Below are 140,342 nucleotides of genomic sequence, written 5' to 3' on the forward strand. Positions count from 1 at the left end.
AGTAATCCGTGGCCTGGAACTGAGTCCCCCCCCCCCCCCCACCCCCCCACTCCACCCCACCCCCCGGGCCCAGTACATCCCTGCCTTCTGCACCTCAGTAATCCTTACCTAACGCAGACCTTATGTGGTGGTTGAGAGTGGCCACCTGTTGCTATGCTCACAAAGGACCAGGGTGGTGGTGCCATCCAGGGTCATCATCCTCATCATCAGTGCTCACCAGGGTTTATGTGTTTTTTGCTCAAGTGCTAAGGTGCTAAAGTTTGCGTTAAGACGGCATAGACGGCGTGATAAAAATTGGGCTACCATCAAGTACCGAGTGTCAAGCTGCATTCCTTTTGCAGAATCCACAAAGGAAAGAAATTGTGTTTCAAAATACTCCGTGTTCCCTGTGAAGTTAGTACATTTTTTTCTAATGACTCAACGGCGGCCAGACCGAGCAGGGAAAGAGCCTGCGCATATCCTGCTATTGTCTTTATCGCTTCCTTTCTCTTCCATCTGTCCACAGTGTGTCCTCCAGTGCCCTCGCTGGCTCGTATCTCTGACGACCCAAGGCTAAGCTCATCACACTGCAACGGCTCCACCAGAGGCAGACGGTAAACTAAAATGTAACGTTACTTGGGGGAAAAAAAAGACAAAATAGTTCCTTTCTGCATTGCTTAATCAACAACAGAGAAAAAAAACACTGGATAAGTTGACAAAACCCTCATCAGTTTATTGTCTTTCAGCAAGAAAAAGGTCAGGATCTCACATTGCTTAGCTTCACCCGAGGAAGTTTCCTCAATCCCCCGGTGGAGTTATGTATTTTTAAGAGCCTTAATCAACCTCCTTCCATAAACCAACCTCAGAAATACATTTCACGGTTTCTCTGTACAGAGTATCTATTGTCCTCAAACTTGAAAAATGTGCCAAGTTCAACATGGATTCCTTTCCTCTTAAGCTATGTAGGCTGCATGTCATTAAAAAAACATTCATAGCTCGAGCAATGCCACAGTTCAAGTAATGGAGGCAGGATACTTCCGGACCTCTGGCAGTTCACACAAACATCGGAGGCCACATCATACCGACACCACCAAAGAGAGTGCATTTTTGTGGCAAATGTCAACCTCTCATAACAGCATTACCTTCACCACCACCACCACCACCACCATCATCATCGTCATACATTGCAACAATAGAAATACTGTTGGATTGCACTTTCTTCAAGCTTTCATCTTGTGGCATGTTTATAGAAAAAATATATATAGAATACAAAAAGCTTATACTTCTTTAGAGTAACAGAATATAACATACAGTACTTCAGATTATGTTTTGATCAGCACATCAGCAGGTGTACATTAATTGCCCTACCTTTGCCCAAATGCAATTACCGGACTAAACAGGGATGTAGTTTTGCTCACTCTTAAGTGCTTTGCCAATAGGTATAACATTGAGTATGCCTTTACTATGGTATTCTACAGGATGTTAATGCTACATAATTATCCGCTGTATATGAATGTCTGTTAAGGAAGGGGCAAAGAGTCAAGATGCACCACGACTTTTTTCACATATTCACACATTGCATTTTACCCGAAAAATGGTTTGGTCCACCAAACCGATATGATGGAATCAGCCTGTTTACAGCACCATTTTTTTTACCCTCACAAAAGCACTTTGTAGTAGCAACCCAGTATATATATTTATGTCTAACATATTGGTCAAATTTTCTGAACGGAATAAATTTTCTCTCAAGAAATGGACATCAACATCAACTTATACGAAGGTGCAGCACCTGATGTCAGTGAGCAAATTTCAGGTGGTCAACATCCCTTACCGAAAGGTGTCCATTAAACAGACGGCAATAAATGAAGTACAAAAAATCAGTTTGAAAGCTTAAACAGTCTCTTTGAAAACAAAAATGAGAAAAAAAAAAAGGTTCAAGCTGACATTCAAGTTCAGGTCCCACTTCAATCTGTGAAATCCCATTCACAAAAACCGATGGAATCACTGTAGTGCAAAATTTTACACGATGCACCTTGTTGCAGTCATTCTCGCAGCGTACAGTAAACATGTCCTTTCTGTCTCTCTCCGTCGGGGTTACATTTCTGGAGCGGCAGGCGGCAGCCCCGACGACGTGTGTTTTGGAGTCTGTAATAGTTTGTGTTCCTCTGCGTGCTGAGAAGGCGTGGCTGCAGCATTGGCGTGTACTGGATGTGACAGCCGAACATCCAGGGCGTCATTGTGTTGCACTAAGGAGTGCAGGCGATAGTGCAGGACAAGGTCTTTCAGTGAGCAGTGGGCGTCATAGGGCTCGGCAAAGCCGTATCCGTGCGGTGTGCTGTAGATCATGCAATGCTTGACTTCTTCGTTCACTCTGTAATAAATCCAGAAATGGGCACAGATGAGCATCACATCATCTTCATCTCCACTCCACTCTTTTGAAACTGCTTTCCAAACTGTTATACTTACACAACAGAGCAAGCGTAACATCCCTGTTTGCTGCTCTCACGGATCAGGAATGTTCCGGGAGCTTTATCTTGCAGCATCTCCTCAGCCTGCGTCCGACTTAGTTCACCGACAAACCAACTCGCCTCGTCCTGATGTGGCAGATTCTTCTCGTCTCCCTTCAACACATACGTGCTGAAAGAACAAGAGTGGAATTATAAGACAGCTGTTCTTCATCTTATTTATAACTTCTTTATAATGTCTTTTAAATACGGGAAGATGTGTTGAAACTTACTCATCCAGGCTGTCAATGTGCACCCCCAGCCAGTCGTTTATGCGTTTCTGCCGAACGCCTTTGTGATTAAGCCAGCTGCAGGGAGAGTAGGAAAGGAATTTTTAACTTTAACGTACAATAATTATATATTACAAAGCAGCAAGAGTCGCTATCCTTAAGAGATTTAACACACTTGCCACAAGTATTCTGACACTGCTTACTTGAGGTACTGGTCTCTGATGTTGCGGAGCTGGATGAGGTCTGGCCGCAAGCTGTTGATCTTCCTGTCCGTCTCTCTGTAGTCCTCCACCTGTGTCCTCAAGTCTTCCTCCAGGTGGATTTTGCTGTCATAGATCTCCCCAAGACGGCACTTGAGCTTCTCATAATTTATCAGAAATCTAAAATGGAAAAGTGAAGGCCACAGGTCTGATTAGAGTCTGAGGAATATGGGCTAAATGCACCACAATTACACTACATGTGGGGACGTTTTTGGATCATGACGTAGTGAAGTACCTCTCCAGATCTTTGTCAGCTCCCTCTGTAATACTGTTCCTCTCGAACTCCTCTCCGTAACGCTCCTGCTCACGACACTGCTCCTCGAAGATCAACATCGTCTCATTAAAGGCCTCTATTGCTGTACGCTTCATCTGGATCTCCTGCTTCACAGAAAAATAGATCCAATCAGAAAACACTCAGGATTTGCTGAAATTGAAATGTATCATTTAGAAAATAACTGAAAGTTTGGTTTTAACCTGTGAGGTCTTTGTGAAGGCTTCGTAAAGACGATCAAACTCCTTCGACTTCTCTTGGTACTGACTGTGGACCTCCTTCAATTTCCTTCCAGCGACGTCCACGGTGTCCTCTCTCACCTGAAGTGAAAAGGCCATCAAATATAAGCAATCACTCATAAAATGCAGCGTCAGACCTGCGACTGGCATTTTTACTGAAAAAGACCAAATGACTAGAGATCACTAACCTGCTGGAAGCGGGACACAGGATGGGTGAGCATCAGGTCCAGAGTGGCGTTATACTCCACCAAGGGATGGTGCTGATAGTGCCAAATGAGCTCCACCACTGAAGTAAACGTGAGGGGGTCCGAGAAGCCGTACTTCCCATCACGGTGGTAAATCTTTATCAGCTTGTTGTGCCCGTCTTTCCTGCGCAAGTGGAACAGCAAAACACAAAATCAGATTTGTCTAAAACACAACGTAAAGCCCTTTGACAGTATTTGTGTGTGTTTTTTTTTGTGGAGCCGTTCTCTCATTCTTACCTTAACGTCAGCGTAAAGTCTCCCTGCAGCTTTGTGGATGCGTCACGCACCAGAAAGGAGCCATCAGGTGTGTCTCGGAGTTTCTCGTTTACCTCATCCCTGAGGGGAGAATCAGTTAACGCTTAACGGCTCCGACATGCCACTCAATCGAACAAACACACTTATTACATCTGCGTGGAAAAGAGGACGTTGCTTGCAGGGCAGATTCTTTACCTTGTTATGTCTCCCCAGTACCATTCAGCGTCCTGTAGCGTATACGCGGGTGGCGAAAGGCAGTTGTTGTTCATGGTGGAAGACACTGGCTTTGTTGACCTGGGGGGGAGTGCTACAAGGAAAAGAGAGAGTCAGACAATGAAAAGAGATGCAAAACATCAGGAAGAACAGTTTCTTAGAAAGAGGTTTCTCAGAAAACATAAAGCAGTCACCTGTCACAAGACCTAATGAAGTAATGTAAACATGACCCACTCAAACTTTGTCACACCCTTTCTTGATGGAGCTTGTCAAGATCTGGGGACAAGCCCAGGCATGTTTCCAACAGCTATCGATTGCCAAATCCTTAAATGTAGTCAGCCTTTAGAAATGTATCTATAAGTGAACAACTATTTTTTTAAAACGCAAAATATCGGGATAATAATCATTATCATGATTTTAAATTACTGGAACTCTCGCAAGGTAAATTAAAGTCTCATTTTTAAGGTTTGCCAATGGTAGTATCCTGAATTGCATTAAATACACCATAAATTACATTCAGAGCCTCTTGGATCATCCTGCACATTTTGCACTCATTGCAAGCTAACAGATCATAGATTTCCATTCACTTTAAAGGAAGAAAAAAATATATATCTGTGAATCTGGCAGAAAGACTAAACGCTTTCCTAAAAATGAAAAAGAAGGGCAAACCGCATCAAGAGGAGGTGAAGGGCGATATATTTCACTTCAGGACAAAAGTGCCTTTCATGAGGCAGTTAGGGCAGAACACAAGAGCACCCTCAGAGAGGAGAAAATGTGGCTTTCTCCCACCGTCCAGCTCCACTCTTTTTCTGACCTTAAAATAAACAAAAGGCAGGTGCAGCAGTACGGAGGAAGGAGAAAAAGAAACGCTGCGGCTCCTGAACTCCGCAAAATTAGACCTGCACACCTTTTATTCGCAGCCTCCTGCCAAGAAACTCATCCAAGAGCCACATGCTTGGACTAGTGCAGGGTAGAGCCGTGTAATTTAAGAATGGAATAATGAAATATATCAGTGGCATGAAACGCATAAAGAAAACAGAATACAGGTAGGTTAAGCCTTAATAAACCAGATCCAGGAACTGTCACTAATGCTTTCTTATAGCCTTGTAGGGACAAGGCAGGGTATCTGTATTGTTCTTATGTCAACAGTGTCCATTTTAAGTTGAAACTCTGTTGCATTTGATTAAGAGCACATACCTAAAGTCAGCTTAAATAATTATTTAAATTGCATTTGGCTCGAATTTAGGCCTAAATACTGTGTAATAGGTATGGGACAGGTTAATATGACAAATGCGATCAAAATGACAAATGCGCAGAAAATGAAGTGCTGGTGAGTTTGCAGGAGTTAAGTCATGAGACTGTCTCCTCTGCTCGCCTGTAGCCTACTTTCAGAGCTAGCGCACAAATTAAGCACGGCTGGCTGCAGAGGAGAACAAAGCAGTCGTTTCATGCGGCGCTCATTAACGCAGCTATATTCCCTTCAAAATGCACTCAGTACACCGTCTTACAAGCTTAGTCAGTCTTTATAGTTTAGGAGTATGTGCAGAAAACCTTTGTGCGTTCCTGTCTAAGTTTGTCATATGTGCTGGGACAAAAGAAAAGAGGCAAGCCGCTGACTGCGCCTGGTCCTGAAAGGTATTACGTAATTGGCAAGTGAATTGCGCTATGCATGCCTGGGCAAAGCCGCTGGGGGAGCGCAGCGCCGAGGACCTGGCGTTTATAACGTTTTACTTACACCTGCACAGCTTTGGTCAGGTGTCAGCTTCATTAAAGACTTTACATGAGGTGATGCCAGCAGAAGAAGAAAGCTTAGAGACAAAAGGAAACGCTTTCCGACCCCGATCCGCACACGAGACAATGGCTGCCTTTAACCCTAACTTACCTGGTGGTGCTTGATCCATTTCGATGTAGAATAAACCTTCGGGAGGATAAACCATTCCTGTTTCACAATAGTACTCCAGGTTTCTGTTCTGTCTTTGTTTAAAAAAAAAAAAAAAAAACCTGCACGTTTCTTTTTTTCTCCCTCTCGCAAATGAACCTAATGTATGCTACTTGGTTTAACGCAATCGCCACGTCCTACGTAGGTTTGGACAAAAGGAAAAGTCCGTGGGGTTCGAGTCCGTGAACATCCCAGAGTCCAAATGTATTGTCTGGACATAGCCTGTCTAGAGACTTCAGATTGTCAGTTCATGTCTTCTCGCTGTGCGGCTGCGCTTTACTTCACTTCATCTCGGAAGTGGAGCGACTTTAAAGGGCTGTTCGTAACATCATCTTGGCACCGTCCAACCTGCCGCGAAACCAGGGAGTGGTGTCTTATTCTAGTTGCAGTCATTGTCACGTAACACGCATCAATTATAATTTATATTCTCTACATATTTAAAAGCAATGCCAGAAAGCCTACGTGGGTAAAGATTGTATTATTTTGTGAATTATTTATTCCAGCATTGAGCGTAGTTCACAATCATTACCCCTACATGTTAGTGGTACATTCCAGACCGTTTCATTCAACTCTCCTCCAGCCTCGCAGTAACAGCTGAAAAAATCCTTGCAGGACATGAATGGAAAAAGAAAAAAAAAAAATAGTTTGAGTCATTAAATGAACACGATTAACCTATTATGTGTTTATTATTTTCAGACAACTAGAAATTCTACCATTTCCACAAGCTTTAATGTTGACCCAATTTACTGTTGAGTAAATAGATAGTAATAAAATGACACCCTGCTGTAGGTTTTGCAAAAGTCATAATTAAACTGTAATCAACAGTTTGGCATTCAGGGAGCACAATGCTTAAACCTTTTTAGTTTAAGAGGCGACAGAGTAGCCTTCCTAGTTGGCAAGCGAATATTATATTCTTGTTGAGCTTGTCAAACACGTTGAGCAGCAAAAATGGCATCTTGGCTGACACAGTTTGTAATTATTGCTGCTGTGAGATCACACCGCAGAAGACACAAGAGCAAGTGTGTTAACGCCCGGTGTGGATTGATGATTGCTGGCCTGAAAGAACGTATTATTTTACTGTGCGTTAATTTAGCGTTTCTTAGGTCATATGCTAAATATGGCCTGGGCATTAACATAACTGTCTTCTTATTTAGTCATGTTGTATGAATACACGCATTGTTGTTTGCTCATGACACAGGATGACATTGTGCTGTAAATTTAAACAGCCAGGGCCTCTTCCACCAGCTGACATTAGTGGCTGCAAAGAGAGTGAAACAAGGCCTGCTTGGTCAGAGGTCTGTCTCTGTTGGTGTCCAGGCGTTTATGGCCGTTCCCCTTTTGACCCAAACGCAGAGCGTCAGGGGAGGTAATTGCCTCCAGCATTCCTTTTTCCCATCAGTAAGACGATTCTTTCCTGTGTCCAGTCAGTGGCCATGAAATATCCTAAACTAACTGCCATGATGGAGCTCACTCAGACACGACTGGATGCATGCTCACATGTGTGTTGAGTTTATTCTCGTTTTTTGGTTTACATCCTGGCATTTGCATGTGTTGCACAAATGTTGTTTAACTTGCCAAATGGTTGTCGTGGGATGTTGGCAAGTCTCTTTGAATCATTATATCCACCGTTTGACAGGTATATAATTGTGTGGGTGTGTGCCCACACCGTGTGAATGTGCTCACGTGTGTCTGCGTGTATTTGTGGGTAATGCATGATGTCTGCTTGTGTGCCTTCCATGCCTTCCTGCTTTAAGAAGCCTTGAAGCCTGTCATGGCTTGTCACTTGGCTGCTACCCATCCCCCCCCCCCCCCCACACCACCACCTCCAGTGTCAGAAGAGCACACAGTTTGCCCCTTAAGCTTTTGGGTCTGACCTCTGGGACACATTTCACTACCACCATCCTCTTGAAACAGAGCAACACTGAGGCTCCAGATATGTCAGTGGGTAACAGTGAGGCGTAGATACATGATGAGCTCCAATCTCTGAGCTTTATGTTGTGGAAATATTTCATTTCTGATCGGTACTGGATAAGTTTAGATGTTTGTTGTATGTTTTTTCTGTGTGTGCCCCACTTGTGTTGTGTGCGTGTAGTGGTCAGGGTGAGGGAGGGCTGACTTGTGGGATAAACCTTTAGGCTCTGCACCCCAGATCCAGGCAGTCCTGATGGGATCAGTAAAGGCTAATCGTAAGATTAACAGGATAGGCTGATACTGCAAGCCTGCCAGCTGCCTCCTGGCTGATGTGACTCATCTTGATATCCACCAGCGCAGTGTGTGCTGTGTTACTTGTGGGAAAGTTGTGCACGAGTTTTAAATTAATAGACAGATGTTCCTCTGTGCTAAATGCTAAACAATAATTCTGTTAGATTAAAATTTTAGAACTGACAAGCATCTTCAAATGGGTACAAAGGGAGCATTATAAGCAGCAGCCATTAAGGAAAGGAGGTGTAAGATACATTACAGTTTGGACATTTTCTCCGGTCAACAGTGATAGAAAGAGGAACGTAAACAAGTAAGAGATTGTAAGAGATTATTGGGTCAGTGTGAAGTCTGTGGTGAAATTATGGAGCAAGCATTAATCCTTGTATTTAAGGGTGTTAAATATATACATGATAGACCTCCTGCTGTTGTCCATTTAGCCATGATAAACCACAACAACCTATATTTGACTCAGTGGAATAATCTCATGGCTTTTTAGAAAATTGCTTGTTTAGACTTAGTTCACTAACTGTGTCAAGGAACATTATTCATCAGCTGTTTTCATATTTCCTGTTTCTGTTCCTAGTGAAATGTTGGACTCATTTTATCTGATTTTGTTTTGGAGTCGTCCATCAGAAAAAAAAGAATTACAGATGCAATATGGAGAAAACCATGTCAGGGATTAGTTCAGTTCACCAATGTAAGTATCTGTGTCATGGTCTTGCATTACAGCTCTGAGTGAACTGCACGTCTCCCAAACCTTCTGTACTTCAGTGTGCTACTATTCACGGCCATTGAAGGGATGCATAATGGTCTTGGCAGGCTGTTCGACATTCACCATGGAGAGACTGTGGGGTTTCCCTGATCGGCAGCCAGAACCAGCACACAAAGCACGCAGCAGTCCTGCCAGAGGCAACTCAACTGTGGGCAGAGTGTAGGGCGGCTATGGTCTGGACCCCAGGACCCTGCCATTGTGGAAATGTAAGTGGGGACAGTGTCTGAACGGCTTGAGTTGGAGCAGAAAACCTTGGATGACCAAAACTATGAGCTTCAAATAGCTGGGCCCTGGGAAACATAGCTTGTTCTTTTGAGGAGGTCAAAGAGAAGCCAAAAAGAAGAAAAAAAAAAAACAGAAAACCAATGTTTGACGGAGGGAATGTCAAATTGGAGGCTACTGTTACTATAGACATCAGCAAAAAGGACATACCATTTTTCCAAACACTTCAGTGTCTGCCTGCCTGCCTCTCTGTCTGTCAGGTCTTTCTGTGTCCTCCGAATTAGCACCCTGTGGCCATACCCACCACTCATCATCTGTCACTGCATTCTGTCAAGGCCTAATCTTGCTAACAGAGGTGACAACTGAGGTACTTGTGGCATGCCACCACATAACATCCACCAGCTGAGTGTCTGAGTTATACAGAGGATGATGATCCTGTGGTATTTCTCTGCTTAAGTGGCGTTCCAAATAAAGGACTGACCACGAAGATCGTAAGCGGGACATATCCATGACATGCTGTCAGTTCCTTAGACCTTGTGTCATTAAGCAGGCATCAAAGTGTGTTGTGGAGCGGCAACTAATGATTGTTTTTATTGTTGAAGTCTCTATTGGTCTTTTTTTTTCTTCTATGGAGCGTTTGTTTTAAATGTCAGAAACAACAAGAATTGCACAATTTCCTAGAACCACCAGTGGCATCTTTAAATACTTGCTTGGTCTGACAAACAGTCCAGACGCTAATGATATTCACTTTGTAATGACACAGTATAGAAAAAGACCTGTAAATGGCCAAACTCCCAGTTGTTCCAGAAACAAATACTGTTATTTTCGACAGTGTGTCCAAATAGAAAAGTCAAGTTGAGGTCATCCCACCTGCATATTGAAATCTTCAGAACGTTCACGATGCATCTCGACAACTCTTTAAAGAGTCATGTGTGTCAGTGAGCAAAGGGTTCATGGCTGGAAGCTCACTGGAGTTAAGCTAGAAATCCCTCTCACACACAAACACTCACAAATGCAGTCGCACAATCCCAGGCTTTCATGCAAAGCAAAACTGAGAAGCCGAGACCTCTTTCAAGCTCCTGGGTAGTCCCCACCTCCCTTATATAAAAGGACACTACTCTACTCGGCTACACAGCCATCACATCAGCACTATAACTCTATTAGGCACAGCTCCAGGACACACTAAGCAACCAATAGCCAACAATGGCATCATTGTCAGTGGGGATTGAAGCCATTGTCGTCCATGCTACAGGATTTATTCCCCTCCTCCCTTATTGTGACCTTCACCTCTGACCCCGGGTGCCATCTCACATGCTCTGGGACTGAGAGCTTGTGAGTCGTTATGCCATCCAGGTCTTAAATACGCCTTTACAATGCCCCAAGCCAGCTAAGTGGCTTCCCTCCACGGCATCAGGGTTGGGATGATTCAGGTTAGTTTCAGCAAGGAGAAGGGGGGTGAGTGGGTCAGAGTAAGGAGTTGTGGTTGGACTGATTGACCCTAAGAAAAGGTCAGTTGGAAGGCATGAGAGGAGAGGAGCTGTCTAAATGGCTCTTTTCTCTCCCTTTTCTCCCTCTGGCCAGGGCAGAGGATCTGTATAGTTATTTATGAGTGTGTGGGAGAGCAAGCGGGGCTGCTGTGAAACCCACCAGCCCTCTTTGTTGCGAGTGCTGGGCTGGGCTGAGGGGCCTGTCATATATACATGCACTTGCGAGTGCTCGCACACACTATTAAGAACCCCTCCCAGAGCTGCAAGGACAGAGGAGAGGACACTGTTGCGAGGCAGATTTGGAAAATGAGGTGTGCTTCACACAATAGCCGTCAGCAGTTTGATAGATACCTCTCAGGCATTCAAACCCAACAAAACTTTAGGAAACTGGAGGCCATTGACATTATTCTGAACCAAAGTTGACTGACATGTTTGTATGATATCTAGGATTTTAAAGCCTTTTGCTAGGTTGTTAGATTATTTGACTTCTGTTTTAAGTCCTTCTTAATGAAACCTACATTACTAATGATGTAATATTGTGTACAAACATCAATGAGTACATTCTCATGTTTTCTGTCTGTGAGATAGTAAGTCAAACAGTGACAGTGTTGTATTCTGATCCATACCCAAGCACAGATGCATTTCTTACAGTAAATACATGGCGTTTGAGTGCCATGAGTCAAGTATTCCTCATGAGTTTGATATTCTTAAGAATAAATTAACTTTGCCTTCCCAGAATTGCATAAAGTTTGTGTTCACACCACTGCATAGTTCATGCCAGTGTAAGACACACCACTTTTTTCCTGACAAAGTTAAATTAAGCTTGAATTTCATGCTGAAGTCAAATGGTCATGATGTCATGGTTTGAGGACAGAATGACTCGGTTTGTCTGTTGACTGAGAAGGCCTATTCTTGCATGTTTGGGTGGGAGCGTAGCATATAATTGCAGAGCGGGATAGCGTGAGGGGATGGGGGAGGGAGAGAGTTAGCACGCAACATGAGTTTTGGCCCACAGTTGCTGGTGTGGGTGCCAAACTTGTCCAGAGGGCTGCTGTGTATATCTGTGTGCGAAGCTAGTTCTGCTCTGCCTAGAGGCTTGCATCGTTCCAAGACACATCTTTCATTTGCACACGCTGAATAGCTTAGGGGAGCCTAAAGCAGTTTGGACTGGGGTCGGATCTGGCTTTCTGGACTTTTTTGAGGATGCTGGGTAGTTGCCTGGCTGTGTGAGAGTTTTGCACACATAGGGGAGTCTATTCTGGACGTGCAAAAATTCTACTGAGTGTCCCTTTTCAGTAAGAACCACTGCATTGTTTAGTTGTCAAGTTAGTTGTTAGGGAGCAACCAAACCGCTGTACACGTGTTGCAGCCATTTGAGGATTACACTGATCCAAAAATCTGACAGTAAAAGAAGAGAATGGAAAGCTTTGTCGGCCTTTTCATATCCTCTCAGTGGGAGGTAGAAAGCCAAGACCTCCAGACATGGGCTAGCACTGGTGGGTGTTAATGTGGGGGGAGGAGGAGGGAAGGGGGGTCTCTCAACTGCCAACCAGATGGACAACCAAGCCCTGTGTATTTAGGGAGATCATATGGGATAACCTTGCAAAGACAGATTGACATTTTGCTGACAAAACAAACCACCCCTGTCCAGAACGCAAGTCGTCCCCTTCTCTTTTTGCCCACACACACGCACACATACTCTTATGAACGGGCACACAAATACTTTAAGTGGTATTTGCTTACATAGGTCTTAAGGAAGTTATTTCAGCATGTGTTAAGCACTCGATGAGGAGCCATAACAATAAGAGGATAGGACAGAAGAATCTGGGATTACACAACTCCTGCTCAAACAATAGTTGCGCCAGTGACCTATGTAAATGACACAGCCTTGAGCCATAAGGAGAACAAGTAGACTAATATTCTGCGTCATATGTTGGGATTTAAGCCCCACTTTAAGGTTATACATTGGGATGTAGGTCCAAGAAAGTTAAGTCTGCTTGACTTTAGTTTGTGTTTGGTTTTCTCTGTTAGTAATATTAAAACACACCAGTTTGAGTTGGTTATGTTAAATATATATTACCATATAGATACATCAGACGTTATCAGATTCCACTACACAACTGTTTCTGCTTTCAGTCTTGCAAAAATATTTCACTCCACTTAGGAAAATAGAGCCACAAGAACAAATTATTCGCTGACATGAAAGAGCAGAATAAATGAGGCAGAAATTATCAGGAGTCACGCCGGTATGTTCCACGAAATCTCGAAATCTCTCTGCAAAACTACACCACAGATGATTTATGGCACATACACTCCCTCCCACACACACACACACACACACAATGCTAATTTATATTATTAATCCAGCTTGTACCCACACTGTGTTCCAAAATACTAATTATATTTGTTGTCATAACATTTAATGCAAATTACTGTCTCCTTTTCACGCCTGCATCTGCGGCCTGTTCACCACACTCTCAATCTCGATACAATGCATGACTGTACTGCAAAACTGCTGACTGCACGGGTTCAAATTGGCACAGTAATGAAGAAAATGATGCCAAAGGCTGTTTGTCTCATGTGATTCTTGATACCCGAGGCGTTACTTATTTATTTCTGCAGATTAAAAGTGTTTAAATAATGCAACATTATTTGCAACTCCAACACTTAAGGCTAAACGCTGTAACTTACACATGCGGCCTGCGCCAGTGCGAGCCGTTTATGCTTGTGCGTTCGTCAGTCTGGCTCGCTCTGTAACAGCCTCACCCAAATGCTAGTCAGCGCTGTGTCTTTTTTGCCAGTTGGGTTAATTTTTGTTTCCACTTCCTGCTTCACTATCAACAATGGCGCAGAAATTTCGCAGAAGACGAGACATTCAAATGTTTGTATCTCTGTACCTCCTCAGTTAACCTTTCCTCGATGTGTTCCATCTTTATTGACCCAAAAGAATCAATTCGGAGATGGAGAAGCAGGCGGAAACATGCTACTATTACTGCGTCGCTGCGTACATCAGTTATGGCACTAGGGTCTGCGTACTGTCTATGCTGTCGGCGTAGCTTCTGCATCAACTTAATGCGGAAGTCTAAACTGCACAAAGGGAAAAGAATATAATACATAGTTGGTGTCTGTGGTGACATTCCTGGACAAAATGCTTTATTAAGGTACTGCTGATGTAACGAAGTACGCTATACTGTCATCAGAGGTTAGCAGATGTGGTCATAGACTGCTGCTTAACTGAACATTTTCTATGCAACTTCACATTAAAAGCATTTAACCAGCAAAACAGGAGTTTACTTTTATTATTGTCAGTGAGCTTAGACCACTGTCGTTAATCAGAAATGTTTTTACAAACCATTGGTCATTTCTGTCATGTAACAGCTTAAGAGCTGCACTTGACAGGCTGCACACTTTCAACTTCCAACTCTGAGAGGTAATCAACTCCTTGCTGCGTTCAGCATAAAATTAGATCACAGAATGATGAAAAAGTGTCTGTGAAGGTTCTCAGTCATCCAGGTCATGGTATATCCATGTTCAGAACTGAAGAAGCTACTCGGATGAGTGGTGAAACGTCTTCTCTAAAAATCTACAAGTCCAGTTGCCTTTTCTGAACCTTTTTTGGATATAATGATGAAAAAGGTCAATTATTGTTTGACGTAATTCGAAATTCATAAGACTGGAAACTCTCTGCTTTTTTACCACATTAGTACAGTATTTTGTACACTTGTACTACACCAAAGTGCCCCATTACTTTTCAGTTTTTAAAATCAACAAGTCAAAATTCAGTTTGTCTAATAATTTGGCTTACGACCAAACACCTGCAAAAATAATAACATTTTCAGCAACCTCGACATTGCACATGCTTTGCATAAGCATGTTACCACTGTCATCGAGACTCAAAGCTCAAAGCAACGCTCTGGCTAAGCACAACCTCACAGAGCTGCTATAGCCTTTGTACAGGGAATATTATACAGCTGTTTACACAGGCGGATCAGTACTCCTCACAAGTGCTCTCCTCCTTGATGTAGTGGAATGAGCTTTTTGAAAATAACTAGAACTCAGTATTTGCGCTAGCTCCCACAGTCAAACGCAACAAGTTGGTGGACACAACTAGATCTGAGAATGGATCTTTTTATTAGATTAACTAATTACATAGTTAACATAACCGGTTAAGTTCTAAATATCATAATGACATGTTCATGCTCCATTATTCCCATACGGTCAAGACAAAGATGAGCTTAGCAAACGGATTCAATTCGGTTTGGTCATCTAACGAGGATAGAGCGTGCTGCTTGAAGGTCAAAGGGCTCTTAAGCTCATATGACCACTTTGACAATTAGGCTTGTCACAGAGAGTCAGCTTTTATCAACAATGGTAATGTCAAAAGGTAAACAGGTCACTAACAGCCTGTGCCTTGGCTTCAACTGCAGTGATGTGGTAGTGTAATAGGATGATCGGGGTACAGCAGAGACAGTCAGATAAACAAACAGGCAGGCAAGGAGGCAAATACACAGTTGTGACAAAGGAATCCTCAACATCACATGGTCATGAGGATAGTTTATGTCGCATGTCTGACTCTTCTCAGTTTGATTACACTCATCATGCTCAAATTTATGTCAGCCACAGAGATTCCTCCTTGTGCTATTTTGGTAAAGGCTTGGGCTTGTCTCTGACGATTCCTCTCTGTCTTTCCTCCTCTCCATCCAGCTCACACACCTCTTTCCCTTCCTCTGTCTTTCCCTCCCCACTGTTCTAGCCACATTGCCACACTCAGTTTTCCATAGCCTCTCATTCCCAAGTGCTCTGCGAACTAAGTAAATGAACAACACAATCCGGAAATAGTGTTCCAGCCGGAGACGGTGGGAAGGAAAATCCCTTGACTGGAGCTGGCAGGAGGGTGGGAGCGAGGGGGGAATAGTCATGCAGCCATTCACACTTTCAGACAAAGCTTGTTCCTTTCATAAAACTCTGCCTTTAAATCTTGGTTCTTTAAAATTGTTATTTATGCTGTAAGTCTAAAAAAAAACACAACTCTCTACACAGTTTTCTTTGGGCTCAGAAAGGGCACATGTGCACCAGGAAATGTTGGTAGTTTCGCGACATGGTAGTAAAGGTTAACTTAGCACAAGGTGCTGGGTAAATGTTGTCTGGATTAGCACAAAGTTTGACAGAGGGCCGATGGGGGAGGGACTTGAAGACAGGAGGTGTGCCAGGAGGTTAAAAGCAGGGTCAACTCTGTAACCAAGCTGTTATCTGGATACCTCTCCACAGTTGCCAATCAGGCCGCAGTGAGACCGATGACCTGTCACCAGCACTGGATGTGACAGTTCGGTCACTACAGTCATGACGCTCAGGAAATGTTCTGTCTCTATTGTGCAATGGCTTCTTGGTCAGGGTGGTAAAATGTTCCACCTTCTTTTGGTCAGAGGATGTGGCTACATTTCATCCGAGAAGCCTCGTTTGTGAAGCAACGTCCCCGGTCAGTTCCGATCTGTTCAAGCGCAATATTATTTTAAAAATGAAATACGCTTTTGTAGAGCATGAAAATGACATGTGAAGGTCCTGTCACTGATCTTTAATTGTGTTTAACTTGGAGCCTGCTCGGTGCCTGTTAAATGGCCAACAAATGCCTCGCTCACTTTTTACAAGGGGAGGATAGCCTGCGTGAGTATGTCTCACTATAACAGTCAGTAACATGAGATGGGGAACCACACAACCGCTAAATCAGTAAAATGGGAACCCAGAGTCACTGTAATTTGGGAGAGAGCTGGTTAACCACTCCTCATAATGGATGGTGTTTCTGTTTAGCCTAAGGCGTTGGAGCTGAGGTCATATGCAAACAAGGCAGATCCCGGGCCTCAACTTTCGTACATGTATTTGATCGGGTTCTTAAAATATGTTCTTAACTGGCTGCACAAACCTCCGTAATTGAAGTCTAGTAAAAATGTAATAATTTACCCATTTTAAAGGCTGAAACTATTGCACCACACCCTCAATCTACTTTATGGGAAACACACATGCCAACTGTCCAGCACATTGTACTTTTTATATAAAAATAATAACATATACTATTAATTAGAATTAGTCTAGGATTTATTCACTGGTGGTACGGCTGAGTCACTGCTCCAGATAATTTGACAAAGATGTGAGTTTTGGGAGGATTGGTAAAGGAGGAACTGCTTATCACAGTTATTATTATTATTACTATTATTATTACTGTTTTTTATAGAGGTCAACATTAATTTGATTATTTCAGAAGGGGAGTTTATTTTATTCCCAAGTGAAACACACAAAGACACGAGGTGCACACAGCAAAATAAAATAGAAAAGCTGGAGTACATCCAGTGCTTTTTTTAGATGGAAGACTTGCCATCGGCTGACTAAGGATCATTTCACAGTTCTGCGTGGGTCTTTATTGCTTTTACATGCCAAATATATGGAAATAGTCATGCAAAAAAGTAACTCCCACTCTTTTGCCCATAGGTGAAACAATTCCCTGGAAATGCCAGAACTTCAATTCAGAATATATGTTTTATTTTATTTGTTAGCTTGTTGAACAAAAATATGACAGGAGAAGTGAATAGCATTGACCATCTTGTGACAATTCAATGTTCTCCTGGGAATCTTCTTGACCTGGCATTCATGTGGATGTTACTTAGACATGTAGCACCCACTTAGACCAGACCAGACACCCCAACCCCATAGCAATGACACTCCTTGATGACAGTAGCCATCCCCTGCAGGATGCAGCCTGACACAGACACACACACACAAACGGTTTAGGAACAACTCAAAAAACACGAAGAACAGCACAAGGTGTTGACCTGGCCTCCAGATCCCAAACTGATCAAGTATCTTTGGGATGATCCACAGAGACCCCTCCCTTCAAACCATAGGACCCAAAGGCCCCCACTAACAACATTGTGTGGTTGCCAGACACCACAGGACACCCTCAGAAGGACCATGTCCATTCTCTGATGAGTCACAACTGTTTTGGAGGCACAAGGGAGACCTACACAATATTGGCAGGGTAGTCATAATGTTATGCCTGATTGGTGTGTAATATAATATAATATAATATAATATAATATAATATAGCTGTATAGTAGCTAACCAACTACAACAGCCACTGAATTCAAGACTGACTGTCACATGACATGCCTGCAGCAACATTTTACTTAGACACATGCATCAACATGTACACAGCCAGACAAAATGTATCAATTGATAATAGAAACTATTTTCATACTTACGTAAATGTGTAAGTCATTCACCAAGGAAAACAGTAAAACTCTTGTGACGGTCTTTGTGCTTTGGACTGCAGGTTGGATAAAAGAAATCCCAACAGTTACATTCTGATCTTTTAATAATGGAATTAATCTTGCATCCAGATTTTTGTAAATGCCGTGGTCATTTCAGCTGCAGCCATGTTTCTATTGTTGTCATATATTTTTTTTTTGTGAATGTCCCTTTAAAGGATTACATCATCCTCTTTGCTCCTTTTTTCCTTTCGCAGTGTTTCTCCGTGCTCAGCCTTTTCTGCCCAGAGACAATTGGTTAATTCACCGGTGTATAACACTGCCACCTCCTGATCCACAGTGCTGGTGTCGCCCTCTGCGGAGCTGGCACACCTTTCAGTGGCGTGTTTCGTCTGTCATGATATTTGACATCACACCACTGTAATCAGACTTACAGCTTGCAGCCCCAAAAATCCAACTGTGGTAGCCGTAGGTTTCATTATCCCATGACACTGAGCCATATTTTTAATCAGCAGTGAGAAAACTAGAACAGATTCAAGAGCTTTATGGTTATAATGAACCCAGTCTGTGTTGACCACATGTGCTTCAGTAGTGCTGTTGTGCCATCTGGTGGCAGAAAACAAGAAGAAGAAGATTTCTCTGTTGCCTGCAGTTATACTTTGTTATTCTTGGACAAAATATCAAAATGTTTGCTTAAATGCAGCTTAACACCTCCCATCATTTTCATGTTGATCATATATTCTAACCATCAAAGTCATAAGACTACAGTGAAAGTTACAGTAGCTCTTTGTGTTGCTGACCGGCTCAGCTGACACCCACGAGCCTGTGACTTTAAGAGACAGTCATAACACCGCCGCACGGCTTCACTTAATGTCTCTTTGTTATCCGGTCCATAAAAACAGGTGCTGGAGGGGAAGAACTGTCAGCACTGGGAGAGTTAGTTTCATAAGGGAACATATGTAACAGTTTATATGAAAGACGTTTTTTTCGGGGGGGATAAAAATAACAGCAGGTCCTCAAAGGTCAAAAGGTCAAAGAGGTTTTTATTGTCAATTCAACCATATATACCAAGAGCAGTTCATAGTGAGACGACAGGATGTTCCTCCAGGACCGTGGAGCTACATGAAGACATAGGATTAAGTACAATACAAGGGACTGGGCACGTGTGTGCGCGCTTATGCAGACAACACAAAACAGTGCAAACAGTACAAACAGTGCAGACAGTGAAGACAAACAGTACATTGCGGACAGTGTGAAACACTTGGGAGACAATGCACTTATAAAAAGACACTACACAAAAACAGAGAGCAGTGCCGACTAATAAGCCGACTAACAGAGTATGAGTGCAAAGGGCTGAGTATAGGTTATGATATTATTATGGTCGTGAGTGAGTGTATGTGTATATATACTGTGTATGTTCAGTCCAGTTTCAGCGAGTTCAAGTCTAATGGCTTGAGGGAAGAAGCTGTTATACAGTCTGGTTGTGTGGGCCCAACTGCTCCGGTCCCAGATGGAAGGAGGGAGAAGAGTGGGTGTATGGGGTCATCCACGATGCTGTAGGTTTTGCGGATACAGTGTGGTGTAAATGTTTGTGATGGACGGTAGAGAGACTGCAATGATCTTCTCAGCTGTCCTCACTATCCGCTGCAGGGTTTTGTGATCCAAGATGGTGCAGTTCCCAAACCAGACAGTGTTGCAGCTGCTCAGGATGTTCTCTATGGTCCCTCTGTAAAAATGGGGGTGGGTGGATGGAAGATTTGCTTTTCTCAGCTTCCTCAGAAACTAGAGACGATGCTGGGCTTTCTTGGTGATGGAGCTGGTGTTGAGTGACCAGGTGAGGTTCTCCGCCAGGTGAAAACCAAGGAATTTATCCCAGGATCCTCTACGGAGGATCCGTTGATGATCAGCAGACAGTGGTTGTTCTGTGCTCTCCTGAAGTCAACAACCATCTCCTTGGTTTTGTCAACGTTCAGAGACAGGTTGTTGGCTCTACACCCAGCAGTTAGATGTTGCACCTCGCCCTGATGAGACCCACCACGGTTGGGTCATCGGCGAACTTGATGATGTGATTCGAGCTGTGCATTTCTGCACAGTCGTGAGTCAGCAGGGTGAACAGCACAAGACACAGCCCTGAGGGGCCCCAGCTTTCAGTGTGGTGGTGTTGGAGATGTTGTTCCTGATCCAGACTGACTAAGGTCTCCCAGTCAAGAAGCCCAGAATCCAGTTGCGGAAGAGAGTGTTCCCACCCAGCAGGCTCAGGTTTTCAAAGAGGTGCTATGGAATGATTGTGTTAAATGCCAATCTGAGGTCTATGAAAAGCATTCGTATGTGTGTGTCATTCTTGTCCAGGTGGGTGAGCGCCAGGTGGTGGGTTGTGGCGGTGGATGCAAACTGCATAGGGTCCATTGAGGGTGGTAAGCGGCTCTCATGACAAGCCTCATAACGATGGGCAGCATCTGTTTTCAGTAGAGCCTTGTTAGCCGCATAGGTGATGATGATTGGCTAAGGTAGATTTCATGGTAAGCCAATCAGCGGCAGGGCAGTGTTCAGCTGGGCGGGTGCGCATAGCAGTATCACACAAGCGATCAGAGATAGCCTGCAGCAATGGCGAGATCGGAGCATTCAGAGGTAAAGTTGCCGTTTTCAAGGTGGAAGCATAGGCACTACTTTAACCTCATTGAGGTAAAAGGCAAGAACGTACACGTGAAGTGTACCTTACGCTCAGAAAAAAAAATCGAATTCTTAGACATATTTAAACATATATATTTTTTTAAAGTAACGCAATAGTTACTTTCCCTGGTAACTAGTTACTTTTATAGTGGAGTAATTCAGTTACTAACTCAGTTACTTTTTGGGAGAAGTAACTAATAACTATAATTAATTACTTTTTAAAAGTAACGTGCCCAACACTGTTCATTACTAATTAATCTGCCCTGTATTCTCTCTGGCAATTATTTTGTCTAAACAAAATATCATAAAATATTCAACACTGCCATGTCAAATTCACCTCAAGTTGATGTCATGGAGTTTTAAGTGGTTTCACAAGGAAATGTTTTACTGTTTCTGCTGGAAAAATAATTTCATCAGTTATCAAAGCAGTTGCCAGTTTCTCTTCTCATCTCCAGTTGATTTATCACCCAATGGTTTCAGCTCTAATCGCTGTTCCTCAAACATTTCTTTGGAGGTAATTTCCAATCATATTTTGCCTTGATTAATTGAATTTGGAAAGGTCACTGAGGATGGTTTTTGAGTCATCGGTTTATATCATCGGAAGCTAACACAGCTCTGAAGCAGCTGTAAAACATCCTCATTGAAGGCCAGGTTACGTTAGGCAAGAAGTGCTTGACATTCAGTGAGCAATAGTTGTGAAATAATGAAACACCTTGACCTTTTGACCATTTTCGCAAAGCTGCTCATATTATCATTAGATCCTCACTCTTTGGGAACCACTGTGCAGTTCTTTTTTTTTCTTTTTTTAACAAGATATCAGACTTGTCCGAGCAGATCGTCCTGCTGGGAGGTACACCAAGAGTTCAGCAGGCTTTGGCTGTTCTTGCAGTAGCGGGGGGAAAAAAACGCTGTGTAGACAAGTCTGTAGCTTGCTGTGTCTCACAGCACTAAAGTTAACAAAGCAGACACAAAATATTTTAGTTGACAAAACTGCTTAACTCATGTTGTTCCTGATGGTTATGTGAAACAGTGTAATAATGTAGCAGATGCCTGTTTTGTGGCATGTTGTAATATTTCAGTGGAGTTTAGCTGAACTTGATTCTGTCCAAAGAGAATTCTTCTTCCCTTCTCCTTCCTTCTGGTACTTACTGATAACCTGAAACTTTTATGGATTGCTCGAAAGGACTAAATTTTCAATCCCTAATGATTCAGGACAGTACAGTACCGTGGGTGTGTTGGAGAAGTCTTATGTGGAGTGATTTTGCTCTACAGGAAAAGGAAAGAGGTAGAGTCAGAGAGAAGTGCCAGATCAGGCTGTGTGCTCTACCTCCCCCTTATTCTCCTATTTCCATGATGGAGGAGATGACGAGGTAGACAGAGGAAAGGTTGGTGGAGCGGGTGGGAATCTACATACTGAAACACATCTTTAGTTATTTGCCCCGACCTGATTAGGTGTTTTCACCTTTTATCACATGACAGCCTCAGTCGAGGTAGGCCCACCACAGGCTGATCAGGCCTGGGTGCGTGTTGCACAGTGACCAAATAGTCATTTGAAATTATTACTATGAATCTTCCTTCAAAATGTTAGACATACACATACACAGCTTCCTCACCTTTGTCACTGGTGCACCCACTGACACAGCAGCAGGGAATCATGTCTCCTGTCAGCCACCAGCAGGGACTCCACGTGTACCACAGCAAGAGTTAGAACAAAAAGAAAGAGTCTTATAAATATGTACCTTATTATAAACTGAGTGCAGGATGTGTTGCTGTGTGTTAATGCAGACAGAGAGGAATAGAGTTGCAGTACAATTGCACTACAGTTATAGTAGCTTTAATGTTTACACAAAAATGGCTATGCAAAGCACCTTCCCACACACAATCATTTTCTTTCTTTCTTTTCTTTTCTTTCTTTTACCTTTATTTAAACTCGTTAGTACACTGAGGCGAGCCTCATTTACAGTGCAGACGAGAGTACAGAGCAAAACAGACAAAATACACAGCAGATATTCACAATAAAATACCATAAAGAACAGAATGAAAAAAAAAGGATCAGAGGAAACAATTGCAAACGGTGGACAGGGAATTAGTAATTAATGATTTGAAGTGATTGAATGGGACGAGTGAGTTTAACTTAAGAGTTAGCTGTAGATGATTCCAGATGTGTGGGGCATAAGCTGAGAGGGCAGACCTCCCCAGCTCAGTCCGAATTTTGGGAATATACAATTGCAACCAGTTGCTAGAGCGGGTATTGTAAGTGATTGTGGACTCAACAAGTAATGAAGAGATGTAGATGGGAAGTTTGCCGATGAGGGCTTTATAAATGAATAGAAACATGTGGGAGTCACGTCTTTGAGCTAGGGAGGTCCACCCTACTAAGCCATACAGAGTACAGTGATGGGTGGAGTAGGTGGCACCAGTAATGAATCTAAGGGCAGAATGGTAAATGGTATCTAGGGGTTTAAGAGTGGAGGCAGAGGCATGCATGTAAATGATGTCACCATAGTCTAAAACGGACATGAAAACAGCTTCAACTAATTTCTTTCTGCATGCCAATGGAAAATTAGATGTGTTTCGATAAAGAAAACCAATTTTTTGACCTAGTTTTTTTACAAGATGATCGATTTAAAGACAATGACCACATTTATGTATTAGTTACATCAACTGGATTTGGAGTTAGTGAATAATTAACTGTGATCTGTCAAGAACAACCAGGCCTCTGGTGGAGAAGCTCCGAGCGGGGGGACAGAGCAGCGGCAAGGTTTTACCAGCTCGCCATGGCTGACAGCATCAACAGTGTCTACACTGGTCTGTCTTTCCCTGAGGAGCCATGTCGCTTTGTGGACAGGACGGACAACAGTGACGGACATAAACGGGTTCTGCTGAAAAGGTACTAAAGAGGCAAACATCATCTAAAGATACATGTTGATGTGAGTCTGAGTCAAACTTGGTTGCATGTTTTTCATGCTAGCTCCCATTAGCAGGACTGAGTCTTAGCATCCTTTACTGTAGTGGACTTTCTAAAGGTTTCTGCAAATAATCCCACAGGTAATTAAAAATAATGGTAGGCAAGCACAAGGACATGGATGCCTGAAACAACTGCATATAAGCAAATAAAAACGTCCCTGTCACCCTCTTGGGGTGGTATCTTAGCTGTTCCTACTGCGCTCTTCTGGACTGAGGCTTCTGATGTTGTTCCTGGGATCTGTTGGAGCCACTCCCCTAGTTTGGGGGTCACTGCCCCGAGTGCTCCTACTACCATGGGGACCACACTCGCCTTGACCTTCCACATCTGCTCCAGCTGTTCTTTCAACCCTTGGTACTTTTCAACCTTTTCGTGTTCCTTCTTTCTGATGTTGCCGTCTGCTGGTACTGTATCTATCACCACCGCCTTCTTCTGCTCTTTGTCTACCACCACTATGTCCGGTTGGTTAGCCAGGACCTGTTTGTCAGTCTGGATGCTGAAGTCCCACAGCACCTTGGCCCTGTTGTTCTCAGCCACCTTCTGTGGTGCGGCCCATTGGGATTTGGGTACTTCTATTCCATACTGGGTACAGATGTTCCTGTACACTATTCCAGCCACTTGGTTGTGTCTCTCCATGTACGCTGACTCGGCTAGCATCTTACACCCTGCTATTATGTGCTGGACTGTCTCAGGGGCATCTTTGCATAGTCTGTACCTTGGATCTGATCTACTCTTGTAGATCTTGGCCTCTATGGCTCTTGTACCTAGGGCCTGTTCTTGTGCTGTCATGATTAGTACCTCTGTGCTGTATCTGAGTCCAGCCTTTTCCAGCCATTGGTAGGTCTTCTCGATATCAGCCACTTCTTCAATTTGGTGGTGGTACATGCCATGTAGGGGCTTCTGTTTCTGTTGCCTGAGACATTCACTTAGCAGTTCATCCTTTGTGGCCATTTTTCTGATGTACTCTTGGATTTTTGATGTTTCATCCTGGATAGTGGCCTTGATGCTCACTAGTCCTCGGCCTCCCTCTTTCCGCCTAGTGTACAGTCTCAGGGTGCTGTATTTGGGGTGAAACCCTACGTGCATGGTGAGGAGTTTTCTTGTCTTGATGTCTGTGGCTTCTATCTCCTCCTTTGGCCAGCTTATGATCCCAGCGGGGTAGGGCAAAAACACTAGCACTCGTGCACTGAATGTATTTTTCTTCATATCATTTGAATTGTGTTATAGGTTAATCTAACTGAACTGAAGATACTCAACAAATTTAACGAACCACTTGCTGCACCTCACTTTACAAACATGGTCTCTCCATGATGAAAGGTCCTGTGAGGTAACTTTGTTCAGTAGGTGGCAGTATGGAGTCACACAGAGTGAAAGGATTTCCAGCACACTGTAATCCCGTCAGTTTCCTGCATTTAGGCTTCTATGAAAGCCACCATACCAAACCACGGTGTTTTATTAAACTGAATGCAATCTAATTGTTTTATGTGTGTTAGTATCACTATGGCCTCACCTGCATTAGAGTTGCCTGTAGACACTTCTTCACTATTTTTGCTTGTTTTAGAAAACATGACCGATGTATTCACAGTTTATGTTTGCCCCAGTGTGTCGGATGTGCACTACCCAGTGAGCACAGTAATGTCAGCTCACACAGCTCTTGTGTTCTCCTCTGTCTAATCCCAGCTGCCATGACCTCCGACCTCTCGCGTCTTATGTAAGACAGCAGCTTGAGGAAGGCACACGGGAGAAGCCCGTGGTCTGCCGCTCCAGGTTAGGTAAGCTCATTAACAGTTACTCTGGGACACTCAAGCTAACAACAACAACGGCTACAAATAAACATCAGTGGTGGAAATAGGAAAACCAAACAAGTGATGACAATAGATCATCTGATCAGGAGATTTCAGTCATTCATATACAATGATCTCTTACTATGGGAGAACGGAGAGAGAAGATCTTTTTGAATTCAAATTAAATGACCTCTACTATCTAACTCCGTTACCCTGTCTGTCCTGTCTGAATCACTGTCCTCCAAATGTACAGTATGTAGCTATTAAAGCATCTGAATAATCAAATCAAACCACTGCTTCACTAAACCATTTTCCTTTTTCCTGCCAAAGTTTAAAACACACATTACAATAGAAGGAATATTTTGTCCTTTCCCAACTCTCTCTTTCTTCCGGGCTAAACTGTGAGGACTCTACTCCCAGTGAGCGCATCTTCTGATTATATCTGACAGTGTGTACTCTGCGGTGGTAGACGTACTCTCGTCCTCCAGTGGGACACAATTTTTAACAATAGAAACAATCTTGCAGCCATGTGCAGTCAGTGTATCCCTCTTTTGTTTCCAGAGTGCCGGAGAAAATAGAATTTCTTCACAGATCAAAATCCGTCCTGCTAAAATTGGACAAGCAATTTCTTCTTTGCGTCCTCTTGTCCTTTAGACTAACTGCATCCTCTGACAGTGCAGGCCGTATTATTCCAGTCCGCTGGCTAAAGCTCAAGAGTGTCTCCGGTTCTTCTTTGGACTTCCTCTTAGTTATCCATTGCCAAGCCTTATATTTTGTACTGTGTAGGCTACTCTTAGAATTAATTCATATGTTCCATGTTTCTGCCCTCTTCTGCTGTAGTATTCAGAAATTCTCCATTATTGACATTCAGTTTAGTCTTATTTTATTTTCCTTTTTAAAGCAATGTAAATTCAAATTTCTTGAAATTAGGTTTAAAAAAGTGCACTCTGACGGATATCGTTGAATTATGCTACTAATGTTACTAGGCTTGTGAGTGTGTCAGTCAGCACTACAGGTCCAACTTAACCTGCAGGAGTTTCTAAACTCTTGCATCATGTGCTTTTTCTTGCCAAAGAGGAAATAAATGCATAATGACTGAGGGTGTTCACAGCATTTAAAACTACTGCCACAGTAAATGAGGCTGGGACTGCAAAATGAGCAAATGTGAACGTTATATATTTACCGTATTTATAGTTTCACTTATACAAGAGAAAAGGCTTGAGTTATGAGACATCGGCCTCTTTCTCTTGGATTAAAGATATCAAAAAAGGATGAAGTGTTTTCTATGCAGCTGCAGGAGAAAGGGAAACATTTTATAATCAATTATAGTCCGAGGCCTAACTTTGTTTAGCTCCACAATACAAGACAGTTAATTTCTATTTATCTGCCACTCAGAGTTCTTTGTTCAGCCTCCTCGGCAGTATGAGAAATAAAAGTTTGACCCTTTCCTCCCTTCTCTGTCCATTTCTAGTTGGTGAGTATCTGAGTTAAAAAGCATGGCATGGTATTATCCCAGCATGCAGTATAAAATGTTTTTGAACTCCTTTCCCCAAGAAACCCAAGACCTCTTTGTCAGGCATTCAAGGGCAAAATCATACGGTTCGGTGACTGACTATAAATGACAGAATCATCCCTCCTCCCTTGTTAGACTTTTTAAAAGTCTATTCATGATTTCAGAAAATGACGTAAGGACACATCCATATACTGACACATTAACTGAATATTTATAATAAATATAATAAACTTGTCCCACTTTTTGGAGTCAATTATTTTGCATGTGATTCTCAGTGATTGTGCATTAAATGTGCATTAAATCACTAATACACTTATAATATATATTTTTATGTGGAAATCTATAAGAGCAAAATTTGGAATAGCTCAGATTTACTTCTATATTATGTTTTGTAACACCCTGTACATACAGTTGAGTGTAGTGTGTCTGCTCAAGGCAAGCTGAGGTGTTAAGGCATCAGGGGACAGTAGCCATGTGACCGTGGTTGCAGGGATTGGTTTAGTGCAGATGTGACATCAGCGAGCCTCCCACTCCCTCCCTCCCTCCCTCCTCTCTCTCTCCCAGTCTTTCTCTGCCTCTCTCTGCCTCTCTATCTCTCTGTAGGGCTCTGTTTTTTTTTTTCTCCTCCTCTGCCTTTCCTCAGCATCCCCCCTCTCAGAGATGGCGTGTGTCGGTGCAGCTCGGGCGTCTGGGGCCTAACGCGCAGAGGAGAGGACCCCCCTCCCCTTCCCCCCGATTTGCAGCATTTTGCTTGGGTGTCTCGTCTCGCCGCGTCCTCCACCACCTCTGCTGTCTTTCAGCCGTCCCTACACCCCCACCTTCTCCCCGTGCGGGTGTCTGGGAGTCAGGCCCTCGGGGGTGGAGGAAATCAACATCGTGCTTCGCTGGGGAGCAGTGCACAATTAGCTATGCCCTGCCCAGGCATCTTTTGACCGGCTGGATTTCTCCATTTCCGTCCGCCTGCACACCAGAGGGCAACGTAGGATGAAAATCTGCAGTCATGATGCAAGGTAAATGATCTGTTCACTCATCTCCACTTGTATTTTCCAGGTCTAGTCCCTCTGCGTCCTCCTCCTGCCCTCTTGTGTCCTGCTGGGCCGTAAAAGCTAGCTAGGATCCAGTGATGTGATCTGTCATGCCGTGCGGACCTCTGGAACGACTGAGCTATACGCATGACCGGTGTGACAATGTGACTGTGTGTGTGTGTGTGTGTGTGCTTGTGTGTGACAGATTTATAGAAAGCCATCTATGGTGTTTGGGAATGGGTTTGAGGTGTATAAAGGAGGAACTGCCATTCACAGCAGTGTGGTCTGTGTGTAGTGATGTCCTGTTGTGTTTTCACATGTGACCGTGCACGTCTCTGTATCTTTGTGTGCAGATTATAGCTCTGTCTTTAGCTCTGCGTTCTTGACTGGAGATCTGAGCATCCCAAGAAGCTGCATTCATTCATAGCTCGTAGCTACTGTTTCAAAATGCAAATAGGACAAGTGATCCTTAAACCACAGTGCATTTGGTGCATGTGTCGCATAAACTGAAGTAAATTATGCTGCGCCAAAGTTGAACGAGCTAACCTGCAAGTATGATGGAATAGCTAAATCATAGACATAACCCTACATGGCAGATGCTTGGCCTTTACCATCCATTTATGCCTACGTGGTAATGGAAGGTGGCTATTATTAGTAAAAGGCCTGCAGTCAGCCTGCCACAATATTGTACTCAGATCACAAGCTCCAGGAAATCCACACAGATGTCACCAAATCATCACGGACACATGCACGTTTAATTATACAGTGTAGGCGGTCAGATGTCATTGGTGACATTCAGTGTTATTTGGACTAAAACATGGCTTCTGTAACAACCTTCCTGTTGATGAAGCATGTTGGTTTCACATATATACCACAAAGTAATAAACTGCAGTACCTTAGGAACACGGTTTATAATTCTAGATGTCTTCATCTTAGATAAAACATCCCCAAATATCCAGTATTCAATGACCACCACGTGTTTGCAGGTTTCATCCACTTAGGTACAAGTCACTGATGCTTTATGTCACTGTTGATCATTTTCCAAAGAATGACATCAGACTGATTTACGTATTTCTAGCCATCTGGAGAGGAGCCGAAACTTTAAGCCTTCGCAAGATAGAGTATCCGTTGCTGGGCTCGTTTAAAAAGAGGAAAGACTGTACAATGTGTCACCTGACCACAGTGGTTAAAGAGGTGAAAAGGTGGAGGTAACGTACCATTGGTTTGCTAACTGCTAATATAATGACGAAAAGCCCTTCTGCCTTTAAAAAATGAAATGATCAAATAATAATGCTGAACAAAGGTCAGAAATGGAAACAAAATAGGTTTACAAGCACATGCAAAGAAGCAACTCAGGCAGGATGCTGTTAAGCAGACAACGTTGATGTAGGCGTGTGAAGAACCCTGATAACTAACAAAGATAAATAACGGTCTGTCTCAGGAACTGAACAGAACTGTGAGACAAATTCTTCTTCTGAACGAATGAATGAAGGGACTGTTTTGAGAAGTCTTCTCACTAGTTTGTTGAGAGTGAACTGCTGGGAAAAGTAATAGGAAGCCTTATCCTTACATTTACTTCAAAGTTAAAAAAGTTTTAACCCAGGGTTTGCTTGCAGCCAGTTCCTCTGTGGCTTTTTGTCACATCTGGTAGCTTCTGCAGATGTAGTCTTCTCTGTGCTGAACTCCATCAGCTGACGGCCACTAGATGCAGAGCTGAAAGCGCTGTCAGTGAGTGGATTTCCTCTTGAGCCTGAGGGCCTTGAGGTGCTGCTGAAAGAAATAGCTGAAGATCAAGGCTACCAGGCAAGATTGAAAGCTTTGGAGAAAATACTGAGAGTAGATTTTGAGTCAAGATTTGATTTTCAAATTAAAAAAGTGCAGGGTCATGTAAAAAAAAAAAACAAGATAGTTTTTTAGGGCAATTGTTATGATGAAATTCATTTCACAGGACATAAGGGGCCTCCAAGAAGTTTGGAAATCACTTTCAATGTGTCTTAAACTCTTATATTCTGTGAACGACCCTAACTCAACTATATCTACAGGTGTTATCATTAATTATTATGATCCCTGTGATAAATGAGTCTATCTCCAGGCAAACTTTATAAATGGGTCACAAAGACAACTACCCTGCTGTAATGCACAGTGTTATCAGATGAGCTGACCAAACTGCTTGTACACTATGTGTCACATAGTTCAGCAGGTTTGTTACATGTCACTATTGAGATTATTTTTTACTCCTTATTACACAAGACCCATGCAGGCTGTGGCTGGGCTCATAGTGCCAACCTGTCTCCACTGATGAAGATACAAGTGCAGGCCCTGACATGTCCGTCCTCCCAGGTGAATGGTACAGGGTGCCTTCAATTTTATAGTATTTATTAGTTTTATCAGGATTTCAAAGTGAGTGTGAGGTTCAGGAGTCAGCAATTCAATACTAAATATTTATTTTAATTTTCAAGAAAGCTTCTGTATTTCTCCTAACACTGTGACAGTCTGTAGTAGATTCTCTACTGAAACAGTACTGCCGAACATTGCAAAATGTCTTTTTAGCGCATATGCACACAGCATATACGCTGCAAAAAGAGATGATGAAAAGCAGAGCACAAACTGCCTCAGCTGAGTGTCCATCTGTCCATCACACGTGTTCCTGTTTCTCTTGTATGGATTTGAGATTCAACCGTTCTCTTGTCTTCTAAACACTGTTACGCAAACCTTTCAACTGTCCATTTGGGGCAAAACCTTTTTCACAGCACACACAATATGCAAAGACCTGCAAATCTTATGCAGTATTGATTATCAGTGATAATCATATACAGGAAAAGTTTTGCTGGATAAAGTCATATAGCCTTCATACCTTTAAGCAGGTGTGCAATTGTTGACAGTACACATTTAGTTTAAAGAAAACCTTTACCTTTAGCAATGCCAGTAATGGATGGCTTTCATGAAATATGAACTGCAATATCTCAACAACTGGAAGAATATCTATGAAATTTTGCACAGATATTCATGGTCTCCATAAAGTTAATCCAGGAAATGGAGGCGGTCTTCTAAATCTGTGGATCATCCCACAGATACTTGATCAGTTTGGGATCTAGTGAATTTGGAGGCCAGGTCAACACCTTGTGCTGTTCTTCATGTTTTTTGAGTAGTTCCTAAACTGTTTTTGTGTGTGCCTGTGCCAGGCTGTGCAGGTGCCTGTGTGGTGGCCAATCCATATGTGAAAATGATGTCTCATGCTCCCTGAACCACTCTTTCACAATTTGAGCCCGATGAAACCTGGCATTGTCATCTTGGAATATGCCCGTGCTGTCAGGGAAGAAAAAAATCCATTGATGGAATAACCTGGTCATTCAGTATATTCAGGTAGTCAGCTGACCTCATTCTTTGGTCACATAATGTTGCTGAACCTAGACCTGAGCAACTGCAGCGACCCCAGATCATAGCACTGCCCCCACAGGCTTGTACAGTAGGCACTAGGCATGATGGGTGCATCACTTCATCTTCTTACCCTGATGCCCCCATCACTCTGGAACAGGGTAAATCTGGACTCATCAGACCACATGACCTTCTTCCATTGCTCCAGAGTCCAATCTTTATGCTCCCTAGCAAATTGAAGCCTTTTTTCCAGTTAGCCTCACTGATTAGTGGTTTTCTTAAGGCTACACAGCTGTTCGGTCCCAATCCCTTGACTTCGCATTGTGCGCATTGAAATGCTCTTACTTTCACTATTAAACATAGCCCTGAGTTCTACTGTTGTTTTTCTTCAATTTGATTTCGCCAAACGTTTAAGTGATCGCGATCAGGATCAGGATTTTAGTAGTTTCTACAATCTCCTTAGATGTTTTCTCTGCTTGACGCATGCCAATGATTTGACCCTTCTCAAACAGGCTAACATCTTTTCCACGACCATGGGATGTGTCTTTAGACATGGTTGTTCAAGAAATGAGAAGCTACTCATTGCATCAGTTGGGGTTAAATAACTTGTTGCCAGCTGAAAGATAATCACCCAGGCTAGTACCTATTTGCTTAGTTAAATCCAGGTTTTTTTGTCTAGGCAGTATATAATCTGAACATGTTGAGCATCAAAATGTTAGCATTGTCATTGTTATCATGTCAGTGTGCTGATGATAACAATTGTCTCCAGACACCACAGTACTTACATGTAGCCTCACAAAGCTACGAGATTATTTGGCTATTAAATATAATTTGTGTCTTTTTGTCTTTTTCATGTTTATTGATTGATCTTCAAACTATTAGTCGCCCCAGACAAGTATAAACACATGGATGAAGTAGTGCAGTGAAATCCCACCCAGCTTTCTTTACTCATACAGGAAACCTTTTAGATTTTTGACACGCTGAATTGTCTTTTTATGAGGTTTCCCAGTCATCCTGATTTCCTCACAGCATCGTGCCAAGCGTCAGTGCTGCAGGGGTCTTGGCATTCAGCTTGGCTGACGGGATGCTGTAGTAGATCTCTCCCCGCTCTGCCTTGAATCTCATTAATGAAGTGGACACATTGATCAACCTTTGCTTGTGTTTTCTTTCCGTTTTGTACAGGCAGGAGGGGGACACTTAGATGGATTAGTACTGTATGTGGAGGCTGGCTCCAGATGGAAAGGATTTCAGTCCGGATCGATACATTAATTTATCCCATTGTATTTTTGTTACTGTATTTCCTATGTGTCTGCTACAGGATATGTTCAGTCACTATACATCAGCCTAATACTCTACAGTGCTATTTGCTTTTAAGTGCATTTTAATGACAAGGCAGTTACCTTTATATTAGGTTCTAAAACTTTAAATGAATTCTTCATGATGTTCTCTCTCCCTGTCTGTAATAGGACTGAAAAAACGAACCAGGAAAGCCCTGGGCTTGCGAAAGAAAGACAAGGAGTCAGACACAACGTGAGTTTACCCACACATTCACTGCTGACACAGAAGGTGCAGCGTCTATAACCGCAGCTTGAGAATGTGACTGACTGGAGTTCTTGTATAAGTGCTTGTATTCACACAGTATTTAATATTCTTTCTTGTTCTATATATGGTATATTGTACTAGTATCAAATGATTTAAAACTCATGTGATGAAGAGCGTGTTCTGTACTACTATAAAAATGTATACACTTTATGCTTTTATGCTGGCATACAAATGACAAAAGAATGAATAAATAATTCATTTTTTCATGTCCTTATTACTTCAAACAGGAGCTCACCTGACAAAGAAGGAACTGGAAGTGGAAAAAAAGGAAATGTGCGTACATTTTAGATCTCAGTGAAAGTGTGGTGGTGTTAAACAGAGCATAATACAGCGTGGTGACTTAATAGATGTGTAATGGAGTTATAATGTGTTGCACGACAGTTAATATTGACTTTTAACTGACCTTGCGACCTTTATTTGTCACAAGCTTTATAATTTCACCTCCTTTGTTTGTGCTAGAAAAAGGCCAACGGGGCTCCCAATGGTTTCTACGGGGAGATAGACTGGGACAGATATGTAAGTATCCACTGCTATCGCCTTGTTTTGCATACATTCCAGTATCCTCATTTATTCATTTATCTATTTGACAGAGCATAGACTCTGCAGCTAGGTCATGGAATCAGTGTCATGTGATGCAAAGTTTTAAATTACAGAGTAAACGGTGCGAATAGAGCAATAGCTGCGCATTCTGTGAGTCAGCAGCAGCTTCAAGCCAGGAAGCCGAACCTTCTGGGGCAAGACATCTGTGAAAGCTAGTCTACATTTATATTCAGTGCTGAAGAGTTCAGTGGTGCCTCTGTCACAGTGTTTGATGGGCTTGAAATGACTGTCACCCTCGTCTTTCTTTTGCAGGCCTCTCCCGATGTAGATGAGGAGGGCTTCAGCCTCCGGCCCGGTGAGGAGGGCGATGATATCCTCTCAGTGATAAGTGGAAGCAGCAGTCTGGGGACTCTTCTCCTGCAAAACTGTTGACCTGTTTGGCTGACTGACTCATTTGTTGAGTGCTTTTCAGGATTAAATGGGCCAAATCAATAGCTGCTGCATGTGTGTGTGTCCCTGCAGTGGCAAAGAAAAAAAGAGAGGAGCAGTAGGGCAGCCGGACAGAGCCGCATTACATTTGGCTTTCTAGTTCTCACTGAGCCACAGCTCTAATTAACCACTGACACTGAGTTCACTGGTATTTTAAGTCGTTTGTCCCACAGGTGTCAGGAGCTATACGTTTGAATTGGCTTCACAGAGAGCTGGCACTATGGAGACATCCCCTAAGCAGGACGATTTAGCTGAGAGTGTCAGTTGCAGCAGGTGTAATATTGTTAACTGGGACACAGCAGACAGAGACACAGAGACTCACTCTTCTGCTGCTGCAGCGTTGTTATAGCTTTAAATGCCGCAGAAGGCTCAGTTACTCGCTTGTGTGACACATTGCACTTAATCAACTTTGCCCTTGACGAGTGTTCACCAGCGTCCAGAGAAAAGCAGTTTTTCTCTTCCAGCGACTCGGACGACGACGAGGACAGCAAGAAAAAGTTCAAAATTAAGATCAAGCCTCTGCCGTCGGACAGCGCCAGGTGTGTCCCTCCGTCTATGGACGAGCTAAAAGCCTCAGTGGGAGGCCTGGCACTCTCTCCATCTCTGGTGAGCGCCGCTGATCAGCACACTTGTTCTGAGGGACACGAAACACACACACAGTGCAGTTTACCAGCTTTTGATTTGTATCAACTCTGATTCAATTTGTTTAAATCTCTGTCTGTCTTTTTTTCTCACCGATCTGCGGTCCTCTTGTAGAGGAGAAGTCCGGTAAGCCTGTTATGCATTTGTCACATCTGCATCACCACCAAGAGAGGTTGCATGGCATGTGCTCGCTTGGTGGAAATGCTCAATAAAGTGTTCCTTCCGATCATAGTCTTCTTATAAATCGTTCTTAAGTCATCCCAAGTTTTTTTTTTTTTGCATGTGCTTTCTGTCACCCTACATGTTTAGGACTCAACAACACTCTTTTCTGTTCATGTTTTCCTGTTCAGCTACAGCTTTACTTGAACCTGTCTGGCAAAGCATCTTTGTTACTTAATGCTAAACAAACATAACACACATACAGCTCTAAGCCTATCGACCTGGTCTCTCGATGACCTGCTGCATTCAGTGTCTGGCTCTGATCGTAGGCGACGCTCGTGTTGTCCACATAACCTCAGGGGTGGGTGTCACGGCTCACGTTGCACATTAAAGGCTTTGCGGTTGAAGTAAAGGGATGCGGTGTGTGTTTTGTGTTTTTCAATTTTAGTTGGTGTCCATTTGACTGATTTGTCACTCACTCTCTGACCCAGGTCTGTTCTCTCTTCCTTTTTGCTGGTCTCAGAGACGCAGTCCGGTGAGTTTCTCTCTCTCTCTCCATCTGCTGGCTGTTTCGAAGCAGACAGCCTTCTAGTCTCCGCTGCCTGACCTGTTTTAAATTGTGCATTGCAGAAAGCAAACGAATACACGGCTAATTCAGCAGTGATTTAGTCAGACTCAAAATTTTATCATGACAAAATACGACACAATATATATGTTTCATGAATGCATTTGGATTCCATTTTTTTCACAGGGGCAGATAAAAAGGAATTTGTCCTGTAAGTACATTTGTATTTTTTGAATCTATCCTCTGTTCCTGTTGTGTTTTAACCCAAATGCTAACGTGCTTATATTGACGACGCTAATTCTTAGCAGTTAAAATGTTTACAGTGTTCATCATCTTTGTTCAGTGTCGCTAACGGAAGTGAAGCTGTGCAGCAGTTGAGTTTTTGTTGCCTTTCTCGCAGGTGAGGAGATCGCTAGGCCCAGACGCTCCACCCCGACACCAAGCCCTGCCCCTGAGACGCCGAGGTCTGTCATCCTGTTAGCAACATCCAACAAATCAAATGTCCATTTAAAGCTGCAGATGTGCCTTTATATTAATAGTGAGCGTTGTTTTTGATCGTTGTTTATCTCATCTTGCAGTGACAAGCTGTCGCAGAACGTTCCTGCCTTCTTTTGCCTACCTTCAGAGAGCAAATATGCCAGATATGATGGTCCGTCCTGTATTCCTATAGCACAGCTTCACCTGAATGCATGCTGTACTCACTTTACAAAGGTAACGCTGTTTTGTCTTCATCCCATGATAGTGGTACCTGCCGATGCATGGGGAGAATCGAGGCCACGGTCAGAATCACAGCTGAGCAGAAGTTTCCCAATAGGAGGCGAGTTTCCATGAGTGTCCCCTGATTTTATCCTTGTTCTACTACTAATTGTTATTAATAGAATGAGTCATCTATGTTTGCCACAGTGCTGAACTGTTACTTTTGTTGCAGCTCCTCCTCCGCTTCCTCCAAAAAACATTCCATCAAGAAGTCACTACGGCTATCCTTCAGACTCTGCTGGTAAATTTGCGTTTTAAAACATCACGTTATATCATTCAAATCCAATCAGAGCTGTTATTTCAGTGCTCCCACACACTTTCCACAGCTGATCTACCCAATGGAAGGGCAGCACGCAGGTCTGCCCCCATCTACCTGAACGTCCTCTCGCCTGCCGCGTACCGAGGTTCCCCGGCCCCTGAACTGGACGATGTGTTCGGCCCCAGTGAGGACACAGTGTCTCCCAGATGGGTTACTTTCACTGATGACAGACCCCCACCGCCTGATGAACCCGCTCCTCCTCCTCCACCTCCTGATTCCCCTCCTCCAGACACGCCCTCGTCCACCCCCTCTACCCCTGGCCTCTCTCCCGGGCCGCCGCCGAACGAACCCCCGCCTTCACCTCCACCATTTTCTCCCGGGTCTCCTCCTCCTTTCACGCCACCAGACTCACCCCCCTCCATTGTACTTGGACCTCCTCCTCCAGATGAACCTGCACCTCCCCTGCCTCCTGACTTCTCCCCTTCTAATTCACCCCCCGTGTGCCTCGAAGAGGACGCAATTGATGAGGAGGTGCTGCAGTTTGCAGAGTACTGTTCCTCTCCTGCCCCCATGAGCCCTGTGCCGCCTCTGCCAGCGGAGCGGAGGTCCCCTCGGACAGGAGTAACGTCTCCCCTGGTCCTGGGTGGTTTGGGGGGAAAGAGGACTCCAGAGGGTGCTTTCCTGAGAGATGATATACCTGACTTTGTGGGCTCTCCCAGAGAGCTGACTCCAAGCTTCAGGGGCACGCCACCTCCTCTTCCTCCAACCACCTACAGGACAATTATGTCTTCCCCTGGGCCCTATTCAGGCAGCAGTGAGTACTCTGGTCTCTTACAGTTGCCACTTTTATGTGGAAGCGTGACTGAAGTTGTTTATTCAAATTCTGGTTTGAAAAGTTGAGAATGACGTACCACAGAAGTTACAGGAAAGGGCATGCACTTACTCTGAAGTTGTCCAAAAAACAGACACTACAATTTGATTAGCAGCTAGTTTTGATGTCTTCTGTTGGTTTTTCATTTGATTTAAATTTGATATTTTAAATGAGAAAGACGACTGGTAATTGAATCCAATATGATTAAATATGAATAATGCACTGACTAACAGATGTACGGGGTGTAACTAAATTGCTGTAATTTAAAACATATGAACCCAATAATGCAGTTGAATTATATCTGATGTAATAACACATTTATAATTACTTGTGACACTAACTTAATAAGAGATTGCCATTAGACACAGACACATACAGCAAAATCAAACAACTATAAAAGTGACCAAGGATGGTGACTAAAGTAAATAAATCTAAAGTTCAAGGAATGAATGTGTTAGTAATTATAACAACTAGTAGGTGAGGTTTACTGTTTGTTTGACACTCCTGTTTTGACAGAAACACAAACTAAGTTGAAAAGAGCTACATTTGAGTAGATGGGGCTTTTACCGGCATCTACTGCTGTGGTTGTAGAATAACAGTCTTTTATTTAAGACAACCCTTTTTTTCCAGAAACTTTCAGGTACTATGCTACAATTCTGCTCCGTTTTTCAAATACTTGTATTTTAGCAAATGGCAAACTGTGGAACATACAGAGAATTGCAAAATATACTAACCTTGAATTAGTGATCGTGAACATCATACCCCAGGCCTTTAGTAAATAACAGGAGCCTGTGTCCACAGTGATATCAAGAGATATAATCTTGCCAGATTTTCGCATGAATCAGAAGCACAACAACTCCAAGCAGTGAGTTCACTGCACCCCAGAGCCAAACACATCTTTGCTGAGCTGGTTGAAGAGAACAGCTCAAAGCAAGGAGGCTGCTAATGTCATTGCTAACGTTGAATAAACATCTCTTTTCACTGTGATCTGACGGCAGTGCTAACCACAGACACTGGTATGTGCCGCAGGCCCCTCATCTCCAGCTCGTCCTGCCACGCCTCAGTCTCGAGGCAGCCCCGTTCCACCACCTCCTCCTCCTCGGCCGTCCTCGCGACCTAAGCTGCCCCCGGGGAAGCCAATCACAGACCTGGTAAATGTCTTTGATGTGACATTTCAAGTTAAACAAGGCAAAACTGATTGTTAGATCTGTGGGTTCTTTGTTAAAAGAACATCTTTCTTTTTCCCCTTTTCTCTAAATTGTTGTGTCTTCAGTTTAGTCTGAGTATGTTTTCTGTGTGCTGTCTCCAGACCCGGCCGTTCAGTCCGCCGGTTTCAGGTAGCCCTCCGCCTTTTGCCCCCTTGGCCCGGGCAGAGAGCTCTTCCTCCATCTCGTCCATTACCTCGCAGAGTGCAGCCTCCACTCCAACCTTAGGAAGGGATCTTAACTTGTCCACCACAGGTATGCCAGCAGCAAGCTGTTGTTCTTAACTGCACTACATCTCAGTCTGAGTCCACGTGTTGTCTGTCTCTCATCATCGTGTCCTTGCCTCACAGTCTTGTCCCTCTCCATGATTCTCTCCTCCTTATGTCTCTGCTCACTCAGAGGCCTCACAGCCTCTGGTATGGTTTGACCACGGCAGGTTTTATTTAGCTTTTGAAGGTGAGTTCAGCAACAATGCTGCCATAGTCCCAGCAGTGCATGGACTGAAAGCACCTGCCCTGTTTTTTACCCGCTGTGTAAAGTATTGCTACCCATCCCATGTCCTGCTTACTCACCTAGAATCCAGATTCAGAATAGAGGATTCAGTTTTGCTTTAAGCTGCTTTTCTTTTCTTTTATTCTTCTATTCTGTCCTCTGTGTGTGTGTGTGTGTGTGTGTGTGTGTGTGTGTAAACCATGACCACCTTTAGGCAAATAAGTACAACCCAGAAGAAAAGACTTCTGTGTGGATGTTTTAGAGATATCTATTGTTTTTACGTGTGTTTCAGGATGCTCCAGAGGACCCAGTCCACTCACCATGGGGCCCCAGGACACTCTTCCAGTGGCAGCTGCCTTCACAGAAACCATCAATGCCTACTTCAAAGGCGCTGACCCCAGCAAGTAGGCCTACACTACAGATGCACTGACATCCTGTCATTATGGATTGAAGCTGTCATTCAAAAGCTACAGAACTGAGGCAGTTTTTGATTTGATGTATTGAGTGTTTAAGCCCTTAAAACACAGCATTGCTAATATAGAGAGGATCATATATTTATGGTGAATATAATCCATGGTAGTTTGTAAAGCATTGATACTAAATTGAATCAGTCTATGTCCTCTCGCTCTCTCTCCTTGTCCCAGGTGCGTTGTGAAGATCACAGGGGAGATGGTGCTGTCCTTCCCCGCGGGCATAACCAGGCATTTTGCCAGCCACCCAACTCAACCCATCCTCACCTTTAGCATCAGCAACTACAGCCGACTGGAGCAGGTCCTCCCCAATCCACAGCTGCTGTGCTGGTAAGAATTACAGGCTCACACACACAAGACAGAATCACAGCTGGCTTGTGTTATATTTTTCTTATTATCGTGTGGTTAATGGTGCTGAGACTATTTCCTTTGCTCAACAGTGATGTAACAGACAGTGTGGACACCAAGGAGTTCTGGGTGAACATGCCAAACCTGATGAGCCATTTGAAGAAAGTGGCTGAACAGAAGCCTCAGGCGACGTACTACAATGTGGATATGATCAAATATCAGGTAGTAAATATCTGTTTGTCCATATATCTGGAATGCTTGAACCTATCTGTTGCCTCCATTCTCCTATCTAACCACCTTCTTGGTCTTTTCCCTTCAGGTGTCTGCAGACGGGATCCAGTCCACTCCTCTGAACCTGGCCGTGAGTTGGCGAGGCGATGCCACCAACACAGACCTAAGAATAGACTACAAATACAACACAGAGGCCATGGCCGCCCCTGTGCCGCTTTACAACATCAACTTCCTGGTTCCTGTCGACGGAGGCATAGCCAAAATACAGGCCATGATCCCGCCGGCCACCTGGTGAGGATTCTTTACATTTACGTGTGGGTTCACAGCTAGCTATTGTAAGGCCAAACCAGCGCCACTGCATTCCCCGGAAACAAAATTATGAGATGTTTAGATGTTGTAAAGTGAATAAAAAGACCATTTGTGCATTATTTACAACCTACCTACTTGTAGGAGCTGCCTGTGTTGTACTTGAGTTTGACATTCAGATCAATAATACTGTAGGCAAAAACTGTGTGTGTAAATGTTATTTTTGAGTGTTTCTTTGCCTGTGTGTACTTGTGTATTTGTTTCCTGTTTATTTATTTATCTTCTCTTAATATCTTAATGTCTCCTGTGTAACACGGGTCTGTTTTCTTAAACAGGAATCCAGAGCAACAGACAATACAGTGGAAAATACCAAGTCTTTCTCATAGATCTGAAAATGGAGGCAAGTATTCATGGTTGTCGTGTTCGTAATCTTCATCATCGCATTCTTATCTACACAGCACGACTTTATGCTTGAGGTTGTGACACATGTGGTCTTATTACGGTAGCTCAATATTAACTGCGGTTCGCAGGAGTAGGGGCTCTCCTGGGCCGCTTCCAGATGGTAGAAGGTCCCTGTAAACCCTCCCAGCTGGCAGTCCAGTTTACCAGCGAGGGAAGCACTCTTTCAGGGTGCGACATCCAGCTCGTCGGGACCGGCTACCGGCTATCGTTGGTCAAGAAGAGATTTGCTGCAGGTCGGTGTCTGAAAGGATGGCGGACATGTCTTCTTTTTTACATGAGTCCCTCTTTACTTTAGTAATCCTCTTGACGTGTTCCATTTTGTCTCACAGGGAAATATTTGGCGGATAATTAGCGGACCTGTGAAAAGCAGTGGCTTTTGACTGTGAAGACGATGGATCCATCCCATGTTAAGTGCATTGGAAAGTTCCTAGTTAGCCACCATTGGAGTCATGGGTTGAGATTTCATGGAATAACAAGTCATGGCACACAATGTGGATATCTGACTTTATAACACCATATTCAGTAGACTGACTGCTGCTGAGTTTATGCAAGTAAATACAAATCATTAGTTTTGTGCACCTGGAACACTTGTGAGCTTACATGGAGTAAAATATAGGGGAACCCTCATTCTTTGTTCTTGTTGACTTTGTGGGTTTCAGACAGTGATCCAGCCTTATTCATTTCAGCTCCTTTTGGTTGTCACTGCAGATGCACTGTAAAAGATAATGTGAATAGATTATGTAATATTAAAACAATCTTAAACCAGGTGGAAAAGAATGGAAATTGGGGGGAAAAAAGTGTAGTATAGGTTCGCATTACATGGTAATATCTGATTTACACTGCCATCTCGATTCAGACTTTAATTTCCACCACGTTTGACCATCTTTATTGTTGCCTAAGCAGAATTTATTCTTCTGTTCGGACAGCTTTGAAAAGGTCACATCCCGATCTATCAGCCTTGTGATTAAAGGCGACTGGTCAGTTCAAAATGACCTACAGCCCTGGGCGAACATCGGCACTTTGAATCTGAAGGTGCTTTTTATATATGGAATTATGCTTGTGCCTCAGTCCTGATCCAGATTTGGATTTAGATATCTGCAGTCACATAAATAATTTGTAGAGAAATTATCACAACAAGGAGAAAATAATTTGAGGAAACAAAATCTAATCTATTTCTAATGTATTTCTGAATCTGAATCTGAATCTATGCGCAGTGAATGTAAGTATTCACTCTTCATAAACGCACAATAGTCTGACTACAGATGAATGGTCACGTCTGCTGGATGTGTTGATAGGCAACTGTTTCCACACAAGATGATAAAATCAAAAGGTGATTATTTACCATGTATTGAAAAAAATCTGCTGTTTTCAGTTTAATTAACAATTATTATGCTGTGGCAGTTTAAAGTCTAATTATGAAGTTAGCTTAATTGGTTACTCCCCATCTGGCAGACATTAGACAGCTATTGGGTTTAAAAAGGTTAATTTCAAAAAGGTTAACAACACTAGGCATGTAACCGAATCTGTATAAGTATTTACGTGAGTTAAATTTCTATTGACTTGCAACATCATCATTTAGACTGACATGTCTGGCTCAAAGTGTAGCACAGATTATTACTGAGCGCTTAATGTGGCTAATAGCAAACATGTACGGTAGATTGTTTAGCACAAAACAAAGTGGGTGAATAATTTCTTGTCAAAGTACTACACCTGTGCTCAGGATTGAAACAGATGCATAATGCCATACTAACACATGCAGCCTTTAACACTACTGCTACTACTGACGACATATTGCCATCAAAGAGCTGACCGAGGGCTGATAGTGGCAGTGAGTCAGTCATAGCAGTTGGGGGAAGTGCAATGTTTGGATACATGAAAGTTCTCACATTACAGGACTTGGGTGGTTTAATTAGGTGGTGATTTATGTTTAAAATTGCATTAATATGCTGTTTTAAATGTGAGACTTGAAAGAAGAAGCTGCTACTAAACTGGGAACGCTTGGGTAATTTATTTGAAAGGCCCTTAAGATGTGACAGAACCAGATGCGAGAGTGCCATACGTTGATGATTAAGTAAATATAGAAGGACCTGGGCCGACGATTGTAGGAGTTGCCTTTGATGCTGCTTAAAAACTTGGCCGATTCCTTTGAGCATAATCTTTGAGGAGGATTACTGGGGACATCACAGGGAAACGAAAAAGAAAGGTGTCCATCAAGAAGATGGCACTATCTACTGTATGTCCCTGTTCGATTTTCTTCCTTTTCCACCACGTTGAATAAATGTTTTATCATTTTCTAATAGCAATATTTAAAAACTGAAGTGTAAAAAGTGTACATAAAAAGCTATGTTTCGAATATTTCTGGGCATACGGAAGTGTCTGTGACTGTCTCTTGGTTTATTGATGTCAGCACTCATAATGCATTTGGTTCTGCGTAACGACACAACTCCACACTCTCTTCATCCTTAGTGTTTTACATGCAGGTTTCTTGTACGAAAAAAAAAGGTGTTACTGTTGACAAATAACTCCAAACGGTGCCGCATGAAGTCTGCATTTGTCCATCACAAGTCTTTTCAACTTAACACCAATATGTCCATTTTCAACAAGGTCATGATGCGTGTTTTATCGTGTAATTGTGCTACGAGAGGAGACTTTTTTTCGCCTTCACTTGAGCCTCCACTCCCTGTTTTTCCTGTTGATGCACCTTCGGAAACTCATTGTCAATAAATCTGGCATGTGTCCATTGATATATCCGTTCCGTGCATCTAATATCGATGTTTGACATTCTCCTGTGTTTGACTTGCACACTAAACACACGTTCAGTTTTGTCCATGAAACAGTCATCGCTTACTGCCACATGTAACATGTTCATACGTGTTTGACGTCACGTTTTATAGAATGTTTTATGTGTTGACTCACAGTTTGGGCCTGAGTGTAACATTTCAATTAGTTCTTGAGAAAATGAAACATTCGGTTGAGTACGGTTTTCTTTCTGTTTATATTTCTGCTTATATTTTTCTTTGCCTTATTTTTCGAGCAGGTTTTCTGTAAGTTTATTTTTTCTACAACTTCTTGGCTGTTTTTCTTTCACTGCATTAGAATCAGAATATGCAAACATTTCATGTAAATTTCCCATCCAAAGATTTTAAAAGTAAATATATGAAAAAAATCAATATAATGTAATACCTGTTTTACTTGGTAATAAAGAAAAGGAAATATGAGACATTTATCTCCCTCTGATTTGTTCAATGATAAAAGAACACTTTCGGAACATGAGTCACGGTGTGAAATGACCCATGTCCCTGAATATAAATCATTCAGTGCTATTTCCTCTCTTTTATACTGAATGTGTTATTTGTCACGATTTAATTCTGCTTTCCACAAGTTTCAACTAGGTCAACCGCCATCAGAGAAGGAAGAGCATATATAATATTAGCTTACTGGCTTTAAAGCTGATGTTCAGAGTGTTCAGAAATAGTGAAGCCAGTGTGACTATACTCATGTCACACTATGAGGAGTTTAAAAAAGATTTTTTTTTCTTATCCAGAAGCTGTCATCCCTGTGTTAAAGTATTTATCAACAGATGGAGAAGCGATGCACAGCGTGGACGAATGATGTCATAAATGTAATAGAAATGACATCTCAGGCGTCTCCATGGCAACAAAGCATCAGCCAAACCCTTTATGAAGGCTGGAGATGTTGTAGAGTTAAGATGCATTCAGCATCATTACAGTTACTGTTGTTTACTCCTATTGAAAAATAGGCAAAATGAATTAACTAATGAAAAACGCCCTAATTTGGGTTACTGCATATGATAAACAGCCTCATAATCAAATAAACAGCAAGCCCAAAAATTATACAGTTTTGTAAAGAGATGGAACACGTGAGGCTTGTAATTAGCCATTACAACTGAACCTCATTGTAGCACTGCATAGAAATAAACTGGTAGCACTGGAGCTAGAGCAGTGGTTATGTTTTCTCGCGATACTTTGACAGAAAGCGTCCACATACGGAAACCCCGCCTACTGACTGAGTGGCAGGCGGTCCTTGGTTGCCGTGACAACGCCAAGCTCCGCTTACTTCTACTTGACTCCAGAGGTCCTGAAATCGGTAAAAACGTTTTATATTGGACTCAGTGATATCTCTGTAAGACCCATTTTAGCACGTAATGTTTTGAGAGACTCTGCCCTTTATTTACTAATCCTCTACTCTTTATCCAGTTAGACCTAACACTGAAAATAATAGATGTACGCCACTAGCTTAACCTCAAAGCTAGCTAAGTTTTTTTTTACTTCCGTCCATATAATCACGCATTTTCATTGCAATAATATAGCACAAAGTACAGTGAAAAAAAAAAAAAGTTACTTAGCTTTGCCTTTGTTTTACAGAGAAAAAATATATATTTTTGAACGTATATTTACCTCACTTTTGGTGCCTAAAGCAAAACACAATGCTGTATCTTTAAGTGCCATAGAAGTTCATTGTATACAACAGTATTTAGTATTTTGACATTAAGTAAAAATAAATGTTCTTCATCAACACACAAGTTAAAGGAAAGAGAAGCTGTCATGTCTGATCAGCCTAAAGAAAAACTGCAAAGAAAAGAGAAGAAGACAGGAAAGATTTCCTCAGATGGAAGCCATGGAACCAGAGGCAAAGACACAACTGGCAGGACAAAGGAGTGAGTAGACTGTGCAAACAATACGGGCCAGTATCCACTTTGTATCATTATTATTTAAAGCTGCCATGGTTTATGACTGCTATTCAGAAAGAATACCCTATACAGTATTGAGAAGTTCTACGCAGCACGGTTTAAATTATTTATTTGGAGGTCAGTCAGCCACAGTGTGCACGTTCATGTCTTTCAGCTCGATAAGTACTGTGTCGTGTATTGATGAACTTGGGCACCACGATGACAACACTCGGATAGCGGTAACAATGGAGAACACCTACCAGATGGGTGAGATAACACTCATCTTAATGGAAAGACTCTGCAGGACAGCATTGTCATCAGTTATGCATCTAACAGTCCAATACAACTCTAACTCTAGTTGGATTTAGACTCGGTTTCGGTGCATGTTAAATATCAAACCCTAACTAGAATCTATTTAATTTGGTTGTCATACATACAGTTTTGCACTGACATTAAATTAATTAAATTATACCTCGAACTATGTGCTCATGGAGGATAAGAAGACATAATGGCAAAACATGTCAACTGTTTTGGTGCAGTTGTTATCAGTTTTATAAATCTATTAATAATATGCTTTTATTCCAGGTCTCTATCGATAGCTGTCCCTCCTTTTATCAATCTAGGATTTTAGACTACTGCCCAAAGCATCATACTTGAAGTCAGTGTTATTAATGATGGTATTTTTGTTTTTGTTCTTTGGACCACAGAACCATGCAAACGCTTCCCTGTCCCTCCTGTCACAGACATACTGAAGGATGTTCTTACCAGTTACCTCCAAGAGGAGAAATATGAAGTAGAGTGGTCTCAAAAAATGACAAAAACAATATGTGAGGTAAATGAAAAATAATCAGCTCTTCCGTTTGCATTCCTGCGACTCTTTCTGAGAATGTTTGAATTGCTGCTTTTGATCCTTCTCGTTATTGGTTCTTCCAGGTGATAAGAGCCCGCGTGAAGGACCTAATGATCCCCAGATATAAAATTGTCGTCGTGGTCCACATCGGCCAGCTCACCGGGCAGAGCATGCAGATCAGCAGCCGCTGTCTGTGGGATGCATCTAATGACACCTTCGCCTCCTACTCCTTTAAGAACAGTTCTCTTTATGGCGTGGCAACTGTCTACGCTGTTTACTTTGAGTGAAACAGACAGTGCATGCACTCTGTTTCCCACAGTTCCGAAGAGATCTCTGCTGTTAAAGATTGCTTTATCTATCTCTGTAAAAAGTAACACAACAAGAACTTTTAACCACAATTCATGGTGTTTTTTTTATTTTTGCTAGCATGGAAAATGAAATCACAACATCCTAACAGTGCACTACTGGTTATATTTTAACTTATGAATGTCTGTGACAAACTGATGATCCTCCAAGAGATGTTCCCCTCTAGCAGAGCATGATGAGGTCGCTCCTTCGGCAGCCTTGTTGACAGCACTCTGTCATTAGGGCTTGGTTTTGGTCCCGCCAGTGACGGTCGATCACTTGCACATTTCTCGTCTTGAGGTCTGGCTCTCTGTTGACTGCCAAAAGACGTCAAACACTGTTTATCACAAGTCAATTATTTTGTAATCTATAGTTTAGAGTTCTGATATTAACACCAACGTTCTAAAGGCCAATTCAAATGACTGTGTACTGACCGTTTGGTAAAGTCTGCTCTCCCATCTGTCTTCTCCACCTGGATCCTCCACACGTGTACACCACCGCCCGCAGAAGAGCTCGACCACACAGCCTCAGTGGGTTTGTGTTATCTTGTGCCTGAACGTGTGCTGCACACAACATGCACAGCAGCATGACAAGCAAGGGTAAGGATCTCATGTTGTTTATTGTCAGGACAATACCACTCCTGATCAACCCTTATATGTAGCATCTCCAGTGAGTCATCTTCAGGTGGTTCCTGTGTAAATACCAAGTGTTATCTTTGGTAACCATCGCCTGCTCTTAACAACGGATGTCAATCTGGCGGTCCGGGATATGTGTGGGAATCTTGGCCATTGTGAAGATCACTGATTGACAATAATTTCGTAAATGTTAAAGAGAAAGAATTGATTTTTTTATGTCTGAACTGCGGGGTTTTTATTGCCATGGATTTAGCAAAGTATTGCCTAATGGGTCTCTTGAGATATCCGCCCCACAACAAACTGAGGTAATTGCTCTATACATAGCAACATAGTGGCGTGTATGGCCATTATCATGAGCATAAATCAGTGATTCCAAGTGAAGATAGTTGCATTTACCGGTACGTTTGTTGTCCAACCAAACTGTGTTATAGAATAATGTTGACGTCAAAGTCATTATTGCTATGATAAGGTATAAGCATGATATCTCTTTATTTCATGTGTCACTTAGAACATTTGATTCTAATATATATATATAAAATTTGTTTGTTCTGTAAAGTATTTGGTGGCCAGATACCGCCAGAGTGTACTTGTTACTCATATTCTAGTAATTTACTTCCAAACTATTTTTATATTTTGGATGTCAGTCCTTGTGCTTTAGGACCTGAAACCACCAGAGACAATGCTTGTAGTAAGTCCTAGCTGAAGCAGAACTACAAGAGGCCCCTGGGTGATAAACCAATAAACTCCTGAACACAGCTGAATTTATTAACGCATTAAATGCGGCTGTCATTGAGAGAAATACCTGAATGTACCTTAAAGCATCAATTACAGTGGCATTCCATTTAGTTGCCACTGTCAACATTTGGGGGCGGCACAGTGGCGAGGTGGTTAGCACTGATGCCTCACAGCGAGAAGGTCCTGGGTTCGAATCCATGGGCCGACTGGGCCTTTCTGTGTGGAGTTTGCATGTTCTCCCTGTGTCTGCGTGGGTTCTCTCCGGGTTCTCTGGCTTCCTCCCACGTGCTCATTAGGTTAATTGGTGATTCTAAATTGGCCGTAGATGTGAGTGTTATGACTCTTGTTTAAAGCCCAGATCCTTCTCTTCTTTCAGTCTTCTTCAAGAGAAAAGCTTGACCATACTCCTGGTTGTTGTGTCCTGTTCCCCTCTCCAGTCCTGGCAAACAGTTATTGCTTGGTGTCATATATATGGCAGCTATGAATAATGACGATAAAAGGTGGATATACTGGTCCTGCATCAGTGCAGGAATGACGCCACAGAGAACAGACTTAACTACTGAGATTAACCTTGTGCTGATTAGCTCATTCAGCATCGTTTGAACTATGTGGGAGTAAATGCAATAATTAATGAGTAAAATTCCTCAACTATATACTTAATCTTATTCTGTTACGTATTCACCTTCCATCACTGGGACCATCGACACAGTTAAAACAAAAAAGCGCAAAACCCTGTCTGGTATGAAGTGATCAATAAATACATAGTTGGTGCTAGATTTACTGCATTCAATAGGCAGAATACCACATGCCACATGCCTCAATTGTGTACATCCTGTATTTCATCACCCAGTTGATTGGAACAAGGCTATTATTTATTGTATTAGTAACAGCTGTGCGGTCTTTTCTGTGACAGGTAGCCTACAAACATCTGCTGGGAGTTGACAGTAATTACATGTTTGAATTGCTACATGTAGCACTGTTGTGGACTACAGTGCATCTGCACACATGATGTTACAGAACCTACAAAAGAACCTTTGAATCCCTCAAGTGTTTTAGAAATGAAAAATACTAAGAATCTCACATTGTTATGAATTTAACATCTTTGACTGGATTTTTCTTAAATTGTGAGAGAGCACTTTTCAGAATTTGTTCCAGTTGATGGATCAAAATTATGCACCTTCCTGATGAGAAGACAATCAAAAGCCTAACAATCGCTTGTACCTGTCTTCTGTGTTTCCTCTGCTACAGGTGTCTTGTGGATGGGAAATCAGCTCCATTCCAGTATACTGCGGTTAAGCAACATAAAACAACATGTTTCACAATTTCACACACACCTATTCCTCACAAATAATTATTTAATTGTACAGCATGTTACTGTGTTTAATTTCGTTTATTTGGATGCGATTAAAAAATCTAACGTATATCTAATATTATATAATGTGTTTGTATATGTAAAGTTTGATAACTGTGCCGTGATCAAAACATTACAAGCCGTACATGAATGCATCCATGCATCCATGCCACTGCAGCATCAAAGCTTTGGAAACGTTTGGTCTCCATACTGCAAGGTGGGCGGGACTCTACATCCGGGAACTGACGCTGACCCCTGACGTGACCCTGCAGGATTGCAAACATGGCGGAGGTAAGAAAGTGAAATAAATATTCGGAAAAAATAAATGTATACTGTATCATAGTTAGTCCAGTCGAATGTATACGCCTCTTCTGCGTTTAAGCTTTAGCTTACGAAATTAAGTATCAGCTGTTTGCGTTGCTACATAATAGCCATTTTTTCACTCAAGCGTGTTTTGTAAACTTCGGATTTAGCTAACGTTAGCTTCGCTAGCCGGACGGAAGATAGCTGCGGCGTTAGCGATGTTACGCGGTTTTATTTAAGAGCACTTAACTATGCATGTTTACGCTTTTAAACCGATATGTTGTGGAAATTTTACTGTTAGAAATATGCCACGTGTGCTTTTGGACTATTATTTACAAGCGGCGAATAATAATATCAACTTGGACGCGTTAGCGCAAATATATAAAGGAGAATTAACTAGCTTGCAACTTAAGTAATGTAAGTTAGCGAGTTGAGAAAATAAACCCGGTACGCGCTCGCATATTGCAGCCAACTGGTTGAATACAGGCGGTAAACATCGCTGTACCTAAAATGTTCTCATTACTAACATGCTATCCTAAGTGTCCCGTATCAAACCGTAACGGGATTCTTTGTTTCTTTTCTTGCTGAACTGCCATCAGCGTTTAGGACACAAGGTCGGGGGCGCGCTTTCCAAGCTCCCTTTTATATCCCTCCGTCAGGGTAGCTTGAACATGTCAGCCTCTGTACCAGTTGAAACGTTACATCTAATAAGATATCTGCGTCTAAAGCCAACTTTATTTATGTTCCTCTTTGTTTCTGTTTTCCAGCCCTCCCTCGGGAACTCGAGCCCAGGTAAATTAAATGTTGTCGGAGTCTGTCTGTTGTTTGGATGAATAACAATCGCCTGAAATCTGTTGTCCAAATTAACATAATATATTATCAGTTTGATGCTTAAATAAGAAGAACACATGTAAACGGACGCACCGTCACCAAAATTCAAAACACAGAATTCAAACCTGCCAATTAGTTTCATAGTCTGAAACATCAAATCTGTATAATATCGTTTTACCACTTTTACAACTAAAATAATAGTAGAAGTTGTGAATTATTAGTATTTAAAGTTTTCTCATGGTTTCTTTACACTATGAACATTTGTTAACAAGGGTGAAACACAATTACTTAATTAAGGATTATTTTAAAAATAAACCTGTGTATCTGCAACTTAAAAATTCATGCAGGGGATGGATAGTAAGATTATATGTGTATGCTGTAACACAATATAAATATGTCAACAGTCAGAACTTGCATTTATTGTGGTGTCAGTCATAATAATATCTCTTACTGTATTAGTCCAGTATGGGAAGTGCTGTAAATAATCTTTTCCTTAAACTAAAGAAAAATATTTCTGCATTGAAGTATTTTGATGGTACTCATTTCACCAGATTTGCCAAAGCCACTGTTTCTATTTACTTTATCAGAAAGAAGTTTAATCTAGTTAGTAATGGTTAAATAACATATCGCCCACTCCTTGACATATCAGTAATAGACGTATTTATTTAAATAAAGATACTGGCTGGATCATTTAAAAAAAAAAAAAAAAAATCTGAATTACCCTAAATAAAATTCAGTCATTTTAAGTTTGGAACATTATGTTTTTTGTTTAATTTTCAGGAGGTTCAGCCGGTTCCGATGACCATGATTTTGATCTAACAGCAGACATGCTTGTCCATGACTATGATGATGAACGCACCCTGGAGGAAGAGGAACTCTTAGAGGCAGCTGATGAGACCAACGCCAACGAAATTGAAGATCTTGCGCGGGTTAGTGTCATCCTTTTAGCCCTTCTTTGGTTTGGTTTAAAAAAAAAAGTAGAGTTTAGTTCAACACTATTTTGAAAAAGGGCTAAGATTATTTTTTTTAAGGCACTTTCTATCCATAATCAGTTCACCAATGGCAAAAAACTATTTAACACTCAGTTCAGTTCTCTGTCACAGGTCAACTCAGATGGTTTACAGCTTTCACACACAAACATATTGTAGTTTGTCACTGACAAACTAATGTTTAAAGAACAGAACATTTTACAAAGCTTCAACCAACTCTGGCTGTCGAAAGAAAATGATGTGGTTTGTTTTGGGATAAAATATAATGCCCTCAAGTCTTTTCCCCGGGGCAGGAGAAGACTCAGCATCAAACTGTGTCCCTTTGCTTTTCACAGGAGGGAGAGATGCCCATTAATGAGCTGTTGAGTCTCTACGGTTATGGCGGCAGATCACCAGCAGATGAGGATGAAGAGGAGGAAGAAGAACCAGAGGAGGAAGATGATGATGAGGAAGAGGACGAAGAAGAGGACCTTGACAATGATGAAAGCAGCAGAAGCACTGGCGAGCTGAAAAGAACTGAGGTATATTGGTGTTTTCGAGTTTCTTAACAGTGATATGGTTTCCATAAAGTAATATAGTTTGACTGTTCTGTGTATTTTCAGCTCGGGTTGGGCAAATGTTTGGGTTTTTCTCTTTGCTACCCAAAGGTGTAGTGTCATGTGTATTTTTCTCAAACTGTGTGTGACTACTTGGTACAGTATGCTCTATGGTCCAAACTATTTATGTCTATGTACCTACACTCCCAGAAAGGGAGGTCTCTAGCATGAGTTCTGAAGGTGTGGTTGCTCTATCCTCTGTCCACTAGAGTTAACCTTAGAAGCTAGGCCGACAGTGTCCAGTTATTATTTAGCTTGTACTTTGAGTAAACGTGGACTGCATGATTTAATTGGAACCCCTCTGCTACACCATATGGGCGGGCCGCCATGTGGCAAATTCTTCTAATGGAAGCACTAACTCCTGGTCCCTGTTGTCCAGTTACAATTGCAGAAAAGTTTGTTTAGATGCGTCGTCAGTGTTGACAAAAATGTAGACATGCTTTTTGCAAATTGTAATTAGTTTGTGCAGTTCTAAAGTTGAGGTTACGCTGTGGACCTTAAAGTTGGCAGTAGCTGAAGGCATGTGAAAAATGGATGTACAAGGTTTTGTCAGACTGCACAGTGCACTTGTCAAGACTTGTAGGTGGAAAATGGAGCACAAGTGAGTTGTTTTACATTAAAGAGCCGAGTGCATTGTAAGTTTTGTTTTCAGTAGTCAGTCAGTACAATCACCAGGTGGCACCAGCCCAATTTTATTATCACTGTTCTGAATCCTTGTTCACAATCGTGAACTTTTTGTGTATTTTCAGGGTGAGGATGTTAAGAACTTGTCGGGACAGGCGGGTGAGACCCAGGTAAACTCCGAGGGTCGCACCCGCTCAGTCAGGTCACTCGGCACAGCAGAACTCATCCGCCCCCAGAGACTCAAGTACTTCGAAAGTATGCGCTGACCTCTTGTCGCATTTCCTTTCTTGTCTTTCACTTTGTTTGTTAATTATTATATTCAATAGAACAGAAGATTTTTGTGACATTTTGTGGCCTAAATAGATAATGCATTATGTTTCAGGTAGCAATGATGCAGAGGAGGAGTCAGATGAAGATGAGGACTATGTTCCATCTGAAGACTGGAAAAAGGTACGTGAGAACTTTAGTTATCTGACCATGATCAGAGGAATCTGCCTACAGACCCCTATATTTTTTATGCCAGTTTTTATGTTTTGCTTAATGGTATAGGTTTTTAGAAACACTCAGTGGGCACATTCGGCTGTCACTGTAACACATTAATTACTTTTTTAATCATATATACTGCAACAATTGTAGAAATACTATACTAAACTTTCTTTCTAAACTTTTTCTTTGAGCACTCACAAACGTTTGCAACGGAAGAATTTATTCGTAAATCTGTGCAGAAACAAATTTATTTACACCATTTTTGTGTCAAGTAGGTTTTGTATTTCCAATGAATTACATAACTGTCAAACAGTCCATACTCAATCCAAACATTGTTTTTTTTTCTCCCAAACAGGAGATTATGGTGGGTTCCATGTATCAAGCAGAAACCCCTGTTGGCTTGTGTAAATACAAAGACAACGAGAAAGGTAAGCCTGCTGTTTCTCATCTCCCTGATGGCGTCTGCATATTAAAGCTGTGACACGTCTGTGGGGATCAACTGAAAATGGTCTTGTTGTGCTTTTCTGAACTTGTTTGTAGTTTATGAAAACGATGACCAGTTGTTGTGGAACCCCGAGTGTCTTCCTGAAGGCAAAGTTGTGGAGTTCTTGACAGAGGCATCGAGGCGGACAGGAGATGAGAAGGGGGTGGATGCAATCCCAGAAGGATCCCATATCAAAGACAATGAACAAGTGAGGGCAACGCATATGTGGCTTGTAATAAATCACACAAAGCGTAGTCAGTGTTTATTACATGTGTTTAGCTGACTAATCTAAACTTATTTCCCTGTTTCCCTGTAGGCGTTATATGAACTGGTGAAATGTGACTTTGACACAGAAGAAGCTTTAAGAAGACTAAGGTTTAATGTAAAAGCAGCCAGAGGTAGGTCATTTACGTGGGTCATTTGAGTTTTGTGCTGAAAAGACTTTTGTCCTGAAAAGACTTCAACAATATTAACACTTCCTCTCCTCACATCCTCTCTGCAACAGAGGAGCTATCTGTCTGGACTGAAGAGGAATGTAGAAATTTTGAACAAGGACTCAAAGCTTATGGGAAAGACTTTCATTTAATACAGGCCAACAAGGTAAGAGAAGTGTTTAAAAAAACTCCACAACAATTACTTATTATATTCATAATTCTAATACCTATTTATTCATTTGAAATCTATCAAAGTGTTCACTGTTAAGTTGCTCACAGTTGGAATATGCTCACTTTCAATCTTGTTGCTTTTTGAGACAAATCAAATTTCTCTGTTCGCAAAATGTTAAAATATCTGCAGATCATTTGACCTGTGTCGAGAGTCCCGAGAAGTAATTTGATTTGTCTCTTATTTGAATTTGTGCTGAAATTATCTCTTCAGATGATGGTAATAATGGTCGTTTCATGTCTGCTGAATTAAATCTTTCAGGTGAGAACTAGGTCTGTAGGAGAATGTGTGGCCTTTTATTACATGTGGAAGAAGTCTGAGCGTTATGATTTCTTTGCACAGCAAACCAGACTTGGGAAAAGGAAATACAACCTTCATCCTGGTGTCACGTAAGTCTTCTTTAAAAATATATGCAGTTGTGAAGGACATTGCTAATTTAAAATGATTTATTTTATGTTGTTGATATTGTATTTATACTTCAGGTTGATGCATTTTGTTACGTTTGTTGTCAAATAAGGGTTGTTATGTGTGGTAATAAGTCAGTCACTGGTGGGTCCTTCCTTGCAGACACTTGACAAGGAAGTTATTTAAAACAAGGTTTTATTTAAGTTATTTAAAACAAGGTTTTAAATAACTCATCAAAAACCTTGTTCCTTGTTGAGAAAACAAAAAGATTTTAATGTGTGGGACGGATTTACATGAAGAAAAAATGAGGTTGATTCATAGATGATGTGGGTGCACAGGTATATTTTTGGGAGGGGTCTGGCCTGGGGTACTTTTACTTTGTCTGTCCTTCATACAATCATTTGTCCCTGTGAATGTATCCTGGGTAGATTTCTCATAGAGTTCTTAATCCATAGGGTTTTATATGACGTCGGCCCACCCTTTGCAGCTATAACACCTTCAGCTCTTCTGGGAGGGCTTTCCATAAGGTTTGGGAGTTTGTTTATGGGAATTTTTGACCATTCTTCCAGAAGCGGATTTGTGAGGTCAGACACTGATGTTGGACGAGAAGGTCTGGCTCTCAGTGTTCGCTCTAATTCATCCCAAAGGTGTTGGGGTCAGGACTCTGTGCAGGCCAGTCAAGTTCTTCCACACCAAACCCACTCATCCATGTCTTTATGGACCTTGCTTTGTGCACTGGTGCTGGTACTGGTGGAACAGGAAGGGGGCATCCCCAAACTGTTCCCACAAAGTTGTGAGCATGGAATTGTCCCAAATCTCTCGGTGTGTTGAAGCATTCAAAGTTCCTTTCACTGGAACTATGGGGTCAAGCCCAGCTCCTGAAAAAACCCCCACACCATAATCCCCCCTCCACCAAACTTCACACAATGCAGTCAGACAAGTACCGTTCTCCTGTCAACCGCCAAACCCAGATTGGTCCATCAGATTATCAGATGGAGAAGTGTGATTCATCACTCCAGAGAACGTGTCTCCACTGCTCTAGAGTCCAGTGTGTGTGCTTTTACACCATTGCATTTGCATTGCACTTGGTGATGTATGGCTTGGATGCAGCTGCTCGGCCATTGAAACCCATTCCATGAAGCTCTCTACACTGTTCTTGAGCTGATCTGAAGGCCACATGAAGTTTGGAGGTCTGTAGCGATTGACTCGGCAGAAAGTTTGCGACCTCTGCTCACTGCGTCTCAGAATTCGCTGACCCCGCTATGTCATTTTACGTGGCCTGCCACTTCATGACTGAGTTGCTGTCGTTCCCAATCGCTTCCGCTTTGTTATAATACCACTGACGGTTGACAATGGAATATTTAGTAGCAAGGAAATGTTGAAATGAAACTTGTTGCACAGGTGGCATCCTATCACAGTGCCACGCTGGAATTCACTGAGCTCCTGAGAGCGACCCATTCTTTCACAACAAATGTTTGTAGAAGCTGTCTGCATGAATAGGTGCTTGATTTTATACACCTGTGGCCATGGAGATTGGCCACAGATTGGAACACCTGAATTATTATTTGGATATTACTGGCAATATAGTGTATAAACATTTGTATGACTCGTTTCAGTCACCATTGTTGAAAGTGAAGCAGGAAGTAGAAACAAAAATTAACCCAACTGGCAAAAAAGACACAGCGCCGAAAAGCGTTTGGGTGCTGTTGTTACAGAGTGAGCCAGACTGACGAGCGCACAAGTATAAAGGGCTCACACCAGCGTTGGCTACGTGCATAGGTCCTTGCGTTTAGGTCCTGCAGTACTCTAAAAGTGCCTTAAGTGTCTTCAGGGATGGATCTGAAGCAACCAAGTGACTTGTTCGAACTGTACATTTTGTGTGAGCCCCGCAGTAGAGCCCACCTGCAATCACTGTTAGATGAGGGAAAAAAGATCTGCCCACATAGTGTAAAGCAGTGTCAAGAGCGGAGGCTGATTGTAACGGGTTGTGTACTGCTGTGTTTCTTCAGAGACTACATGGACAGATTATTGGATGAGACAGAGAGTGCCACATCCAGCAGGGCGGCATCGCCTCCTCCCACCACCTCCAGCAGCAGCACCAGCCACTCTGAAAGGGAAGACAGCAGCAGTCAGAACGGTGAGCTGATCAGTGCTGTGATCATTCACTACTATGAGTACACATACAAAGTCACCAGTACGTATAAGTAATACATATTACAACAGCTTAAGTGTTGAATTTCATGGGTCCAGGACGAGTTACAAGATTACACAAAATGTGTTTTTTGCATAAAATTGTAATCTAATAATGTAACTCACTAATACATTAGATATTTTTCATTTCACAAGGCCCTTCATGGGTCAGTACACCCAAATGAATAAAAGATGTCAGATTGTAAAGTTTTGCCTCCACCTTGCTACGCTGGCAGTGATTGTAGTTTTATTTGTGGTTGTAGTTTATTTAAGAAATTTAGCAGCAACATTTTCCAGTAAAACCAGTTCTTATTGTCATAGCTTTAATTAGAGAAGTTACTGAAATTGTCGCAAATGAATTCATGTTCATGTACTGCTGTAGTTTTTGTAATTTGAGAGATCAACCTATCAAATCTCTTCAATATGTTAAGCCACTCATTGTCTCCTCTTTTTTTGACAGGTATTGCAAGCCACAATTCGAGTCACCCAGTAGATGGTGCTCAGTTGCCCCCAGCAAATCAAGTCAAACCTGAGGGAGTTCAGTCCAACGGTCCCTCTCATCCTTTGGTGGAAGCTCCTCCTCCTCCCGCTCCTCCTCCTCCTCCACCTCCTCCAGTTTCAGACAACAACTCCAACGGTTGCAGCCAACCCACTGCTCCCAGCCATGACAGAAATGGTTCTCTGGAGCCTCTGCTAGACCACAAAGACACAGCAGTGGTGGCACACGACAGGCCGGCCAAGAGGTTAAGGACGGAGGCAGAGCCTTTGGGTCAAAGTGAGGTGGAACCATCTAGAACAAAGGAGAACTGAACAATGTTGACTAACAGACGCTGGTGTGGGGTGAGACAAGTTGTTCCTCTACTAGTGGGTAGGGAACGATAGAGGAGGAGGATGAACCCCTGTTGACCTGTGAGCGCCGTTAGAGCAAAGACTCACTTTAAGAAGGTCCTAAGTCACTGAATCACACCATGAAGAACACAGCCAACCAAACTGCAGCTGGTCCTCCAGGAGGCCCTCCATCACATCCATGTACTGTCTACCAAGCTCATCCCAAAGTACCACAGCTAGATCATGTCCAACAAAACACTTTCCTCCCATCATCTCGATTCCCTTTTTTTGGAGACTGACTGACGAAATTTTGCCAAGAATTCCCTTTTTCTACTTGTACTTAAAAGAAAATAAATCACCCGTGATATTTTTTTACACAAGAGATATTTATATTTTTTAACAGAAAAAAAATCTAATGATGGGTAATTTTTGTTCAAAGCCATTTGTCTGCTGTTTTAGATTTGATGACATGTTTTAACAGTTATGTGCTTAAGTTGTTGAAAAGATGCAAAGTAGGCAAAAAAAAACCAAGAGGAATAGGCCGGTGCTGTCGCTAGCTCACTGTAGTTGCACTTTGATTGTATGTTTCTCATCTGGATTGATGAGGTGGTGTGTCACAACCCAGCAGAAATACAACTTCACTCCCTCAGCTCTTTCTCTTAACGGCTGTTTGTTTTTTTGATTATGATGAATGAACCAGCGGGTCAGAGCCCTGCAGGTTTGTTTGTGTAAAGCAGCTGACATCAGTGATGTCCTTTATCATAACTCATCATGTAGAAGATCTCTGTATTTTTCGATTTTCATAGTCAGTGCTTCGTTTTTAATAGAATGTTTGTGTAAAGTTTGTATAGATTTCTTACCTTGAGCAGCTGGTACATTTTTTATAACTGTCTTTTCATCTCTGTATTTTCCGGTCTTCCTTGTAGGCTGTGCTTTTTGTTGGGATATGTTTCTCTGAGATGGATGTATTAAAAAAAAGCAGCCATTCCTCTTTCTCTTGCTGTTTGGCAGTACTTTTCATTCCTGCGTTACCCTGCTCAATCTGAAAGTTTGTTGCAAAAAAAGCTGCGTGTGCTGCCTGCCTTTGATTTTATCAAACCTGCCTGTTCTGAGTGCTTCGTTTCAACCAGTACTTACTGTCACGAGTGGCTTCAGAGCAGTGGACGTCCAGCAGTTGACATGAAGGTGTGACTGGAGAGACCTAACTTATTTTGGTCCAGTAGCTGTTCAGCTTAATGCTTTAACGTTTTACTTTGTACTTCAGCTTTGAACTTAAATTCAGAAATTGAGATACATTTTTCTCAAGTAATGTTGATCCAGTCTTTTTTTTTCCTTTGCTTTTTTTTGGACAGTGTCTGTTTTTTCTCTGTAAATGATGATATGAATAAAGGTGTATTCCAGGACTGGCTATCAATGGAATAACATTGGCTATATTTAATAAATGTATTAATGATTTTAAGTTGTCTTGTTGTGTGTTGGAAAATTAAATAGATAAAGTAACCCATCATTATGTGAACATATAAGATAATATACACTGATCAGACATAACATTATGACCACTGACAGGTGAAGTGAATGACACAGATTGTCTCATTTTCAGGTGGTGGCACAGTGGAAAGGTGATTAGCACTGATGCCTCACAGCAAGAAGGTGCTGGGTTCGAATCCACGGGCCTTTCTGTGTGGAGTTTGCGTGTTCTTCCTGTGTCTGCGGTTCTCTCTGGGTACTCCAGCTTCCTCCCACCATCAAAGACATGCTCATTAGGTTCATTGGTGATTCTAAATTGGCCATAGGTGTGCATTTGAGTATAAATGGTTGTCTGTCTCTCTGTGTTAGCTCTGTGATAGACTGGTGACCTGTCCGGGGTGTACCCTGCCTCTCGCCCGATGACACCTAGGATAGGCTTTTAATACAAGACATACAACGTATACATTGATTTATGGGTCATTTTATTAAAATAGTCCTAAAAAAACAACTCTATATTAATTTCATTGATGTATATAAAATAACATTAATCAGTGGAATACAATTATAAAAAATAATTCGATATAAGAGCGAATAGTATTGCCTCAGATAATAAACTTTCAATAAATTACAGCAAAGCCTCATCTGCTAACAAAATACACCCAAGATGATGTGCGCTGGATCTTCAGTGTCGCCAAGGGACTCCACGGTTTACACCTTTTCTGTTAAATTTGATGAAAACATTAAGCAAATAATTTAGAAATAACAAAATCAAATACAACAATCCCTGCGGTCCTGACTCAGGTTATTTAGCTGTTCTTACTCGTTTGCTCCTGGGTGAAGGTGATGTAGGAGTACACCAGGCTCCCGGCGATGCTGTGAGAAAGCAAATATGACAAAAATGTTCTCAAAAGGCAGACAAGTAAACACTCGGCAGTTTAACTGGTGCGTCTTTCTCACTCCACCTGATATTCAGGCCGATGAAGTTAGTCCAGGTGAATATGTAGTCTCCACCGAACACCATGCCGATGTACGTTACGAGGATATTCTGGGGAAGTTGCAGAGAAAGCCGTGGCACATGTGTACTCATTGAGTGACTGAGTCAAGAGAGAGAGAGGGACCAGTGTGTAGTGACCTACCTTAATGCAGCCTATGATGGAGGTGGTGAGTGCTGAGTTGTACTGTGTGCACAGCAGGATGGAGTACATTAACACGAAGCTGTACAACACAGTGGAGCAGAATTAGACACGAGCAGCACTGTGGGATATTAGCTGTTGCGGGAATAGACGACTACTTTACCCCATCACACAGGAGAGGACAAACTGTACAACAAACAGGTGGTCAGACCAGCCATCATACTCCAGCCCCTGCATCCAAACACACACAGACAGGTGGCGTTGACTCACACCGTCGCACAATCAATCATACATACCAGTACGTGTTAGGATGCTTACCGTCTGCAGGTCTCCTGAGTAGTAAGCGTACGCCACAGTGGGGAAAATCATGATCAGAGCATTGTAATAAAGCAGCCCATATTTGCCCAGTTCCTATGGAAACAGCGGTTTATTATTCACGTCAAAGAGGCATCACGCTGTGTCGGAGCGCTGCTCACCTTGGAGTCAAGTTTCTGCTTCACGTACGCACCGCTGGCTGCCGTCAGAACATTGTTCAGCATTATGAATATGTATCCCTCAAGGTCAAAGGCTAAGTCAGCGCTAAAAACAAACAAAAAATAAACACAGTGAGACATGACTTCACACAAACGGCCTGATCAGTGTTTGTACGCGTACGGGCGTCTCACCTGGCAGCGATGAAAGCACCAAGGATCATCGTAAACACCGTCATCTTAATGGACGCCGAGAAAGTCTTTCTGTGAGGAAATGATTGAGAGGATTCACCCGCTGCATTCTGGTTAAAGCGTGCCGAAGAAACCAGGAGCTCAACTTACTTCAGCAACAGCCCCTCAAACACCATGGTCAGAAGAATGCTGAACCTCCTCAGAACTGTAAACATGGGCAGACTGAGAAAAAGAGAAAGTCAGTGGGTCGGCTTTGGCGGTTCATAGTCAGGAAATCGTCTTTCACACAGTGTAAATGCTGACAAGCTCTCACTTGAGTCGCTGCGTCCCAAACAGTCCGGATATTTGATTCCCGACGTACAACAGAGGCAGTGGGAACATCTGGAAATAAGGAGTACATGTGATATGTTAAACTCAGAGAGAACTGTTTTTGTTTTTTTAAATAAGAACATCTTCATGATCTCCAACAGTCAAGTCCTCACCTTGCGTGGTATACTCAGATCCACGTCTGGAAAGGAAATAACCCCCAGCATCTTTCCAGTCCTCAGGACTACTATCGTAGCCAGCATCTGCAGAGTTATCGAAGCAGTACATCAGGTAGACAGCTTTAAGTGAACAAATAAAGGTTAGAATTCAACTTAAGAGACGCTTACTTGGCCGATACCGACACATGTTGACGATGGGAATCTGTAAAACATGAACACCGGTGATTCAGTTATGCAGAGGTTACATTATAGTTGCTTCTTCTTTGTGGGTCTTCACATTTAAAATTAAACTCTCTTCACATTTAACCACACAAGGAGTTTAGAGTCTGTGGATTCTTTTTTATGCAGTTACTGTCATTTAAAACATCCACAAAATAGGTTCAGCGCCCAGAACATAATTCAAACCCAGTGATGGAAAGCACATTTGCTAAAGTCATACACTTAAATGTGGAGTATATCAATCTAATGTTAGTGTGCTGAAAAACATAGCGTTTGCAGACGGACAAAAAAAGACAGTTTGCTAATCCACTACCTAGCTAACCGGAGTTGCATTACTTGTTATGATGTTGTTTACTCTCTCTTTATAGTGTTGTCTTTGCATTGTGTGTCCATGAATTTGGCAGAGAGAGGATCTGAAGGAGGGAGGGATGTGTTCGTTTAGCCGTTGAGTTCAAATGTCAACAGTCTTTCTCAGGAATTAAAGTGAATTTTTGACTGAAGTGTGAATCAGTTCCACTTTTATAATGTTATTATCACACAACATTGACAAGATTCAATAATAAATACTCTTTCTTTTGATCATACAAAGCAAAATTATGCCGCCAGAGGAGTCAGACTCCTTAACATTTGAATGTCTTAGCACTGCTGTTGAGTTTCTAGCTAAAGGACCACATACAACCTCTGGATCTCATGAAATGCAGTTATTTATTAGGCAATTCTGTGCAAAATCTACTTTTCTCTACTGCAATACTCCTGCTGGAGTATGACAGCTGAGATAGGCTCCAGCCCCCTGCCCCTTCAGAAAACAAGCGGTTATAGAAAATGAATGCATGAATGAATAGTCCTAATTCTTTTCTCCTGCTATTGTAACACCTGAATTCCCGTTTAGACATCAATTAAGTTTTATTTCATTATATCTGACTGCATTAAACTGTGAAAAGGTGCGTTTGTTGCTCATACATCAAACGTTTAATGTATTATTTCATTATTCTAAAATTAAAGTTACATACCCTTTGTACACAGTTTTACCTCTAAAAAGTATTATTATTAATACAATTAATGTTTGTATATGAACATTTCTATACTTTTTACAGAGTTTTAGGAACATTTCTAAGTGTATGAAGAGCACTGGAAGGAATATGACATGTCTATTTATCAGTGAGGATGAACCTAAGTTTGTCTCTTTCCATACTTCATATCCACACATCGCCAGACTGCCTCCTCTCCGACACCAGTCTGCCTCTGTACTTTGCACCTTTACCTGTAGCTGGTGAGGACGCTTTTGTTGACCACCACGATGAGAAAGGAGCTGACGCCGTAAAACCCCGCTGCTAACAGCTTCACGAACACAGTAGGAGTGTCACCGGGTGTCTCCATTTCGGTTCTGGAGGGTGCTCTCCCAGCTGACAGGTCTCTGCGGGCGGGCTCACGCCGACGTTTGTGGAGCGCGGCCATTATTTACAAAGTGAGTAACAGCACCGATGAAGTCCAACGGACACTTAAGAGTCCTACTGCGCATGCGTGTTTCGCGTATAACTAAATGCGGAAATGTAGTGCGGGGGCAAGTGACCGGGGCAGAGTATTCCTTCTGAGCTCTGAGATTCTGACCGAGTACCTAATGACTAAAATGACTTATTAAAGGTAACTTATAGAGAAATGAAGGAGTGAAACTTTCCTATTTCATCGTTTCCCCGTTATGTGGACTTATTATGTGGACTCATCAATGGAAGGGCTTCTTATTAAGGCGAGAAGCATCTATACCAGTCTATTATCTATGCACATCCTTCATAATGAGTAAGAGAAACGCCACAAACACGAACTAGACAGTCTCCAATGCAGAGATGCTAAAACCCATCAACAGTCTGACTGACCGCTGCTTAAAAGTTTAAAGAAATGGTCTTGAAAAGTTTTGGAAAGCACAGTGGGGCGACCAGTGTTATTTTTGTCATGCTTCTCAACAGTCAGCAGGGGGCGCTACTCAACTAATGTAAAGGTAGTATTGTTGAATCGTTGACCTCATATGAGGTTTTCAAATTAGATTTTTTAATATAGTCTGTAACGTGTATAACAATGCACTTCAAGCCAAAGTTAATTTGACACAACTCTATGTATACATATAGAGACACTTAAAAACAAAGAAGCTCATCTGATCGTGGGAGTAGAATATGATAATCCAGATGATCTTGTAAACATGGAGGAAGACTAAAGTTAAATAAAAAATTAAAAAGCACTACATTTATTGGGGATCAGCTGTCAGTCGTAGATGTATGGAAACTTATACCCTGACAAAAAGGGGTTCACTTGGAACAACAACGGCAGATTCTTACAGTCCTGATTTGATTTATATTACAAAAACGTATGTTTAGTAACAATCAGATAGACCTGATACAAAATTTTAAATTGCAATTTAGGGTCATCAAATGCAATAAAGACATTTCTAAAGCAATCAGCCTTATGGATGAATTAAATGCTTTATTAAATAAATAAATTCTTACAAATAAAGAAGAAACAGGATTAAAAATGTTAAAAGCATATTTAGACCGCATGTACGTCGACTCGGTTAAACTTACTTTTTATTTACTTGTATCCTAGATTCCTAGATTTTGTCCAATGTCTTAACTCGGTTTATGAGCTGGCATGACTGTATGTTGTATAACGTTTCTGTTACACTGTCATTTTCAATAAAGAATTAAAAAAAAAAAAACACTAGCACAAGATTTTTCTCCAATTTTTTTTTTTTTTCCACCTTTTCACAGGGATCATTCACAGCCTGTTTTATCACACGTCAGATTAACTCCACATAAAAGATAGTTTGCTCTAAAATCTCACCAATAAATGGACCAAAATAATGATTTCCTGTAACCCTCCATTAAATCCTTCTGTTGTGACCCTAATAGTGTTTATTCAGTTGTAATAAGAGGATGGACTCAGGTTTATGGTTATTTTGAGGCTACGGTTTGTGGTTTTTAGATTAATAGTTTTCATTAAAATGTTGTCTAAGCGATCAGTGCAGTATAGGATTTATTACAGGGCGGCTGTTATATCAGATCTTTTTCTTGGTTTCAAATATAAACTGGCAACTATATAACTCAGGCCGTCGGTGTCATGTCTACGTGGGATCAACTGGCAACAGTGTTGCAATGAAACACACCACAGTGTCGTTAGTTTTAAAGCAAGGAGGAGTCAGCAGCACATTTGTATACACCTTTAAAATCACAGCATCGATTTGAAAACAACCGAACAGCCATTGACAGAATACATGTAACACCTCTAAAGCAATTTATTAGAACAGGGATGTTTGCAGAGAAAGTTTCGTCGTCACGTGGCTCAAACAGTCCTACATGAAAACTGCTCCAGCCGTCTGTATCAGCACAGTCGCCAGCAAGTCTTTGCAGAGCTCAATGTGTAAAGCTTTAAATTCACTTCTGTATCTTCAATGTAACATCCCCAGACCCCCTCGAACCCAACATTATTAAAAAGAAATACTTGCTGGAAATGCTGACACAGATGGCTGAAAGCACCATTAGCTTACATTACATTCTGTAGCTCGTGGTTGATCCACAATGACAGCCCATGTTTCTTTCAGACAAATTATGCATTGATGCTTCTGCACTGATAAAAAAACAAAACAAAAAAACAAACAGCAAGTGTGGTTCAAGGAAGGGGAAGAAAAAAAACAATCTTCAGAGGACTAGTGCTGATAAAACCAAGTGCTTTGAGATCTGAAAGACGGTACAGATGCTCTAAGATATGTCCATGGTCTATCCATCATTCTCACCTACATTTCAACAATCACTTCTCAAAAGACAGTATGAACTGCTTCAGTTGAGAACCTGTGGTCTACTGCTTGAGAAGTTCAGAGCAAAGGAATACTTAAATTCTAAGTAACTATCTGTCAAATTCACACATTCACACGCACACTTTTGCCGCGCACACACGCATACACACTTATCCTTAACAAAATAAAATACAATATCTGCTTAGTGGTCCGGAAGTTACAAGTAGCACACTCTGTATGACCTAAGAGGACCAGCCTAAGGATACATTAGGCCCTGGGACACCCTGAAAACACAGGTAGCACATCTGGATCAGGGGATACGAAGCATTACTAACCACTGGTCCACAAAAAAAAGGCAAGCTATCAAAATAAAAGGAAAAGAGGCATTAACTTTCACTGCACAATAAGCAGAAAAATACCAAGCTTTAGTAGGAAGTCACTGTGCCTGCTTACCCATCCAGAATTTGTGCCTCGCAAATGGATGGGTAGTCAGGATCCAAGTAATTACACTTTAAATGCATGTTAAGCCATACTTCAGACATCTAGTACACGTTTCTTATGTAGTGTAGTGCTACCACATCAGTGTGTATTACGGGGGAGGGGGATTCCAGTAGAAAGTCTTTTGTAAAGATGACCCCATAATACTGAGCTGAAGTCATGAGAATAAAAAGCACAAAAGCTTTGGGGGGAGGGGAGAGATAAACACACTTCAAAATAATTGCAGAAATGCATAAATTCAAGCAGCACAAAAAATATCAATGAAGTATGCATAATCTCTGAAAAAAAAAAGAAAAAAGTATGAAAACATCCCTGCTTTCATGTTCCTAAATACAAAACTTCAGTGTAACAAGAGGTCCTTTTCCGCCTTTTTTTTTTTTTTGTCTTTTGTTCTCCTTTAAAACAGGTAAAATTTGAGTCCCTTGGTGGTGTGAGTGGTATGGGATGACAGTCTTTTTTTTTTTTTTTTTTTTTTGGTCATAATTTTTTTTTCTTTCTTTGTTTTCTTATATACTTGAAGATGTGGTAAGCATGCAAGCCTCGTAGAGGAGGGGCCCCGGAAGGGCTGATGGGTGGGCTGGTGGTGAGAGGAGGAGCGTTCAGGCCAGAGCTGGGAAGGCCTCAGGATCGTCCACGTTGGGGACTGACACTCCACTGGCCTGGTGGAGGAAACGCATGAGAAACAAGAGGACGTTAATGATAGTGCTGGGGTTTAAAAAAAAGACAATTCAAAACCCACTATCAATTCATAACATCCTCAGATCAATTATTTAATTAGACGCGATAGAAATCTCACTGTGGTCTCGCCAGACAGGTTTTGCAAGACAAAGCTCCGCAGACTATGCAACGCCCACGCCGTGAGGGAGATACAAAACATGACAACTCTAAAAGGCCTGACAGCTGATTGGATTTAAAAAGTATGATGACAGAGAAGATCAGGGCCATATGGAATATGTGCCATCAAGAGGGAAAATATTGTGAATGTACCACAACTCTCTGGACCCAGTGACACCAGTTTTGTTAAAATCTCTTTCATAATCAAGATACATGGTTTCAAAACCAAAATTGAATCGAATCTCTCAAATTGAATCGAATCAAAACCTTGTGAATTGAAATTGAGCAGCATTCAGCTCTAGTCAACATGATTTCTGTTTTGAAGTTGGTGTAATCCCCATTTTTGTGTTAGCAATGGACCAGATGACTACTTGTATGTGACAAACCTACAGTCGCATGTGTACACTTTGAATGTGGGGACTACGAAATCCTTCTGAATGTGTCAAATGTGCGCCACAGTGTTGCTTATCTCTGCAGAATCAAATTAAGACAGCGCTGTGAAGCTGTCTGGAGGAGGAGAGAGTACTCAAGTTGGCAGCGGAGGACTTAACCGCAATGAAAAAGAAAATGAAATGTGCTAGCGTATAAGACACATTTGATGCCTTGTAGTCCCAGTCTCTTTTAGTCTGAAATAGTTCAGATGTTACAGATATTTCACAACAGCCGACATTTGAGGTGCTATAGTTAAGATTGTTGCTCTGTGTATACCATGTTCTTAATAGTCAGTAAATTTTCAAACAGATTTGAGGTAATTTTTAATTATTTTGCTCAAATTTGTTTGATGAAACGTGTAAAAATCCAAGCAGAGAATCTTGAAATGTGTCCCAATGCGTAGGTAGTTGCTTCTATTTTTCAATAAAACCATTTTCATATGAAGTGACAGATGTTAGTTGCAGCCTTAGATTTACAAATGTCATGGATTAAGTATGTGATGTCAGCTTTAATACAGGCCCCGTCATTATAATCCACCTCATGGCTGGCGGTCGGTGAGTTTTGCATGGTGGAGCGTGTGGTCACTCGTCTGTTATTTCAGGGCCTCAGTGGTTCCACAGCAGCTTTTCCAAGTCACCGCTTTTACGGCCGGTGCTAAACCCTCGCAGCGTCGACAGCTTTTGTTCTCACCTTTTCGGAGCGTCCTCCCCCGCGTGCCGGCCTGGTGCCTCCCCCACCTCCGCCGCGGCCTCCTCTGCCGCCGCGCGCGCCCCCACGCCCGCGGCCGGGGCGGCCCAGGTCTCCGAAGTTGATCTCCAGCTGAGATGTGATGTCGTTGGCTGGTTTGCGGAAATGGTGCTCACCGGACTCGTCGGCTGGGGCCTGCTGATAAGGGCAGATAACCAAAAGTACGTTAGAGATGAGCTGCACTTAGACTAACGGCCACACCACAAGTGTCTTAGTTTGAACTTCAATGAACTATGCTGAGACTATTGTCAGTATTTGAAGTCCCTCACCATTTCCTAACAGGTGCTTTTCTAAAGATTGTTAACAGTGAATATCTCCTGGACCGTGTGGATGAAAGACCAGTGTTAGTAATGCAGGTACCTTGTTGAACAGGGGCTGTGCTTCTGCTTCCGTCTCTGCGGCGTCAATCAAAGCACCAACGGGCCTCTGGAAAAGCAACACAAGAAACGCCGGCAGAAAGTTATTTTGAGAACTGAGGAGAAAGACAATGGGATCTTCACAACAACCTGAGCGTGTTAACCTGACAGTAACTTGACACAAAAATTACAATAAGAGTGAGGCTGTGATCGTTGTCTATTTGAATACACAGGTAAAGTCTCTACGCTGTCAATGTTTCACAGCTGCTTCTTGTAAAAAACGACTGAACTAAAGTCAACATCAGCTGTGACCTGCATTGTGTAGACACCTCAAAAGCCCTTTCTTCCTATTGTCGCATTGTATTGTGCGATAGAAAAAAGAAATAATGAGTTCACTGTCAGTGTAAAACCAATGTCCGTCTTAAAAAGCATATGTCAGTATCATCCTGGATGGCTGGGCCACAACAGTTCGCTCTGCTGAGACAGATTTGAGGTAAATGTCTGAGCTGCAGGGAGGCGAGAAAAGCCTCCTGGTGTCCATGGTAAATCTCCACACTTACATCTTCACTCTTGGACTTGTGCAGCACGTATCCCTTCTTCCACTGGCTGTCGGCTCCCTCGTTGGGCTTACGGATGTTGAACTCCACCTTGGTGCGCTCCTTGTCCTGCATGGCCTTCCACTCGTCCAGGGTCATCTCTTTGGGGCCTTCGGTTTTCACCTCTTCAACCTCATTCTCTCTGAAATGCCAGCACACAACAATGTAGCAACTTAAACCTCAAACCGCCAATCCTCTTACCTCCATACATGCTCTCTAATCCAGAGGCCAAAGGGTCAGCGACAACATTTATCCCATTTGCACTACAGGCTTGTGACGGAACGGCGCGTGCAGAGGTAATATTGTTTGCGACACAGACCGACTTGCAAAATCCAAAACGAAAAGCCCGATGTTGGAATCTTTTTCACGTATAATCTGACAGGAGATGGATTCTCACTTGTTCTCAGAGCCGGCAGGAGCGCTTTCCTCTCCCTCTGTGGTCGTCTCAGGAGCAGCAGTCTGTTCGGGTTCACTGGGAACAAAAACACACAGCAGCCATGTCAATACTAACAAATTACCTCCAGCTGAAACATTATCTCTTCCTGGCAACGCTCCAAGGGCGCTCCCGAACACACCAGAGCACTCTCCACTGTGTGCTGCACTTCTTTTAACTAATATTATTACGCCTGTATTAGAAAACTGAGCTGTAAACATTTCGTGCAGGATCCTGTGACGTGTCCCATCAAAGCTGCTGGTGCTTGTTTTAATACAAAAATAGAAGCACTTCACAGAGAGCGCGCCGAGTCTGGACAGATACCAGATGAACATCACAATCAAATGGGCCTTAGGTGTGAAAACTCACCTCACTTCGTCCTTCACATTGCCCCAGTTGTTTGAGCCGCTGCCGCTGCGCTTCTCCTCGCTTTTCTGATTGCTGAGGCAAAAGCAGAAAGGGACAAACCATCAGTAAATTCAAATCACAAAGAAAAATGAGATCAGCGTGCAGAACTCGAAAACGACAATGCAGGGCAGAGCTGATCCTAATCTCAAAACAATTTACTCTGGCAACCACAGGCAGCTGAAAGATCTTTCTCGATGCGAGAACGAAACGCAGAAGCCAAAAGGAGGTCGGCTAAGGTCTAAGTTCAGGACTGACTCACGATTTGTCACTTCCGCTGTGTCTGTCGAAGTCCCGTTTCCCGCGCGAGTCGAAGCCGTCTCCTCGGCCCATGCCCCGTCCTCGTCCACCGCGCCCACCCCGGCCGCCACCACGCCCTCGCGGGGGCCTGTCTCCAGAAGGCCTGGCGGACGAGAGTATACACAAACGTGAGTGACCAGCACCAATCCATGTGCGCGCATATAAAATACGCACACTCTTAATGATAACAGATGTTTAAAGTCAAAAAGAGCTCGACTGCTGTGATACCAAAACTGTATTAACAGCTGCGAGCACTACTTACTTGTCTACAGAGAACTCTCCGCCTCCCTCAGGCTTGTCCTCAGCTGGCTTCTCGAAGCGCCGCTCGCGAGGAGGTCTCCGCTCCGGCCTCTTGTCTCCAGGTCGCCCTTCACCCTGTCCGCCTTGGTGTTGAGATCCAGACTGGCCCTGCTGGTCCGGTCTTCTGCCGACCCGCCTGATACCTGCAAGTCACAGGAGCACGAGTCAAACCCTTGTAAGCTCTGTCAGTGTTAGAAATCCTTGCGTCAACACTTTCTGTTTTGCACTGTGTGTGTGTGTGTGTGTGTATGTGGGGGAAGATGCAAAGTGCCACCTACAGCAACAAAACACCAGATGAGTGTGTCACCTCTAATTTCCTTTTATAGCAGCTACTTTTACAACCGTACAGTTGACCTTTTTTTAGCACTGACTGAATTTATAAATTCATTTTAGGATCTCTAAGCTCCAGCAGATTAAACGTCTACCCGGGAGACGAACAAAGAGCACACTGTCTGGTTCTCCCAGCGCACAGGTGAATATCTACCACATTTGTTTTGCAAAGCCCGCAGCTGCTAAGAGAGCTGCGCAGCCTGAGCAGCAGCATCACGCAGCAGACTGAAACCCAACACTACACCTTCCCGTCGGATGCTGGAGGGGACCGTTTCTGCGACAGACCCGACTGTTAGCACAGGACCCTGCCGCTGGTTTTGACCGAGCACCCTGGTAGCTCTCCTCTGGTGCAGGAACATGCCTGTGCCTAGCTACCTCCAGTCTGTCCTCTAACAACAGGACAGGGTCCATGTTGACCTCACGCTGTGTTTCGCTCAGACCAGCAGCAGCAGCAGCAGCTAATGCAGCTAACAGGGGATGCACATGACAGTTCCTGCGAAAAACACAAAATAAACATGCACTGCACAAAAGCCCGGGAGCAGGTGCCTTTTTTTTTTTTTTTTTTTCTTATTACCTTCTTTCTTCAGGGGAACTGGCGCTTGGGACTCGTCCTTCTTGTCCAGCAGCGGGTTCTTTCTGTCCTTCTGTGACTCCTTCTTCGGCTGCTTGGCGGCTTGAGCCGCGGTCTTGGTGGAACCAGCGGCGGCCCCCTCCTTCTTCTTGTTTTCAGCAGCTTTCAGGATCTCAAACGGGTCGGACTCATCGTCCAATAACTGGTCGAACCGGTTGGTCACGACGCAGCCGAAGCCTTCTTGCAGGTGTCCGGGCATGATGGCGCCCCTTCAACGGGATTCACCTCCGATTCTACGAGGCTTGATGCGACCAGTTCGCTGGAAGCTGCCACAAGATGGCTGGGAGAGCTGCCCCTTCTCTTCCGGTGCGAGCACCATCCGGGACATCGTGGAGCGCGCACCAATCTGAGCACGAGGTGGCTGCAATGTTTTTATTTACATTATGTAAGGACGTGCTTTCATGTCCTCCATCAGTAATCCGGGTTTACATCTCTGAGGGGATGGAACATGAAAGGGAAGCTTTCAGTCGTCAGAACATGAGACTGGTGAGTTTATGGCTGCAGAGTCTGCTTTGTTAAAAATAGCCTATGTTATTTATAGAAAAAGAAACAGATGTGCACAAATAGGCAAACATGGAGATTTCAGATCAAATAAAAGCAGTGAAGTATTCAGATTCTTTAACAAAGTATTCAGTATACTGTGAATACACTCCACTCCAGGTATGTCAGCAATATGTTACTTAATGTTCATGATGATGTTTCCTGACAGGGTCTTTCATATTCTAGGATCACCATTTCTGTTTCACATTATGCTTTATTATCACTGCTGATTTAATGTGTGTGTTGCATTTTACTGCTGCAGATGTTTGTATTCGAGTTAATTTTAGCTACTTTATATACTGTTGGGTAGTTCAATCTGCAGCATATGCATCATATTCCATGTTTAGCCTAAAGAAGTCCAAGCAGACTCTATAATGTCAAACACTGGTAGGTACCCCAGTAAGCTCTACCTGGAGACAGTTGCGAATAACAATCCAATAACACATTGAGCGCGCATCTGTGATTTGCACCTCATAATATTGAGTTGATTGTGTTGAACTATATATAGATGTACAGTAAGAAAAGCAGACATTTCTGCAGTAAGGACCATGATTGGCATGCTGAGAAACAACTGTAACAGTAACATGCAGTGCCTGACAAATCTCAATAGAAAACAAAAACACTGGAAAGAAAACACTGCGCTCAAAATTAAATATTAAGGTGGCATGCAACCATTTAATTAAAAAAAGCCCTGGAGGTTTGCTTGTATAAAGATGGCTTTAACTGGGCTTCTTAAGACTATGAATAACATTTGTGCTATTAAAATTAAACATACAGCAGGTAGGATAGTTTTTCTTTCCACTGAACTTCATGAGCCCATGGCAGGTTTGCACACATGTAAGTATAACAGAGTAAAGACAACTTAACACCACCAGTAAGTTAATAATCAGAACACTGAAGACAGCTTTTATAACATCCGTGTCCCTATTTCTGAGATCTTTACAGCACAGTTTAAGGTGTCTAGTGTGTCAGACACAGAGGAGTGGATTCAGTAGCACTACTTGCTGCTACTATCCCGTGTGCTGAGCGAGCATATGATAACACATGATACCGCATGGTTTTCTTGAAGTAGCCCTCCCTCAGACAACACTGGGTTACTTATTGTTGCTTCACTGGGACGTTTAACCTTCACATTCATCTGCGGGATAGGGAGTGTTTATCTGTGTTTAAGGATGAGTAGGGTTTTATGACCGTGGCCTAGTTTGGATTCAGTGTTGGTTTAAGGTGCAACTTCTTCAATATGCAACTTCAACTGAATTTGATTTCACATCTTTGAAAAGAAAATGATTTGCATAAGTTCCGGATTTTTATTTCTTGGTAGGAGAAGAAGTCTAAACCAAATACACACATTATTAACAAGCAGGATCAACTCATGATAAGCAGTTTATGATGTTGTTCTAAACCAATAAAACCATAACACTATAACAAAGCTTGTACATAAGAGTGAAAGGACGACTATATTGTTTCATACTTCATCCCCGACACCGGATTTATTTGTTGAGACTTTGCTAACCCTACTAGAAACCTCAGCAGCTTCTTCATTTGTTTAAACTAGACAAACCATCTATAATGTATGTGCTGTGGTGACATGATCCCCTGATCACAGACAGCCGCTGGTCAGCCCACGGCTTAAAGAAACCAGACCATGAACCAACAGCTAATTAACTGTGTGGGCCAGGAAACACGATGCAGCGATCAGATGAAAACACAGCAGGAGGTCGGATCCACTTCACACTGCTGAAGCAGCAACACAGAGACTTCAGCTGGTTGTTGATCTCATGTAAGCTTGATGTCCCCCTACTACACAGTGTGTCAAAATATGTGATCAGCTCAGGAGACACTATTTCTATTTCTGGGTTGCAGTTCATTTGCAGGCATATGCTTGTACACCGTGTTTATGTAATTACTCTCACTACCAGAAGGGGGAGACAGAAATGATGTACTGCAAGGTTAATATAAATGAATTACAAAAATAAAGGAAGGAATTATTGTCCTCTTGGTAAAAGGCAGATAAAAACATTACATTCAGTGTACAAAAGCAGCAGAAGTTTAATTAAAGTTCAATTAAAGATCATTGTATCAACAATACTGAATCTGGGACAAATAAAACATGTTGCTATTTCTAATATGATTACCAACTGGTTAAAAATGGTCACCTCAGAAGTAACCGCACTTCCCGTAGCCAACACGATCTCTTTCATAAATCTTTGACTAAGGCAGAAGATGAATGGTTGATTCATTCTCTGTGAAACACATATCAGTCAATGGTCCAAAGTGGGTAGAATATGAAAGAGTGAATAAGAGCTGGGGTAATGGTTCACACTGAACCTGGTCCACTTTGAGAGAGGAAAACCTTCCATTACCGGAGACTCTCTTCTACTCTGTCTGGCCGAGGTGCTTGTTTTGAGCTTCGTTATCAGCATTTCTCTCACTCAGTTTCCTTCTGACCACTTTCTCAAGTTCGAGAAGTTTCGAAAAGAGGGCATCGGACATTTCATCATCAATGTCCATCTGAAACACACAGACACACGGGAAGTCTGGATTAAAAATAAAGCATCTTAAGCAACACAGAAATATCATCTCTCCAGTTTAAAAGCTTTCCATGTTTTCCTTCTAGGCACTCTATAAAGACTTGGGGAGAATCACTGTTGAAGGTCAAACAGCAAGCAAATCAGATTTGCCAATCAAATTGTCTGCACTGTTATTTGCAAGTGATTCGATCACATTTGTGTGTCCAGACATCACCAATCTATCAGTGTGGGTTGCTGTGGTAACAACACAGGCACCAGTAACTACAGTGTGAGCTACACTGCTGACTCTACATTGTTCTGGTAGGTTTCTTCCAGCAGATAATGTGTTTTGGTGTTTGTTCATATGCTTTTGCTTGTAGCAGCATGTATTCCTCTTAGCATTTCCATCATTCTGGATTTTGTGTGCGTTTTGTGTGTGAAATCTGATTGGGAACCACGTCCAAATGTGGGTTGAAAATGGCATATATCTGATTTCTTTGCCATCCAAGCTGTATATGCCAAAAAAAAGACTTAAGCTGGAAGTCTGAAAAAGGCTTAACGCTCTGTAGTTACTCACTTGTCGAGGCTGAGTGTAGTTGGTTCCAAGTCCTGATGTTAAACTGTGATACTTTGCTCTTGGATCCAGAGACTCTGGCTTTTGAAGAAACAGCCAGTGCTGATAACATAAAGACCAGAGCAAGAATATATGTTTACAGTGCAGTGATGGTAGACATACTGTATGAGGATAATTTTAGGGTTTTTCATAAGGAAAATAACAGCACTGGCTGACAACATACCAGTGCCTCAGCTCCATTGTATGGTGTCAGTGTGAAAGTGTTGGTGAAAATCCTAATCTGTTTTGGAAGATGAGAAAATACAAGAATGTGAGACAGTTAACCACGACTGAAAACAAAGCAAAACATTAATAATATGAATAAATCACCACTCACCAACCACATGATGGGCATGATAAGAGTCCAGAAGAATGAGGGGAGGATACCATAGGTCAGATTAGTCATCACCAGACCTGGACATATTACAGAGGAGAACAACCCCTGCACAAAGAATAACATGATAATCGAGTGATAGTTATCAGTGTACCAGCGCTCTCTGCAGGGTGTGACAGACAAACCTGTCCGTTCTTGTGTCTGTTGAGCGCCAGGCTGAGCATGTCTGAAGCGTATTTGGAGGAGCTGTAGGGCTCTGTTCCATTTCTGTGCTGAATGTCCTCGATGCTGAAGGCAGAGCGACGGGCGTTACTTGAGGAGGTCCACACTAGGCTGGATGTGTGAGCTGGCTGACACAGCAGAGGCTCCAGCTCCCTGATCTGAACAGAGAGACGTAAATATGAGGTCCAACGGACAACTACGCATGACACAGGTGGGCATATACACAGATAACACTGACTTCAGCAGGAAAGGGGTTATAATACAACATTCATAGATGCTGGGAAAACATTTACTGTGCTTTGTGAAGTTGCTCACTCTATCGGCATCCTTGTTCTATTAATAAGTTGTGCTAGTTTACATACAGTGCCATGGCAGAATTCTTTACAAAAAATGTGTGATTGGGCACAACACATTTCTTTTAGTTTTAATGGGAAACATGGCAATAAAGAAAATACTGAGATAATCAGATGGTCCCTGGTTCCTTAGTTCTTAATATTGTATATTGCACCCCCTTTAGAATCAGTGACACCTTGAAGGTCATCATTAACAATCTCCAAATTCAGGAGAATTCAGTATAACTCTGAGAGCTAAATTATGCTGAATTAAGGAATCATTTTTTACGTATAAATCCAAATATGTGTGAAGTGTGTGTATGTACCAGAAGGAAATGACCAAAGAGGTTAGTAGCAAACACTTCCTGTAGGCCATCTGAGTTGAGGCGATCCTGTTGAGTCAAGAGACCCTCTGCTGTCGCAAACATGTTGATGACATTCCTGCAGTGCGGAAAGTGCACTATTATATAACAGCCGGGACAGTTAAAGACAAGATGCACTCTGAAACAGCTCAATTCAGCTCCAAGCCAATATCAAATACATCAAAACGAAGTGAAACTAACTTTAGAATTTTACCTGGAAAACAGACCCTTGAAAAAAGCAGTGACGCTCACTTGTGGATTGGGCATAATTCCTGCATTTAGATACAGAAAGTCAATTCTGCTGTACCTGTGGAAACACACAAATGTGTATTACAGATTGAACTATTTTAGTTGGATAGACAGTGTGATGAAACCACACAGTAAAGAGAACAATCAACTGTGTCAAAGGTCTCTCACCGGGCCTTGACCTCCTTAGCAGCATTGAGCACTGACTGCACAGAGCCCACGTCGAGGTGCAACAAATCCACATGGGCGTCACTATGGGAGGTTAGGAGGGCAGAGCGGGCGGCCTCGGCCCGCTGCATGTTCCTGCAGGCCAGACACAGTCGGAGCTGGCGGTCCTTACTGAGCAGCCGTTCACACAAGGCCAGGCCGATGCCGCTGTAGACAGAGAGAGAGATTAACAATAGTGGAGAAGAAAGAAAGAAGGCAGACTGGAAACGTTTGTGTTTGTTAGTCGTTTCAGTCATGTACTATTAATGAAGATGGTAATTTGTGTCCTAAATTAAGTTGACTTGTTATAAATGTTGTAAATATGTATGATATGGTGCATATACTGTACAGTTGGTATGTATTGTCATTCTTATGTGAATGGAGCTGTGAGACTAGCTTAGCACCAAGACTGGGAGCAGGGGATCTCTCCCAAAGAGAAGGTATAATTTGAAACCTGGTTAAGTTTGGGGTCAAGGTTTAAATTCAGGACTCAAAACTTGTTGAAGAAACCGACTAGGCCTTGTATTCTAACCTAAACACTGTTTAGTGTCCTTAACCCATGGAGATGCCTGATTTGACAACAGCTCTCCCATGCTTTGAATATGTGAGTACACTTTGGAGAACTTTTTAATTGCTTACGACACAGTTTCACATGTGACATTACATAGTTTTGATCTTCAGTTTTATTATACAATGCAAAAAACAGTAAAAGAAAAACACTTGAATGAGCAGGTGAGTTAAACACTTTGATTACTGTCTTCCTGAAGCATAGCACAGTCTGCACATATCGTAATTTAACTACAAATAATATTTGTAATGCCATTTATTCCTGTATTTTTGGTTTGCATGTTTGACGCAGATATAACATTAATAATAATAATAATAATAATAATTAATAGAAGTACTAAACATTATTACCGCTAGCGTTACGGGCAGTTTATCAGAGAAACAAAAGTAGGCTAGGTAAACACTGTTTACTTGTGTTTCTCATCTAATTACCGGTGTTGCTATGTAGCAATATATATATAAGCTCATACAGTGGACTCACCTGTTCGCGCCGGTTACAATAACAACTCTCTCCATGTCTCACCGGAGTTAGCAGCGACTGTAGGAGAAAATGAGACCAGAACAAAGTCTGAAGCAACTCTCAGTCCTTTTTTCGCAGGACGTTCAGCCCATCGTCCGATTCCGGTGACAACACTCAGCCTATATGCACGAGCAGCTGCGTGGTGTGATTGGACGACAACAAGCAGCTGACCAATCAGCTCCCACTACGGAGAGCGAGGAGGACCAAATCGGTAACAGAGCGCTAGTTTTTATTGCATGTAGATACACTGCTCAGCCACAACGTACTAACAGGAGAAGTAAATAACATTGACCATCTTGTGACAATCCAATGTTCTGCCGGGAAACCTTGGGACCTGGCATTCATGTGGATGTTACTTAGACATGCACCACCCACCTAGACCAGACCAGGCACCCCCACCCCATAGCAGTGACACTCCTTGATGGCAGCAGCCATCCTCAGCAGGATGCAGCCTGACACAGACACACACACACAAAAATGGTTTAAGAACAACTCAAAAAACATGAAAAGCAGTACAAGGTGTTGACCTGGCCTCCCAATTCACTAGATCTCAAACTGATCAAGTATCTGTGGGATGATCCACAGAGGCCCCTCCCCTCAACCCATAGGACCCAAAGGCCCCCACTAACAACATTCTGTTGCCAGACACCACAGGACACCCTCAGAAGGTCCATGTCCATTCTCTGATGAGTCACAATCTACCCAATATTATGAGGATGGTCATAATGTTATGCCTGATCCGTGTAGACTTTATAGTTCATTAGGGACACTAGTGAAAAGTAATGCATTGTAATATAGAAGTCTTGCGCTAAATCTCAGCACCATGAAGGTTATGATACAATATTAAGCATTAGGAACTAGTAAATGAGAGCGCTCTTGATTCAGCTGTTTTCATTTTGAAGGCTGTGGTTTCTAGTACTATTGAATCATATTGTTTCTATTATTTTGACAGCCTCATTTTAGTCAGTGCGCTTAATTCAATCCAGTTTAACAGCACCACAAACCACGTCACCCAAAATGGTCATACAGCTGAACCACTACACTTCTGGTGCTGTTTCAACATAAACTGAACATTACCATGAAGGACTGTTACATGTGAGTAAGGAATGAAATATTAACTTTTCTTTAATAACAGGAATCTTTGGTGTGACAGACATTAAACCCCACTATTTTCTTTTATACTACAGTATGTACAGCAAGTCTAATTATGCAAAGGAACATAAAACACAAATGCATAGTAAAACACATTCTTCATCATCATCATCATCATCATCATCATGTTGAAATATAGCAAAATTAGAAACGTTAGTTATAGTGCAGACATTCTATAATAAATGTGCAATAGAATTACATGTATAGAAAAAAGGTAAAAAGTATTAACAATTGTGTTACCTATGATTAACGTGGGATACTCTATAAATAGACATAGCATAAGAAATAAAGAGAAATTAATAAATACACTATGTGAAATGCTAACTTGCATAATATCTACAATATAAGGCTCTGTTCAAGTGTATACGCTCATCTTCCATTATTTACAGCACCACTGTGGCAAGCAAGCATGGACAAAAAGGTTGACGCTTGATGGATTGTCTCCAATTAATTCCAAATGGATTCACACTAAAGGGAGCCAGCGAGACATTGCACAGCAGTGTGAATTTATATATCATATCTGCTATGCCAGGCTCTCCATCAGCTGAGTGTGTATCTCCTGAAAGCTCGGTCTCTGCTTGGCGTTTCTCCGCCAGCAGCTAAGCATGAGATCACTGTAGACTCCATCAGGACAACAGGGAGGCTTGGGAAGGTACACCTGGAAGCGCAAGGTAAAAATAACAATAATTAATTCTTAAAACACTTCGGAAAACATAAAAGCGAATCTATAACATATCAAATACAGTAGAAATATGTGACACACTGTGTTGCCTCTGATGCTCACCTGCTTGCCTTGGTCCCTGAAGAACTCGCCTGTGTTTTCAATGACCTGCTCGTCAGAGAGCTGGGAGTAGGGCTGCTCCTTACACAGAGTCAGGATTTCCCACAGAGTCACGCCGAACGCCCACACGTCACTAGCCATGGTGAACTTACCCTGAGAGGATGGACAACAAACAAATTGAACCCAAAGCCTGCATGGGCTTATCTGGAATGCTGGTTTGTAGACATGTAATAATTATAGCTAGGATTCAGAAGTCAAAGCTTGTGGACTTACAGTTTATACAGTAGTAATTCTGTTCATCTGTAGTTTTTCACTTTTAGTAAAATTACAATGAAAAATCTGCTCCCGTTTTCCTATTAAACATTTTCATCTATACGTCTAATACACATAACCTGTAATTAACAATGACCTGAAGCCCATGTCAGAGCTCTATAATTTACAGCCCTTTTCTCAAAATAAACAGGGAGATAATCATAATAACTCACAAGCAGGATGCTCTCCCATGACATCCAGCGAATGGGCAGGACAGCTCTGCCCTGGATCCGGTAGTAGTCCCCTCTGTACAGGTTCCGACTCATGCCAAAATCAGCGATCTTGATGGTGTAGTTCTTACCCACCAGGCAGTTACGAGTTGCCAGATCACGGTGTACGAAGTTGAGCGAGGACAAGTACTTCATACCAGATGCAATCTGCACCGCCATGCCAATCAGCTTAACGTAACTAAGGTCACAGGGGACAGAAAGCACAGATTCTAAGCGTGTTGTTTCTACCGTTGTGTTTGCTAGTCGCTATTTCCCTGATAGAAGCCTACCTGACCATACTCTTCCCCTCTTTCTCCTCCTCTTCTTCTGTCTTGTCTTCATCTGCAGCCTCTTTTAGTCTGAGGCTGCACAGGAACTGGTTCAGGTCTCCGTTTTCCATGTACTCAGTGATCATGCACAGAGGGTCTGTGTCCACGCACACCGCCAGCAGACGGACAATGTTGGGGTCCCTCAGACGGGACATGATTCGGATCTCCTTCAAGAAGTCATTCCTGCAAATAATTTTAATTTACTGCTTGATTGAAGACGGCGTCAACAGAATGAATAGAGTGCATCTGCGTACTACTTTTACCTGGCATTCTTGTTTGCATCTTCCCTCAGTGTTTTAACTGCAACAAGCAGAGGTGACTCATTGTTTCCTTCTATAGACAAGTCCTCATCCAGAAAGTCCTGCATGCCCTCTGCCTCACACAAGTGCACCTGTTTCAAAAAGCACTCTGTCAGTACATCATCCACTTGGCACCACTTGGAACCATCTGTTTAGCTCAGTTTAATAGCATTAGATGTTGCCTGTTTGTCAGTATGTATAGACACTGCATTTCACAGTCTGGTGCTTTAACCACACAGCAGGCTCTGTCATTGAATTTTATAAACGAGCTACACCAGAACAATGACAGCAAAGACAAAAAAATGTTGCAAGTGAGTGAATATACTTCTCCAAACTGGCCCTCTCCCAGCTTCTCCTTGAAGGTGAGCTTCTGTCTGGGGAACTCTCTCATGGATGAATCGGTGCCAGAAAAGAGATTCATGCTGACAGCTGTGATGGAGTGGGTGCTGCTGTCTGACGACTCCTGCAGACTGATGATATCTGCCTCCGCATAGTGGGGCGCACCGTCTGAAGCACTGGCTGCAAGGGCTCTGCAGGAGGTACTCAGTTCTGATGTGGAAGAGAAACGCAGTATTTGTAGCTTTAGTCGAACTCAGCTATCAACAGATATTTAGATCTTTTTTCTTTTTTTTTTTCTCTTTTGCCAACTTACCAAGGTGTTCAGAGGACTGAGCAAACTCTGGCAGCTTCCGGATGAGGCGTGAAGGCTCCTGGTAGTCAGCGCAGAGGGGGAAGATCCTCTCATAGGTGGAGTTGGAGGTCGAGCCTCCCTCGCTGCACAGAGATGAGTGGTGGAAGGAGAAGGCCTGGGTCTGGGCAGCGAGGTGAGCTGTGAGCTCGTCGTCCAGCATGCGGCGCGACGCCTGAAGGACGTGTGAGAGCAGTAATTGGAATCTGCTGTGAACACAGTGTGTGTCACAGGTGGATTTAAGAAGATACTGAGACAGAGAAAATGGGGAACTCCTAAAATGCAGCAATTATTCACATGTGAGGTATTTTCAATATCCTCAAACAACTGAGTGTGAAAATAAAACCTGACGTGTTGTTGTTTACGTGTGACAGGGCGTTTAATGGTTGTTTCCAGAAATGTTCCACATTACCTCCAGATCATCACACCTAAAAGACCTTTTTACTTTTTCAGTACGAGTTTCCCATGCCCTTGACTCATAAAACTCATCGTCTAAAAACAATCAAATCAAAATTAGATTTCCTTGATCCCCCTTTTAATCATTTATCTTTCACAGAACATACGGTCTATTGCACCTCATGTAAGTACCCCTGTCATTTCTTTAGCCCATTTCCATATATGTGTTATTTTTAAGTCAAGCTACAAACAAACTTTGTATGCTGTCTTTTGTTCTGCATATGTACCCAACTGGGGTTCAGTGGCCTCTTTTGGTTAGACAAGAATGTGAGTACAATAAAACGGTCCTCTCACCTTCTCAAGCATCTTTTGCCAGACCTGCCGCCACAGGATGATGACTATGATGGTCAATAGGATGGCTATAATAGCCACTAAGCAGCCAATCAGGATCCGGGTGTTGCTGTCATCCACTTTATGGGTAGGATCATCGCCTAACAAACCAGATGAGAGTTGCGAGTTGAGAGGATTTAATGTCGCCTGTCATAGTCCACTTTATGTTTCATTGGAGCTACAAGAGGAAGCCTGATATTTATGGGAATAAGTAATTTCTGATCATCTCAGCAGGGGGCAGTGTTTAACCAGAAAACATTTCAACTGAAAACTCGGCACTAACCTGCTCTAAACTTCACAAAATCATGATTCCCATGTACAAATCACTGCTCAAGTTTTTTTCAGTATATCTGTGTTTTGATGAAAATAACAATCCTGCACATCATTTTCCAGCAACCGCATATCATTATGTTTTTTTCCCCCACCATCTGCCTATTAAGTCCCACAATCACAGCAGTAAATGACAAAATATCAGAAGAGGTTTGACGGCTAACCTGGCACTATGTTTGTAGGGTGCCCAGGTTTGCGAGGAGTCAGTGATGTGTTGTATACTGCTGAGCCTGTGAGTGAAATTCAAAGAGGAGGAAAAACAAGGCTCAAGATATATTGTCAGTCAGGAGGGCTTTATAATACAGCAGACATTTAGTTTCTAATGAGACATCACCATCTTTTTTTCTACCTGACTGGAAGGCCACCTCGCTGAACAGCATCCAAAGGTCACTGAAGTGGAAACGGCATTTGATGGCACTGGCTGTGTGGTCCCCGAGGGGCACTGTGATAAAGCGGGCGTTTTGGCTCACGCGGTCAACGGTTGGCCTGAATGTCACTGGGTCGGCCTCCCACTCTGATTCTGACCGGAAATAACAGGTGACCTGTCTGAACATCCTCACTCCTCGGCTGAACATGTTGTTGCAATGAACCTGCAGGGGTGGACGTAGGGTTTGAAAGGATAGGAAAGCACAATTAAAGAACTACATCATGTTTCTAGCAAATAGTGAGTTATTATGTTTCAGTTCTCAGATAAAAAAGTGCTCAAAACAGTCGGACCCTGAAGAGGAAGATGAGGCAGGCGCAGTGATCAAACATTAATTTGACTTTACAACTAGATTATTTTACATTTTATCTCCCAATAAAGCTTGCAGCAGCTACGGAAGACGGGTCTTTGGCCAGCACAGCTCCATTCAGCAGAGTGTCAGCTCAGCAGTTTTAAATATATTCCACCTTAAGCTGTTCACTGAAATACTGCCAACGTTTTTTTCCTACGCCAACTTCTTACCTTCATGGAAGTGAAGTTTCGGACGTGGTCAAAGTCAAAAATCAGCTCCACGTAACCTCTGGGGAAGCTCCTGTTGTTCCAGCCCACATAGTCGTATCCAGGCCACATGCCGTAGATGTGGCTGTGGAGGAAATCGTCCAGACCCCAGGTGCCGTCTGTCAGCTGGCCGAGGCCCTTTGTCAGTTTGGTGAAAGGATGCACGGATGAACTGAAGGTAGAAATCGATTTAGATTAGAACAAGAAATATATTTCTTTTTTTTCTTTTTTTTTAGATCCTTAAACAAGTGGCTACCAGACCTTTCAGCTGAAGCTCCATCATAAACAGAGTCATTGAAGAAGACATCCAGGCCTCTGTAGATCATCTGATGTCCGTCTGGAATACTATAAGACATCAGGCCGTCTGAAATGGGCAGGTTAAAACAAACAGCTATGATTCATTTACTTACAGCGTGTTTATAGGATACTATGAACAAAACCAGATTAAAACATGGTGTCACAAGTGGAACCGGCTGACGGCGTTACAGTCTGTACAATGGAGAGTTGTGACTAACCCAGCCATACACAGCCGTAGAGCTCCACTCTCATACACACGATCATGGAGTGGTCTGTCACAGGCATAAAGCGGACAAAACGAGCTATGATGGGAGGCTCCAGATCCTTCAGGACTACATCGTAAGCGTTCCTGTTGCCCTCGATGACCTGGAGAGAGGAGAGGCGGATGACAAAATTTAGACTGAGTGAAATGTGTCACGGATGAAAACCAAACCACGTAAATATTCATGGTGTTAGTGCTTTGACTAGTCAAACAAAAACTCTATGTGGTTGCTGGAAGACAAACTATGCTGTGTGTCGCTTTCCAGCAGCATAAATATTTGACAATCAACTGAAATCTGACTAATTTAATTTAAGGAAACATTTCCCATGTACTAAACATCTGCTGTCAAGTCAAACCACATTTCTTCTGGTTCCCAACTATCAACAACAGTGAAAGAAGTACTCAAATCCATTTTAAAGTAGGAGTACAGTGAAATAAAAATGTTGAACTACAGTCTTATAATGGAAATGTAAAATAATATGAATCTAAACTTGCACTAAAGTGTTAAAACTGAAGGAAACAGACAAATTCAGAGAATTCAGCACTGATGTTTTTTTTGTTAGTTTGAAACTTTTATTTTTCTGCTATAGCTGGTTGATTAGTGGCACATTTTAACTACAGTCATTTTATATGTTGTTATATGTAACAAAACATCATATTTCAGAAGCTTATATATATCTTATGTTTTAAATTCTGTCTGAAAAGTCACTAGTAGGTAAAAACTGTAATTGAGTATAAAGTTCAAGAAGAAAAAGAGCAGAAAATAGCAACAAAGCCAGTTTAATGCAAATCTCTTAATTGTCTTTCATTATTTAAGTCTGTTAAGTCTAATCATTAATGGAATATAATAAAAATGAAACATTTACCTGGTATTTGTTGAGACACAATACTCATTATCTCTTTAAAATACACAGACTCAAAGTCAAAGTCTGTAGTAAGGTCAGCTCAGTTAAGATATTAACTTCCATTTCAGAATTCTACATAGGCCTAAATTGAGTTAGACATGAACAGTGTGGCACATCTGCAGATGAGACAAAGATACACACTCATATCTCAGACATGCTCACCTGCCTTCCCTTCCTATCGTGCCATCCCACCCAGGTGTTGCCGTCCCGGCTGTACTTGATCCTGTATCGCTGGGCGAACTCATTACCCATTCCGTCGGCGTGGCGACCTTGGGTGCCCACCAGCGTGATAAAGTGCAGTGAACGCAGGTCCACCTGGAGATACTCCTTGAGGCCGTCCGGCTCTGACATGATGTCAGGACACCAGGCACCGTCGCCGTCCCCGTTGTCAAAGTCAAGTCTGAGGAAGAGCAAGAAATAAGAGAGGAGGCATTGTGGGTGTTCAAATACAAAGAGGATGAGAAGGGGAGAAGATAAGACATAAGAAGAGTAAAGAAATGAATAAGAGAGGAAGAGCTTGCAAGGTGAGGAAATTTAAATAAAGCTCAAAGTCAGGGAATTTATTTAGTGAACAGCATGCATTTACTATGTTAATGAACTCATGTTTACATGTGGAGACCTTCAGCTGCTCTACACTGCCACAACACGAAGGTCCTTCAATTATTCAGCATATAGCTTCTTCATAAAACTTTCACACATTGTATGCTGAGCTTCAAACTAAGCTAGGCTAACTGTCTGCTGGCATTAGGGGGGTTGTTTACCACAGAAAAATAAGACTGGTATATAATCCATTTACTTCCCACCAAGAAAGAGAATTAGTGCCTTTCACAAAATGTCCAAATATTCCTTCAGCCTTACCTTGAACTAAGTAATAGTCTCCTCCCTGTGTGCATTTAGTAACTGTTGTGGAGCTTTTGATCATTACACACAATCTTCCTCTGCGGATTGATTTTGTTCTGCAGCCTATGACAAATAAAACAAATCCATCTGCAGGTGAAGATGATGTGATCTGATGAACAACTCAAGAGTGTGAATGTTTTGTCTTTTGTCACACTTTTGGCCACACCATGCCTAAGGCCATGCCTTTACCATGAATGGCCGCCATGTTTGAAAGTAAGACGTTTTGCAAAGATTATTAATGAGGTCAGAGACTATTCTACTCAATAAACGTTAAGTGAATACCTCACATGCGCTCTGATCATGTATTACATATCACACAAGTGGTTTTCCCAAAAGAAATTAAAAACAAAATAACTGAACATGCCTTCCAAATCTTGCAGCAGTGGACTCAGACCAGTGACTGGAGGCAGAGATGTCCTCATCCTCAATCTGTCCACCGGTCATCCCAAGAGGATAGCGACACATTTCTATGAACACATGAAGCATCAGTGGTACACATTTTGTACGAATATGTTTCGTACACGTGATTCTGATGATGTATGCTTTTAACATTTTTTAGTTCTTTTAAAGCATGTGCAGGACTTGAGGAGTTGAGTGTTAAGTGGTCCGGGCTCCCCCCCCCCCCCCCCCCCCAACACACAAGTCCTCTTCCTGCAGCCCTGGAAGGCCTCTCAGGCCAAACAGAGGCATCACTGTGTAGGTGCCAGTCTAAGCAAAATGGGAAGGGAGCGGCCTCAGAGCTGCCCGCTCTTCATTTTTTATTTTTTTATCTGTTTTATGATTTCTACCAGAAAAACGTGAGAGAGACCTTTGAGTTTTAATCGGCAGGCATCTGCATTGTTCTGTGTTAGAGATCAGTTTGACATGAAGAGCCAGCATAGTGTTAATATAATTCAGTCTTCCAGCGTGTCACTGTTTATCCCTTCCATCGCTACCTGCTAATTAAGGGACGTTTGGTTTTATTCACACTTTCACTGAAATCCCTCACGTGGACTTTGAGAGAGCAGACGGACAAATGAGCCTTTGACTGTGAAAATATTCTACGTGGGGAAGTCAAATGGGTCTGTGTGTGAGGGAATGAGTGTGTGTGTTACCTGCAACTGCACCTACAAACTTTCTGACTTTTTTTTTTTTTCCAAAAATGTGAAAGGTCTGCTTGTTCTGGGGGATATTTACTCTCTGACCATTAGGTAAACCACCTACAAACACACACTCATAGACACACACCTACAAACACAAACACATTATATTCTTCAATTCTGAGCCCACCCACCTAAGCCTGATTCCCCCCTCCATCCTGTCAACATGCTAATCCTCCAGGGGTATGAAAAAAAAAAGTATCTTAAACTTGAATGTATTTTGTAGTCAGTAGCATATGTAGCATTGTCACATATTGCACATATATGAAAATTAAAACCACAGCTGACCTCAGTTCACAGCTGCCTGAGTGATCAATCACATTTAAAGTGCCAAGGGATAAGTCCCCTGTAATGACCACCACGTCCGAATTGTCCCTCATCAAGATAATGAACCTACCTGTCACCTTAATGGTACAAAAGTAAAGATGAATCTCTACCTGGGTTGACTTGACATCTTACAGTGACAGCCAGCAGCATAAAGGAGACATGGTGCCTGATCAGTTTCACCTCTATGACCTTCATTGCTTCTCAAGGGGCTGCACACCTAAAAGGGAGGGAGGGAGGGGTAAAATGAGCAGCATCAAGCTAACCCATCAGCGCTAAGCTAGGTTGTCATATATCACGGTAGCAGATCCCCCCCCCCAAAAAAAGTATATCTCTTTTAAGTAAACCTTTTAACAATCGGTCTCAGACATTATCTATATGTGTACAGAAATGCAAGGTGGCATGCACTCAAGGCTCTGCTGAAGATACTACAAATCATTCTATAATAAAACTCTGTTGGGATTCACAACGGTAAATGCACACACAGTCCTTACTGTGACCAGAGTTCTGCTAATACAATATATAGTACCTTTATTTACCTTGTAAAAAGCCCTGTTATTTTCTCTGTGACTTACATGTCTGAAACATGGAATTAACTTAGACCACCGGACAGAAACTTCACTGACCGCCATTAATCTGTGCGTTTCTGTGCCAGTACTTAGTAAGAGTGAATGGAACTTGTTTTCCTTTACACATAAACAAGAACATGAAGTACACACAAATTTAATATATTGCATCACCCCTTACAGTGAAACACGTGTCTTATGTACATATCACTTTTATTAATGTATTTCTCTACAGGTGTTGTGATGATCAGTGACTAACTTTACAATATACATGTGAGTAGCATAAAGTATAAAATGTGTAAACGTTTTCCTTCCACGTGTACTATTTTAAAACTGTGTATTTTCCTTCATGATGTCACTCCCTAAACTGAGCTAAGCGGACAGAAACTTCCTTCAAAGTCAGCGTGGACTCTGGCCTTAATAGAAACATATAGGAAAATTTTGGATTTGACTTACGCTTGCAAGTTCTTCTCTCCTTTTTATGAAACCATCTGTCTCGGGGAATATTCCACATCTACTGAGAGTTGATGTATTCAAGTGCTGCAAGTCGCTGACCTCTTCCTCGGAAGGAGTTTCTGGGAATGAAAGAGAGAGAGAGAGAAAGAGAGAGAGGGAGAGTGAGAAAGGGGCAGAAGGAAGGCTGATGTAAGAGCCTTTCTGCCTGCAGGAAAGAAACAGAGAAAATAACACGCTTCGAATTTTGAGGTGAGGCCAAAATCCCAGAATTCCACCTGATCCACAAATGGTTTCAATTATGGACCACAGAGGCAGCTGAGCGCTTCTGTATCTGGCAGCTTCCACCAAGAGCTACTGACAAAAACAGACTGGAGTTCGTTTTCCAGCAGAGGAAAACCTGCTAATTATTGAAGCAGGCAGCAGCGTGGTTTAGAAAAGAACTCGTTATAAGCAACGTGAGTCAAGACGGCGATAAAATGGACACAGTGGCAACAGCACAAAGGGAACAGAAGCTTGTTTAGTTGTCACACACGATTACAGGACTCAGAAAAGTTTGGTCTAATGGAAAACTTTTTTAACTGTGTTCACATTGCACTAAAAACGTACAATACAAAGGTTTTACACACAGTTAAAGATCATGTTTTTATATTGATTCAGTTAAGAAGACAACCTTGACATGGATTTAACTCAGATCATGTCTGCTTACACATAAATGTAGACTACGTTGTTCTTGTGAGTCTAGCATGAATGGCTTAGTATAGCTCATTGTTTCCCTTTGTAAAGTTGCGATGCTATAGGTTACTAAGTGTATCTTCACATTTAGCACATTGATATGCACATTCTGTAAGCTTTGCACATAGTCCCATTTTCAGTCTTTTTGCCAAGATAAGCTAACTAGTGGCTAGCTTGGCTTGTGTTAGTTGTTTTCCCATTTCAGTTTCTACTCTAAGCTAAGCTAACTGATTGCTAGCTTGCCTCAGGTTAGCTGTTTTCCCAAGTATTTATGCTAAGCTACGCCTAACAACGTGCTAGCTTGGCTTGTGTTAGCCGTTTTTACCATTTCAATCTTTATGCTAATATAATAAATAGTTGCCATCTCAAACTCACCCATGCTATTTGTTTTCTATTATAAGAGATTATAAGAGCTGTGTAGTGGTTAGAGAAGCAGCCGTGTGAGTCTAAGGTTACAGATTCACATCCCCCTATGTTCAGTCAAATATCTAATGCCAAACCATTTCCTGCAGACAGGAGTGGGTGTGGATCATAGACGGTATACTGTAGTCAGTGGTGTGGTTATATGATGCACAGAAGCAGAAACTGGAGGCTCACAGTCCATTTCACATCCGTGGGGGAATTTTGACCATCACTGTTACAGGTAATCTTTTTGGAATAATGACTAATGTGAGTTACTGGGTGTGGCGTTTTCTGATGCCACCGTGGGTACTTCAGCAGACGATCACTCAGATAGCGATGACGTTTAAATTCTTTATTTTAGTTCACAACACATGCACACACATCCTTTGGTGTCGTTAGCAGGCAACTCTATGTTCCGCTCTGCTGACAGCCGTGTGTGTGTCTCTGCATGTCATGTCTGGTCTCTCCCAGGTTCAACACGCTACTGTGTTAAAAGGAGAGAGTGATCAGCTCAACAGGATGCAGGTGTGCCAATCACTCTCACCTGGTGCTGCTCTCCTGAGCCCTCTCCACACCTCTCTCCTGCAGAAGCACTCCACCCTTCCACACTGGGAATCAGGTGGAGCGCTGCATTTTAACAAACCTGTGAGTCAGCAGTCATACTAGTGTCTCTAGTACTAGGGACTGTAGGCTACTAAGGCACAACAGCATCTTCAGTAACGTGCCAAGAATGACAATGTTTAAGGTAAGTTCGTGACAGCTAGTAACACTTTGAAGATGTTTTCTACATCGTCCTGTCCATTATGACACCTTCCTGTCATATTCCGCCTACCAATAGGTAAGTAAACATCAAGTAAAATAGTGGATTCAAAAATATTTTTACAATATATATAATATAAATTAGAATATTACTTAAGACCAACACAAAAAAAGGATTTTTAGAAATGTTGGCCAACTGAAAAGTATGAACATGAAAAGTATGAGCATGTACAGCACTCAAGTTGGGGCTCCTTTTGCCTGAATTACTGCAGCAATGCGGTGTGGCATGGAGTCGATCAGTCTGTGGCATTGCTAAGGTGTTATGAGAGCCCGGGCTGCCCTGATAGTGGCCTTCAGCTCTTCTGCATTGTTGGGTCTGGCGTATCGCATCTTCCTCTTCACAATACCCCATAGATTTTCTATAGGGTTAAGGTCAGGCGAGTTTGCTGGCCAATTAAGAAAGGGATACCATGGTCCTTAAACCAGGTAATGGTAGCTTTGGCACTGTGTGCAGGTGCCAAGTCCTGTTGGAAAATGAAATCTGCATCTCCATAAAGTTGGTCAGCAGCAGGAAGCATAAAGTGCTCTAAAACTTCCTGGTAGATGGCTGCATTGACCTTGGACCCCAGAAAACAAAGTGGACCAACACCAGCAGATGACATGGCACCCCAAACCATCACTGACTGTGGATACTTTACACTGGACTTCAAGCAACGTGAATTCTGTGCCTCTCCTCTCTTCCTCCAGACTCTGGGACCTTGATTTCCAAAGGAAATGCAAAATTTACTTTCATCAGAGAACATAACTTTGGACCACTCAGCAGCAGTCCAGTCCTTTTTGTCTTTAGCCCAGGCGAGACGCTTCTGACGCTGTGTCTTGTTCAGGAGTGCTTGACACAAGGAATGCGACAGCTGAAACCCATGTCTTGCATACGTCTGTGCGTGGTGGTTCTTGAAGCACTGACTCCAGCTGCAGTCCACTCTTTGTGAATCTCCCCCACATTTTTGAATGGGTTTTGTTTCACAATCCTCTCCAGGGTGCGGTTAACCCTATTGCTTGTACACTTTTTTCTACCACATCTTTTCCTTCCCTTCGCCTCTCTATTAATGTGCTTGGACACAGAGCTCTGTGAACAGCCAGCCTCTTTAGCAATGACCTTTTGTGTCTTGCCCTCCTTGTGCAAGGTGTCAGTGGTTGTCTTTTGGACAACTGTCAAGTCAGCAGTCTTCCCCATGATTGTGTAGCCTACAGAACTAGACTGAGAGACCATTTAAATGCCTTTGCAGGTGTTTTGAGTTAATTAGCTTATTAGAGTGTGGCACCAGGTGTCTTCAATATTGAACCTTTTCACAATATTCAAATTTTCTGAGATACTGAATTTGGGGTTTTCATTAGTTGTCAGTTATAATCATCAAAATTAAAAGAAATAAACCCTTGAAATATATCAGTCTGTGTGAAATGAATGTATACATTATACAAGTTTCACTTTTTGAATGGAATTACTGAAATAAATCAACTTTTTCATGATATTCTAATTATATGACCAGCACCTGTACAGTGATGCAACATTCCCCGAATTAATTTCAGCTGCAAAGAACCAATGGAGATTTAAGAGGGGGTGAGGAAAATGATACTGTAGATCATTTTTCCTCATAATCCAGCAAATTAAAGCAGAGGCCAACTCCTGGGGGCCGCCCACTATCTGTGTCAGCAGCTGCACTTGTGAAGTTGCAGGGTGTCGTGGTTGGATGTGGGTGGGTAATGGATGATATTATTCATATTTTCCAGCTTATCTACTTGCATCACGCCGCTCCTACTGTCTGCAGACGCAGTGTGCTTAATGGGAGCTGACCCTGTTTAATGACCACAGCTGGTGTATCTCTAATAGAGAGCCATCACCCTCACAAAAGACTCTCTGCGTGCCCATATCTCATTTTCTCAAGCTGTTATAAATACTGATGAGGAAAACATTTTAAAAAGGTCAGCCCCAAGAACCGATGCTGCTTATTATGTTACAGACATATTTTAGTTTAAATAATATTTTTAGCGGGTTACAACGAATGGACTCAACGTACAGCATAATGACACCAGATGGCATTTGAGAAAGGGCATTTAATTCCACAAGGAGAAACACTGATGTAAGTGCACTTTCACTTTTAGTACACTTTCTGTGGAACAGACATAATTGTGGAGACGAGAAGTGTTAGAGACCGACTGAGAGAGGTGACAAGTTTCAGGAAAGAGAGAGACGGAAGATGGGGGAGTGAGAGGAAGGTAGACAGAGGAGCACCAGCAAGAGATTAATCAATTTTGGAAAGAGCTCAAAAACACGTCTCCAATTCAGTGATTCAGTGAGAGTTGGCTCACAGTCAGTGTAGCAGAGCTGGCGCGACAGCTGGCCAGAGGAATATGAAGCAGAGTCCAGAAGTCTCCTACATGCCTCCCACTTCCCGTCCTACTCCAGGACTAAACAGTCCTTTTGAAGGAAGAGCAACAGCGACACAGCGGTTTATCACTGCTGCACTACGGCATTAATAAATAATACTTACAGTAAGAGGTGGCTACATTTTTAAGCATCAGACACAAGACTGCAGCAGCACCTGACCAATGAAACGATTCCCTCTGAGACAATCAAAAAATGTTCCTTAAAGATACAAAACAGGTTGAACAATAGTATGAGTGAAATCATGCCAAATGTATGTTAAGTTAATCAAACAATATACAATGTACTGAAAAGGGCAAAAGTCATACTATGAGAAATACATGCTCATTTTAAACCCATGTGTACTAACAGAATACAGATAAGTGTCATAGTAAATGCAGCAAGGTTTTAATTCTCATACTTTAGCACGTCCAGACAATCTTGGCAAAGATGACAATTCTTTCCAGATGCTCATGGCAGATGTGTCACAAATCCATAAATACAGACACAACCACAGTGTAACAAGCTGGCTAAAGGTCACAAGGTCAGGGACCCACATGTATGCGTGGTACAACAATCATCAAACGCACAGTACAGTAATGCACATAATAAGAGACAGCAGAGATTTTCAGAGACAGAGCTTGAAACACCACAGTGTTCATACTATCTGACAAGAGTCCGAATAAAGCTGCACTGGGACAAATCTTCTTATCAAGAAGTGCAACTGTTTCCTTGAAGCTGAGAAACAAAGGTATGATTTAGAATTTTGAATTACAAGTAATGTCCAGTGTGTATGTACACTGTATGTAGTGTGGAACTCATTATTGTACGCATTTTTTCTTCATAAATTCGTCATAACAACTGAGTAAAATGGCTTTCATCTTTTCATTGTGCCTTTGCTTTTTCCTATAATACGTCAGCTTCTTTCTCTCCCTAGCTAATTATTAGCCTCTGTGGCTACTAGACGCTGACTGTTGCATAGCAGCGGCATTTTCGCAACTTAATGTTACCACTGGAACATCAACCAGTTAATGTACACAACTTCCCATGTCATAGCCATGAGCTGAAGGGGTTGCATTTAAAGGCAACACGTGTCGGTCACTAATTAGCAAACAAGACGACACGCTAAACTGATACTAAAAGCAGCTCGCTACAAGTCATTTTCAGGTAATATTAAGCGACAAACTGACGCGCAACCCGTGCCACTGCATGACTGGCATGACACATGGCTGCAAATCAAAGCTGACACGGTCAACCAACAACATGCCATCGTGTTTTTTTCTGCAGGTCATTCAACGAATGTTGACTCAACAACATCAATGAGAGCTGTAGCAACACTTCAACAGCGACTTGATGAAAATATAGCTGGATGTGCTTGGCTATTTTGTAATTTGTTGCTTGTAGTGTGAATATAGCATTAGATGCTAAACATGGGAAACATTTTGTGAGCAAGCTAGCATACTGATGTTAGCATTTAACTCAGCCTCTCAGTCCTAATAGCATAGCTGTAGTTCCTTAGTTTTAGTGTCAGAGTTAGCCCCCCGCCCCCAACCTTAACCCTAACCCTTTCCCTTTGTAAACTAATGTTTAATGACTGGCTTTTACTATTGGAATTAGGATATTATTCAATGTGAGCATTTATCACTAAGGGTTTGTCCCTGCTAACGTAAGTCATTTCACAAAATCATTCATGATGCAGTCACATAATCTTAAAATTCTGGATTAAAATCCATCTACTTATTCTACTGTCAGCATTTCTGTTCTTCTTATTTAATTATATGACTCATACAAGTGGGACATCGATCTTGCAAAGGAAGTGACAAAAGTTAAAAACAACATTTAGAATTTTGCCAGAACAGTCTGAGTGAGAACCACGAGTAATATATACCAGCAGATGATGCAGTTTTCTGTCACAATACATAGTTTCTCAGTAATAAAGTGTTTTAGAAAGTAAGTTTCCTAAAGCACCTTTCAGAGCACCACTAAACAGCCATCTCATCCCCCAAGGAGTCCGGCAGACTCTCTGCATTCAGCACATTTAAGAGCCGAGCGGCACCATCGGCCCCCACTCCCTCTCCCTGCCCCCAGCTGTCCCTGTCACTGCTTTCATCTGTGTTAGATTCATACTCTGATCCAATCCCCGATTCCCTGAAACGAAGCAGCTCAAGTGCTCCCAGGACCTGTTCCCCCAGCAGTGAGCTTTCATCTGGGCCTCCGTCGCTGGGAGTCTCCCCCGTGTCCTGGCCTTGCTCCTGGCTGTCTGGCCCACGCGAGGAGAAGCGGAAGCACTCGAGCCGAACTCCACTGCCACTGAGGCCCAGAGGGATGGTGTCTGTGGTGCCCGGAGAGCAGGGCCCGGGCAGGGCGGAGACCCAGGCGCTGTCACTAATCTGGAGCTGTGATGGAGCTGCTAATGGGCCGGTAGATGAAGAGGGAGTGAGGGGTTCACGGGGCACGCTGGAGGGCTTGGCACGGAAAGTTATCTCCAGAAGACTGTCCTGGGAGCCCACTAAGAATGAACAAAAAAAGATGGAACGAAAGAATAAGAAATATAAGATGAAACACAACCCAGAAAATGTTCTTTCATCGCGTATAAACACAGATGCAGGACATCTGTAAGAAGAGTCTGGGCAACAAGATCACATGGAGTGGGAGTACATCTGTCCTGACAGGGTTTGATAATTCATGACTTTAAGGCAGTGTATTGCCACTAGCTAAATGCAGGGAGGGGAGAATAGAGAGCAACACTGAATCCTCTGAGAGGGCTGCCATGGGATAATTAATTGCGTGCCAGAAGTGGATGAGAAAAAGGGGCTGTAACACACAGGAAGAAGAGGAGCAAGAAGGAAACTGATTAGGAGAAAATATGAAAGGAGAAAAGTACATTATATGACAGGAATTCGAAGGGGAGAAAGAACAGAAAAAAGAGTAAGATTAAAGGCAACCAAAGAGACTAAAAATACACTGTAAATGAAGTGGTTAAGCCAAGAATAAAAGCCACTCACTAGACGTTAACTGGCCTGCAGCTTTGAGCTCGAGCTCCTGGATCTGCTTGACTAACAGTGAAATATGCTGCAGCAGGTCAGTGTTCTGCTGCAGCAGTCTCTGCACTCGAGCCTGGGCTTCAGTCCGTGCACACACCTCCACTGACAGCTGCTCCTGGAGCACGTGCACCTGAACACAACAATGCACACAAATGATTAGGGACACACATCTGAGGAAAAAAATGTTTGTGCAAACCAAGGAATTAAAAAAAAAAAAGGCTCCACTGTAACTCTTAAGTTTGGAGTCAGTCATGCCAAAAGTTTCATAATGACTTTGGTTTCCTCAGAAGTCATAGCAGACAAGATGCATCAGAATGAAGAATTAACTTCCATGAAAGAGAGTCAAACTCAAAGCAGTTTGTGTTCAACATTCAAAGGACTCAGCCCAGCGTTATATGATCTGAAACTGTTTAACAATTCCACTGAAAATGCTCATTTGCCTATTTTGGATCGAAAAAAACATCAGTCTTAAAGTGGGTTCTAAGGAAATGCCACCAGTACCTGTGCTGAAGCCACCAGTGCTTGCTGTTCCTGCTGCTGCAGCTGTCTCTGAAGGAGCTGGAGCTGGTGCTCTGCAGAGCAGGATGCCTCTGCGGAAGACTGACCCGACACAGAGGCTCCAAGGATGGGAGAGTTCATCAGAAGAGAGGGGTCATCAGATACCTACAGCAGAGATAACAGTGAATTTGGCTACTGTCCCTAAAAGTCACAGTAAATAATATACATTCAATCCCATTAGTAAATTGAAGTAAATTAGTCATTGGATATACCAACCGTCACAGAAGCTTACATTTCACCAGCTCATTTCAGCACACCATATACATGTACGCAACATCCTATTATTCATTTCCAAGCTAGCAGGTTATAATTGACTCTGTGGCTTTTGCAGTATTTCATATAGTTTTAACGAGGAAGTAATGTACTGTGAATCACAGCTGAGCTGAAAAGAGCACTAATAAAGTGGCTACAGGTTCAGTCAGTGACTACGATGAGTCAGTGTGATCAGTTAACTTTAAAAATGTGTTGATATAGATTTGTTTGTGCTGAAGTGAAGCGCTCTACTGCCACAGTCCTGAACTTGACTGCTGTGTCATTCCAGGACAGAGCAGACGAAAACGTCTGCAGCAGTGCACGATGCTGCCAAACAACTAAAATGTCAACTGTTTATTTCAAATAAAGAAAACAAAGGATGGGAGGTACAGTAGGCAGATTTAAAAAATGAAAGTACAGGGTAGGATAACCAGCAATCATAAATAATGGAGGAATGCTGGAAAGAAAAGACAGCTCGCGTGTGTAGAAACATGCCTACAGAAGTGGTTTAAGGACAGTGTCTCTCTGCAAGCCTGGGATCCTCACAGGGGGGAAATGCAGAGACACTGCGCTGGCAGCAACAAGCCCGTCTGCTTTCATCCTCACAGAAAAATCCACAGATAGATTCTAAGACATCATCACTGCTTGAAGTTCAAGGCTTTCTAGAAGAATTTGTTTTTGATGCACTCTTGAAGTTTATGTGTATCCACTTTGCATGAAGCTTCACTGTTAAAATGCCGAGTGAAGTGTGGGTAGAAAGAGGGAGAAAGAGATCAGTGCAATCATGTTATGTTGCATGAATAAAGTAAAATATTAAAGTGGGAATATGGACCATTAGATAATTTCTACTGCAAGTTAAAGATTGGACTATAATAAAGTAATCAGTCAGAAAGGAAGACTTACTACGGAAACGATTAAGTGTAATGTATATCTAATAATCACTGTTTTTTTTTTGCTCTTTTTTGGTCTCTACCAGTTAGTGAGAAAATCTGCTTTCTTTTGCTGCACTAGCTTTTGAACGTTAGACAGGTGACCGCTGGTTTTTAGAGCACTTAGGTCAAAACAATGGACCAAAAGACGCAAGAATCCTCCATAGAGCTGCAGAGATGGGTGATAATTATTTGTCATTGTTAAAGACTCCTGTTCACAACTCAAGTAATATTCATGATAAAAAAATTAAATCTAGATAAAATCTAGTCTTAAGGTTGAGTGTTTTACTTTAAACTGGGATTTGGTCACATAAAAAGCTGGCCACCTCAAGGATCCAGCGCAAAAGCATGACTAATCTATCATAGTGTATTACAAACAAACAAACAAACAAAAAGAGTGGCATCCTTGAATATAACAGTGAAGCTGGTGTTTTAAATAGGATTTAATTAGTGTATATATAGACAGATCTATAGATCGACAGCATGTGCTGCTGCTGGGCTTCATGACTCACACACTGTGTTAATGTGCTACTGTGGGAAGAGCAGCCATGAAGGACATGACTTATCTGTCATGTCTGAGATGGAAAATCAATATGGTGGACTCTCTAGTCATTAATACTTGACTTTGAAGGACACCTGACCTTACAACTGCACACGGGAGTGATAGAAAGTACATGTGAGAAATACTGCCGTTTTATTGCGGAACAACACGTAATGAAATTGTGAAGCTAATTTTCTTGTTCTCGCGTAATCATGTAATTAGACATAATACCCGTTCGATTCAAACCAATTAACTCCTTGGCAGCACAGCAGCAGGCTTCCCTCTGGAGTAATGGAGCTGAGGGGGCCTCAGAGACTTGGTGGGGAAATGAGCACATAAATATCTGAGAGCAGATAGCAGCTTGTTCGACAACACGGGATTAGCCGAGCAGCGCTAGAAAAACCTTGCTGTGATTTCATCCCATCAGAGCCTCGTGGAGCATTTCTTCACAGGAAGCCCTTTAACATGCGGCTGCTCCCTGCCCCGTACATCACTCAGTGCTCCTGTGTGATCTTCGTTTGAGTTTTCATCAGAGCGATTTTTCGGCATGCCCTCTGCAGACTGTGAGATGAGCTGCATTCTTGATTAAAAGAACATTCCTGCTTTCTCAGATCTCTTTTTTAGAAAAATATGGGCAAATATACTCAGCAAAACACCCTGTTTATCTTCAGATGAAGGAAGGAACATATGTAAAAGCAACCGGAACAAAGTCAATGATCTAATGACTGACTTGAGCTCCAATAGAAACCAGCATGCATCGGTAAAGACCTTATCTAAGTTTCTGAACTGTCTGATAGTGGCTGGACACTGTTATGATCATGTTTACACTGATCATATGTCCCAGATATCATTTCATACAAAATGATTTAAAAATATCGACGACTCATCCTGCACTAAGAGGCGTATCTTGTGACACGCTTGGTCTAATTTGCATTTGAAAAATGTAATTGTATCGATCAGGCATAACATTGTATCCTTATATCGTGTAGGTCTCTCTTGTGCCTCCAAAACAGTTGTGACTCATCAGAGAATGGACATGGTCCTTCTGAGGGTGTCCTGTGGTGTCTGGTAACAGAATGTTGTTAGTGGGGGCCTTTGGGTCCTATGGGCTGAGGGGAGGGGCCTCTGTGGATCATCCCACAGATACTTGATCAGTTTGGGATCTAGTGAATTTGGAGGCCAGGTCAACACCTTGTGCTGTTCTTCATGTTTTTTTAGTTGTTCCTAAACTGTTTGTGTGTGTGTCTGTGTCAGGTTGCATCCTGTGTCATTGCTATGGGGTGGGGGTGCCTGGTCTGGTCTAGGTGGGTGGTGCATGTCTAAGTAACATCCACATGAATGCCAGGTCCAAAAGTTTCCCAGCAGAACATTGGATTGTCACAAGATGGTCAATGTTATTTACTTCTCCTGTTAGTGGTTTTAATGTTGTATGTGGAAACAAATAATCTGCTAACTGTTTGTTAGTTCTCAAAAGTTCATCTGGCATTATCATAACAAAATAATGAATTAATTGTGAGAATAATGGTAGTCCTTCAGAGTGGTTCTGTAAGCGCCCACAAATATTACTTTACTGACATCATCACTGCAAGGTTTTATTATTTCTGAGTTTCAGTGGAGCGAGAAAATAACAGGGCTTTGTGTGAGCAATGCTGAATTGACGACTTCAGCACTCTACCTTCCCATCATCACCGAGCGCCTCGTCCTTTTTGCTCTTCTCCAAGTCTGATGAAGAGACGCACTCGATGCTCTCCTCTGTGGTGGCTTCAAGGTCCGTCTCCTCTGACAATGCAAACCTCTTCTTTGCTGCAGAGAGAACAGATGCATAGGAGGGATTTTCACGCTGTTTCTATTGCGTCCTTTATAGTTTGCGACACATCTAGAGGCAGCGGCAGCAGCCCCATCAGCGAGCAAGAGAAAGGCACAAAGTCTTTGATCAATGGCTCGCACAACTCAACAAAACCAATCTGCAGCGCCAACGTGGCAAGTTGCTGAAAAAATTGGTGGAGGATAATGACATCTTTTCTCAGAGAGCTGTGCTCGGTTGCCAATGTTTGTTTCTGGAGGCACTCAGCGTTTTTGTTTGTGTCGGTTCGAGATTCAGTATGTGCGTGTGTGTGACAGAAGGAGAATAAAGAGGAGAGAGATTGGAGGGGACAGGTTTTGTAGATACAGTTTTGTGTGTGTGTGTGTGTGTGTGTAGGTGTGAGTCACCTGGCACTGCCTCCAGATCCTCCACCTTCCCCTCCTCCTCTTCATCCTCCTGCTCGTCGCTTTTCTGTTGCAGGGTCAGCTGGTGACACACGTCGAACGCCTGACCCACCGTCCGCACGATCCTCATGGCCTGAGACTGTGAGGGAGGACACGGAGAAAGGGGCGCGTTTGTGCGTCGGAGGTTTGAGAGCAGGGGCAGGGAGACGAAGCAGCGGGAGCACGGTAAGAGAGTATGCAAAAACGAAGGTACACAGCAGGGGAGAAAAAAAGGCGCCAGGAGAGTTGTGCAGGAAGAAAAGTGGATCGGCAGAGTGAGGGCGTGAGCAGGTTAGAAGAAGGAAGATGAAGAAAAGACAGCAGGAAAAGAACAGGAGCCACAACGGGAGGCGAAAATTAGTATGACAGAGAGAAACAGGAGGGGGGGTAGAAACCAAATGAAAAACTGTAGATTCTGCAAAAACTTTAACTGCTTGCCTTTGTCTATCTTATTTGCGTAGTTTCTGCTGTCACTGTGATGTATTGGTCTATCTCAGAAGTAACTTTGATGGTAGGGGAGTGAAGATAAAGGTTGTTGTTGCAGACGGTTCGGAAGGTGTGTTGGCATCTTGTCATCCATCAATGACAGGTTAATTTAGATCAACCCAACAATCAGCCACTGAAGTTCTAAAGCTGAGTTTTTGTCAGAAAATGAAGGAAACTTTTAAACGAATCCTGTTAATATCCAAGGATTAAAGATATGATATGTTCCTATGACGAGTCACATGCAGCCCTGACACACAATAGTTAATGAGAGAGAAATATATTTTTTGCCACCTAGCTGAGTGTTGTGCTATGTTCACACGTTGCAAAATGACCACGTGTGGCCAAATGTTGGTCAAGTGCTTGTCGTCGTCACTGGTTTCAGAACAACAGTTGACAGACCCATGTGATTGGTTGACGCTTCATTGCATCATTGAAGTAAACTGGACTGGACACACAACACAAACGCCCTGTACAAGAAGGACCAAAGTCGTCTTCACCTGCTGAGACGGCTGAGGTCCTTTGGGGTGTGCAGGTCACTGCTCAGAACTTTCTATGACTCTGTGGTGGCTTCTGTATCCATCCTGTATGCAGTGGTCAGCTGGAGCAGTGGGAGCTCAGAGAGGGACAGGAAGAGACTCAACGGCTCTGTCCTGGACCGCTCTCTGGACTCCATAGAGGAGGTGGGTGAGAGGAGGATGATGGCCAAGCTGACATCAATCATGGACAACCCCTCTCACCCACTGCATCAGACTGTAGGGGACCTAAGCAGCTCCTTCAGCAGCAGACTGCTGCATCCACGCTGCAAGAAGGAACGCTACTGCAGGTCCTTCATTCCAGCTGCCATCAGGCTGTACAACACCAGCCTGAGTCAATAATAACCCACACATTAGACTCGTTTTTGTTTTTTTACAGTCATTGTTTGCACAAATTAAATCTGCTTTTTGCACTGCCTTATGTTGCACAAATCACTACCTCACCGTCTCATGGTTTTATAGTTTTATCAATTATTTACTGGTAAAGTTTCCCTCCACCACAATGTACATAAAGAATGTCTTTATATTTCTATTTCGCTATATATTTTTCAGTGTTGTTATTTTTGTATATATTTTAAAGATTTGTTATTGTTTTTTGTCATTTTCCTGTCGAATTAGTTATTGTTTTTTTATATATATTTTTTTTGCCAAATTCCGCACTACTGTGACAAGGAAATTTCCCATACGGGATAAATAAACAATGTCTTATGTCTTAAAAAAAGCTGAAGCCACCTTAACTTTGATTTGTAGTGCGCAAGGCAAGTGTCCAGTCCAGTGTCTGCGTCTATCTTCTTATCACTGGCTCCCATCGAAAATGACTAGTAGCCTGTTTTTTTTTGTAAGCTCAAACCTGCTCTTTCAAGGTTATAGCCAGAAGCTGGTTAGCTTGGTGTCATGGACTGTATAAATATGGACAACGTGTCGCCACTTCCTTGCATTGGCCAAACTGTCTCTATTATCCCGGGGATACAGGCGGCGTCATCTTGCGAGTTTGGAGCCAGAGTCTGCCCAGTACGGGGCGAGAGTGAAGCCACGCTTTACGGAGTGGTTGGCATGGCAACTGGTAGTCTCCATTGTCTCACATCCTGTTTCTATAGTGTCAAATAACTCAAACGAAACTTATCCATTAATTGACACTTAAACATGCAGCAAAATTATATAAACTACCTAAAATGACAGAAACTATTCTTGAAAAAAAATTATTTGTCGTGTATTTTAGTGTTTTAGTTTGGCCCAAGTCCCATCCACTAACATGGAGTGGGTGGAGCTTATGACCTATACTGCAGCCGGCCACCAGGGGGAGCTCTACTTGCTTTGGCTTCACTTTTGAGGAGCAGTTCCACCATCCATCTTTAAACAGTCTATGCTCTGAATAAAGGTAACATGATGAATATTAGTACTTTCAAAGTTCACCATAATTTGATAGATAATATCTCTTTAATCTACAATGTCCAACGTTAAAACAGCATGTGGTTTTTTCCTTTCTTTTTAGAGCCAGCCTAGCTGTTTCCTCTTATTTCTTTGCAAAACTAAGCTCACAGTTGGATTTAGCTTCCTAGTGTTATAACAGACATAAATTACTACATAATGCCCAAACCTTAGTGGATTAAATGAAAGATATTTTTCTTTTTTAAACCTGTAAATTAGATCTTTAATTCTTAAATCCGAAAGAATGGAAACTATGAGTGAATGATGACTCATTTTTTTTGTATTTGTAACTGATGGAGAATGTACTTGGCAGATGAATCGATAATGGAAATAATCCAGCCCTTACGTGACACACTGTATAACTCAGGTTCAATACCGTTATTACGTTAACTAAAAATGTAATTTTGATGTCATTGTTTATTAAGCTCAGCACTAAAGAAGGAGTGTCTGTAGCCTTTGGGACACAAGCACTTCTCTGATCAATGTCAAGGTTTCTTTTCCTCCAAAGCCTCAATATACAGTTCAGTGACAGCACCCTAAATCCACTGGAATTAAGCTTTATCCACCATGTCCTTCCACAGTCCCGCTAAAGGTGATATTTTCCATATTGAACATTTCCAAGAGTCGCATTGAATTAAATATATTGCCATCTGTCTGTGGAGGATCATCCAGCCTCAAGGCATTCAGTCGATATGTCAAGCTTCAATGCAGTTCACTGAATTGAAATAGCAACAACAACAAAAACATGAATAAAGTGGAGAATTACCTCTATTGCTTCATTGATGTAGAATTTAATTTTGTCAATTTTGTCATTTTTATTGACATGTTAAACTGCCAGCCCTCCCAGGGCCAAGCACAAAAGGCTGGATGTACTGGTCTGACATCCATGCCTTATTGCTCTGCAACTCGCTGTGATGAAAATAAATCAAATCTCGTCTTATCAGCCGCTCCATCTCCTCCTACTCAGCACACATGCTAGGTCTGCAACACCCAGATAAGGCTCCGCGGCCTCTGGGAGGCAACGAGGCACCACTGGCCGTGTCCCTGACAATGTAGTGGGTGTTTCCATCAGAAGTGGTGAAAATGTCTTTAAGTGAAAAAGCCTGTTTTCTTTCCTCTTCCCACCCAAATGATTAGTATTCAGCTTCACTAAGACACTGTCTGCCTGGTATCCATGGTGAAGGGACGGGAGTCAACCTCACTGATGCTCTGTCTTTGTCGTGGAGGAAAAATTGGCTCTGCTTGATATGCAGATATGTGGAGAAGAACATGCCTTTCATTTTCGTTTTAGGATGAGACTAGAGGCCTCTGACTACCAGCTTAATGGGCCATGTCCGTAGAAAAGGACTGCCTCACTCAGACAATAGGCATGAATGGGAGCATCAGCAGCTGTACAGTACACAGCTGAAAATGTAATGCGACGTAGCTCATATTTGTTAAAGCTGGATATGCTTCTGTTAATGTCCAAAGATTCAGGAAAAGACCCACACCAACGATGAGCTTGTTGTTGTTCAGGCCCAGGCACATTCATTCCTACTCAAGACATTTTGAAAATAACCCACATTTTGGAAAACATTCTTTACTCGTCTCTCGTGGAGAGACAGAGTTAAATGAGAAGACTGACAGAACTCTCCTGCCTTTATTCTAAATCAGATGCTTCAGACACAAGCCTGTCAACTTCACACAATGAAGACTGGAAACGGTGCAAAACAGCAATCTAGAGCCTGGAACAAATGTGACTAAATCCTCCAGCAGGCACCTCTAAAGATCTTTGTATCTTGTCTAAATTAACCTGATAAAAAGCAATGTGTCAGTTTTACATTTCTGTTTTTCTGGATCAAACAAAAGGTGGCTTTTAGAGGCGGTGGCTGGATGACACACAACACTTGTGCTTACATTTAATCCAAATCTCAGTATTTCCTAATTTAAACCAAAGTCCTTTTGTTTAGGACCACTATGAAGAGCTGCTGCAAATACGTTGATCTGCATTGAATGTGATATAGAATGACTGTTACATGTGTGTCCATCCTTGACGGGAATTCTTTATACAGAAGACAAATAAGATGCACGCTTGGTAAAAACTAAATGACCAACTGCAGCAGCACAAACACTCCACGTCATCACCGGCACGGTCAGTATCTCGACTGTTACAGTGAGTTCGGTCTGATTCTAAGTTAGTGGTCAGTAACGCTGTCGTGTACTGATGTGTTGTTTTTTTTTTAGACAGGAACTCAACACACACTCTCCAGAGCAGATAATAAGTGCTACTATGACAATACTGCTGCTTTTAAGGGCATTTGCAACTTGTACACAGTTTGTTTTTGCACATATAGACCTATACGACTAAATGATGTAGATTTCCGTTAATGTTATACTCTAAGTGGGTATAAACAAACATTTGCAGATAAATAATACAGCTGCATATTCAACTACAATCAGAACATGTCCCTGATAATTAAATCACACTCGCAACAATCAATACTAATTATTGGCAGAATACGGCAAAGAAGACCTTTGTCCAATTAGGTCTGCACTAGATGTATCTGAACTTTTGTGATGAATGGCATCATTGCGTTGATGGATTTAATGTTAAAATACGCCGTTAGGAGAAAATGTTATGGTAGAAATGTTGGTTCTTATTTAGTGATTAGTTAACCAAAAGACAGATTGCTGAGAGAAGAATAAATCAACTAATTAATTAATTCATTCATTCATTCATCCTCTGTAACCGCTTGTCCTGTGAAGGGTCGCAGGGGGTGCTGGAGCCTATCCCAGCTTAAATCAACTAATTAAAATATAAAATGATTCATTTCATAAACGTGGTGCCTCGTGCATTCAGAAAAAGCAGCTGCCTCTGAAGACGATCCAGTTGGCGATTACATTAGCAGCCTAACGTCATTTGAAAACCATTTTGCTGTACAGTAATGCAATTTCTAGGAGAAAGGGATTGCAATGTTTACAAAAACTAATTTCTAACTCAAACTGTTTGTGTGCGTGGCCTTGATGCTTGAATGAGTGTTTACTGCGTATGTAGGACTGACTCGGAATAGACAACAGAGTCTGTGCTCGTTCTAAAGGAATAAGATCATCAGGAAGTCCAGCTCTGTCTTGGGCTGCCCCTTGGACTCAGTGAGGGAGGTGGGTGACAGGAGAGTTCTGGCTAAACTGTCCTCCATGCTGGACAATGAGTCCAACCCCCTCCATGGTGACCTGAAGAGACTGAGGAGCAGCTTCAGTGACAGACTGCTTCACCCTCGATGTGTGAAGGAAAGATACAGAAGGTCTTTCCTTCCTGCTGCTGTTAGGCTCCACAACGAGCACTCCTAATATGTGCAATATTATTACACCTTATGGTGTCTGTGCAATATATCTGCAATATATCTATTTTTATCTATTATATCTCTGCTATTTCTGCATGCTGCTGCAAACTGCAATTTCCCCATTGTGGGACAAATAAAGGTTTTCTTATTCTTCTTCTTCTTATTATTATTACTCATTGTGAGTAGGATCCATTCATTTATAGGAATTTATTGATTTTATTATATTGGTGTTATGGATCAGCAAACCTAAGCCTCTTCAGTGTATCAGGAGATCCACTTACCTTCCTCTTAGACTTGAACACGTTGCATCGGAAAACATTGCTCTGCCCTTCTCTTGCTATGTAACTGAAAATCTTCAAGTCTTGAGCATCATGCGAGACGTAAAAGATCCTGTTGGGGCAAGACAATGCACAAAATCAGGTCAATGGGTTACTGATTAGGGCATGCGTCTCCTTGTGTTTGGGCCCACCTGTAGATAGGATCCTGCGTCACCAAGGTGGTATTGTCATCCCATGACCACCCTTTTCTCTGTTGCGACACAAGAACGCAGTCATTTACAGTGATGGATATGTCACTGTAACTAATTAAAAAGATTCTTTTTCTTGAGAAACGAAAGAAAAGATTACAATTCGACAAAACTGACCTTCTTCTTTTTGCGCAAAAGCACCTTGACAAAATCCGTAGACACAACAATGTTGACTTTCTTTTTCTTTATGTTCTTGAGCTTGAATTCGTACTGTGGAGGAGAAAAGATGAAATTTATTCAAATCCAAAAGTTAAACTGTACTGTGCTTCAAGACTAGGAACAAATATCACATGGTTGCGCTTAGATGGAGCTCTTTGCTCAAGATAAACGACGTAGCTGATAAAAGAGAAGGTATGGTGCAGACGGGGATATTTTTGCCAGTCTTCTCCTCTGGGGAAAGCTGAGATTGAGTAAACATTGAGAAATTGTCAGTTTCTGATTCTGGGAGCTGTTTAAGCTTTCAAAGGCTGACTTCCCAGAGGGAGGCAGACATGTGTGGGACACTTTCATCCCTCTGCATGATTAATACTGGAGCCGGCACCCTCTGCCTCCTCCTCCTGCAGGCTCAGACTCCTAACATCAGAGCTGGGAGATCTAAGAACAGACACAGCTTACATGAAGTAACACTTCCCGCTTTGGAAACACAAAGTTTGGCATTAGATGATTAATTGATTAGATGAAGCTCAGTGAAATCGCTCGAAACGGGCCGTTGCTCACTTTGTACGGCAGCTTTGGATTTTTTTTCCCCCGTCATCTTTTCTTTGGTTTGTGTAAAAATAACAACCCAGAGCTGTCTTTTGTTTCCAGCAGGACGTCTTGTCCTCTCACGCTTGCATAGACGTTTCGGAATAAAAGAAATAGTGAACGTTATGATTCCACTGGTGATTTGTGGCCTAAAAAAAAATATATTCGCCTGTGACTTGTGTCCTTGTGCTCTCATCCAGTTAATCTGTCTTGCTGTGGGGTTGCTGTGCAGACTGCACTGTAGACGCTCAGGTGAAGGACACCAAACCCTTAACATGTGTGCATTATCCAGGCTACTGCGGCCCCACGTAAACTGGGACAAGAGGACCATCCATCTCTCCACGCACTGCTGTCAGAGGGAGATGAAGTGGAACACAGGAAGGGTTCGGGCAACATCTTCATGCACATCAACCTGAAAATAATTCAAAGCAACACTAACCCCAGCAGCAAATAAATCCCCCAGGTTGAGCCAGATCTTTTCTCAAAGCCACCGTGAGCCCCTTTAAGGACGCTTTTTGAATATTCCGAGTCTGTCTTCCCCGGAAGCAGAGACTCTTAATTACTGCGCCATCACAGAGCAAACAAACAAACTCTTTTACAGACTTGCTTTTATGTTATCAATTCTAATCTCACCCCGAGTTTGCAGTCCTTTTGTTTATTCTATTTCCATTAAGAACCTCTCGATTTTCTCTGCTTCTTATTTCTGAGGCCCTCAGCTTTATTAGTTTTGCGTCAAAGCTTCACAGAAAAGCATTTTGCGATCTCTAGACGTGAGCTACATATTACAGGTGTTTAACATATGTGGGTTTGAGCACAGACAGAAACTTCCCCAGCCTTCGCATTGCTTTGTGCATATATTTTTTATTTTTAGATTTGTGCTGCTGTATTCAGGTGCAGCCAAGCATCCCAATAAATTATTAAGAGAAATTGTAAAAATCTGAAAAAAAGAGTCCAAACATATCACTAAATCTTTAGCAGTGCGATCAAATGGCCTCTAGCCTGCACTGTATGTGAGGGATCAGGATTAAGTCTTTCCGCGGGCACCACTGGGGATGGGGCCGACCTCCGAGTGACACAGTGACTTGGGTGTTTGATTAGATCTAACAGATGACAAGCAGCTAAATCCTCTCCTCCCCGTGCTTCAGTGTAACACTGCAGTGATGTTTAATAGCAAGGCGGCGCAGTGTTTCTACTGGCCTGGTCTGGACTGAAGGAAGGAAGGAAGGAAGGAAGCATGGTTGGCTCGAGGAAAGGTCGCTTTTCTCTCATGATATCACATATAAACCTGTGTGCCGTATCTCTCCTCAGCCAGAAAACTCAAGCTGCCCCACGGATCCTGCGATGATTTAAACTGACAGCTCTCTGAATCTCACAGACAGGTGATTTATGTTCAAAGAGGACGCTGAGAGTAGAAATGTTCCTCTGAGCACTGTTCACAAGCGAAACACCCGGGAGAGAAAGAGAGATATTGAGTGCATGCACATAAATAACCGATTCATTGTTAATGTGTTTAAGCAGCTCCTGTCACCAGGATCAAGTTCAGTGTCTGGTTCAGAGAGGTGACAGTTGTCTTACTCTGATTCTCCTCATTGCAGCAACTATCTCCATTCGGCTGCCAGGGCGACCCACCTCCAAGCTCCCAATGTACTGCAAAACACAAAGAAAAGATTTAATGACTGGTTGTTGGAGGGAGCCAATGCAGCTGATTATGTGGGAAGAGCTGTGTTTTTCTTTGCACTTGTACCAGTTCTGACAGCTTTTTCATTCAGGTCTCTTTTAGAGATTGTTGTCCTCTAGATGAACACTGAATGAACTTATTCACATGAAGAACATAGCAAATATTGATTTTGGCTTTCTGAAATAAATCTGCATATTTTGCAGGTTTGGAGACATCTGTTGACATAACCCTTCTGTCAGGGTTTCCTTTTCCCCTTTAGGCCAATCATCTAGTTAATGTATGGGCTTAATAGAGACTTGCAGCGTTACTACACACTGAGTGTGTATGTCAGAAACCAAAGTGGAGTAAGGCTTTAACAGACAAAAAAAAAAAAAAGAAAGAAAAAACAGAAACTCAGGATTTTTCTGTTGTCAAAACAGAAGTAAATGGCTGTCAGAATTCATCACTGTAACAGATAAATAGATGAGATCATGAGTTACTAAATCCAAACAATGCCATTCAATTCAAAATCCTCAGTTAGTTTAAGGGCACAAACATTACAAAACAAAACTATAGACACAATAAGTGATAACTGCAGTAGTGATATGAGAGACCCTCAATATCCGTGTTTGATATTTTATGGTCCTCTGATCTTCAAGCCTGAAATCCTCCCTGTCAGCCACAAAGTACAATCTGTTGCAGAGGGTCCTTACCTTCGCCTCGAAGCAGACCCCATGCTTGAACACCTCTTCGTTATGCATGGGGATCCTCAAATCCTGCACGTCATCCACTAAATTGTACTTGGTTACTCCTGGCATCGCTTTAATGAAAGCCCACTTGCTCCCGACTCTTGTTTTACGACAGCGCTATAGAGACCTGCAGATATGCGCATCTCCTCCGGCGCCCTGCCTTCCCCTCCGCACTCTCATCGGAGGAGAGACGCGTCACTCGGGAGGTCAGGCGGGTTGAGGTGCTTCCGTCGCGTCCGATTGATTGGCTGATGGTTTTAATTAACGCGCTGGCCGGCGATCGGTGAGTGCACTTACTGACCCGCTTGCTCCGGTTTGGCGTGATGCACGACGGAGCAGCACAGTGCGAGCCGTCGCCGCTGCCGCCACCGCGGTCCCGATGACGCACGGATCTCAACACATGTTTTTTTTTTTCTTCCCCCTCAAATCAAACTCGGAAGTATAATTTATCAATCAGCATTTCTAAGTGGCATGTGGTCACCACCAATTAAACTGGATTCAACATAAACAAATGAAGAAGGGTTGCTTTTATTGACAAGATTAGCAGCTGTAGCTGGTGTTTGGTTGAGTGACATCTAGTGGCTTCACTGTGAAAAAGCAAGTCCCCAAACACTGCTCTGTGCTTTTCATGATGGATTCCAGGAGCCCACGAGGACCCTTGAAGGGGTCTGTGTCCCTTACCTGCAAATTGAAAACCAATGCAACCAGTAATTTGAGAGGCACTCAATCACCTACAGAGGTAGAAAACAAAAGCCTAGCCTACATTGCATTCTGGGGGGAGATAAAGGAGTGAAAGAAGCACTGTGGTCCTGCAGTTGTCAAACACATTAACCAACACGACGCTTTTTAACGTGGTGGAGCTCCACAAATCCCAACTCTGCTCTGTTTGTTCACCAAATGCCAAGACAGACAGTTTTGACCTTAACTTTCCTAGTTCCCATTTACACTACCCAAGGAGTGTATGATCAAGGAGCAGAGCAATGGTAATAGGTATAGATAGCCTGATAATAAATGTTTCTGTATGTGCACAGATTTGTGGCAAGGCACCCATTCTGCTTGCTATGCAGTTTGCAGACAGCACTCTATGTTGCATGGCTTTCAACACAATTTAATGCAGCCCCTTTTCTTTTGGAATAAATTCCATTGTAAAGCACATTTTAGGAACAAATTAAACCACCTCTCTCAAGTGTTACATTTTTTTTTTCTCAGCAAATATGAATTTAGACAACAATAGATTTTTTTCGATCACATGGGGGCAGCAAAAACAAGCTCTGAGCACAGCACTGGTTATCACAGCTTTAACTGATATTACTCATAATGAATGAATTTAATGATAATTAAAATAAAATAAACAAGATGAACAGCTTGAACAATCATACAATCTACAGAAAAATATCACCTTAGTATGCAACTCTTTGGCTTAAGGGAGCTTTTATTACAATTAACAGCCTAAAGCTGTTAAGTTGTTTTTTCATGTAATTGTCAGGATCTCCTATGTTTCTTGTCGGGTGTGTCCGTCTCTTTTTCTCACTGGAGGTTGGTCTGGAGCTGGGCGGAGCTGGAGCCACTTACATGCACACCTGCAAGCAATGGAGCCTCATCAGCCATCTACTCACCTTGTCCATAAAATCCTGGTTCAGTCCTCCACTTGTCACCAGATTGTCTGCTTACCTTTGTAGTGCTGTGGCTAATGTCTTTAGTTGTTAATACTACTGCTTCATTTGCCCATTTTGGTTTTCCCTGTCTTCAGCTCTTGGATCCATCAACTCACCTGTTCCGTCGTTTTCTACCTGGAATCCTCACCCAGCTCCACCAGTCCACCAGCCTTCCTTCCTGCTTTTCTACCCCTGCTCTCCCTGGATACCCCACAACCTGGTCCCAGTCCATCTCTGTAGACCTGCAAATCTGCTCCAACCTGCTTCCTCTGCTTTTGACAATAAACCGGTTTAATCACCACAACTGCTGGCTTTTAGTTTATGTCTGAATTAAGTGTCCAAATCATATCGGCAGGCGTGACCGTAATAGGTTGAAACCAAAAAGAAAAACAGAGAGAGAATAATACAGACAAACAAGGTTAGTGATGGCAAGGGAGAGTGAACCAAAACAGTAAAGTCATAGAACCAAAACTAAGATCCGAAAGGAGTTAAAATATTCCATGGAAGTGAGACGACCTGTAGATTTTTCAGTGGATTTATTTCTATGAGCAACATCCTCATCATATGCATAGTCATTTGAGTTGTATAAGATACTATGTTCATTATATAGCAGATTTAAGCTAAATATAATGTTATCCATATAAAATTAGTGTTTTCTCCCCAAAAATGAAGTGACATCTTTGCTTTGTCTTCACCTTCCATCGTAACACAAACTGGTTTCTGATCAGACGTCAGTAACCCCATCTCCCCAGCAGGTGGCAACAGAGCTCTTTACACGTCATAGGATGCAACACTTGCAAAAGCCAGGAAAGTGAAAAGCCAATGTCAAACATTTACTTTATATTTCAAGCTTCTTACTCTCCATGTCCTTCTTCTTTATCTTTCTGTGCAGCTTGTCTTTCATTGACCTGTGTCCGGAACCACTCAGTGTGGTACGCCCTGTCTCAGGCTAAGGCACAAAGAGACTCCAGTGAGGTGGTCCAAATGAACAGACTATTCTGCCACTCCAGGAAATCACCCCACCCCCCCATCACACACTTTTTTATTTTGTAAGACGCAAGTGTGACTGTTTCTGGGGACAAAGTGTTCCCGGAGATCATACTTAGAGGGGGAACAAAAATACTGCACCAAGTGCTTGAGGAGGCCTTCTTCTCTAAATTGGCCTATTTCAAGCATCGTTCTGTTCATCCGGTTCCTGCCGTCAGAATCATTGTTTTCTGCTCATGCCATCTTCTCTAAGTAGTTTCAGTGGCCGGTGACTTGGCTGTTTACTTACATGTTTACCTTGACTGAACTGATTTTTGATGCTGTCAAAGCTTCTCGTTCTCAAGTGAGAGGAATGGGAATGAGGACGGTCGCACGTGTACCAGATGTTAGTGTATCTTCTTATCTCCCTCTCGGTTTACCACCTGCCATGTGAGGAGAGAGCTGCGTGTATACGTCTGATGCTGTGTGTTTGTACGGCAGTTACGGCACTCACACGTAATGGACTCACAGTCATGCTGTAACCATATGTTTGTCCTTTACGTTTAATAAGTCTTTCAAGTGAACACATCACACCTTTGTCTGACACTCTGAATGAAAACATGACTGCATTCATTTATAAAGTCGTTCCATTAGAGCAGTTAAAATGACCAGTGAATCCTAATTAATTGTCATGAATATATTGTTTGATAAGAAAATGAATCATCTGAGACCTGTTTCAGGTCAAGCTTCTTAAATGTGAAAATTTTCTAACTTGTTCACTCCCTTTTTAAGCTCAACATCTCTGGTTGTTTGACTTAATCATACACAGGCGGCACAAAGGAAGATAGCTTATTATATTTGCAAGGGGATTTTTAAAAGTTTTCTCACACTATAAACATTAAAATCACTTCATCATTATAAAAATTGACAGACGTATTGAACAGTGAAAATATTTGCTGAATGCGGCACATTACTCCTTAGAATTCATCCCCTGGGAATCACAAATAAATACTTGCCAGATGTCTTGGTCTAGACCAAAATGGAGGCGGTGACGCTGGCATCTGTGGAGCCACACTGCCAACGTAGCAACAAACAAAGCTAAGAAAAAGGAAAATGCACGTGACTTAAATAGACTGTCACAAGGGTGATTGTCATTAACGTCATTTTTTACCCTCGCTGTTTCCAAAACAATCTGTCACGTGGGCGAACGGGAATCAGGTGTTGTGTTGATGACTACAAATTGGCACGTGCCCAAGTGCTGACTGACTTGAGAATCTGTTGCTCGGTGACATTCATGGCTCTTTATAGGTCAATAAACCCACAGTCTTTGTTTGTCATAGTGGCCAAATGCAACGCTGACTTTTCCACAAAACCAGTTACAGTGTTGCCGTGATGGATGCCACTCAGTTACTGCGGCACTCAGTTCCCATTATTGCTGTGGACTTGTACGTCACACAACTTCCTTGTTATATGCAGCACTGGCTCTTGGTACTTTCACATGAGTTCATGAAAAGCTACAGCCGTGTTTTGGGGATTAAGAAAAATGTGTCTTTTCAGTCACTGCTATTGGCTTGTCTCCAAAGTTCTTCATGGTAAACTTAGAACTCCAAAGTGCTACGACTCTGTGCCAGCAGGATGCCTGTATTTTAAGGCTTTCCTCCATTTGTTGAATAACAAGTGCTAAGACTGTGACAGTGTTCACATAACAATACTTCAAAAGCACCTGAAGGTTGTTATCATATGGAGATATGTGTGAAGAACTATTAAAGATGACATCTTGGAAGATTTAATTATTCACTTCCCTGCTGAGACTTAAATGAAAAGATTGACACCACTCTAAAGTCTGCATTCTGCTATAAATATTAAGCTCTAACGGGAACAGGAGAACCGATGAAACAAGTGATACTTGTAACGTAGTAAACAGTGGAAGGAATCATTGAACAGAGCCAGGCTAGTTGTTTCTCTAACTGTAACTCTATATTTAATGGACAGTGTGGTATCAGTCATCTCATTTAGGGCTACATGCAGGACTTTTACACTAATATAACTGTCTGTTACATTCAAGTCCTGTCCAAAGAAGCTCACTTTGCGTTGATAAAGCTAATCATGTCAAGCTAAATCTATTTCAGAGTTTTGGTGTCTGTGGCTACATTCCCACATTGACATGCTTATTGTTGTCTGCCAGAGCCCATGAAGGGAGGAACCATGGGGACGGAGATGGAGTAGCGTATAGCATTTAGGCACATGGCAGAAAAAATTGTTACAAATGTAACCATGGTACAGCGAGAAGGTCCCGGGTTAAAATCCATGGGCCGACTGGGCCTTTCTGTGTGGAGTTTCCATGTTCTCCCTGTGTCTGCCTGGGTTCTCTCCGGGTACTCCGGTTTCCTCCCACAATCCAAAGACATGCTGGTTAGGTTAACTGGTGATTCTAAATTGACCGTAGGTGTGCATGTGAGTGTGAATGGTTGTCTGTCTCTCTGTGTTGGCCCTGCGATAGACTGGCGACCTGTCCAGGGTGTACCCGCCTCTCGCCCGATGACAGCTGGGATAGGCTCCAGCAGACCCCCGTGACCCTTAACAGGAGTACGGAAGATGAATGAATGAATGAATGAATGTAACCATGGTTCTATGAATTCACCATGTCCCATAGTCAAGATGAAGGTCTTTGATGGTCCAGTTAAAAAAGTAAGCGTGTGTTCAGAGGAGGGATCAGTCGAAACATAATAGATAGATAGATGACTTTATTAATCCCTTTGGAAGGTTCCCGCAGGGAAATTGACAGTCAAGTGATCAATAGAGATGGACTCAGTGGCCTTCCCTGATTGTAGACACTGTAAAGTGCACACACTCATCATAAGCTTGCATCAACAGAGTTTGCTGGGCTACTCACAAAGATCGGCAGTCTGAGGAGCTTTGAAAGCCAGTGAACAGTCACTATAGCTAGCTTTGTTGTTGGTGGATAATTCGTCTTAATACGAAAGATTCAAGCATATATATATATAGGGCATTCTTTAGGAGAGACTGTGGTCACAAAAAGAAAAAACATGAACATTGCTGCTAGTAGTTATTAACACGCTAATGGAGCCAAACCTCAGTGGATCAGCCACAAGCACATAGCTTGAACCATGGCAAGATGATGAAGGATTGATCACATGATCTAATAAACCTCACAAGTATCCCGCTTCCTAACAAGGTAGTAGAATGTACTCATATTATAACATAAATATTAATTTAAAAAAAATGTATTTTAAAGTTATACTGGAGTTTTACATTTTGTGTCTATGGCAACATTCCTGCTCTACCTCACCTGATGCTGATAACCATTGGTGTGGCTTATCTAGACTGGAGAGAGCTGAATGATGAGAGGGGGCTTTAGGAACTGGAACATACCCACCCTGCGGCAGTGTTAGTGTAATTATCCTAACTGCCAGAAGGGGGGTGACAAATGTTACGCACTTTAACATCTGGGCAAGGAAGTTCATTAAGCAAAATCCCTAACTCTTCCTTAAATGAGGCTGTTGGCTTCAGATTGATGCTTTGCGCATGTTTACTTGTGCCTGTCACTTAAATCATCCAAGTAAAAGGGGGATCTTTGATCTCAGCCGTATCATTCAGTTTTTGTCCAGTCTGGATCTGTTCAACATGATAACATATGATTTCAGACTCATCAGTGGAAGGCACCAAACTTGCAGCATGTAGAATAAATAAAGAAATGCTAAACAAAACAGGCAAATAAATGGTGGGAAATGTTGTTTTCTTCCGCTCAGCGTAAGATTTACATGACGCATAATTTGCTGTAAACATGAAGTAAATCTTTGTCTGTTGGTGCGATTGTGGGAAAGAAATGTTGTCTTTTGAAATGCGTTGCAAGATAACAAGGAGATGACGGCTCATTTCCTTGTGAAGGTACAGTTTGAATGGACCACGAGGATGTTTCCTGGAAGCTCCAAATAAATTAGAAAGATGGAACTGGTCAGGTCAAACATGAACATCACACAGGGGTCCTTTGTAGGACAGACTCTCACAAACTTTTGTATATTTACTATACACGCACAGTATGTCAATGTCTTCTGAGTCTTTTCTTCTTTAAGAACTCAGAGCAGACCCAGTCACACTTTCATACCTCTGGCCAGATAAAAGTCTGACTGATTTATGTGTCCTTAGACCGTAGGAAACCACAACTCAGAGGAGAAAATCCAACACAAGGACATCAAACAAACTTCACTAAGTAACAAAAATATACTCACAACATTCAGTGTGGAAATTTTAACTAACAGAAACCGCATGTGCTTTCAACATCACTGAGGTGAGTCATAGTTATTTGCCGTGTGTCTTGACTCAGTGCTGGCTTTATACTGTAGGCCTATACATCTTGTACTGAAACAATGCAGAGCAGATGCTGAAATAAGAAGAAAGGTTATAGTGTGGCACCTCTCAATGTGATTTAATATCACATATAATCAGATTGTGAAGTGGTTTTGATCATTTCAACAAGTGGTCACAAAGGGGTATATTTGTAGCTGCCTATTTTCTCCCACTTTGCAAACCAAATCACATGAAAACGACTTTAATCTCTTATAGTATAATTATTTCACACTGAGCACCGTGATGGACCCCTAAGCTGTGCTGGTTTTGTTGCCTAGGTAACCTGGTAACCATGGCTGCAGCTCTTTGTTTTTACACCACTCCACCAAGTTCAAGCTCTGCTGGCGACGGTATTAATCACCACTCGCACAGCAAATATGTTTTAAAATGAGCGCGCTGACTCATTTTCACCGGTGAAGTAGGAACCCTGATGAGCCAGATCCACCGTATAACAGAGCTCCACCTCTCGTAGTGTGAATTACTGTACGTCTACACCTTCCTGACATTCAGAGCTGCCCACTTGAACTGATCCATGCTTTTGAAACACTCGGGTAAAATGCACCCGCTTCAGCCTCTCCCATGGCAGCTCATTCAGGTGTTTGACCTGTCTGTGTTTACAGTGTGCACTGTAAAACTTAATGATCCCGTGTGTTTAGAAAATAGTGCACTAAAATAAACCCAATCTTCTTGTTTTTTTTTTCCTATCACTGTGGTTATTTCTAGACAGCCAGCATGGAATAACTATTTTAAACCTGACAAGAACTCGTGATCAAAGTTCTGTACCTGGAAAGACAGCAAACAATACAGTAAAATGAACAATGATGCTGCTGTTGCGAGCAATGAAATCCCATTTTGGAGCCTCCTGGGTTGTTGTATTTATTCACGTTTCATTCTATAATGAAGTAGATGGAGGCTTTTTTTTGAAGGTTAGAGAGAACACTGGTATATTTTTAGGGGTCATGCTTTTGCCTTTACTTTGGGGGTGAAAAGTGAAGCGACAACAGGAAGTTAAAGGAGACTTAGGGGAAAGCAAAGGATGACATGCAGCAATGATCCATTGCTTGATTCGGTTACAGTGATGTTGTAGGTCCATAGAAGTAGAGAAAAGGATTAAGATGTTAAGTTTTAGGTTTGTAAAAAAGGATGACTGCATCTTAAAGGATTATCTTGTAAAAATGTGTCAGTGATACTTCTCTCAGCCGTTTGACCTTCACAGATGAGAATGATGTGCACTCAGAGTTTATCAAACTTTTCACATTCGTTTGCTGAAAGTTTCTCCGAACTTCTCTTAAATCTGAGCTGAAGGCATGCATTCGTGTTTGGAAACCAATCCCCTTGTGTAAAAAGGTGACTTACACCCATGTGATGTGGAAATGTGAAACTTACACTGAACAAACACTGAAGATGGGCTCTTTAAAACTGAAAATATACGCCTATTTTCCATCTTATTATACCTTTCCATCCGGATAAGTGAACTTATACACAAACCAACCACGCTGAACAAAATATTGCCTTGTTTGATCATAACATATAACACAATAACTTACGACAAAAGGAAAAGCCCCCTTTCTTGAGATCTTGTCAGCTGTGGCCTGCATCGTTTTCTCTAAGTGGTTGCCAAAAGCCTTCACTGATTTCTCTGCTTTATAGTTTGGCATGGCTGGACTTTTTCCTGTTCTGGAGCCAGAAGAAACTCCAGCGGCTAAAATTAGGCCTGCAAAGATGTTTTTCCAGTCCTGGAGATTTCCATGATGGCAGTTCACCTTTGAATGCTTCTCAAAGAATTGTCAGTGTGGCCAAAGTTTAAACTGAAAGCACACAGACTTGAAATCCGTTTTGCTCTCATTCAGCTAATCAGTACAGTGTGTGACATTTTAAAACCAAAACCCCAAATTCCCTTTACAGAGCAGCATCGGTGGTTCGATAATGTCTTGAGCAGCACTTTCTATTTGTGGTGTCTCTAATCGTCATGTTTGCCAGTAGTATTTAGTTAAAGCCACAACAATGGTATCGGATTGGGTTTTTAAATATTGATTGACTATAATTATACCATAAAGCATCTCAAAAATCTCAAAATGGAAGTTTATTCTTTATCGGGTGCCCTGAATACAATCATTACATCTTGTGTAATGGGAGTAAAACACCAGGATATTAGGAGGATGAAAGGTGCATATTGTTATATGTCTATATATTATATTTGGATGTGACCAAGTACATATATACCAGTGCCATTTTGTGCAACTTTCTATACTCCACTGTCTCTTCAGAGTAATAAATGTGTGATATATTTGTATGGATTAATCAACACTGCAGTGTATACAGCAGCCGTGTCGATGTTTCCAGCATCAGTTCTGCTTTCACACTAATGATTCCCAAAACACAAATCATTCTGTGACAAATGAAACTCTCCGACTACTTCTAAATACAATATGATTCACTTTTAGGTTTTTTTTTGTTTTATCCATCTGCTTGCAGTTTAACACAAAAATGCACTGTTTGACACCACAGTTTCCGCTCTGTATTCTATCAGAGTAAGAACATAGAGGCAGACGTTGATCCAAGTTGTTGCCACAGAGACATGAAACAAACATTTATCCTGACAGTTTTTTTCCTTCTGTTGCTCTCTTAACTGTTTGTATTGTTTTCAATTATCTCAAAAAGTCATCTGACTAGATCATTGTGATCATCCATTATATAAAAAACAAGTTTTGTCCACCCACATGCGGCCACACCTGATCAGGTCTCTACATGCGACTTTTCAGTATCACTGAGAATTTGGAATCTTAATTTGGATGTGAATCATGAACATCTGCCCGAACAGGTTGATATAGACCAAAGTGAAAATCCTACTTGGATTTATTAATATTGTAGCATATGTAGGTAACTGATACAGCAAAGGGAAAACAACAGTTAAAGTCATGTCCATCTGTTCTCTGAGCCAAAAAAAAACAAATCAGTGTTTCTTCACTTAATCTCGGTTACTGTTCAGAGGAGGCCTCTTAACTCACGGATGACACAGAGAAAGAGGGATGAGCGGAGAGATAGCCTCCGTCATTTTCCACGAGAGTCAGAGTGGTGTTAATGACTCCAGCCTCGTCTCTTTAGCTGCCGAGTGTTTGAACAGGGGTCGTTGGTTGCCGTGGGAGAGCGTAGGGATGAGAGCGTGGAGGGAGCCAGCGATGATGGATATCTGGAGAATGAAGGGCTGTTTTACAAAAGGGAGGGGAGGCTGCTGTGAGTCACAGGCTGCCAAGGTAGTAAACAAACCTGCCTGTGGAGGTGCACAGTAGGTGGCCGCTGTATCCATGGTGACTGTGCCTCACACTCTGAAGCTTCTCGGCAGAATGAACTCGTTCTTAAGACACACGCGTGCCCACGCGAATTAATGACAACTTTGCACATCTGCCCTCTAGGTTGCCCATTTACGACAATCAATCTGACTCTGGCCTTGTAAATTTGACCTACTAAAAGGAATAGCACTCAAAGAAATAGTTCAAAATTTGGGAAGCCTGTTCATTTTCATCCTTGCTGACAGATATTTTCCTGGCAACATTTAGGCTGCAAACAATGTTAAGAGTCTCTCTCAGTCTGTCTCTTGGTGATTTTTTTTTGCTAAAGGCATTGGGATATTGACATATTGGCACATATAAACAGATATTGTTCAATCCCACTATGCTTTACATTGCGGTGTATTTTTGTTTTTAGTTGGAACGCCGTCCAGCCATGACATTTTGAACAAATTTAGATGGCCTATTCATTCAGCATTCAGCTGAGCTTTTGATACGGGTTGTGGTGACACGTGGGTTGAAATTGTATTGTGTGAATCTAGTGGAGACTGTGTTTCATACAATCCAGCAACTTGTGGATCTGTGTATGACAATAATAATAAAGTTTATGTAAATTAAAATTACCATAGTTTCCTGAAAATAAACAACAAAATGGGATGGTGCCAGAGGAAGGCCTTAAAATACCTTATAAACGAGGAAAGTGTTGGTAGGTATGATGAGATAAGAAAGCTGACTTTAGTGTTTCTAAACATGACGCAAGAGAGCGGCATCAGCTTTAAAGTTACGACTATTCTTTTATCATTACCTAGACAAGATAATTGGTAATAATTGGACAATTGATAATTACTTTAATACATTCATTCATCTGTGGAGCAAAGTGGCACCTTTCTCATACCCTCTCACAAACCTCTCCATGGTATGCTAGCAGTGCTCAAGCAAGCCTCATTCAACAGCTCTCACAATAGCTCCTCATGTCTTGGGAACCATTGCTTTAATATGTGATTACTGAAGTTAGCAGTCAGTTAGCTTAGCTTTGGATTGAACATAGACTAAAAGAGCTGGTCTGGCTTTGTTTAAATAACATCCATCTAACTGTAGGCCTACCTCTAAAGCTCACATGCATGTCATAACAGATAATAATTTCTTTATTTAGTTTGTACAGAATACAAAATATAAAAGCGATAAATTGCCTTTATGCCAAGCTAAGCTAATTACTGAAGTAATAATAATAATAATAATAATACCTGAAGTGATTATGCCCAGTTGAGAAAGAGGAATTTGGATTTACGTGTACATAGTTTGACATCTTTAGAGTTTAAAATGATAACACTGACACCACAAGCTTAAAACTAACACTGGTTACGGGGTAAGCAACCTGAATCTGATAGTCTGATAGTTAAAGGAAGCTAACTCACTTGCCTATTAAATGCAAGACACCCATTCTTTATGCTAAGCTTAGCTAACTGTCATTCATTCAGCAAACCTGTTGACCCACTAACGTTAAAGGAATGGTTTTGCTTACTTCCTGAGAATTAGACCTTTCAACATTTGTCCTTTGGTGATAAAGCCTGACATGTTGGCCGAGGTGACTTTTTTGTAAAGGCGAAAAAAGCGATGCAGATTTCTTGTATCTCTGCTGACTTAAGGGAGAGATCTAAAAGTAAATCTCAAGTTATTAATGTAGTTTTTTCCTGTGCTTTTTCCTTCTTTTGAGTTCAGTTGAGCCCTGTCCTCTAGAATGCTTAGTGTAAAGCACATGTCTTATGCTGTGTGTGTCCTTTCACATGAGTGGAGGCAAAATGTTCCTCTACGGATAAAAAAGTAAAGATTTTAATTTATTTTAGACATTATTCATCTAAATGGGCTGTGATCCTCACCTCTGATGTCTATCAAAGGGAAAAATATTAAAAATAGCACAAGAGCTGACACATGTTCACCCACATGCACTGTCACTTCTTCCACTGCCTGTAAAAAAAAATTCTGTCACCTACATGTGAGGTGGAACCACTGAGGCTAATACTATAACAGTGCACATGAGCAAGTCTTCATTTTCCTACCTTCTTTCTTTCCTGTTCTGAGTAGCAACATCTACCTATAAATAACTTTTCTATGGAACAACACAGTCATCTTCTGTGAAATTCTTTATTCAATGCATTTACTTTCACATACAGTACTTTAGATAAAAAAGTTTTCAACAACCAGTTGCACAGCAAACATTAAGTTAATAACAATTAAATAAATAAAGAATAAATAAACATTAATGCTACGGAGATGTATTTCTCCAAGTGGTAGGTTTGTTGTGTGATAGCAACTCGTTCTGTTTGTATTTTTAAATTCATGCCACTGTAGCTGTCATTTATGCAGACTAACAGTTTATGTACAGTACACGTTTCTCTTTTAGAGGCAGGCATTGCCTGCTGCTCAGTCTGTGTCAGTTTCCCCTCGCAAACTCAAGCGTGCTTTCGGCTTCCAGCTCGGTTCCCGATCCGTGTGGAATCTCTGGAACTCTCTAAAGCAACTCCACAACCCGACGTGGAACTCCTTTGACTGAGGCGTCTTTTCCGTTTGAAACCTTTCCAGTCTCCGCTGTGCGTCAGTTAGCTTATGTCCCTTTAAGGAGTAATCACCTTAAGTTAGCCTGTCTTGGTCTTTCTGGTCAGCTCCAGGTACGTTGACGATTTGAGGAAGCGAGGGTAGCAGTCTTTCTCCATCAGGGTGTAGATTTTGGCTTGGGCCAGATTGAAACAGGACTGGGTGGGCTGCTCCATGTTTTCCTTGGTGATTGCTTTGGTCAGATGGTCAAGATTCACCTGCAATAGACAATAAACTGATTATCAGCATTTAACAACAAGATAAGAGAAACCAGCAGGGTGACAGAGCACCTTAATACGACTACTATTAGCTATTGGATATTTACCTCTCGTGGTGCATCAGAGCCGATGAACTCGTCGTAGATTTTCTTTGCCTTGGCGGCCAGTTTTGAAGATTTAGTTGCCCTGTAGTCCTCGCATGCCAAATAGAAGGCAATGTTTTCCTCGCTGAACTCCGACACCAGGAATGCTCTGAACATGCACAGTCCATCTAGAAACAGCAGAAAGAGGAGAGCAGCTGTTAACACCTGGCTGTCTTTTTAAAACCCCCGGAATGATTTAACTTTGCGTGCTAAACGTGATCTGGAGGATGATACTTACTTTGGCTGGACAAGAGTTTCTCGAAGGACTCCTTCCATTTCAGTGGCTCGTTGACGTTTAATCTGCAGAAACAAATAGAAAAAAATCCTTAGGAAAAGTTGAAAGCATCACCAGGCCCTGCTTTAATTTTACTAAAATGTTTTAAAAGTGAAGCTGACTGAGTAACTTACCTTAGTTTGTCATTTTTCTTTGACTGCACAGTGATGCTATGATCGGACTTCTGTAGTAAACTTCCAAATAAAGCTTTCAGCTCCTTTGCCCTGTTAAAATATAAAAGGCAAAATGTTACAAACTTGCAGCATATCATAGAAGCACACAAAACTATAATGTCTTGCTCAAAAAGAAAAAAAGCCACAAAGCTCTTGTGGATCTTACCTTTCCAGGCAGGTGATAGGCAGTGATTCCAGTCCTCTGCACATGATGAGATGTTTTCTTGCGGATAGCTCCAAAGGTTTTGACAAGTGTTTGTAAAGTATGTGGCGTCTCACTGAGCTGCCTTCCTTGCCCTAAGTGAAAGAGCTCTGAGCTGGTCTGCCGTCTGTGTGGGAGAGTGGCTCTTTATAGGGTAGTCCACTCTGTGACATCACGCCTCTCAGCCAATGAAATGACATGTGTGGGAGCAGGAGGAGACTCCTCTACGCTGATTTCCCCCCAAACTACTTCCTCTCTACTGAGGAAAATGTGTGACGGACAGAGACCGAATGACTTCCCAACTCTTAAAAAAGTGTTGTTTAAGAGTCTGCGTGAGTGTGGTGTCGGGGAGTGCCTGTGTGTGTGTGTTTCAGTATGTGTGCAGAGAACCAGAAATTCTGACAAGGACAGAAAATCCCCAACGAGAACACTTTCAATAAAAGCTATGTTTTGGGGACAAGGAGCCCTCTGATCCAAGCAGGTTATGTGTCAGTGAGTTTCACCCAAACCTGGACTGTAATCATGTTTAAATATTTTTGTATGTATATATATATACATAAGTACATATAGTTATCAAACAATGTTAAATACTATTAAGTACTGAAGAAAGACTTATTTTCAGCTTTGTCATAATACAAATTTCATCTATTTTACATCAATAAGAGCAGGAGAGATTTTCTGCTCAGTAGAGGTACAGCAAGTTGAGTTAGTGGTTTGATCCCTTTCCACATAGACAACATGCCAAAGTGTCCTTGAGCTGTGTGTGAATGTGAGTGCACTTGTCTGAATAAGTAGGCAGATGTATCACTGTGTCGGTAAAGCGCATCGAAATCTAGTAAATAGAAGAGTGATGCAGAAACACAAGACCAACACAATGTTGTATTGTTGTATAGCCATGCATTTCATTCTTGTAGGAGGTCAAAGTAAAGTTAACTTCAATGATTTAGCATAAGTCATTTGTCTGTGACGGTCCTCTGTCATCCAGGTCATGGTCTTGGAGACCATGTAGACTTGTAATGTTTCTTGAAGACATTTCACCTCTCTTTCAAGTAGCTACTTCAGTTCTGTTGTTATGCTGTGTGCTATTGGTTGCGAGATCTGCACATTTTCCACAAACAGAGATTTCCTACAGAATCTCCACGGGTAGGTGTGATGCTTATGCTTGTTGAACTGAAGTAGCTACTTCTGTGGTGAAACATTTCAAGAAACCCAGCCTTTGCCTTTGTTTCAACTTTTCCTCGGCTTTTTTGGATATAACATTTGTATTATTGTTATAATATAATTGTTAATGTTCAAACTCGTCAGTGACTATAAATGTAAAACACCTTCTCTGGAGTTAGACATGCAGTATTAGACACGGAAATGTGATAAATTTATCACATTATTTATGCGACAAATAATATGATTGTTCATGCTTAAAATTAAGTGTTAGAAGCAGAAATCAAACGCAACATTAGCCATAATCACCTCGGGGATTCAAAGCTGTAATCATTCTAACGTAACATGGCACTTTTCTCTAAAGAGCCTTCCTATTATTGTGCATTTCTATTTTATATTCAACAGATTTCTGCTGGTTCTGTTTTTTTCTGTGCTCTTACCGTATCACTGGTTTGAAATAGGTGGAGAAAAAAAGAAATATTTATATGCCCCAGTAAAGACTGTTGTTATCTTGTGTCAGCCAAATGTAATAAAAGTTAACATTGCAGGTCTCAACAGGCCATGTTGTCTGTGCAACACAGCTTCCATTATAACAAAACAATGCAACTCTTCGTTCTATTTCTCTTCACAGCTCACTCGACACAACAATAACTTTTAGTGCTAAACTATGATACTGCTGTCCCTTCCTTAACACCTTATACACCTAATGATCTTTGCCTCAGGGGAGAGAATAGAGCAGTCAATGAGGTTTAGTCCTCGCAGGTATAGTAACAAAAATGTGCGTGTCATAAAGAAGAGCTTTCGCAATCCCTGTCTAGACTGTCATTCTTGCCCGTCTCTTCCTATTAAGGCATGACCAAGCAAGGATAATTGTGCCTATATATAGCCTCAGAGCCAAGAAATCTATTGTTTACTGAAAGTGTGTGACCTATATTTAGAAAAGCGGAGGGCCATCTAACGGTAAACCCTGCTATCAGGCTATTTCAACCAAATGCAGAGGAAAGGAAAAGCCCAGCCAGCCGGATGGAAAGGCTGAAAACACACTGAGAGTGTCTGAGTGAGCTTCCTCTGCCGGCGGCCACAAACAATATACATTCCATCTAACTGCCTCCTTTGTCTGACACACAGTTCTGTGTGATAACGCCAGGTCACTTCAGCATACAATGAGAAGCTGCTTCCCCGGTTCTTCTAGAGAGTCTACACAGAGAAAAGTTCCTGCAAGGGAAATACTCAAAGAAGGGTGAATTCTACGAGAGGGAAGTGTTCATAAGCCTATTCTGGTAGTGCAAGAAGGTGGCGTTAATTTAAAGAGAAAGGACTGGCATTATAATATTTTGGAACCCATTTCAATTTACAAAACTCTGTCTTTTGGTCTCACACAATCACATATCACACACCATACACATATCTTTATGTACTCTTTATAAAATTAGAAACTGTAAATCATCACTTAATGAGTTTAACAGAGCATCCAAGCTTTGCATATTCATAAATAAATAAATAAATAAATAAATAAATAAATAAATAAAACTGTCTGCAGAGGTTTCATCCAACTACAAATTCAACATTCTTTTCTGTTTCACATTCCAAAATTAGCCCAAGCTGAACCTCTGACCTCGAAACTGAAAGGCAACCTTCCTCCACTTCGTGTTCTGTCAGAATCACAGCACTCTGACTCTTAGCACAGTGCACTTCAGAGCACAACAGCAGAAAAATCTATTTTTCACTCTTGGGTCAGTGTTTTTCAGGACATCGTGGCTTGACCATGTTCCATCCCTGAACAAATGAAGCCTTCTGGAGATACTTGACATGTCGTAAACATGTTTTCACTGGCTGAGGGTCACAAAATGTGATCGACCTTTCAGCCAAAATATGTCAGTCTTGTTCTTAGTCACAAGTTTTTTCAGTTTTTTGTTTTCATTTATGGATGCAGTGACTGAAATTCAACCACCTGTGTGGCTTGTGTATTTTTTCTTGCAAGCATTGCAATCACAGTGTTGCTGCATCTGAAACATTGTTCGCCTTGTCTAACTTAATAATTGCCTTATTCATCGTATCCCTTTCATATGCAAATGTTTGCTCTTGACACATTTTCTTTTGAAACCTTACACACTAACCTTAAATATTACTCTGTGGGCTTTATTAACTCCACTTTTATACACTCATGGAAGTCAGATTTTTCTTCAGTGACACGGTTCATAATATAATTATTATATATCACTAGAAGGTTTTGTGTTATCCAACAACAGAATGGGATCCTGGTGTGTACGCTAATGGCACAGGCACACAGGGAGCCTGATCAACAGCTTTTTAGTATGTGCATTTTGTATCTGTGTCATCTTGTTGCATTCTGGGTTAGTCAACAAAGGCGTGATTAAAAATACAAGGGTTCTACCTCTTCCACACACACACACACATCGTGATATAACGTGCTCGAAGATGTCATAACAGGCTGGGATAACACTTTCCAGCATTATAGGTCATAAACTCTTCATGCTTCAAAAGCTGGCTCATTAAAAGGCATTTAATTTTTCTGGAACTTGCCTTCCTCCTCCTCATTCATCTCTAAGGGTCGGCAACCTTGCCCCAGAAATGTCTTTTTCTTGAAGAAAATATAGCAGAATATAATTTTAAAGCCTGTCGCTAACCAACAGAAGAGGGATATTTTTGTCGAGCGAAGATGAGGAAAATTGTGTCCATTGTGCGCATTATGTACTGTAATTTGGAGGCAGACTAAAATAACAGGCATGTGGTTTCACATTGTGTTCATAATTCAGTTTGCTTTGCTCTTCGTCCTCAGTTGAGTACATGTTTAAACAAGATAAGTGGATCGTAACTCTGTTTAATGAACACTTTCGTATTAACCGAGGTATAAAGTGTTTCTTTTATTTATGCCAAAAAGCTTTATAAACCTGATATGGTACCTGCACGGCACTAAATGATGCGATGGATAAATATGCAACTGGATAGTGGACACTGGAGCACTTAGCAGCTGATGAGCCATTTAAGAGTTGGAGGAAACCAAACACAGGTAACAACAACAACAACAACACAAAGCAAAATGGATTTTTAATTTCTTTTGTTTCTACTGGATGAGTAGAATACGGTGATAATGTCAATCTACAATCTACTGTTACTAATGCTGTCATTACATGATGAATCCCAGTTGATTTGACGACACTGATTAGCTGCTGTGGTGCTTAAAACAACAAGTCCTGGAATTTACAAGACAGCGACCGCTCGTTCAGCAGCCAAGAAGACTATTAAGTGTTTACAGCCCAAAACTCACATATAAATTGCAGTTTGAAGTCAGGGGCGGACATGGCAGACTCCGCCGCTGACAACGAAAACATCCAAAGTTAAAGCAGATTGTAAAATGTGGATGGTGAAAATGTTTCTCCACAAACAGAACCATAAACATGTTTTCAGTCGACCGGCCGCTGCTCAGACTGCTGGACACTCACAGCTATCACATCGCCCGACAAGTCCGTCAGGAGTGAGCACCTGGACGACTCTGATTATTCATTCATCACATCTGCCACATTCAAGTCATATGTTGTTCAGCTCGCCTTTCCCTGTCTGCTGGTGTCTGCCCTTTTTAGATGCTCGTGATAAGTGCAGTCTCCAGTGTAAACAGTGCAAAGTGCAAGAAGTACTTTCTGGTTCTTATCTGTTTCTGCCTCTGCATGCGTGTGTTAAGTGTATTCCATGAGCATTTATCTTGGTTTTTATATCCAACGTCAATCTACACAGTGCACCATAAGTAAACGATTAGTCTGAGCACTATCACTGTAATGCGTATATTGACAACACATTAGAGTTAAAAAAAGATCCTCCTTTCTGTCTCAATTATCAACTTTTTGTAGAGATGTATTTTCCTGTGACTCTGGGATTTCCCTTCCTGATGACTAAAAATAAAGTATCTGAATAGTTAAAGATGCATTTATTTGTGTCAATCAAAGTGAAACCTTACTGAAGGTTCTTGACTGTGACAGTTTCTTGGACTCAGTTTGAAATAGCTATGACCATGCATACTAGACAGAAAGTGAACGGGCCACAAAGGAATAGCTATTTTTGTGAGCTTTACCCTTCACTGAACTTTGAGCAGCAAATGTCAGCTGAAAGCTTTCAGATCATTTCAGTCCCACCATTAAAGACTTTCTCATACTCTGTTTGCCAAACAGTGTTTGGTGAAGATGAGAAATGTGTTCAATTAATGTTGACTCAATTAATCAAGTGAAAACTGCAGAACATTATTAAATCAAGCTATTCAGTTGGAGTGTTTTGCTCCGAGAATGACTGCATGGAGTATGTGACGTACTCACTGTTAACTAATGCTCTTTAGGTTATTAAAAATTTAAACTGAATTAAAAGTGTGTTGCAATAGTTATTATCTTGACACACAGGGGACTTGCGCTTCCTGTCTAACTCCCAGACTGGGCTGACTTTCCAAACTCAGAGGCTGGTTTCTGGAAGTGCCTTTTGCATACGGGAAGTACACACACGGAATTCCCAGATAGTCAGTCCCTTTCCCAGCTGCTGTGACCCCAGCCTCTGTTTGGAAGTCTTCCAAAGCCAGACCATTTCCTTCTTTTCGACTACTTCTCCTCCTCCCTTTCTGCCTCCACTCTGGCCCACATGCTTAGATTTAGTTTTGAGCTTGCAAGAAGCATGGCGCGCAGTCATAACACAGAACAGCGGGAAAAACCTTCAGCCTATTTGTGCATTGTGCAATATGCAGCCTACAGGTACAGTTTGAGTGGCACCATCTGGCAATGGACAGAGAAACCGTGATCTGCATATTCAGCTTTCTATCCAGCCGAGCAGGTGGAGGCTTACATAATGCATCCTAACTAAGATGGCTGCTGGCCACCAGTGGTTCGCCTGTAAGCCTATCTATGTGGTATTAAATGTCAGCTGCTCCATCAAACATCTGGAGATGCAGCAGCAAAGATGACAAATCAATGTTAACTAGCCCCAGCTACAGTGGAATATCAATGACCGCTCATGAAAAAGAAGACCTAGTGTATCCAGTGCTTTTGGATACACCCATCTGTCTCATTAACTTTTTGAACTAGCCAGCTACTGAAGCGGAATGTATTGTTAGTTGTGAAACACTGGCTTTGATTAATACATGCAGGTGTTGTGTTTCTCCCATCTGCCATCGAGCTGTATGAGTGTGTTATAAAATATCATAGCATGTTGACACACTCATACATACTATCTACAGCCTATGTTTCATACTCAACTCAATTAGGTTAGCTAACTTCCAACCTTTATCCACATCACACGCCAGACCTTGTTATCACACTGTGAACATGTTTGGTAAGACATGCAGAGCATCTCTTTGTTCCTGGAATAATTACAAAAAAAAAAAAATGAATTCAGCTTTCCTAAGAATCCTCTGCGGGAGGCTAATACGTTTGCTCTCGCTAGCACTAAAACAAATTCACAGCAAGGCAAAGTCTGCACCAGCGGGACGCCAGTAGACGCCCGGGTAATTGGGTACACTGCCAGAACTCCAGCTGCAGACAAGAGAAAATCCGCTCTTTGGGAAATGATGAGCAGCACCATACACCATTAATGTGCCTTATTCTGAAATATGGGTTCAGTGTGAGACAATAGGGTGAGTGGGAACAGGAGGTTAATGAGGTGCCAGTAAACAAAACAGAAATGTCACATCAGTGTAATGAAGGCGCCGTTGTCTCTTCCATATCTATAATATAATTTATTAAATTCAGTCTCACAGGCCAACGGGTTTGGCAACATGTTCCTTTCAAGATGAGACTCACGGTGTAAACTTTAATAAAAGAAGTCAGAGAGGAATAGGTTGTACCACCATAGCTTAAATATTATTAAAATTGGAGACTGCTATACATAAATTCATGTCTACATTCAAGACAGTGACAAATTTGTTTTCATAATGCTGATTACACCCCCAAGTAAAGATCTTTGTTTTACACAATATACTGGACTTTGAGGTCTGGTGCCAGCTGCGACATTCCTGCTCTTTGTGTCGACCAGCAATGACTGTTTAGTAGAGCCTAAGAGCAGAACAACCTTAGTGACAAAAGACAGAGTAGCCTACAGTGACCACGGCCCTGGTCAGAGCTGATACAGGAGTGAACACACACCAAACCGCTCACAATATTAGATCATTATCTGATTGAGTACTTTAGCCACCCAGATTGCCATGAAATGTCAGAACACGCGCACAACAAACAACACTGTTTTTGGTTCTCAAAGCAGCTGTTAAATAACTTTCCGTGCCCCAGATGATGTTGGTGTTTATCTCGGGGTGGGGGGGTGGGGGGGGGTTCTGGGTTCAAATCCATCGGCCCACTGGGGCCTTTCTGTGTAGAGTTTGCATGTTCTCCCTGTGTCTGCATGGGTTCTCTCAGGGTACTCTAGCTTCCTCCCACTGTCCAAAGACATGCTCCTTAGGTTCATTGATGATTCTAAATTGTCCGTAGGTGTGCATGTGAGTGTGAATGGTTGTCTGTCTCTCTGTGTTAGCCCTGTGATAGACTGGAGACCTGTCCAGGGTGTACCCCGCCTCTTATCCAATGACAGCTGGGTTAGGCTGCAGGGGATAAGGGGAAGAGAACAAAACAAAATAGTTCCAGGGAAAAGGAAAGAAACTCAGGGACTGATTACCATCAGTAAAATAACGCCAGCTAAAAACGCTGGTCGTAGACACAACAGACCAACCAAATAAAACAAACGCGGAAAACCAAGAATGATTAATGCACCCTCTTTCCCACAGTAAAGAGTAGCCAGTACGTCACAGACAAGAAATACAGTCACAAACATACAAAGCCAGCCTCATGCTTCCGCCACTGTGGTCCACCATCTCTCTCTCTCTCTCTCTCTCTCTGTCTCTCTCTCTCTCTCTCTCTCTCTCTCCCCCCACTCTTTAACCATGATCGGCTGATTACCTGAGTGGAACCGGCTGCTCGTTGAAGGAAGGGCGATCACCTGGAGGAGGAGAGAAAAGACAAACCAAACATTGACTCTACAGATTTCTTTCTTTCTTTTCTCTTCTGTCTTCTACTGATGCTTGAAAATAGAGTTGTGAGAGAGGGGTATACGTTTCTGTGGAATCTGCACCCTCTCCATTAAATGCAGCTAAGTCACGCACACCGCCCGCATAAATAGTCAGTCGTGAGGAATGGCACTGGGAATTGAGATTAAAATTAAACTTCAAAAGGAAAGGAGCACACAAGAAAATAATCATATGTAACTGGATCATGAAAACAACATACAGTACATGAGTAACATTATTATGACAGTTTCAACCAACATTGCCTTTTATTTTTTTCCCCCTTTCCATTTCAACAGTAAGTAAATGTTTGTCTGCAGTTAAGCACTGCGCTAAGTGTTTGGGGGGGTCAGGTGAAGGATATTCTGGGTCAGGCCTGTTGAAAGTATCTGGGCAGGCGCATCACTGAGAGCCCCGTCTGCTCGGCAACACTTGAGTGGTCAAATCTGGGCCGGGCGCTTCTCAGAAATGAACTATGAATGTGGATCATGAGAACACTTCTACGCTGACAGCCGCGCTAGCAGCTCTTTTAGGCTTCCTCTGTGCGCAGCTGTCATCTGAGCTAAGTAATGTCCGGATGCTAAAATGCTCACAACTACAATTCAAACATGCCGATGTTTAGCAGGAATAATGTTTACTGTGTTTATCCTCTCAGTGGCACATTTAGCATGCTAACATTTGCTAATTAGCATTAATCAGATATTGAGCCGTAAACCAAAGAGTTGGACAAATGAAAACTGACGTCGGTGCTAAATATAAATGGTGATTACAAATGTATCCAGGGAAGACTTGATGCTTGTGAAAACACTAGCTCATCATTCAAGTCAGCAGGACTCATCTTCGGTGAGAAATACATTTCATGGAAATCTATCTAATATTGCAGTCTGGACAAAAGTGGTGGATTCAGCTGCATTGCCATCAATAGCAAGAATCAGAGATGAGAGAGAGGATTATTTCTAAGGGAAGGGAGGAGGGAGTGTTTGGGCTTCATTCTCATTTTCATCATGTTTTAACCTCTATTGTAGCTAGTGGAGGTTCATCTTCTTTAGTTGGCAAAGTCACATAGTTCAGATTCTGCTGATTTCCCTCAGTAACACAGTAAACATCACACGATCAGAAAAAAAACTGGTGTTCTGTGTTCGTAATCTCTTCATTCTGTAGAAAGAGGTTCCTCACCGATGAATGTTCATAAACAACATGAATTAACTGACATGCACTGTGCACCGACTCATTTGTACTTCTGGGTAATCACACGGCTTCTGCCTGTAATCCTGATGAGATTTTGCTCTCCGTCTTCAAGTATTTGCTTTGCCCGAGCATTTCTTGAATCCGTCCTTGGGGTAAATGATGTGGAGTTGGCTGTTTACCAGACTGTGTGTGTGTGTTGGACATTCTCCATATGACGGCATCTACAGTACAACAGCTTGTTTCTGGCCTGCAGGGAGTCCAGGAGAAGTTCTGAGAGAATTAATGTGAAGGATTATTGTTTCTTGGGCTACAACTCAAAAGCACTGCTGCTGGCAAAGACCGGAACTCAAAGGGCGTTAGATCCTTCTCACGCTATGCAGAGATGGAAAACAACACGTTTGTATGTAAGTGGCATTACAGCTAACCTGAAGCGATTAAAACAATGAAAATATTGCACAATATTTTAGCTGTATAAAAAAAGAAAAAGACTGTCATTCCAAAACTGGGAATGTGGACCTTAGTCTGCGCCTGAGATGGAATGACAAACTCTTTCTTTCTCTCTCTTTAGCAGCATCTGTGGGGATAAGTGGTAGTTGCAGGTTGCATGTGCGTTTCAGAACCTTGCTTTTTTTTTTTTTATAAATAATAGTTATTTGCAAATCTGGCAGAGAAATAAATCTGCATTGTGGTAAAGGTTGAAAATGCAGTGGATGCTTCAAAGTGCCAAACGCAGCAGTTTCTCAAATGGCCACTTGAGTCAGTCCCCACAGACCTTTAAGATAAATTGTCCAAGTTTACAGCAGAAATAAACATTTCTCCATTCATGATAACCTTATAACTCACGTGTTTGATTTAGATCAAGGCTTAAAGTTCAGAAATTTATTTTAATGAAAGTATACAAGACTGAAACATATATTTTGCAGTTACACAGCTTGTGTGTTTTTTTTTTTTTTACATGAGCACAGTCATGTAAAAAGCAACGGTTTAAACAACTCGAACTTAACGGTAGAAGCTGATCAGCAACAACAACAACAAAAAAAGAACAGAGGAATTCAAGCTGAGAAGACGCCAAGATTTGTAAGACCTGACCTTCACGTGACACCCTCTGCTCTTGCTGCAGATTAAAGTTGAGAGCAAATTTCCCTGTCTGTCTGGCTGAGCTAAAGGTTTCCAAGCGACATCAGTGAATCTCTTGACAGTCATCAGTTGTGTCAACGGCACAAGCGAAGCAATAAAGGAAGCCTCCACGTCGGGGTTCGCGTGTCTGTTGGCGGCGTTGTCTGCAGTGTATTATAAAGGAGCCAGTAGAACCCATCAGCCTGTGTTACTGTAAAGTGAACTCCTGTTCACTCTAAGAGGGAGGAAGTCTGTCCCTCTTCCTGTTTCCAGGGTCAGATATTTAAACAACATGTATTTTATATTATTTTATTAGAACACAAACACATCGTCAATCTAACAAATGGTTAGAGCTCAGAGCACAATCTACTGGTGGGGACAAACCAAGTCGGATGTTTATCATCTGTTAAACAGGGCGAAGGCCAAAATACACAAATCCGGCTTAACATTATGACTTGTAGGTCACCCTTATGTCTCTAAAACAGTTGTTACTCATCAGAGAATGGACATGGGCCTTCTGAGGGTGTCCTGTGGTGTCTGGTAACAGAATGTTGTTAGTGGGGGGCTTTGGGTCCTATGGGTTGAGGGGAGGGGCCTCTGTGGATCATCCCACAGATACTTGATCAGTTTGGGATCTAGTGAATTTGGAGGCCAGGTCAACACCTTGTCCTGTTCTTCATGTTTATTGAGTTGTTCCTAAACTGTGTGTGTGTGCCTGTGTCAGGCTGCATCCCGCTGGGGATGGCTTCGGCCATCAAGGAGTGTCATTGCTATGTTTTCGCTCATTCTGATGAAAACATACTTAACATTTTTCATTTTCATAATAATTTTGCAAAGTACCTAATTAAAAAAAGATATCTAAAAATACATGAAAAGCATGTTTTACTTTATTGGCATCAATAAGATTATACCTTTTCATGATTGAATGTTCTTTGTGTTTCATGTGAATGACTTGCTTTATGCCTGCTAAGAAACAGCTGCAGGTCGCTGAGCCTCCTCTTGTCAGACGTCAGCTGAACGCTCAGTAGTTCTTCATGTACAGTGTTTTTATTGATGCTTCGTTTTCAGTCTTTGAAACTGAGCAAATATAAAGTCCATTACATTGTATATTATTTTTTCTGAGTGAGGATGGGTGACCATTTTTACAGTAACCCAGGGAGCACAGCCATTGGACTTGGATATTCAAGAAAACAATGTCTTGCACATGTTTGCATCGTCTCCATGATGGAGCTCTGCAGGTTTGACTGGAGTTATAAAAGCAGTGACGAAGAATGCTGCAGTGAGACCTCTCCAGCTCTTTCTGTTAGACCTCTATTCATCCCTTTACAGAGAAAAAGCAGAGCACAGGAGCAGAGGAGGCAGTTTCAGGGTCTTATGCTGAATGAGTCGGTTACAAGGATTGATAAAGGCCGGGGATTACTTAACGTTTCTTTAGATTCTCAGTTCACATTGCCAATTAATTAAAATGATAAATGCACCCCGTTCCCCTCTATTTTATATTTTTGATTGTCCCTGAAATCCTCCCACCTCTGCTAAAAGATTTAATCATAATGTAATCCCTGCACGGCTGTGTTTGCAGAAAAGCCCTTACAAATGTTTGAAACAAGACAAAGTGTTTCGAATAAAGAGCAGAGGTAGCTCACTAAGTGGGCATAATGACGCTTTCACAGCACGCTGTCTTCGATTGGAGTAGGAAGACGCGGCACATACTGCACAAAAAAGATCTGTTTAAACGCTTTAAAACCCGCTCAAGGCCATCGAACGCCAGCGTGAAACATCCACCCACGTAGCAACCGATGCTCTGCTCCCTCTGAGAGGCTCAGAAATGCTGACGGTCTGAGGATGCAGTGACTCATTAGTAAAATGTACGAACTTTGCGTACGTTAGAAAACACGTGCCTGTGAGAAAACTGACTAACATAATGAAAAAGGGGACACATCCCAGTATATTAAAAAATCAAGACGCCAATAAAGTTTGCATGATGGCCTAGCAGTTGCTATGTGAAAGACGCCGTCACCCATTGGGCCTTATTAGGGACACACGATGTAACCTAATTCACAGTTTATGCTTTCGTTGAGAACATTTGGATTGGAAAATCCGATTTCCTCTAAGAAAGTAACAGTTAATGTCTCAGTTGTTCTGTAATGTTCTTTCGGTGGCTCAGTGAATTGTGTCATTACTTATTGTGAACTGTTGTCAGTATGATAATTATGATCTATGCTAATGTGCACATTTAGATTGAATTTTTATGATTATTATATTTTTAGATGCAGTGTGAAAATACCACAGCCATCCACTAATCAGTTTAAGTGTCAAACATATACCTATTGAAGGGCGTTTTTTAATTCATGCCCTTGAACTAAGTCCAGACGTAAGTGAGGAAGAAATATTCCGTTTATTGGCCAAATGACCCCGTCACCCCTCACACAGACTTACCTTTTTCGCATCCGTATTTTATTTTATTTCTTCGATCATTTTGATTCACATCATATCCTAAACCTTGGACTCACTGAGCAGTAGAAATAACCTTTGCTCCCAGAAGGAAAATAAATGTCTGCAGTGGACACAAATTTATGCATATTGACAATTTTTATGCTAATTCAAGTTTCTGGTTTGAGGTTGTTAGTTTAAAAAACTGCTGTTTGTTGAAAATCTAAATGTGTTTTGTGCCAAAAAAAAAAAAAAAAAAAAAGGAACATTAAAGGGGTTATGTGGTTCTGAATTTCCCAAAACACCAATGACAGTAAGGGGGAAAAAAAGATTTATTTTTACTTTTCTGTGTACACTGCAGCTTTTATTGTGGTTGTAAATTTGCTATTAGACCTGTTAAAGCTTTTAGAGGCCGACAGTGTTGCTTTCTGGGTGATTCTCATCATTTAGCTGAGAGTCAATGTGACAACATTTTCCCATCTTACCACATTCCAGGCACTTCCAAGCCACAGAGTCATGTGGGAATTTTGCTCTCGCCGTTGCATCACAACATGAGACAACATCAGTAAAACGGGTGACAATATTTTTCATCTGAAAGTCACAGCGTTGCGGAAACTACATCCGGCCTTTATCAACAGAACTCTGGTTTTCCCTCTGGGGGGAGAGAATTCTTGGCTGCATTCCTCTAAAAACAACAGTCTGATTGCAAAAAATGTGAATGAGCGCTGTGAGCACATTAAATACTGGAAATGAACCAAAACACATAGATGCACCTGACATATTAATATCAATCCCAAAGTGAAGATGCAATGACAACAGCTGTCCCTTTTTTCTACTGAGTGAGATAAGACATGTTTGCACCATTCTCCTCAAATGCCATCCTGGTCCACACACCTCTGTCCTCAGCAGGTGACACATCAAAAACGTGTCCTTTTGGTATCTTTCGGTCTAAAGCATCAAAGAAAACGCTGGGCTGAGAAACATGACGCTACTTTTTGATGATTTTTAGGTTTTCAGGTCAGTAAAAGTCAGACACGTGCCTCTCCTGGTCTCGCTTTACACACACAGCCCTGACTCTGACCACGACTGTATTGTCCCTCGGCGTGGGAGACATCACCGCAGCCGAGATGACAAAGAACCCAGAAATGGAAATCAAGCCGTGTAGACCCTGGAGACCAATGACAAAGCAGCATGTGACTTAAACTGCTCACATAAGAGCACTGTTGCGTCAGACTGGAGTTTTGTTTCAAATGTGCGTTTTTTAATCAGTGTGATTTCTCTGTTAATGCTATTTTGGGAAATTGTGAAACATTTTCAACCTCTCAAAAAAAAAAAAGAAATCCCCAATATCAGAAATGCTATTTTTATTTTTAGTTAACCTAACACTGCACTTTTACGATAGCTTGTGGTATTTCTTTTGGAAGGATTTGATAAAGTGAAAAGCATTGAGCTTACATGAGTTGGGTAGCTGAGAGAGAGTGATGTTCCGTGTTTATCCAGCAGATGGAGCCAGAGTCACGCCTCAGCCGTGTCACCAGTGATCAGCGTCACAGCACAGTAATCCTGCAGCACCTCTCATTCATGCGCCACTCCTCGCTTCCCACATCCATCAACCAACAATCTGTCGGGCTCTTAGAGTCTCTTGAGGTTGAGCAGAGAACAAAAATACAGTGCTGAAAAAAAAAGTAAAAAGAAATAAATAAAAAAAACTCAAATTGTCTGTTGAGTCTAATGTTTGTCGCTGATGCGCGAAGGTGAAGATTTAGGCAAGCTGCTTTTGATCCAAACAGAGGTCTGCTTTGAACTACACACGGTGGAGATATTTGGCACTGAGCGCAGATAAACCATTAAACTGAAGGCCTTAGACACACCGAGCATGCTTTGTGTCACGTATAATAGGATTGTGCGAGTACGTATGCCTGCAAGCTCCTGAATGTGTGTTAAACACTGTAAATGGAAGTCTTAATATTTGCAGCGTCTTCTGCAGATAGGAGAGATGAATGGAAACTGCAGAGAAAATGCTGTTTTTGTTTTTCTCACCAATTTTCATGCCCTGCAGAAACCCCTGGATGCTTTGTATTGTTTTTGTCTTGCATCTCCCCCCTAAGGGCCACATTATCTTGCATATTTCCATAGCAGACAACAGAGAAAGTCTTTATAACGCTTTCATGTGTTATCCACTGGGAGCAGATGTGCATGTGTAAGCATATTTTATCATGTATGCCCGCATTTAGCTTTGAAGAAATCCAATCATTTCAATTGTATCCCTGCTGCCGCCTTTCTCCCTCTACATGTTCTTGAAGGAAAAGCCAAAGTGGTTGCCACGTTACACCACCCTGAGCCATTTCTTATTTTAAAACATTTTAGTGAGTTAAGTTTAATGCTCCTTTACTATAAGGTCGCCTTCTTCTCAACCTATTTTGTCTACTTGGATCAGTGGGTGTGACTAAAGTCTAATGGGAATGGATGATGGCTATAAGAGCACCTGTCTGAAGATGATAGCTTGAATCAGTATTCTCTCTTGCAATGAGAAGAGGAAATAGGGGCTGGAGTCAAGGCGGTAGCGATGTCTATCCCCTGGTCTGTGAAATGGCTCAATCTTCCCGACCGATACGCAGTTTGATTGTTATAAATCTTTTGGAATCACATTATCTTGGCACCCCTTTTACCGACAATTGGGATTCTGAAACAGGGAGGAATTCAGTGGCGCCGGGATGTATTTTTTAAACTTCTGGTGCATTACTTCACAATTTCTGCTGGGGGGGGGGGTGAAAAAAAAAAAAAAAAAAATCTTTTTATTTCTTATTTTTTTCATTTATGAACCTTTGTCCATTGAGCCTGGTGTTCTATGCACACATTAAAGATTAAGAATCATCAGTCATACAAAAAGTTCTATGAAGCCGGACTTTTGCACAGTGGCGCTTTGAGCTAAATGCTAATTTCTGCACGATCGCAGTTGAAAGGGTGCAATGCTGATGTTTAAAAGATATAAGCCTCAATTTAACATTTTAACGTGCTAATTTTGGGATAAATGCTGAAAAAAAAAAAAGGTTGATGCTGAAGGGATGATGATTTTGATGATTATTTTGCAGGTTTTTGGTCACGAAAGACGTAAGTATTGCAACATGATGATGGAGAGTAACAGAAAAGTCATTAAGCTATATTGTGCTGGGCAAAAGTACGACCAAGCAGACACCCTCCATATACAGATAGCATGGATCATTTGTTACAGAAAAATATGTAAAGGATACAAATATGGGAATATGTTCCCTTTAAATAAACTCTTAATGAGCCCTTAAGCTTTAAATGACAATGGTGTGTTTTCTGTTCTATTCTGCAGAGTCTACAGACTTCCAGATTTTCCGGCCATCTATCTAATGTTTTTAAGCTGCCACTCAAAAAAGAAGTCCAGGTTATTTTCTGGGCATCTTAGAACATAAGTACAGTTACAAGGACTGAAGACGAAATGGGAAAAGTACATCTGCAAAATGCTCAGTTTTGAGCAAATTCATCAGAGCACTTAAGCTAAAAGGGTAATTTCATAAATGGAGATGAAAGCCATTGAAGTCATTTGTCTTCCTTCCAAAGAGATTTTGATGGTCTTTTCAGTAAGAGGC

General features: G+C 42.0%; 11 protein-coding genes across 17 annotated transcripts; 3 read left to right on the top strand and 8 right to left on the bottom strand.

The window, feature by feature from the left end:
• Positions 1–687: 687 nt before the first annotated feature.
• On the bottom strand, positions 688–6,447 carry LOC311490006 (phosphatidylinositol 3-kinase regulatory subunit gamma-like). 2 transcript variants are annotated; one of them, XM_084547340.1, is made up of 10 exons: positions 6,079–6,447; positions 4,179–4,290; positions 3,966–4,064; positions 3,672–3,852; positions 3,448–3,564; positions 3,209–3,354; positions 2,917–3,093; positions 2,717–2,791; positions 2,446–2,616; positions 688–2,350 (listed from the first exon to the last, which is right to left on the bottom strand). In XM_084547340.1, exons 1-10 carry the CDS (start codon positions 6,131–6,133, stop codon positions 2,074–2,076), a joined length of 1,410 nt encoding a protein of 469 aa, XP_084403466.1. In that variant the 5' UTR covers positions 6,134–6,447; the 3' UTR covers positions 688–2,073. The 2 variants fall into 2 exon arrangements, with proteins under 2 accessions (XP_084403466.1, XP_084403465.1); XM_084547339.1 differs by having other exon boundaries at positions 3,209–3,351; positions 6,079–6,441.
• Positions 6,448–27,900: 21,453 nt separating this feature from the next.
• Positions 27,901–43,887, top strand: LOC311489199 (SH3-containing GRB2-like protein 3-interacting protein 1). The gene is made up of 23 exons (XM_084546156.1): positions 27,901–28,016; positions 32,873–32,936; positions 33,236–33,281; positions 33,468–33,524; positions 33,861–33,936; positions 34,471–34,643; positions 34,794–34,805; positions 35,362–35,373; positions 35,590–35,614; positions 35,804–35,867; positions 35,982–36,052; positions 36,146–36,220; positions 36,332–36,400; positions 36,486–37,232; positions 38,319–38,440; positions 38,599–38,749; positions 38,894–38,950; positions 39,279–39,390; positions 39,631–39,786; positions 39,897–40,026; positions 40,124–40,326; positions 40,677–40,741; positions 40,872–43,887. Exons 1-23 carry the CDS (start codon positions 28,007–28,009, stop codon positions 41,096–41,098), a joined length of 2,724 nt encoding a protein of 907 aa, XP_084402282.1. The 5' UTR covers positions 27,901–28,006; the 3' UTR covers positions 41,099–43,887.
• Positions 43,888–44,751: 864 nt separating this feature from the next.
• Positions 44,752–46,635, top strand: dynlt5 (dynein light chain Tctex-type family member 5). Its single transcript, XM_084547457.1, has 4 exons — positions 44,752–45,481; positions 45,669–45,760; positions 46,201–46,325; positions 46,427–46,635. The coding sequence occupies exons 1-4, from the start codon at positions 45,369–45,371 to the stop codon at positions 46,628–46,630; spliced, it is 534 nt and encodes a 177-aa protein (XP_084403583.1). The 5' UTR covers positions 44,752–45,368; the 3' UTR covers positions 46,631–46,635.
• A 190-nt stretch (positions 46,636–46,825) lies between these two features.
• Positions 46,826–47,478, bottom strand: LOC311490101 (relaxin-like). The gene is made up of 2 exons (XM_084547458.1): positions 47,123–47,478; positions 46,826–47,005 (listed from the first exon to the last, which is right to left on the bottom strand). Exons 1-2 carry the CDS (start codon positions 47,298–47,300, stop codon positions 46,872–46,874), a joined length of 312 nt encoding a protein of 103 aa, XP_084403584.1. The 5' UTR covers positions 47,301–47,478; the 3' UTR covers positions 46,826–46,871.
• Positions 47,479–49,662: 2,184 nt separating this feature from the next.
• On the top strand, positions 49,663–59,432 carry mier1b (mesoderm induction early response 1b, transcriptional regulator). 3 transcript variants are annotated; one of them, XM_084546769.1, is made up of 13 exons: positions 49,663–49,700; positions 50,480–50,504; positions 51,324–51,472; positions 51,868–52,053; positions 52,878–53,007; positions 53,135–53,202; positions 53,594–53,666; positions 53,779–53,930; positions 54,039–54,120; positions 54,228–54,322; positions 54,647–54,774; positions 56,800–56,927; positions 57,441–59,432. In XM_084546769.1, the coding sequence occupies exons 1-13, from the start codon at positions 49,692–49,694 to the stop codon at positions 57,788–57,790; spliced, it is 1,575 nt and encodes a 524-aa protein (XP_084402895.1). In that variant the 5' UTR covers positions 49,663–49,691; the 3' UTR covers positions 57,791–59,432. The 3 variants fall into 3 exon arrangements, with proteins under 3 accessions (XP_084402895.1, XP_084402893.1, XP_084402894.1); XM_084546767.1 differs by lacking the exon at positions 49,663–49,700 and having other exon boundaries at positions 49,717–50,504; XM_084546768.1 differs by lacking the exon at positions 49,663–49,700 and having other exon boundaries at positions 49,718–50,504; positions 54,728–54,774.
• A 211-nt stretch (positions 59,433–59,643) lies between these two features.
• LOC311489130 (nucleotide sugar transporter SLC35D1-like) lies at positions 59,644–63,389 on the bottom strand. Of its 2 annotated transcripts, XM_084546078.1 has the most exons (13): positions 63,036–63,385; positions 61,724–61,757; positions 61,553–61,639; positions 61,384–61,451; positions 61,221–61,292; positions 61,074–61,142; positions 60,885–60,987; positions 60,727–60,819; positions 60,572–60,639; positions 60,412–60,490; positions 60,238–60,320; positions 60,096–60,148; positions 59,644–59,994 (listed from the first exon to the last, which is right to left on the bottom strand). In XM_084546078.1, exons 1-13 carry the CDS (start codon positions 63,227–63,229, stop codon positions 59,984–59,986), a joined length of 1,014 nt encoding a protein of 337 aa, XP_084402204.1. In that variant the 5' UTR covers positions 63,230–63,385; the 3' UTR covers positions 59,644–59,983. The 2 variants fall into 2 exon arrangements, with proteins under 2 accessions (XP_084402204.1, XP_084402203.1); XM_084546077.1 differs by having other exon boundaries at positions 59,644–60,148; positions 63,036–63,389.
• An 833-nt stretch (positions 63,390–64,222) lies between these two features.
• serbp1b (SERPINE1 mRNA binding protein 1b) lies at positions 64,223–71,729 on the bottom strand. The gene is made up of 9 exons (XM_084547051.1): positions 71,358–71,729; positions 70,416–70,596; positions 70,116–70,256; positions 69,818–69,889; positions 69,413–69,487; positions 68,980–69,157; positions 68,424–68,489; positions 68,007–68,201; positions 64,223–66,709 (listed from the first exon to the last, which is right to left on the bottom strand). Exons 1-9 carry the CDS (start codon positions 71,611–71,613, stop codon positions 66,650–66,652), a joined length of 1,224 nt encoding a protein of 407 aa, XP_084403177.1. The 5' UTR covers positions 71,614–71,729; the 3' UTR covers positions 64,223–66,649.
• Positions 71,730–71,831: 102 nt separating this feature from the next.
• Positions 71,832–77,975, bottom strand: LOC311489787 (3-keto-steroid reductase/17-beta-hydroxysteroid dehydrogenase 7-like). Of its 2 annotated transcripts, XM_084547054.1 has the most exons (9): positions 77,829–77,975; positions 76,745–76,948; positions 76,542–76,634; positions 76,292–76,406; positions 75,597–75,791; positions 75,415–75,519; positions 75,262–75,318; positions 75,042–75,140; positions 71,832–74,465 (listed from the first exon to the last, which is right to left on the bottom strand). In XM_084547054.1, exons 1-9 carry the CDS (start codon positions 77,861–77,863, stop codon positions 74,331–74,333), a joined length of 1,038 nt encoding a protein of 345 aa, XP_084403180.1. In that variant the 5' UTR covers positions 77,864–77,975; the 3' UTR covers positions 71,832–74,330. The 2 variants fall into 2 exon arrangements, with proteins under 2 accessions (XP_084403180.1, XP_084403179.1); XM_084547053.1 differs by lacking the exon at positions 77,829–77,975 and having other exon boundaries at positions 76,745–77,805.
• Positions 77,976–78,973: 998 nt separating this feature from the next.
• On the bottom strand, positions 78,974–88,718 carry LOC311490061 (discoidin domain-containing receptor 2-like). The gene is made up of 17 exons (XM_084547402.1): positions 88,585–88,718; positions 87,676–87,782; positions 86,464–86,566; positions 85,362–85,599; positions 84,251–84,398; positions 83,997–84,099; positions 83,700–83,907; positions 83,103–83,343; positions 82,918–82,983; positions 82,388–82,524; positions 81,602–81,812; positions 81,275–81,498; positions 80,914–81,041; positions 80,612–80,833; positions 80,286–80,520; positions 79,804–79,953; positions 78,974–79,677 (listed from the first exon to the last, which is right to left on the bottom strand). Exons 2-17 carry the CDS (start codon positions 87,758–87,760, stop codon positions 79,543–79,545), a joined length of 2,634 nt encoding a protein of 877 aa, XP_084403528.1. The 5' UTR covers positions 87,761–87,782; positions 88,585–88,718; the 3' UTR covers positions 78,974–79,542.
• Positions 88,719–90,794: 2,076 nt separating this feature from the next.
• On the bottom strand, positions 90,795–110,375 carry LOC311489438 (carboxyl-terminal PDZ ligand of neuronal nitric oxide synthase protein-like). Its single transcript, XM_084546513.1, has 10 exons — positions 109,878–110,375; positions 109,083–109,154; positions 106,881–106,973; positions 106,707–106,765; positions 106,519–106,627; positions 100,435–100,570; positions 99,899–100,026; positions 96,445–96,606; positions 95,905–96,073; positions 90,795–95,408 (listed from the first exon to the last, which is right to left on the bottom strand). Exons 1-10 carry the CDS (start codon positions 109,980–109,982, stop codon positions 94,882–94,884), a joined length of 1,560 nt encoding a protein of 519 aa, XP_084402639.1. The 5' UTR covers positions 109,983–110,375; the 3' UTR covers positions 90,795–94,881.
• An 11,657-nt stretch (positions 110,376–122,032) lies between these two features.
• On the bottom strand, positions 122,033–123,993 carry rgs5b (regulator of G protein signaling 5b). Of its 2 annotated transcripts, XM_084547239.1 has the most exons (5): positions 123,756–123,993; positions 123,551–123,640; positions 123,381–123,442; positions 123,107–123,270; positions 122,033–122,999 (listed from the first exon to the last, which is right to left on the bottom strand). In XM_084547239.1, the coding sequence occupies exons 1-5, from the start codon at positions 123,797–123,799 to the stop codon at positions 122,823–122,825; spliced, it is 537 nt and encodes a 178-aa protein (XP_084403365.1). In that variant the 5' UTR covers positions 123,800–123,993; the 3' UTR covers positions 122,033–122,822. The 2 variants fall into 2 exon arrangements, with proteins under 2 accessions (XP_084403365.1, XP_084403364.1); XM_084547238.1 differs by having other exon boundaries at positions 123,551–123,993.
• Between the last annotated feature and the right edge of the window lie 16,349 nt (positions 123,994–140,342).

The sequence above is a fragment of the Chelon labrosus genome (genome assembly GCF_963514085.1).
Source record: "Chelon labrosus genome assembly, chromosome: 6".
NCBI classification, from domain to species: Eukaryota; Metazoa; Chordata; class Actinopteri; order Mugiliformes; family Mugilidae; genus Chelon; species Chelon labrosus.

Coding starts and splice junctions, on each gene's coding strand:
- LOC311490006 (XM_084547340.1), bottom strand. CDS start 6,133: ATGGTTTATCCTCCCGAAGGTTTATTCTACATCGAAATGGATCAAGCA. Junction 4,065..4,178: donor TACTGGGGAGACATAACAAG/GTAAAGAATCTG, acceptor TTCTCCCCTCAG/GGATGAGGTAAACGAGAAAC. Junction 2,617..2,716: donor CACATTGACAGCCTGGATGA/GTAAGTTTCAAC, acceptor TTGTTCTTTCAG/CACGTATGTGTTGAAGGGAG.
- LOC311489199 (XM_084546156.1), top strand. Junction 36,053..36,145: donor CAAATATGCCAGATATGATG/GTCCGTCCTGTA, acceptor ATCCCATGATAG/TGGTACCTGCCGATGCATGG. Junction 36,401..36,485: donor CTATCCTTCAGACTCTGCTG/GTAAATTTGCGT, acceptor CACTTTCCACAG/CTGATCTACCCAATGGAAGG.
- dynlt5 (XM_084547457.1), top strand. CDS start 45,369: ATGTCTGATCAGCCTAAAGAAAAACTGCAAAGAAAAGAGAAGAAGACA. Junction 45,482..45,668: donor ACAACTGGCAGGACAAAGGA/GTGAGTAGACTG, acceptor CATGTCTTTCAG/CTCGATAAGTACTGTGTCGT. Junction 45,761..46,200: donor GGAGAACACCTACCAGATGG/GTGAGATAACAC, acceptor TTTGGACCACAG/AACCATGCAAACGCTTCCCT.
- LOC311490101 (XM_084547458.1), bottom strand. CDS start 47,300: ATGAGATCCTTACCCTTGCTTGTCATGCTGCTGTGCATGTTGTGTGCA. Junction 47,006..47,122: donor AGAGCAGACTTTACCAAACG/GTCAGTACACAG, acceptor GTCTTTTGGCAG/TCAACAGAGAGCCAGACCTC.
- mier1b (XM_084546767.1), top strand. CDS start 50,384: ATGTCAGCCTCTGTACCAGTTGAAACGTTACATCTAATAAGATATCTG. Junction 52,054..52,877: donor GCGAGCTGAAAAGAACTGAG/GTATATTGGTGT, acceptor GTGTATTTTCAG/GGTGAGGATGTTAAGAACTT. Junction 53,931..54,038: donor ATATCAAAGACAATGAACAA/GTGAGGGCAACG, acceptor GTTTCCCTGTAG/GCGTTATATGAACTGGTGAA.
- LOC311489130 (XM_084546077.1), bottom strand. CDS start 63,229: ATGGCCGCGCTCCACAAACGTCGGCGTGAGCCCGCCCGCAGAGACCTG. Junction 61,143..61,220: donor TTTGAGGGGCTGTTGCTGAA/GTAAGTTGAGCT, acceptor ATTTCCTCACAG/AAAGACTTTCTCGGCGTCCA. Junction 60,149..60,237: donor TTCATCGGCCTGAATATCAG/GTGGAGTGAGAA, acceptor GCTTTCTCACAG/CATCGCCGGGAGCCTGGTGT.
- serbp1b (XM_084547051.1), bottom strand. CDS start 71,613: ATGCCCGGACACCTGCAAGAAGGCTTCGGCTGCGTCGTGACCAACCGG. Junction 69,488..69,817: donor AATGTGAAGGACGAAGTGAG/GTGAGTTTTCAC, acceptor TTTTGTTCCCAG/TGAACCCGAACAGACTGCTG. Junction 68,202..68,423: donor CACAGCCCCTGTTCAACAAG/GTACCTGCATTA, acceptor TGCCCTTATCAG/CAGGCCCCAGCCGACGAGTC.
- LOC311489787 (XM_084547053.1), bottom strand. CDS start 77,037: ATGACTGAAACGACTAACAAACACAAACGTTTCCAGTCTGCCTTCTTT. Junction 75,792..76,291: donor TCTTTGGTCATTTCCTTCTG/GTACATACACAC, acceptor CTCTCTGTTCAG/ATCAGGGAGCTGGAGCCTCT. Junction 75,141..75,261: donor ACAATGGAGCTGAGGCACTG/GTATGTTGTCAG, acceptor TTATGTTATCAG/CACTGGCTGTTTCTTCAAAA.
- LOC311490061 (XM_084547402.1), bottom strand. CDS start 87,760: ATGAAGGTCATAGAGGTGAAACTGATCAGGCACCATGTCTCCTTTATG. Junction 84,399..85,361: donor ACGATAGGAAGGGAAGGCAG/GTGAGCATGTCT, acceptor TCCTCTCTCCAG/GTCATCGAGGGCAACAGGAA. Junction 83,344..83,699: donor GAAACTTCACTTCCATGAAG/GTAAGAAGTTGG, acceptor CCACCCCTGCAG/GTTCATTGCAACAACATGTT.
- LOC311489438 (XM_084546513.1), bottom strand. CDS start 109,982: ATGCCAGGAGTAACCAAGTACAATTTAGTGGATGACGTGCAGGATTTG. Junction 96,074..96,444: donor CACTGGTGGCTTCAGCACAG/GTACTGGTGGCA, acceptor TGTTGTGTTCAG/GTGCACGTGCTCCAGGAGCA. Junction 95,409..95,904: donor TGCAGGCCAGTTAACGTCTA/GTGAGTGGCTTT, acceptor GTTCATTCTTAG/TGGGCTCCCAGGACAGTCTT.
- rgs5b (XM_084547238.1), bottom strand. CDS start 123,687: ATGATATGCTGCAAGTTTGTAACATTTTGCCTTTTATATTTTAACAGG. Junction 123,271..123,380: donor GAAACTCTTGTCCAGCCAAA/GTAAGTATCATC, acceptor TGCTGTTTCTAG/ATGGACTGTGCATGTTCAGA. Junction 123,000..123,106: donor GCTCTGATGCACCACGAGAG/GTAAATATCCAA, acceptor TGTCTATTGCAG/GTGAATCTTGACCATCTGAC.